Source organism: Lissotriton helveticus, chromosome 4_1, assembly GCF_964261635.1.
Source record: "Lissotriton helveticus chromosome 4_1, aLisHel1.1, whole genome shotgun sequence".
NCBI lineage: Eukaryota > Metazoa > Chordata > Amphibia > Caudata > Salamandridae > Lissotriton > Lissotriton helveticus.
The window spans coordinates 762,564-906,742 of NC_136063.1; positions in this window are offsets into that span (position 1 = coordinate 762,564).

The window sequence follows — 144,179 nt, forward strand, 5'->3', positions numbered from 1 at the left end:
CAGTGACATCTCTTCTGTGTCTGTTCCAAGCAGTGACATCTCTTCTGTGTCTGTTCCAAGCAGGGACATCTCTTCTGCGTCTGTTCCAAGCAGGGACATCTCTTCTGCATCTGTTCCAAGCAGGGACATCTCTTCTGCGTCTGTTCCAAGCAGGGACATCTCTTTGTGTCTGTTCCAAGCAGGGACATCTCCTCTGCATCTGTTCCAAGCAGGGACATCTCTGCTGCGTCAGTTCCAAGAAGGGACATCTCTTTGTGTCTGTTCCAAGCAGGGACATCTCTTCTGTGTCTGTTCCAAGCAGGGACATCTCTTTGTGTCTGTTCCAAGCAGGGACATCTCTTCTGTATCAGTTCCAAGCAGGGACATCTCTTCTGTGTCTGTTCCAAGCAGGGACATCTATTTGTGTCTGTTCCAAGCAGGGACATCTCTTCTGCGTCGGTTCCAAGCAGGGACATCTCTTTGTGTCTGTTCCAAGCAGGGACATCTCTTCTGCGTCTGTTCCAAGCAGGGACATCTCTTCTGTATCAGTTCCAAGCAGGGACATCTCTTCTGTGTCTGTTCCAAGCAGGGACATCTCTTCTGCATCTGTTCCAAGCAGGGACATCTCTTTGTGCCTGTTCCAAGCAGGGACATCTCTTCTGTATCTGTTCAAAGCAGGGACATCTCTTCTGCGTCTGTTCCAAGCAGGGACATCTCTTCTGCGTCTGTTCCAAGCAGGGACATCTCTTCTGCGTCTGTTCCAAGCAGGGACATCTCTTCTGTGTCTGTTCCAAGCAGGGACATCTCTTTGTTTCTGTTCCAAGCAGGGACATCTCTTTGTGTCTGTTCTGTTCCAAGCAGGGACATCTCTTTGTGTCTGTTCCAAGCAGGGACATCTCTTTGTGTCTGTTCCAAGCAGGGACATCTCTGCTGCATTTGTTCCAAGCAGGGACATCTCTTCTGTGTCTGTTCCAAGCAGGGACATCTCTTTGTGTCTGTTCCAAGCAGGGACATCTCTTTGTGTCTGTTCCAAGCAGGGGCATCTCTTCTGTGTCTGTTCCAAGCAGGGACATCTCTTCTGCATCAGTTCCAAGCAGGGACATCTCTTTGTGCCTGTTCCAAGCAGGGACATCTGTTTGTGCCTGTTCCAAGCAGGGACATCTCTTCTGCGTCTGTTCAAAGCAGGGACATCTCTTTGTGCCTGTTCCCAGCAGGGACATCTCTTTGTGCCTGTTCCAAGCAGGGACATCTCTTCTGTGTCTGTTCAAAGCAGGGACATCTCTTTGTGCCTGTTCCTAGCAGGGACATCTCTTCTGTGCCTGTTCCAAGCAGTTCTCTCTGGAGAGTGGATGAACCAGGGCATTTAAAGGGTAAAGCTAGTAAGCTACCAGTTGAGGCCCTTCATGAATGGAAACTACATTTCCCAGCCTACCCTCTCACATTTTGCAGTAATGTGACCCGCTGCTGTCCTCGGGATGTACTATGAGGAAGAAAGTTATCCTAGAGTCTTTTAACTCACAAACCTCAAAATGTGGATCCTTTGTTGCAGTCAGCATGTCACTTCCGGTGCGGAAGCATCTCCGTAGCTTAGCCGAGTCACTCCTGTCAAGCACTGCAGAAGTCTTCTCCTCCCCAGCCCCTGTCGGTTCCAACGCTCTCATCTATGGTCCAGCCTGACAGCGCTGTGGTCAGCAGACAATTATGTGAGCATCCTTAGGGAGGGGCTTTGGCTCCGCCCACACATTGGGAGCCAGGAGTACATGTTTTGATTGGGCAGGAGTCGTGTGCTTCTACTAAAAAGTGCTCGCACTTCACACAGCTGTGACCCCATTGCTTATGTATTTAGTTGAAAGAACTTAGGGGCACAGAAAAGACTTATTTTTTTGCAGTTTTATTTAGCGCAAACCCAACTCATGAGCGCTTTACTCGAGCGCTTTACATGAGCGCTTTACATGAACGCTGTACATGAGCGCTTTACATGAGCACTTTACATGAGCCCTTTACATGAGCGCTTAACATGATCGCTTTACATGAGCGCTTTACATGACAGCTTTATATGAGCGCTTAACATGAGCGCTTTACACGAGTGCTTTACATGAGCGCTTAACATGAGCGCTTTACATGAGCGCTTTACACGAGTGCTTTACATGAGCGCTTAACATGAGCGCTTTACATGAGCGCTTTACATGAGCGCTTTACATGACAGCTTTATATGAGCGCTTAACATGAGCGCTTTACACGAGTGCTTTACATGAGCGCTTTACATGAGCGCCTTACATGAGCACTTTACATGAGCGCTTTACATGAGCGCTTTATATGAGCGCTTAACATGAGCGCTTAACATGAGCGCTTAACATGAGCGCTTAACATGAGCCGCAGTTACATTACACTAGAGCACAATCATTTTTGTTTTTTGGACAGAGGGAGATTTAGTGATTTTCACAGAACCCACGGATGCTGAGATATTGTGATGCTATTAAAGAGTTTTAGATACCTAGATCTTTTATGGTGTTTTCTCTGGCAGCAGCACAGATGGGAGGAGAGCAGTCATTAACTGACGTGGATGTCTAGGTCTGGCTTGACAGTGCGACAGTCACCTGACCTTTTTCTTACACCAATGTTATTCTACAAATCTTTGCTTCCACACAAATACATATCCATTACCCTGCTGTTTACATGTAATGTGTCACATTACCATACAATACTCCTTTAAAGACAGACCTATTGGCATTGCCAATGCTTGTTTGAACATGGCCCGATGCTCACAGGAGAAGTAGTCTATTAAGGCAGATGTGGTAAGGAAGTCCTGAAAGCTAATCTACACCCCTGTCCTGGACTTTTTGTTGAGTTTCCCTTGTTCTTCCGGGTGGTGCGTCTTGCTGTCAAGGGCAGAGGAGGGCGTCCTCTGATAATCCCACACTGGATTAAGGCCAGCGGGTATTAAAAACTGAACTGCACCAGTTATTCTTTCATTCTTTACTCAAGTTTCTTTTCTTTTGCTACCAATTTCATACAAACGTTTACAAAATTAAAGTTTTATTGCGTTAGGCTTTCTATTGGAACCAGCGATTAGGGTTTCCTGTGTGATTGGTTGCTGGGACTAGGGTTGGGACTAGGGCTAGGGCTTCTATTGGATGTAGGGATTATGGTTTTTAGTCAGATTTAGTGCTTGGGGTAGGGCTATGATTGGCTGTAAGGTCTTGGTTTCCTATTGGTTCTAGAGTTTAGGGCTAGTGTTGTCATTGGTTAGGGCTAGGGTTCCCATTGGCTGAAGGGGTCACCTGACTACAAGGGCTATAAAAGGCCAAGGTTTAGGGTGTCTCGTCCGGACGTTGAGGCTAAGGGCAGAGAGGACACAGGTGAGTGCCTGTTTGAGCCTGTTTGAGACTAGTCGGGAACAGGGCCGGAAATGCTGCCCATTTTCTCATTCATTAATATGCACCATACACCACCAACATCCACAAACAGAATAACACACACGCAAAAAGCACACCACCCATGTACAATAAACCAACCATATACACAAATCAATCTACCAACACACACTATAAAACCACATCTATATACCCTTCTACCCCAGCTACCACACATTTCCACCATCACCTACAAACAGGACACAACTCTATCCTATACCGCTAACCAATCCACTTATCATAAACAACCAAAATCCATACCATACTTAACTATTACCCATCCAGACACACACTCCTCACTCTAATTACTCCTAACAGACCCCCTTTTATCATTAACAAACCCATACTCAGCCGTCCAACCAACACCCTCCTCTTCTTTCTACCAAAATAACACAGCAACACAGCTCTTACATAAGAAAGCACCACACATTTTAACTCTTGCAGCAAACAGGTCTAATACGAACAGCCTTGACTCTACTTCATCCCCTCCTATGCACAACATACACTCTACTCACAAACACAACATCACCCCCTCTACCTTACAAGTTCCACTCACAAACAATACTATACAAACAAATCCTTCTCACAAAACAAGTACATTAGCACCTCTTTTCACTACTCCTCAAAAACAAAACATTTCACACACACCAGCACAACAAAATCTCTCAAGCACAACACCTCATAATACTTACAAAAATAAAATACAATCATGCACCCACCTTTCAAACTACACAGATGAACAAACTACAATGCAAAGCTTTTCTCTCCCACCACACCCAACACACATACAGCAACACAGGAGCTCTCTTCTAACCGAATCTCATCCATTGGACAATTACAAACCTTACTACATGACCCACATGCTGTACCACCACCCCTAACTCATACACCTTCCACCCTACAAATACGCAAACAATATAAGCAACGTGACACATATCACAAATTTTCTTCTCCATGTCTAATGCACAACAAGGTTACACCACAATTACAACATATCACACCAACTCACTCTCAAACACCGTCTCCACTGCCTACTGACGCAGAAACATCAAAATGCCTTCTTAGCTTGCTGGACGAGGACCACATTACAGAACAGTTACGCAATTGCTATCCTAATACAGATAATACCAGCACTAAAAACACACCTGCTACTAACCCACACAATACTGAAAACTCTTCTACAAAAGAAAGTCTCACTGTGACCAAAGCACATTCTCTAAACGGTCTACTAATAAATTATCGATCGCTCTCCAAAAACAAACAGTCCTGTCACCCACACTCAGAACACCAATACTGGAGGAGCGATGATATTCCCACTCCTCTCCTGCAAAACCAGCCACCAGCACTGTTTAATAAGAACACAGTGACAGCAAACGAATGTCACAGAAGAGGGTGGGGAAACATGAAGGATGTAGCTTGACAGTCGTAAAACTTCACCCCAGGACTGATGGACCCAGCGATCTATAGAAGTGAGGAGACAAAGAACAAGGGGCCCGATTCACAGAATGAACTTAAGACTTAAGTCTTAAGACAAACTTAATACAGACTTAAGACAGACTGAAGACAGACTTAAGACAAAATCCTAACTTCTGTGAATACCAAAATTAGTAAGTTCATTCTGTGAATACCAAAATAGTAGTAAGTTTAGAATCGAGTCTTAAGTTCATTCTGTGAATCGGGCCCAGGGAGAGCGTTATACTCATGCATAAATATCCATGCGTGTATAGGTGGACTTGGCGTTACAACAAACACAGAAATGTTCATACCCTTTGTCTAAGGGTCCGAGCTCTTAGTAAACATCCAAAGTCAGTCTTCATATAGATCTTCCGATTCACTAGCTCAATCCTTAAACAGGCACAGTTCATGAAAAGAAAACATCCTTCGGATAAGGCAAGGAGGAGACTTTGCTCCTAACGTTCTCCAGGAAAAACAAAAGAAGGAGTAAAAGGGAGAAAAAAACACGACCCAGGGGATAAAAAAAACCTTAACCAGAAAAAGTGCACTTCTCGACTTGATAAGCAGCCACTTTGAACCAAGTCAAAAACGAGTTCTATAGCAGTTGGAGCCCCAACCGCTCAAAGGAAAAAGAGTCCGTATTTACAAGATACTAGAAAAATGTCATGGATTATATAATACAAGGTTCAGAGGCAATAAGTACTTGCACTATCAGGAAGAAAATCCAATCCTTCCTTGAGGGAGTCGAAAATCAGGAAACAACAAAGTTGTGTAAGCCGGCAAGGCGTTCTTCGTGCTGCTTTCAAACAAGAACCAAGATCTGGAAGTCAGGCACAAGAAAACTGGAAGATCAGGACATACGGAAGACGTCAGGGCAAAGACCTTCCGAGTCACAGGACCGGGATAGAAACCAAGCGATGTATTGATAGTAGCAATGTCTTTTATACCCTGCAACAGCGTCACACCCACAAGACAGCAGGAGAAAAAAGAGAAAGTAAAGGGTAAGAATGCTACTGAAGGGACTGCAAGGACATTTATGAGGGACACTGGACTTGCGGGTGGGCTATTCCCTAACACAAACACCACATCCCCGACCCTTCTCACTGACACAAAACCAGACATACTATTCATAACCGAATCATAGTTGGGAGATGATATGGCTCCAGTCCTTCATGAAGCCGTAATTCTAGGCTATCAAATTATCACCCAAATTCGTATAGGCAAAAAAGAAGGTGGCCTAGCTGTTGTGTTCAGGCAAACATTACATATCACAAAAGTTAACAATAACTCCATAAAGAATTGTGAGGCTCTTCTCACCAGATGCAATTCTACACCGTCTTCCTCCAGTAACTTCCTGCTCCTTTACAGACCTCCGCCTAGCAAGGCAACATTCCCAGACGCACTTCTAGACACAGTTTCAAACCTGATAACAATACACTCCAACCGATGCATTCTGGTTGACCTCAGCATTGGTTTGACAAACCCAAAATGACCCATCCAAAAACAATAATCACTGGCCTAGACACACTGAACCTACATCAGATCATCCACAAACCCACACACATCGCTGGACACATCCTAGATGTCATTTCTTCTAATACGAAAACTAGTTACCTTTCAAACTATAACTTCAGTCACATGGTTAGACCACCACTTGTTTGCCTTCCAACATAAAACAACCCTAAGTGACTCTAAAACCACCTTACATGCATTCACCTATCGACCGTGAAACAAAATCAATTTGGGACACTTAGAAACACAACTAACATCGAATACAGATCTGGAAACAACACATTCTGTTCAAAAACTATATGAGTGGCTACAGGAAGCTTTTGATATCCTGATACCACTAAAAACCACACAAACAAAAACAAGCACCTTGGTGAAATACATAGATTAAAGACATAAAACAACAAATGAGAAAGCTACAACGTGCCTGGCTCAAAACAAAAAATAAACAAGACAAACTTCAGCTACAGAAAATTAACAGATTACACAAGTCAGCTATCAAAAAAGAAAAGAGAAGGTACCATTCAGACAGAATTCAAAATTCTAAATGTTCAAATCAAGAATTCTATAAAACACTCAATGAATTTCGTAAACTATATTGCGGAGAAGGAACTTTTACCATTACTCAAGATTTCACAGACAAACTTGCAAATTAATACATGGACAAAGCAGACACGTTGAACTCATACTTACAACAGAGACAAAACACCAGCAATAACCCTTTTACAAAACAACAATCCAAGAATACTCTAACCCAGCCTTTCCATTCCTTCGAACACATCTTACACGATGAATTTATGGACCTGGTCAAAACAAGCAGGCCTGCCACCAACCCTTCTGACCCGTGTCCATTGCAAACTTTCAAGACAATTATTCTAACAACCTCTGCTGCCACTCCAGTAAGAAGAATCATCAACGATTGCGTAACTACTCGAATATTTCAGAAGAACTCAAAAAGTCACACATGCGCCCTTTACGGAAAAAACAAACTTGGACCCACTGAACCCTGACAGCCACAGACCCATTACAAATGGACCTTTCCTGGGCAAGCTGATAGAAAGAGCAGTGTTCGCCCAGATTTCACAATACATTAAAGAGAATGACATACTTCCAGACTTCCAAACAGGATTCCGTCCGGGAAGAGGCACTGAATCTGCCCTCCTTGCCATCTGGGATGACCTGAAGAACACAGTAGACCGCTGCGGAGTTACTGCGCTACTCCTCTTGGACCTCTCGGCTGCCTTTTACACGGTTGACCGTGACACTTTGATACAAAGACTGTACGAAGCCAGGCATAGAGGGGACTGCTCTAGACTGGATCATGCCCTACCTTTGAAACAGAACTAATTTAATCCATACCCCACCTTTCTCGTCCAAACCGTATTCCACAAAAGCAGGCTTCCCTCAAGGTTCTATCATCTCACCCATGCTTTTCAACATCTACATGAAGTTATTACGAGCACTGATGAATCAATTTCACCTCACTTGCTATAACTATGCAGATGACAGACAAATACTCCTTCAACTGGAATGCCCGAAAGACATTGGAAACTCGCCAATTTCCAGTTGTCTCAGAGCAGTGGATCAAAGGATGACTTGGAGCCATCTCAAATGGAATGCTTCCAAAATGGAAATACTCATGTGTGGGGATAGGAAACATTATGACCCGATTGCCGCCTAGACTGATGAACTGGGATCATCGCCTAAAGTATCGAAGGAAGTAAGAAACCTCAGAATGACCATGGACTCCAAGCTGTCGATGAATGCCCAAGTGGACAAAGTAGCAAGATCAAGCTTTGTTAATATAAAAACTCTGCAACTATTTTTCCCCCATTTGGAATTTCCACACAAGGTCCAAGCTACCATCTCCGTTGTTCTGGCCAAACTCAATTACGCCAATAGCCTCTACCACGGATCACCTTTAACAACCATGAAAAGACTACAACGGATTCAGAACATGGGGCATATTATCAAGGACGGGCGATACATTATCACCGCTTTTATCGGCAGGAAACTGCAGATAAAGCGGCGATAATGGGCTTGATAGTATGCTCTATGAATTCCTATCGAAGCCCATGTTAGATGTGAAAACATCTAACATGGGCTTCGATAGGAATAAAGCGGCGATAATGGGCTTGATAATATGCTCTATGAATTCCTATCGAAGCCCATGTTAGATGTGGAAACATCTAACATGGGCCTCGATAGGAATTCATAGAGCATATTATCAAGCCCATTATCGCCGCTTATCGGCAGTTTCCTGCCAATAAAAGCGGCGATAATGTATCGCCCGTCCTTGATAATATGCTCCTTGGTTGCCAGACTACTCTTGCATATCAAACCGCGAGACCACATCTCCCCTGCCTTGAGAGCCCTGCATTGGTTACCGGTTGCCAGAAGATCCACGCTCAAGCTGCTTTGCAGCACATGGAATGGGACCACTCTTCATCAGGAATAAAATCACCAAACACATTCAACAAAGGAACCTCCGCACTATAGTGGCACCTCACCTCAAAATCAAAAAAAAAACATGGACTATCACATCCTTCTCTGTTAAAGGAGCCAAACTATGGAACTCTTTACCCCCAACATAAGATCCATGGACAACCACCTTATCTTCAGAAAACTACTCAAGAATTGGCTCTTCATACGCAAACGGAAAAAAATGCATATCCTGCAGTATATAAGCATTTGTTTGTACTACAGATATGTACCTATATATGTGTATTGCTTTGTATAAACTTGTAGAATAATTATGTTAAAAAAAAGTACATTTTTAAGTGCAACACTTGAAAACCAGAGTTTATCTAATGCATATTTTATCTACATATACTTACTTCCTTTGCGCATCTATATACTTTCTATGTACTTATGGATCTATATATGTATTGCTTTCTTCTAATTCAGAATATCCAATACACTACCACATTTCTCACCCTATACCTCTCTCAATATATCCTCTACCTCCACTCTCTCATTCTTCCCAAAGCCCATAGCACCACTGTGATTCCCAAAATAGCCCTTTCTAGACTGTCCCCTACTCTACCCCTTCTTGCACCATCTGACACCTCTTTTAGCACACCAATCCCCCAATATAAGCCTTTATAAACTCTTCCCTCTGACTCTTCCCTTCCACATCCCTTTTTACTCATCCCAAGCCTCCTACTACTGCTATGACCTCCAAAGTAAAGTCTAAGTCCTTCCCTCTTCTGTCCCTCCACTATCCTTTTCAATGAAATAACAGACTAAAATGTCCACTTCTCAAATGTCATATTTCACGATACTATTTCACCACTAATCCTTTATGGGTTCTAGAGTAGCAACCTCTATATAAATGCAAACCTTTTTCCCTCTTCTATCCCTCTGCTACCCTTTTCTAGCCAAATACCTGATTAACATATCCACATCTCAAATGACTTTCATATTTCACTATACTAATTCACCACTAATCCTTTTATGGGTTCTGGAGTAGTGTGCTACTTGCCAAAAAAAGCGATTCAACTCCCCATCCGGGGTAACAAACGCTATATAAATGCAAATACAATTGCAATTACAATTTACGAAAAGCTATACAGGTGGAAGACCCAGCGCCCCCTCTTATTAAAGGACATCCCATATTTTAAGATGCCATCAGATGAAGCTTTCATTTCATTTCTCCACGCAAGTCTACACTTTGTACAAATGCACAAAACATTTGCAAATGGACAACTGACTCATTAAAATTCCAGGTTTAAAAACTGTGTAAACAAGTTCTCATTTTAAAGATGACGCATACCTCTGGACTTCCTTAGGGCTCAGGCTTCCAAACGTTTTAGAACAACGAATGTTTGCGACTCACCTACCTTTAATGGACATGAGGCGGGCGTTTTTTTAATGTAGATTAAGGGTTGTGTGGTAGCCACCGCCATTTACACCCCTGGGGCCTCATTTATGAAAAGTGACGCATTGGTGCGTGAAAGCAGCGATGTTTCACTTTTAATAGCTACTATACACAAAAGGAGGTCCCAGGGGTTGTTTAAAGACTCTGAAGTTGGATCCCCTGAACAGAATTGACACCAACAAAAACCAACAGAGAGTCTACAGACACTAACAAAGTACCCAACTACACAAACACAATATTACAGAGAACTATCGTGGAATGAGTTCCCATCAGTACACCATCGAGACCGCCCTTCATCATCTGGGATCTCTTTCGACACTAGTGCCTGCTGCTGTTAAAGGTGAAAAAACCTGCACTGGCCTGATGACAAGCCATGTACCAGGAAAAACCACAGCAGTCGTATTAGATGTGAGGAAGGCGTATCTAGTGGAGTACTGAAATAGCAGTGCAGTGAAAGGGTGTGGGTGAAAAAGAAAGAATAAGAAAGGAGTTCTAAAATTAGGTAGTGTTCAGGGACAACAAATTTAATAACCACCGTCACACTCCTAAATCAATAAAAACAGTGCAAATAAATGGCGTAACAAATAACCACTTAGTAGTTGTATAAGGTCGACATGTTTCTGCAGTCTAAAAGAGTCTCGAGATCTCGTGCTGCTTCCTCAGGACCAAAAAATGCTACTGCTAGATAAAAAATAAATGAACCATATCACCTGAATAGTGTAGGTAACTGTGTAACCATCTTCCCATCCCACTCGATGGGAAGGAAAAACCCCACCTCACCTGGCGCGAGCTCAGGTAGATGGATGCACCGCACTGTCCGTCGGTACACCGGTCGTCCCTCCGAGCTCTATCTGGGGGAGGATCACTTTTAATAGCGCCCTCCTTGCGACATGATTGATGCTTCATATTTACAGTATGACGCATCATGGCGCAGGGAGTTACAGATACGTCAGTATTTCTGACGTATCTGTAAGCGCAAAAGTGACGCATTGCTGGAGTGTGTCACAAAAGTGAAGCGACTCCAGCAATGCGTCCTTTCACATGGGGAAAGCACCATATGAAAGGGCCTGCGTCAGTCTTACGCCTGCCATGAGACAGGCGTAAGATATTGACGCATTTGAGTCCTAGAAGTGGCGCAGTTAAATCTCACAAATTTCACTGCGTCACTTCTACGACCCTTTCTTGCGTTGGAACAATCCCACCTGCATACATTATACCTGGCGCAGGTTTAATGTGGCGCTGGAGTTTACAAAGTGACGCATCTTCCTAGATATGTCACTTTGTAAATGTGACTCAACATGACGCATTTATTACACCACTGGTGCGTCACAAAAAGTGATGCACCGACGGCGTAAAAGTGACGCAAATGCCCACTAAATGTGCACTGAGGCGGTTTCACTGATTGAACCGTATAGCACACACACGATGGTGTGCGGCAATCGTATGTCTGCGAACATCATTCCTGCATCACCAAGTAAAGTGTCTTGATTTGTTTTGATCTTATTAACATCTTTGCTTCCCACACACTTCATAATTTAAATATGATTTAAATATGATTCTCTAATTGCTGAATGTATGTGGTTACTTTATCGGTATTTTCATTTTGTTGTGTGTTACAAAAATTGGCATCCTTCACCCTTTCTTTCCCACTTCATGTGCCCCAGCAAGAGTGACACACAATTCACTTTACTTTTCTCTCTCTGACTACAAAGTGAGAGGAGAGATACACAGAAATCCTGATGGAAAAAAACAGCAATTTGTCAGAAGGCAGCGGGCATCTGACCTGTCCTTGCAGCACAGAAAATGTGACAAGATAAATAGAGCACTAAAAGGCATCTTTACTAACTACTTGGGGCCTCATTTATGAGCCCTTGCGTCACTTTCACGCCACCGGTGCGTCACTTTTTGTGACGCACCAGTGGCGTAACAAATGCGCCTTGTTGCGCCATATTTACAAAGTGACGAATCCAAGTAGATGCGTCACTTTGTAAACCCCTGCGCCACATTATACCTGCGCCAGGTATAATGTATGCAAGGGGGGTGTATTGACGCAAGCAAGGGTCGTAGAAGTGACGCAGTGAAATCTATGAGATTTCATTGCTTCACTTTTAGGACGCCGTTGCGTCAAAATCTTGCGCCTGCCTCACAGCAGGCGTAAGACTGACGTGGGGCTTGCCCCATGTGAAAGGACACATTGCTGGAGATGCGTCACTTTTGTGACACACTCCAGCAATGCGTCACTTTTGCGCCTACAGATACGTCAGCAATACTGACGTATCTGTAACTCCTTGTGACATGATGCGTCTTATTATGAATATGATGCATCAATCATGTCCCAAGGAGGGCGCACTGGGAAGTGACGCATCGCTGCTGTCACGCAGTGATGCGTCACTTCTCATAAATGAGGCCCTTGGACTTTTACGACCTACCAAATTTCAGCTCACACCTACCGGTGGGTTACAACCCTCAGTTTGGGAAACACTGCTCTATACCCTTCTCTTCATCACTCTATCCTTAAAAATTCACTTACTCCCCAAACCCTTACCTTTCCCTGAACCCCAAAATCCACTATAGCCCCCTACCCCTACCCAACCATGAACCCTAATAACCCCTTTTGGCAGGAGTTCTACACCCCTAGGGGCAGATTTATGATGACTGGCGCATCCCCAGGGATGCGCCAGTTATTTTGCGCCGCTGCTCCGCCACCCATGGTGCGCCGCATTTACAATGCGGCGCACCATGGGCAAAAACGGCACAGATGCATGACGCATCTGTGCCGTAAAGGTGGCGCATTGCTGGAGTTGCGTCGCAAGCGCGACGCAGCTCCAGCAAGGCTCGGGGGTGCCCCATCTCCACAATGCTGCGTCAAGACCTACGCCTGCTTCAAGCAGGCGCAGGGTTTTGACACAGCATGGGCCTGAAAGTGACTGAGTGAAATCTTATAGATTTCACTCAGCCACTTTTGCGAGGCGCACCTGCCCCGGAACGCCCACCCTGCGCCGGAACGCCCACAAGCGGCGCAGGGCTTTACAACGTGACGCATCTGCCTAGATGCGTCACGTTGTAAATGGGTCGTAGGGATGCGCCACGTTTACGCCGCAGTTGCGTGACGCTAACGTGGCGCATTCCCAACATAAATCTGCCCCCAAGTCTTTCTGTGCTGGTTACCCCAGGCCACGCCTCCAGGCTGAACTCGTCCAAGTTTTCATCTATGAACGGGCCACAGCTGCACCCGTAGAACATGCTCATCTGCAGTTTGAGCAACAAAAAGAGGTTTCTCTCGTGGTGATGTTGGTCCGGAAGTTCACTTGGTTTGCAAAGAATGTCGGGGTAAGGGAGGGGGGTGAATATGCAGCGCCAGGGACAAGCATGAGGAGGGGGGGCAGTTATCTCCAACCCCCTCATCTCTGAATACCACTCTCAATGATTTCTACCCCATCTGGCAAACGAATGATAGAAAATACATGATTTCATACTCATGTTTACACTCCTAGATATGTCTGAATTTAATTAGCTTTTATTTAGTGTCAGATTGACAGGCTAGTTGGCCATGTTTAATTCACTCATCAATGTTGGTAGAATATAAATCAATGTGTTTTTTCTATGAGTGTTTTGTCTCATATTTTAGAAAATGTAATGTCATTTCTGTGCCTAGGACAGCGTCACTACGGAAGCCTTCAGCAATCATTGTCAGGATATTGTGGGTGACCCCCCTGACCTCTGGATGGCCAGCATCAGGCTTCCTCCTAAGGAGGGGTGCTTGAATATGGCCCATCTGCAGCCAGGGCTCCCAGAGAGCAGCAAAGGGCACTTTATACATCTAAACATGCATTCCTAAAGGTATGTCAGGGCAGCGGCACCAGGAGTGCGTTTCCATAGATACTGCTAGGAACGTCTGTCTGTAATATGTCCTACTTTACACCATGGAACAGGAATGCCTCCAACCTGTGGGTGGGGCACGATTCTGACCACTTCAAGTGTGGGAATGGCTGGGTCGGAGTGTGGGAATGCCCACAGGTTTAAAGGTTTGAGGGCCTTCCCAAGCTTACCAGGCAAACCACACCGCGACCCGCCTTCTACCCCCCTTTTTGTGGGATTTCATGCTGTGGATTTCTCCAGCCTTGTGAAGGAGAAACAGGAATTCGTAAAACTATTTACGCCTGCCAGAAACTTACGGTGAACTCCTGGCAGGGATATATGGACGTATTTTGTGCATTAAACATATCATAATGGGAGGAAATAGATTTATAAACTGGGCCCTTTCAGTCTGTGAGCAGAGATGCAAATAAGTAAGCAAAAAATATTCAAGTGAAAAGAGTGTCGCTTGGTGAAGCTTAAGGGGCACATTTACGAGCCCCTTGAGCGCAAACAACCCAATCACGTTCATGAAGCCTCGCGGAGCCGCTGCGCGCAGCTTTGAATGGCCTCGTAGATATGGAGTAAGACACGGCAGCGCAGGTCGCTGCGTAGATTTACTCTGCACTTGGGTGGCGTTCCATGGACGTTGCGGAGGGCGTTCCCAAGCCGCACCCTTGGGTTTTGGTGGATCCACAGATTTACAAGACCTGGGGATGCATCGAGACCTTACGCCTCCCCGGGGAGGCGCACGAGGAGAAATATCACTATTTCTCCTCGTTGTTTCCACTTTGTATCCGTGCTGCATCCTGCAGCGCACATAGAAAGAGGAAAACGCCTCCCAGGATTGTTTTTGTAGAGGCAGGTGCTACTTACGCACAACTGCAATCCTGCATGCTGCACTTGGCAGGCAAAAGGCTCCAGCGCGGGGGGAAGGACAGGAATGCGCAGTATCGCTTCAATACAGGCCCGGACTGGCCGTTGCGGGCACCAGGCAATCCCCCGGTGCGCCGCAAGGGTGGGGGCCGATTTTGTTACAGGGACGTTTTTGCGGCCCTGGCACAGAGCTTGGTCACCCCGCCACACCCCCCCCACGCCCCCCCACCCCTTCCCCCACCGAGCACTTTGCCAGGGCAGGTTTTCGGTCCCAGTCCTGCCCTGCTTCAATATGGCGCATTCCTGCCCTTTCCTTTTGACGAAAAGCAGTGCTGCAAGGTAAGTCGCCGCACTGCCCTGTACCAACATCTCATGAATGTGCCCCTAAGGGCACAGTTTTAAATGTAAAAGATTACTGGACATTGGCTGGGTACAGAGCCATCCAGGGGTTCTTAAGGACACATTTTGTTAGTCCTACTCAGTTGTTTGTGGGAGCGTAGGAGGATTTTAAAGAGCAATGCTTCAACTATCTAGGGGCAGGGAGCGTTGCATCGTGGCCTGACACAGACCCTGCTGTACCGGACTAGGAGGCAGTGGGTCTGACTCTGGGCCTGAGAGTACATTTATTAGGGGGTGTAACCCCCTCCCTCTTCCCTCTGAATATACCCCCCTGGCTGCCCTTACCAGCTCCTCGCGGCTGTCGAAGAGAGCCAGGGTGCCGTTGTGTGAGGCGCAGACGCTCTGGCTTCCGTCCCAGTCCTTCCAGCCTCTCTCCTTCTTGGAGAAGTGATAACAGGTCCTTCCATTGTAGATCCAGTCCAGGGGGCAGGGCTCTGGGCGAGGATGCACTGGAATCTCTTCTGATAAACAGCGCCCTGAAAACAGAAAATGTGTCACAATCTTTACTTTACACGGAGCACAGCCAATGGAGTCCTCTCACTTTCAATAACAGCAAAATTAGATTAAAATAGGAGGCAACCTCTGTAGTTTACCCATTAAAGAAATTTAAAAAACAAAGTGGCAGATTTACAAACCCCTTGCGCCTCTTTTACACCGCAGCGGCGCAAAACCAGCGCCATGCTGCGGGGTATTTACAACGTGACGCATCTGAGAGATGCATCACGTTGTAAAGCCCTGCGCCACATGTAGGTGTTCTGGCACAGGGGGGGGGGGGGGCATTCCGATACAGGAACTCCTCCTAAAAGTGGCTGAGTGAAATCTACAAGATTTCACTCAGTCACTTTTAGGGCCATGTTGCATCAAAACCCTGCGCCAAAAAACACAGTTGATGGACAGACTGTAGAACAATGTCATACATTCACCCCAGTACAAGGATCTGGGCCTAAATCCATCGTTTTTTTGCACTCCACACCACCCTGGGTTAGACACTGGCTATATGCAAATCAGCTCTGACCCTGTGCCTCATGGGAACAGTCCAGACCGAACTACCAAGCCATGTCTTTCCCAGACCGGAATCAAGCATCCAAGGACCGGTTTCTGGCTATCAGCCTTCATTCAGCCTGGATAGCTTGACTCCAGTGGTGTGGAGAGCCTGGGACTCACGTCTGAGCATACCCAGCCCACTCGGGGTGAAAATTGCAAAAAACACAGTTGATGGACAGAATGTAGAACAATGTCATACATTCATCCCAGTACAAGGATCTGGGCCTAAATCCATCGTTTTTTTGCACTCCACACCACCCTGGGTTAGACACTGGCTATATGCAAATCAGCTCTGACCCTGTGCCTCATGGGAACAGTCCAGACCGAACTACCAAGCCATGTCTTTCCCAGACCGGAATCAAGCATCCAAGGACCGGTTTCTGGCTATCAGCCTTCTTCAGCCTGGATAGCTTGACTCCAGTGGTGTGGAGAGCCTGGGACTCACGTCTGAGCATACCCAGCCCACTCGGGGTGAAAATTGCAAAAAACACAGTTGATGGACAGAATGTAGAACAATGTCATACATTCACCTCAGTACAAGGATCTGGGCCTAAATCCATCGTTTTTTTGCACTCCACACCACCCTGGGTTAGACACTGGCTATATGCAAATCAGCTCTGACCCTGTGCCTCATGGGAACAGTCCAGTCCGAACTACCAAGCCATGTCTTTCCCAGACCGGAATCAAGCATCCAAGGACCGGTTTCTGGCTATCAGCCTTCATCAGCCTGGATAGCTTGACACCAGTGGTGTGGAGAGCCTGCGGTTTATTTGCGGTTTTGTATCGCGCTGGCTTCACTCCCGAAGGAGTATCACCGCGCTTTTTGCTTCTACAAAGAGTTAAGAGGAAGGGATGCTAGAGGCTCGGCTGGTCAGATGCATCGCAACTCTTGTGCCGCATCCCTGCTGATTAGCAGAGATGTACCAGAAGTGGTAAATCTGCTCCAAAGTCTGGCCCCTGTGCAGAAGTGATCTCCTAAATGTAATTGAGCTGTATTCATCTACCTTCAATGAGTGTATCTTACACAAACCCTCAGAGTCCTATTAACCACAGAGTGGGGTGCACACACACAGGCCAGCAGCACCTGCAGCTGCAGTCAGTTGCGTCCACAGGCCTCACTGTCTTCTTTGTATCTTGCTATGAAATATGGAGCATGTACTTCAGCATCGCAGGTTGTGTAAGACTTAATAAGATTTTGCATAAACTTGCCCCACTTTGTGGCCCCCCAGATTGAAAAAGCCGCACAGATTAGGATTTGAGCGGCTTTGCACAGGATTTTAACCTAAAATTACTTCAAGGCATTGCTTAGCGATGCCATGCATTACTTTGAGTCGAGGGCGTCAAACGGGTAGAGCGTGGGTGTTCCATGGGTTGAGCTCGAGTGTTCCCATGTATCCACCCATGCATTTTGTTGCAAACCCTATCTACTAAAGGAAATCAAGCGAAATGGGAAGTTTTATAGTATAAGATACAGACCTTTACAGCGTGTGCTAATGTATCATTAATATTTACAAAAGCGAATGGCATGGCCGACTTTAATGCATCTATGTCCGATCGCACCCGATAACCGTAAATCCGCACACTTATCTGGAGGGGTCTGATCCCTCAATAAGGAAAAACACGTCCGGAGACCACAGGGACGTCATCGAGCCTAACTTTTTGCGCTCACAGGCAGAGATCCAGCCGAGCGTGTCCCTGAGGGCCCAGCAGCGAGGTCTGCCGTGAGGGGGAGGGGTGCTTGAGCACCTCGGAGCTGCCTGTGGTGACTGCTGAGACGGAGACGGGAAGGCGCCAACCCACTCAGGCCTGACGTACCTGGGATTGGCACCTGGGTGGACCGAAGGATTGGAACTGGTCCAGCCTGGGAAGGGGTCTGCCTTCCTGACAGAGTTTGCATCCGGTGTTGCAGCGGGGGCAGTGGAGTGGCGGCGATCCTGGGCCATCCGTGTTGCTGCTTTGATGGCCTCATGGAGCACTGAGCTGGTGCGGCGCTGTGTCGTTGTCACACATCACGGCCCCCAAGTAAGGAGTGTGAAGGGGGAGACTGGCGATTGGAGGCCCTCTGCTTATAAAATTTACTTCCCGTAACTATAGCAGCTGGCTGTGGCGACTTCCCGACTCGGGATGCATCATAAGTGATTGTGGAGGCCGCGTGCACTGAGTGATTACGATCTGCCCCGAGGCCAAGCGGTGGGGCATAATGGCTGCTTCTCCACCAACGCTGCACAGAGAGCTTGTGAACTGCGGAGCACATCGCAGGAGGTCAGAGATCCCACAAGTAAGAAACTGTGGCGCAGTTTGCTAGTAGGGCCTCGGAACTCCTTTGGGGCCCTGATTAAATATTAGTATACCTCCTGGTGAGAGTGACCTCCGACAGGCCGGCGAAGGCATTCCCAGCCCAGCGCAGGTGGCGGTGGATTGCCGGCTGAAGTGGGCAAAGTATATTTGGGCCTCGTGCTTTCACGACCCAAGATGGCCGGAGGGAAAAGTGGCAAGGCTGCCCTGCAGACCAAAATAGAAAAATACGCCTGCCCAAAAGGCTCAACCGCACAGGAGAAAAAAACGGACGATCAGACCGTGAAGAAGCAAGGAGCAGATGAGCAAGCAGTGTTGATCCTTCAAGATATCATGACAGCCATTACCACAGTACAAACTTCTCTGGAAACCAGAATTGACTCTGTCTCGATGGAAATCTCCCTGATCAGGGCAGATATGCGGAACATGAATGCTAGATTAAAGGAGATTGAAACGACATCTAACGCACTGGTCACAGATACGTCAACTCTTAAACAGAAAGTGGAAGACCTCCAAGTTCGTATGGAAAGAATGGAAAACCACCTGGACGATTACGAGGGAAGGTCGTGCCGGAATAATGTCCGGATCCTAGGTGTGCCGGAACGAGCGGAGTGACAAACATCTGGCCTGTTCATTGAGGAACTCATAGTGAAACATTTGCAACCCATAGGCCTGTCAAAGTTTTCACAATAGAGAGTGCACACAGGGGACGGAGGGAGGCCCCGACCTGGGGCGCCCCCTAGACCAAAGTGGCCAGAGTGTTCAATTATCATTAGGCCTGGGCAGTAAATTCCGCTCCGCTTGTGGAATTTGCGAAATTTGGGTAATTTCACGTTCTGCAGAGAACGGGGAATTGCCAAACATGCCACAATCTGCTGCTTCGTGGAATTGTTTGCATGTTCGCGCTTACTAAAGGCGTGTTCACATGATATTTCCCCCCGAGCACGCAAAAAGCGTTCGCAAACAGGAAAAAAAGCTTCGCAAACGGGCAAAACAAGCAATTTCGCATGTTCGCTGAACTTTTGCATGCTCACAGGGATTTTTTACCATTTTGCTAAGCTTTGTGTTGTGCGACTATGCAAATTCTGCCCACACCTAATTATCATGACAGGGACAATATACTGCAGACGGCAAGTGCGGCGCCACCGGTCGACTATGAGAACTGTAAAGTGAACGTCTTTCTGGATTTTACTTTAATAGTCCAGCGCCAACACTCAGCTTCCTCGGGGTCCAGAGAGTCCTGCGGGAGCAGGAGATAAAATATGCCATGATTTTCCCCACCAAGCTCCAATTCGTGGTGGAGGGGAAGGTGTGCTTTTTTAATAGCTCAGAGGAAGCGTGGGACTGGCTTGAGGGATGGCACACAGTGTGGACAAGGGCCGCATTGATCATCAATGGGGGGACAGCCAACCCTGCCCGGACCGCGATGCAGCAGCGTCACTGCAAGGTGGCCCGAGAAAGACTGGTGATAATTACTAGACTATTGTTCAAGCTGTGGGTCAAGACCTGTACATTTTGTGACACTCTTTGGGATGGTTGTGTGGTGGGCCTGTCAATGCGGGCGCTCAGGACATTGATATGATTCTGGCTCTGGACTACCTGATATGACTCCTGAAGATTGGTGATGGTTGTCTGGTGCTGGTTAGGCCACGCACCACGAATCTATTGGGGTGGGCAATAGACACTCTGCAGAGTTGGGGAGGCGGGAGGTTTGAATCCAGCAACGCAGGTAGGCAGGGAGGGGTGATGGGGTGGGGTTTGTTAGGGGTGGAAGACCTGTTCTCTGGGTGACGTTGTTGTTGTTAGGGGAACCTGGGTCAGTTTGCAGCCTAGGGAACATTGGGTTAGGGAGGGGGGACAGGGGAGCTCGACAAGACATACACATAGTTTAGGAGACACTAACACAAAGCGTCAGGAAGGACACAGTCCCTTCTTCCTGCCAAGCAACGGAACATATCTCTCATTCAACACCAAAGTATTGAATACCTTGCACCGCAGATACACTTCACCGTTATAACTCCACTGATAGGATCAGGTATCAACTCAGACATTAATGGACCTATGCTGAGACGAAGTATTAATATAATGTCCTGGAATGTCAACTGGCTGGGCGACAAAATAAAGAGGTCCGTTGTACTGCAATATGTAAAGCAGCATGCCCCAGATATGATCTTTTTACAGGAGAGGCACTTAATGAGGATTGCTTGTAAGGCACTGAACAGGTGGGGTACCACCTTGCGGTCCATTCCACATTCAGCTCGGGTTCCAGGGGCGTCGCAATACTGATGAAAAAAAGCTTTCAAGTGGTAATTGAACGCACGTCGACAGATAACCTGGGCAGGTTTTCAGCACTCTTGGGGAGGTGGGAGGGCCAAACTCCCATTCTTGCCTCTGTGTATGTGCCACCAGGTCTCCAAGCACTAGCCTCCAAAACCTAGGAGATCTACTACTTGACTTTCTGGGGAGACTCCTTATAGGTAAGGACTTTAATTCTATTGTTGGGCCAGTTGGACCGGTGCCCGCTTAGGGTGCTGCCACCCTCGCATACGCAAATACACAACTTTCTGGGGTTAAAGGGATTGGTAGATGCCTGGCGGGCTGTCCATCCGGTGTAAACCCAAAACACATTTTACTCGGGGCTCATCATAGCTCTTCTAAGATTGATTATATTATCGATGCCTGCGGGTCAGCTAGGACAGCTTAGAGTGGTGTGCCATTTGGCGAGGGGCATTTTGGACCAATCCCTGGTTTGGGTACGGGTGGAGGTTGGGGAGCCACAGGTGGGCAGGATCACTCCAATAAACCCGTGGTTACTCAAAATCCATTGATCCAGGAAAAAATCATCAAAGAATTTGACCTTCTCTACCGGGAAAATGAGGGCTCGGTTGCATCTGCATTGAACAGTTGGGAGGCCTTCAAGGTAGTGATAAGGGGCTACGCGGTCTCCCCGATAGCTGTACTCAGAAAGAGACAGCTGCACAGTTAGTAGGACTGGAGGAAAATATACTGTGCTTGGAAAGGACGGTGCGAGACTCACAGACAGACGAAGCCCAGCACTTGCTGAAATTAAAAATAAAGGAATACAAGTCCCTGGTGAGTGACACTGCCAGGGCACAGCACAGGGCCACACTGAGTAAAATTTACGATGTTGGCAATAAGGCAGGAAAGCTGCTAGCATGGCTGGATAGTCCTGAACAAGCTAACCAACAGGTTGTGGAATTGTTAGATAATTCAGGAGATTGCTGATGAGTTTGGGCGTTACTATGAACGGATTTATAAATCTCACACCGTATCCACAGAGGTAGATGCAGACTCCATGCTGACTGATATACCCCTGCCCACTCTCTCTCCTGATGACCAGACTGACTTGGAGGCAGAGCTAGCAAGTACGGAAGTGGATGGAGCAATAAGAAATGTCCAGGCGGGTAAAGCGATGAGCCCCAATGGCTTGCCTATTGAATTCTATATATTGGCTCCAAGTAAGTTGGACCCACACCTCACGAGAATGTTTCCAGAGAGTCGAGAGGGGGGTCCCTCCAACCGGACCAGAGACTGGCCACTATCGTGGTCATCCATAAAAGTGGAAAACCCAAAGACCAGTGTCCCTCGTATCACCCTATTTCTCTGCTTAACTCAGAGTAGAAGATCCTCGCAAAACTATTGGCAACCCGTCTGCTGCCTGTCTTAACCAAGCTCATGCACCCCGATCAGTCTGGCTTCATGCCAGCGAGGAATACCTCTCTTAATCTCCGGCGGCTACATGGGGTAATGGGCAATTTGCATACGCTACTTGAGGATGCTGTGGTGGTGTCCCTTGATACGGCCATGCCATTTGATGCGATCGAATGGCCCTAATTGTTTGAAGTTCTGAAGAAATTTGGGTTTGGCCCAGGATTAATGAGTTTGGTCCAGCGCTTATATAAGGATCCAATGTCTCAGGTCCTGGTTAACTATCCGAAGTCCCCGGTGTTTACCCTGAAGAGGGGGACCAGATAAGGTTGCCCCCTCTCCCCATTTCTCTTTGCTTTAATGATGGAACCATTGGTGATGTGGATAAGGAAAGATCCCTTAATAAGGGGCCTCCGGTGGTCGGCGGACTGGGAGGACGGTTTCTCCCTGTACGCTGATGATATCTTATTATATATGGTGTCACCTGGACCCTCTCTCAACAGAGTGTTACATATATTCATTAGTTTCGGGAAGCACTCAGGTTATCATATAAATTGGTCAAGTCAGTGGCAAGGGCTACACTATTATGGTGGCGGTCGAGGGCTTCACCAACCTGGGGATCTATAACATCAAGGACCCAGCATGGTTCTATGTGCGTAATCTTTTGCCCCAATACAAAGGCTTGGACGTGATATTCGACACTGGCAATTTCTTTCACTCCCCCTACTGGGGCGCTTTTTAAAATGATGTCTTTGACACGCTTTTTGTACGTCATACACAACACCCCAAGTCCAGTTGGACTCGAGTACTTCAAAGCTACAGAGATCTCAAATGGAACTCCTATGGGATGGCAAACCACCCAGAATATCCACCCAGAAACTTACAAGGGGATGGTACAATGGGGGGGTGGGTCTCTCTGATGTCAAGAGATATTACTGGGCTGCGCAACTGGCCGCTATTAATCATTGCATCTATAGTCCCCAAGGGGATCCAGGGTACCAGAAGAACAGGTGGCAGCTCCCTGGAGGGGATTTCCCGAGAGTACTATATATCAAGCCAACTAGGGTACACCTGACAGACCCCACTGCCTATGCGGTGCACATATGGAGAGAAGCTACAAATAGCCTAGGTTGGGAGGGACGTGTTACACGGGCCACCCCACTCTGGGATGCAGACAAGTTTGGTAGTTTACAAAAGACATAGGGATTTGACCTGTTGGACTTCATAGGCATCTCAAGGGTCGGTGATTCATGGAGGACGGACGGTATGGTCACATTCAGATAGCTTCAGACTGAATACAAGGTGGCCGACACAGAGCGCTTACGATATTTGCAGATACAGCACGCCCTGCAGTCAGTGGTCCCTAGGGGGGAATCGCTCCCGGAGTCCTCTCGCTAAAAGACAGGGTGTTAGACAGATACATGCCCCAAAAGTCTATCTCCCTGATGTATAAAAAATTCATCAACAACATGTCAGATGCCCTGGTGTGGCTTCGGGCCAAATGGGAACATTGTGTAGCAGGACTGGTAGACGATGTGTGGATGGAGGCCCAGGCCCAGTGGGGCAAATACTTCACAGAATTTGCCCCACTGGGCCTGAACTAGCGCGCATGGGCTATAAGACTGACCCTGGGTGCGTGAGATGTGGGCAGGAGGGCTCCTTTGCTCTCATTATCTGGGAATGTGTATCTATACAGGACTACTGGTCGGAATTGATAAAGTGCATGGAAGACGTTATGGGTGTTAAAATTGAACCTAAAGCTGTGCCTCTTGAAAATATGGGATCCCAAAGACCTAACCAGTAAGGAGAAACTCTGGATGATGTTGGGGGCCATGATTGCAAAGCTGAATTTTGTCAAAAGATGGGGGGCTCAAGAGTTGCCAACCATTGTAGAATGGCAGAGAGACATGGACTGGTCTATGTTGACGGAGCGCACAATTTATGAATCTAGAGGATATCCTAAAAAATGGTCGCAGGTGTGGGGAAAGCGGAACGCTTAAAAGGGGTGAATCTGCGATCCTCTGAGGGTGGAACAGGAGCTGGGCCTCACGGAGTGAGGCTGCATACACTTCAGCAGGTTTCTGTATGACTAGGTACAAGCCATGGTTGCTGGTCAGAGTAACTGCACAGAAGTAGTCCTTACTTATTATGATTATGCAATAACTGTATGTGTAAAGTTGTCATCAATAAAAAGATTTTTTTTTAAACGTTAAAAAAATAAATATTTATGAAAGTGTGGGACTGCTGACCCGCTTCATAGGAGCCAGCATCATTCCACTAAGCTTTGCAGACTAGGCTCCAGGATCATCAGACAATTTATCGTCCGTCAAGACTTTGTCATTCTGGTTTCTTCTGCAATAGGCCATTGAAGGAGGACCCTTGCCCAGGAGATCCTTGCTGGGCCGTGCAGCCTGAACCAGCGAATGGTGACTCGTTACTTTACCAACACTAGTGCCAACAGGGCAAACTTAGCCATAACCCTTGTTCTCTTTGGCTCTGTTATAACATTAAGAAGACAACATCTGGTTGACATTCAGAAGGCAAAACAACAATTTTAAACAATTTAGTGACTTCAGTTTGCCAATATTTCTGTATTTATTCACAGCTCCGTGAGATTTCAGTTCTACTCACTACGCATCTTGGACAATCTGAAGACCTGGTCGCATATATTCTAGCTAAGCTCAAATTGTTTTTTTCCACTCACCATCTGTCAATGGTGCTGTTACAGTATGGTAATATGTGTATTTGTAAAGTGCATTTGAAGGGTATCGAGGCGCGGAGCAGGTGTGTGTGCCGAGCCCTGCCTACGGTAGGCTGGTTCATTGAAAAGCCAGGTCTTCAGCCTACTGCGGAAGTCAAGAAGAGAGGAGACGGCTCTGATGAAGAGTGGGATTCACTTCCATGCTTTGGGAGTGATGTAAGAGAACGTGCATCCTCCTGATCTGGTTCTGCAGATGCGTGGGATGCGTGAGAGCAGGACTCCTCTGGAGCGGTGGTGTCTGGGTGGTGGGTGGCAGGAGATGCGGCTGATCAGACAGATTAGGTCTAAGTTGTGAAGCGCCTTGAATGTGTGTGCGAGGAGATTGAAATGAGCGTGTTTGTGTATCGAGAGCCAGTGGAGCTCCATGTGCGTTCTGTGAGGGAGGTTGATGATGAGTTTGCTGCCGAGTCTGGATGGTTTGAGTCTTCTAGTGAGTTGCTGGGGGATCCAGTGTTAAGGAGGGTTCCGGAAGTCTGGATTGCTAGTGACTAGGGTGTAAGTGATAGTTTTTCTTGTGCTGCTTGGGAGCCATTTCAAGATCGTCCTCAGTATCTTCAGGGTGTGGAAGTAGGATGCTGTAACAGCATTGACGTGTGCGATGATGTCGTTTGCTGTTGATTGTTCTGAGGTTACTGGGATGGGTTCTGGATGTGGGTCCATGTTCAGCCAACCACCAGTTCGAGTCCCATGCTGGGGTGTTACTGTCGAAAATCACTACCTCTGTCTCGTTGAGCTTGAGACAGTTGACCTTCCTCTAGTTAGCGACCACGGTCATGCATGAGGTAGACTTGTTTCTTGTTTTAGAAGTCTTATCCGAGACTGAGACTGAGAGTATGAGATGCGTGTCTACGGCGTAGAAGAGGATGTTGATGTGTGCTCGTATAACGTGGATATCACGTATTAGAAATGGGATTTCCAGTTGGCTGAGGCTTGCGCCAAAGCCAGGCAGAAACCACAATTCTATGCCAGGACAAGGGAGTTACACGCCAAAGATAACCCCTGCTCACCCTCTAGGTAACGTGGCACGAGCAGTAAGGCTTATCCCGGAGGCTATTTAAGTTAAGTATTTGCGCACGCACCCAGCAATAACACCCAAGGCCCACCACAAAGGAAACTCCACACAAGGTTATGTATAAAAATAGCCTTTGTATTACAACCAACACATTAGATGAAAACACACACTTTACAATGTGCCAACAGGCACGGGCAGAATTTAAAGGGGATATGTACAGGGTAGGGCCACATGGACCACTGTCAGGAATATGCACTTTTAGACTTAGAATACTTGTTAGAAATAGCACTTTATAGATCTTAGAATAATAATCACTGTAGCACAAAATAGAAAATAAAGCACACCACCAGTAACCACTGGTAAGAGGTAAGTACCACCTACGCAACCCTAACCACCGTAGGAAAATATCACGCAGGGAATCATTAGCATCACTTATGTTGGGAAAAACAACCTCCTAAGCATCACCTACATTTCAGGGGTATAGGCACAAAGACATTACACATGATGCAGCAATGACATTAGGCAGGTAAATCACAATTGCGCAAAAATCATGTAGAACTGTCCCCCAGGCCAACTCGCCTCCCAGGGGCTAAAACGCCCTTAGTCCAGAACAGTCAGGGCAGGCTGTGCAGGCAGCCAAAAGAGATTGCGCAGAAGAACCAGGCCTAAACGTAGCAGCTGCCCACTAAGTGCTGGGCAGCTGAAATCACAAATGGGGCCAAACACACGTGGGAGCCGCGTTGGCTCGAGACACACAATGGGGCGAGAACCAGCGTAGGAGCCTCCTGGGCTCGGGATAACCAAATTGCCCCCTGAGCCTCCAGGGCTCTAAACAAAGCCGGCACCTGCGTTGGAGTCCCTCCTCTGGGGACTCGAAATGACCAAAATGCCCCTGGGGCCCTTGTGGGCTAAATCAAGATGGCCCCCTTCGTGGGAGTCCCTCTCGGGGGACTCGACCTGGACAAATGCCCCCGGAGCCCTCGTGGTTTCTAAATAATAATGGCCAGACAACGGTGGATTCCCGCTGAGGAACTCGGACTTCAACTACTGCCTCACTACCGTTGGAGCGGCCCGCTGTCAACCGGGGCCGCTCTATGTGACAAGAAACTGCCCCCCCACTCACCGGGACCTCGCTGGGGCTGCGGGGGCGGGAAACACTGCCGGTCTCCTTCGTCAAGCAGCGTGGGGCTTTTCTTCAACACCGGAGTCCCGCCTGCACTTCCAGCCGCTCTCCTCTCGCTTCGGGGCTCTCCTCTCGTGGAGAGACGCTGGCTTCCCTCGGGCATTGCAGGAGCGTGGGGTAGGATCCCGCCGCTTCCTGCTTCTTTTCTGACCACGGCAGTCCTCTCCTCACAAGAGCGCAGGGTGCGCTCCCGTCCGCTTCCTGTTTCCGCCTCAGTATTTCCGGGTCACCACGGGCAGCCGGCGGCCCTCCAGGCACTCGAAAATCGGCTATATGGCAGACCGAGGGGTAGGCTCCCTCAGGAGGCGCACAACCCCGGCCAAATCGCGGGTCAAATGCAGGGTGGGCACCTGCTTCTTGAATGGGCAAGAGGCCCTTAACACAGCGCTCCTCTAGGGCACAAACCGCGTAAAACAAATAAAAGCGAAAGCGCTCCCAGGCGCTTTAGAGGCAAGGTCCCAGGTCCTTGGGTCCCTGGTTGTAGGCAGGGGGGCAAGGACTGGGCCCAGGGGCCAGCTCACAGGGCCCTCCAGGCAGGGAGGCAGCAACCAGTGGCGGTTCCTCCTGGCACCCAGCAGCAGCAGCAGGCCCCCCCCCTAGAGTTAGGATCAGGAATCAGAACACTTTCCAAGAGGTCACAGCCTCTTTTTATATACTAAATCCCTTTGTCCTTAGGTGCAGGGTGGGGGAAAACCAGTCGCAGCTGGTTTTGGAGCACTTTGTTTTTCTCAGCCACCCTTGCCATTCACTGGCCAGGCTAGGGACATTAGACGCACCACAGGGGACGGAGCCAGCATTGTGTGGGGAAAGCCCAGCCCTATTCAGGTCCCAGGTGCACCCCTCCCTCACATCACACATGCAGATCTCCCATTCAGCACCGGGGCAGACCCATCCTGACTCCTGGAGCCTGGCACACCAGCCAGCTCCAGCCAATCAGAAGCCAGACAGCCAATTCACATAATTTACACAAACATGCCCACTTCTAGAAGTGGCACTTCCAAACTAGACACAATCACGCCGCACACATCATCTCGCAGCATTCAATCACACAAGTCCGCACATACCAAACTCGCAGCTGCACTCCCCACGCATCAGGAACTACCAGGAACACATACATTCCACATGCATTCCTATGGGAGGGCAGGCCAACCTCACCACACGCACGCACTTTACCCTGGGGCACAGTGGTAAAGTGCGCAGAAACCAAAAATCACTATCACCAGGTCACAATTAAAAAGCAAAATGTTTAGGGGTGAACCTGCCAGAAGGGCCAAGTCCAACAAAATGTATGCCTCGAGGAGGGTGGGGCTGAGTGATCAACCTTGAGGAACTCTGCAAATTAGATTAAGGCTTCGGAAGAGTAAGGCGCCTGGCTGACAGCTCAGCTGAGAATAAGGAGACAGCAGGTAGCATTAGGAAGGGAGTCCCTAGAGCTTGAAAAAGATAGAAAAAAGATGGGACTAGAGTCCCATGGTGGCAGCAACTTCCCTAGTGATAGAGATAGATCTCATGACCATAGGAAGTTAAACAAGATTGTCCCTCCCGACCAGAGCGGGGATGACATCCACAAATGGATAATGGCACTGGAAAGGGCCTGTAAAGTTCAGAAGGTCCCCCAGGAGCAGTGGGCAGCAATCTTGTGGCTCTCCTTTGCAGACCCATGTAGAGATATGCTCCTCACTGTAAGAGAAGAGGATGCTGATGATTATACAGTCCTGAAGAGTGCTCTGATTGAAGGGTTTGGCCTAACCACTGAGCAATATAGAATACAGTTCAGAGATACCCAAAAGGTACAGACTCAGGATTGGGTTGACTTTGTTGATTGTGCTACTGAGGCTCTGGAGGGCTGGTTACTGGGCAGTAAAGTGTGTGATTATACAGGAGTATACAACTTAATTATGAGGGAACAGATCCTTAATAATTGTCAGAATCAGCTGTTGCATCAGCACATGGTAGACTCTGATCTGCCCTCTCCCCAAGAATTGGGAAAGAAGGCAGACAAATAGGTCGGAACCAGGGTGAAGCAGAAGGCACAGAACCAAGGTGGTGACCAGAAGAAGCAAGATCCTAATAAGGGTGGGGAGAAGGGTAAAGACCATAAGTCTTCATAAGGCACCCAAAAATCTTCTAATGGTGGGGATTCCCAATCATCCAAAAAGAAAGGCCAAAAGAAACCATGGTGTAAGATCTGTAAACAGAATACCCACTGGACTAGTGATTGCACTAGACCTAAAGACTCAACTCCAGCCACTACTGCCCCTAAGGAAAATGTTCCCCCTAGTACAGGTCAAAATGGTGGTTCTCAGGTTAAGGGTGTAGCAGGGTTAACCCTGGGTTCTGAGATGGACTCTGGCCTAGTCAGAGTTCCAACTCAAGCTGTCCTGATCTGTGATGAGGCATGGACTAGGGACAGAATTATCCCTCACTTTCATTGGCCCCACATGTCTGAAGACACAAAGGAGTTTTGTCGCTCCTGAGTCAACTGTCAAGCCAGTGGTAAGGCAGGTGACACAACAAACGCCCCCCTGATACCACTACCTGTGGTGGGGGTTCCCTTTGAGAGGGTAGGGATTGACATTGTTGGTCCCATGGATCCTCAAACAGCATCTGGGAATCTGGGATTGATCCTGGTGGTGGTGGATCATGCCACTAGGTACCCAGAGGCAATTCTCCTTAGGACCACTACAGCACCTGTGGTGGCAAGGGCCCTCTTAGGTTTGTCCTCAAGAGTGAATTTCCCTCAGGAGGTAGTTTCTGACAGAGTTGCCAACTTTAAGTGCAGTTACTTGACTGCAATGTGGAAGGAGTGTGGAGTGAATTACAAATTCACCACACCCTATCACCAACAATGCAATGGTTTAGTTGAAAGATTCAACAAAACCTTAAAGGGTACGATCAAGGGTCTCCCAGAAAAGTGTAGACGTAGATGGAACATCCTTCTACCCTGCCTTTTATTTGCATACAGGGAGGTTCCTCAGAAGGGGATTGACAACAGCCCTTTTAAACTTCTGTTTGGGCACCCTGTAAGAGGACCCCTGTGTCTCGTGAAAGAGGGATGGGAGTTACCTCTCAAACCTCCCAAACAGGACACAGTACTATGTACTTGGTCTCCGCTCCAGGATGGCTGAATACATAAAAAAGGCAACTAAAAACCTTGAGGCTATCCAGGAATTGCAAAAAGCTTAGCATGACCAAAAGGCTGTGCTTCCTGTTTACCAGCCAGGACAGAAAGTGTGGGTGTTGGAAGCTATGGCCCCAGCAGCTCTCCAGGACAAGTCGAGTGGCCTCCATACAATCGTTGAACAAAAGGGAGAGGCTACCTATTTGGTAGACCTTAGAACTCGCAGGAGCCCCATAGGGTGCTTCATGTCAACAGACTGAAACCATATGTTGACAGGGCAGACATGGGCTTGCTCATGGCTACTGTTGAGGGACAGGAGGAAGAGAGTGACCCTCTCCCAGACCTGCTCTCACAGAACCCTGATGATGGGTCAGTTGATGGTGTTGCCTTGGCAGGCAGCCTCACTGCTCAGCAACAAGCTGATTGTAGACAGGTGCTCAATCAGTATAGGAACATGTTATCTCTGACTCCGAGTCAAACTACCTGGTGCACTCATGAAGTGGACACTGAGACCAGTCTGCGGGTGTATGACGTTACCACGCATACATTTACAACGCCTACCTTTACCACGCAATTTTTACAACGCAGGAACCATTACAACGAACTACCATTACAACGCATTTTTTTACAACGCAATACCTTTACAACGCATACCATTACAACGTAAGTATTGGTAAGTATATAATGTTTTTTAAAATGTAATTAATTTAAATTAATATAATTTATTTTAATTTAATATTATTTTTAATTTATTTTTACCCTGTACCCCTCTACCCCAAAACCCAAATCTAGCCCTGAACCCTAAAAATACCCCTTTACCCAAAAACCCAAACCTAGCCCTGAACCCTAAAAATACCCCTTTACCCCAAAACCCAAACCTGGCCCTGAACCCTAAAAATACCCCTTTACCCAAAAACCCAAACCTAGCCCTGAACCCTAAAAATACCCCTTAACCCAAAAACCCAAACCTAGCCCTGAACCCTAAAAATACCCCTTTACCTAAAAATACCCCTTTACCCAAAAACCCAAACATAGCCCTGAACCCTAAAAATATCCCTTTACCCAAAAACACAAACCTGGCCCTGAACCCTAAAAATACTCCTTTACCCAAAAACCCAAACCTAACCCTGAACCCTAAAAATACCCCTTTACCCAAAAACCCAAACCTAGCCCTGAACCCTAAAAATACCCCTTTACCCAAAAACCCAAACCTAGCCCTGAACTCTAAAAATACCCCTTTACCCAAAAACCCAAACCTAGCCCTGAACCCTAAAAATACCCCTTTACCCAAAAATCCAAACCTAACCCTAAACCCTAAAAATACCCCTTTACCCAAAAACCCAAACCTAGCCCTGAACCCTAAAAATACCCCTTTACCCAAAAACCCAAACCTAACCCTGAACCCTAAAAATACCCCTTTACCCAAAACCCCAAACCTATAACATTTTTACTATAATTATATACTTACCTATACTTACGTTGTAATGGTATGCGTTGTAAAGGTATTGCGTTGTAAAAAAATGCGTTGTAATGGTAGTTCGTTGTAATGGATCCTGCGTTGTAAAAGTTGCGTTGTAAAAGTAGTCTGTTGTAAAAGTTGCGTTGTAACGGTTGTTTACCACAGTCTGCCTGTTAAAAATAAGATTTACAGGCAACCTGATCCTGTCAGGGACTGAAACAGGACTGAAGTCCAGAAAATGTTGTATTTGGGAGTTATTGAGCCCTCAGATAGCCCTTGGGCTAGTCAAGTATTATTGGAACCTAAACCTCTCACCCATGGTGGTAAGAGAGAGATGAGGCTTTGTGTAAACTACAGGGGTCTCAATGCAGTCACAAGGACTGATGCCCATCCAATTCCAAGAGCAGATGAGCTTATAGATACTTTGGCCTCGGCCAAGTGTCTGATCACATTTGATCTCACAGCTGGATACTGGCAGATCAGATTAGCTGATGATGCATAGCCAATTACAGCATTTTCCACCCCTAGTGGGCACTATCAAGTTGCGGTAATGCCCTTTGGTTTGAAAAATGCACCTGCCACTTTTCAAAGGTTGGTGAACAAAGTCGTAACAGGCCTGGAAGACTATAGTGCAGCATATTAAGATGATATTGCTGTTTTTAGCTCTACCTGGGAGGATCACCAGGTCCACCTGAGAAATGTTTTGGAGGCCCTGCAAAAAGCAGGCCTAACTATCAAGGCTACTAAGTGCCAGATAGGGCAGAGTTAGGTTGTGTCCCTGGGCCACCTTGTAGGTGGAGGCCAGGTTCAACCGTTACAGAGCAAAATCCAGACCATCATGGAATGGGTTGCTACAACTACACAGACTCAGGCCAGGGCTTTATTGGGCCTGACTAGGTACTACAGAAGATTTGTCAAGAGGTATGGATCCATTGTGACACCTCTGCATGACTTAACTCGAGAGAGAATGCCTAAGAAAGTTCAGTGGACAGTCAGCTGTCAAAATTAATTTGATAACCTGAAGCAGGCCATGTCAACTGCACCAATTCGGCAAAGTCCTAACTACTCCAAAGAATTCAGGGGCATATTAGCAACAAATAGCGATATTTATCGCTAAATGCGCTTCGCAAATTTTTTCTTATCGCCGGATATAATCTCAGAGATAACATGCTATTAGCAACGTTTATCTCTAATGCTATAAAATATCCGTCGATAGCGGCTCAATGCGTGAATATCGCTGGAAATCCAGCGATATTCAGGCATTAACGCTAATGGGGACTTAATCTGAATATCCACCTCCCATTGGAAAAACAGTTTAAGTCATGGTCCGAGCAGGCGTTAGGTTCTGGCGATAATCGCGCTTAACGCAACTTTTTTTAATCGCACAGCCTGCCTTGCTACTAGGCGATAGCTGTGTTAGACTGCTTTCAGTCGCTAACAGGTTGGGTACGCCCACTTTGCATGTCATTAGTGATAAATATCACTGACACGCAAAGTGGGCCCCAAACCAGTCGCTATCACCTAAAAGCTGTCGCTAACTGCTGTTAGCGACAGCTTGCTAATAGGGCGATAACATTATCGCCGCTTTAGCGGGAAGAAGTCCTGCTAAAGCGGCATTAGTGTCCTTGCTAATTTGCCCCTCATTGTCCAAACAGATGCATCTGAGTTGGGGGTGGGGACTGTGCTGTCACAATTGAATGATGAAGGTCAGGACCAGCCAGTAGCTTTTATTAGCAGAAGGCAGACCACTAGCGAGAAACGTTGGTGATCTATTGAGAGGGAGGCCTTTGTTGTGGTTTGGGCTCTGAAGAAGCTGAGGCCATGATTTGATTTGATTTGATTTTGGGATTTATAGAGCGCGTAGCTACCCTAGGGCATCCCAGCGCTAGTGACCATAACTCCAGCAGGGTGGGGAAACAGGGGAGAGGTAATCAGGGGAAATTTAGGGGAAGAGCCAGGTTTTTAGTCGCTTCCTGAACCTGAGGTGGTTGTGTTCTTGCCTCAGAGAGAGTGGGAGGGAGTTCCACAATCTGGGGGCATTGTAAGAGAACAGGCGACCGCCGGTTCTGGACTTCCTAATTCTAGGGACGTTTGCGAGGGATAGGGAGTTAGATCTTAATTGTCTACTGGACTGGTGCTGTGTCAGAAGTGGTCTGAGAATGGGGGGGCCTTCATCATGCATTATTCTGTGGGCGATGCACAGGGTTTTGAAGTTGACCCGTTCTTTTACTGGCAACCAGTGCAGGTTTCTGAGGGCTGGTTTGGCCGAGCTCCTCGCTTTAGTTCCTGTTAGGATTCTTGCAGCCGCATTTTGTGCACATTGAAGTCTGTGGACTACAGAGGCTGGAGCCCCCAGATACAACACATTTCCGTAGTCTAATCTGGAGTTCACCAGCCCCTGCATCAGGAGCTTCTTAGATTGGTGGGGGATTAGATGGAGAATCTTTCGTGCCATCTTTAAGAGGCCGAAGCAGGTTCCCACAGTTTTTCTAGCTTGAGTCTTAAAACTGAGATCCTGGCCCAGCCATATCCCCAGGCTCTTTACCTCGGATTTGGGGATTGGTGGAGTTCCCATACATGGCGGCCAGGGAAGGGATGTATGACGTTACAACGCATACTTTTACAACGACTACCATTACAACAAATTTTTTACAACGCAAAATCTTTTACAACGCATACCATTACAACGCAAGACTTTACAACGCAAGTACCTTTACAACGCATACCATTACAACGTAAATATTGGTAAGTATATAATTTTTTTTTTATTATAAATTATTTTAAATTATTGAAATATAATTAAATTTTATTTAATTTTATTTAATTAATTTAATTTAAATATAATTTTAATTTATTTTTACAAATTAACCCTGTACCCCAAAAACCCAAAACTGACCCTGAACCCTAAAAATATTTTTTTTTATTTAAATTAATTTAAATTATAAAAATATAATTAATTTTTATTTAATTACATTTAAATAATTTAATTTAAATATAATTTTATTTTATTTTTACAAATTAACCCTGTACCACAAAAACCCAAAACTGTCCCTGAACCCTAAAAATACCCCTTTACCCAAAAACCCAAAACTGACCCTGAACCCTAAAAATACCCCTTTACCCAAAAACCCAAAACTGACCCTGAACCCTAAAAATACCCCTTTACCCAAAAACCCAAAAATGACCCGGAACCCTAAAAATACCCCTTTACCCAAAAACTGAAAACTGACCCTGAACCCTAAAAATACCCCTTTACCCAAAAACTAAAAACTGACCCTGAACCCTAAAAATACCCCTTTACCCAAAAACTGAAAACTGACCCTGAACCCTAAAAATACCCCTTTACCCAAAAACTGAAAACTGACCATAAACCCTAAAAATACCCCTTTACCCAAAAACTGAAAACTGACCCTGAACCCTAAAAATACCCCTTTACCCAAAAACTGAAAACTGACTCTGAACCCTAAAAATACCCCTTTACCCAAAAACTGAAAACTGACCCTAAACCCTAAAAATACCCCTTTACCCAAAAACTGAAAACTGACCCTGAACCCTAAAAATACCCCTTTACCCAAAAACTGAAAACTGACCCTGAACCCTAAAAATACCCCTTTACCCAAAAACTGAAAACTGACCCTAAACCCTAAAAATACCCCTTTACCCAAACATATAATATTTTAAAAATAATTATATACTTACCAATACTTACGTTGTAATGGTATGCGTTGTAAAGGTACTTGCGTTGTAAAATCCTGCGTTGTAATGGTATGCGTTGTAAAAGTTTTTGCGTTGTAAAAATTTCGTTGTAATGGTAGTTCGTTGTAAAAGTTGCGTTGTAATGGTTGTTTCCCCCAGGGAAGGGATGTGGTTTTTGTTTGGATTTCCCAAGAGGAGTATTTCTGATTTCTCACCGTTTAATTTTAACCGGGAGTCGCACATCCACTGGTGCACCTTCTCAAGACAACTGGATAGATTAGAGAGGGAATTGTCTGATTGGTTAAGGGAAACGACGAGCTGTGTGTCGTCGGCGTACATTATAGATTTGATGCCAAAAGGTTTGACAACATCCTCGAGGGGTGCCATGTACACATTAAAAAGCGTGGGGCTCAGGGAAGATCCCTGGGGAACCCCACACTTGAGTGCCTGAGCCTTGGAGGTGGAGTACCCATCTGCCACTTGAAAGGACCTATCTTCGAGGAAGGATTTAATCCAGGCTGAGGCGAAGTCCGCCACTCCTATCAGACCAAGCCGTTGTATGAGGGTTGCATGGTCCACCGTGTCGAAGGCGGCACTTAGGTCGAGGAGGATCACTGCCACTGATCCTCCTGCGTCCATAATGCTCCTAGTTTCTTCGACCACGGCTAACAGTGCGGTGTCGGTCCCTTGTCCCGGTCTGAAACCTGTCTGAGACTGGCGGAGGAGGTGATTAGTTTCTAGGAACTCGGAGAGTTGTTGGTTTGCTACACGTTCGGCGATTTTGCTGATGGCCGGCAGCAGTGAGATAGGTCTAAAGTTAGATGGGTCCATAGGGTTTAGATGCGGCTTTTTTATAAGCGCCCTGACAGTGGCTTTTTTCCAGTTTGCCGGGACTGTGCCAGCTTTGAAAGAGGCATTGATCAAGTTGGTAAGAGGGTGGCTACAGTAGAAGCAACCAGCTTGAGTTTACTGATCGGGGCTGGGTCTGACGGGGCACCACTTTTGATCGTATGTAGGATGTTAAGAAACATCTCAGTGGTGATTTGGGGGAAGGTGGATAATCTCGGGGCGTCTTGGAGAGGAGAGGAGATAGAGCATCCTTGGGAGATGGAAGGGGCCGGTAGGGAGGTCAGGATTTTTTCAATTTTTGCCGAGAAAAATTTGGCCATCTGGTTACATTTTACGCCCTCCAGGTCTGGAGTCGGCGGTGGGTCCTGCATTTTGGTGAGGAGATTAACTATGCGGTAGGTCTCTTTTGCGGAATTGGCCGCTGAGGCTATTTGATCCTCGAAGTAGGAGGCCTGCGCTGTTTTTAAAGTGTTTTTATAGAGCCTAATATGGGCTCTGTATTCACTTTTGTCTTCTGTAATCCAGTTTTTTCTGCATTGGCGCTCTAGCCTTTTGCCTTTCTTTCTTAGTTCACGTAATTCCTGAGTAAACCACGGCAGTTTGGAGGATTTCCTGCTAGTTGGAAGAGGTTTGAGTGGCAAGACTGAATTAAGGGAATCGTTAATCCATTTATGCAATTGGACTTCGGCTTGAGAGGGGTCTGGGTCTACTACTGGTAAAGTGGTTGACAGCGAACATTCCCATAGGTTGGTGTCCAATTTTTTCCATGGGCGTGATGGGACCTGGGTATGTAGCCATACTTGTTTGGTACTCACTTCACTGTTCAGACAGACCATAAGCCCATCATGTGGCTAAAACAGATGAAGGGTGAAAACCCCAAACTTTTGATGGTCCATTTCCCTACAGGGGATGGACTACACAGTGGAACATAGACCTGGGAGTAACCATGCCAATGCAGATGAACTCTCCAGATATTTCCACTTAGAACATGAAGGCTCACCTGGTCAAGGTTAGTTTAATGTCCCTGCATTTGGGGGGTTTGTATAGGAGAGAAGGATCTGCTTACTATGGTTACCCCCACTTTTTGCTGAAGTTTCACTGTTTTTTTACTTATTTTAGTCTGGCTGGGGGCCTGCCATCCATGACCCCAGACTAGCTGCTTCCTCTCTAAACTGATTGCATGTACTATAGGTACAGTCCAGTTTGGTTACTGGGATGCGAAGTGAGTCCCTAGTATATGGTACCTTAAGTACCAAGGGCATTGGTACCCCAGAGGCCTACCACGGGCTGCAGCATGTATTATGCCACCCCTGGGAAGCCTTCCAAAATGACACCACAGGCCTGCTATTGCAGCCTGGGTAAGGTGGTGCATGCACCCCTTGCTAAGATATAGGTTACCTATATCTATCTTTAACTGCATCCGTGCTGCGGTCATTTTCGCGCTGTGCGGCAATTCGCAAAAAAACGCGTTACATGACGAGCTGAGCTCGTCATGAGCATGCGAGAGGCGCAACTCATGACGAGCTCAGCTCGTCCTGAGCATGGAAGGGGTTAATCACAGACACATATAAACCTATCAGTCACTCCTATGGCGGGCCTTAACAATCCTGAAGGCAGAGTGCTTGGTTTTGTGTGAGAGGGAGACCATGCCTGAGCAGGACCCCTCTGCAGTTTTCGGAGCCTATTCTCTGAGGCTGCTCTGTGATGCAGACAGACCATATACTCTTAAGTGCATTATAACCTCGAGGTAAATGCTAACTTTGGAATGGCTGCATGGAAACTTGTCGTGTTTGGTGTCAAACACTTTGGAATCCTACCTCCCCACCAGTTCCGGCGGCGGGGTAAAATGTAAATGTAAATGTAAATTGATACTTGTATAGCGCACTACTCACCCGCAAGGGTCTCAAGGCGCTTGTACGAATACCGCTGTGGAACCCATCCTGGCTTTCCCTGTGAGGTGTCCACTCCTGGGCACCCCCAAGGTGGAGGCCAGGCATCCTTAGCGTTGTGGGGGCCGTTGTGGAGATTAAGCAAGCTATTGCCCAGAGTTGCAGAGTGGGACTCCATGATTGGAATAGGCACCGAGGCGAGAATTATCAGGTCCGTGGAATTTTGAGCCCAAGACCCGCCGAGGCGGGGAATTGAACCCTGGTCCCGGGCTAGACCTCTGCATCAGGGTCTGCCGCGCTAACCATTGAGCCACACTTCTCCACTGGGTAGAATTTCACCCTTCTAAAGGGAGAGACATGTACACACTGGTCTACCCAGTAATAGTTTAAAAGAGCCCTGGCATCACAAAATGGATGCTGCAGCCACAGACACGAGTCTGGCCTCCTGCTGCTGACCGAAACTCTGGCAGGGGAGGCCTGCACAATAGGTTTCATGTCACAGGGAGGTGTAACCACCTCCCAGACAGGCTTTAGTGTACTGGGCTGGGTGGGGGCACTCTGAGAATACCAGAAAAACTGCACTGGGGCACACTTGGTGTCCCTTTGCATAATGCAGTTCAAACCGGTTGCAGGGGCACTCAGCCTCTGCTCCGGCGTGAAACTGGACAAAGGAAATGGGTGTAGCCACCCCTCTTTCCAGACCCTTCCATAGGTGGGTCCCCAGAGTATGTCCAACCCCTTTTCTTAGTATAAGTAAGGGACCCCTAGCAACAGGACTTTAGATTACAGCTGGATAAAACTCTGAAACTGAATCCTGGAACTTCGATGCTCTACTAAAGACTAGAGGACGGAAGAATCTTCTTTGGGGTCAAGTAGTGACTCCCCTGTTCAAACAATAGAACAGAACAAATGCCAATGCTGAGACTGACTACGATCTTATTTACTGACCAATTTCATGAAAATGAAACATGAAAATCTGCTTTAGAAATTGCACCTTAGTAGTATATAGACTTTTCAATCTTCATTTATTTTTTCAAAGAACGAAATAATTTGTTGTGCATCACAGTACAAAAGAACATAGATACTACAATATGACAATATATATACAATATTTGAAATATTGACAAATTTACCTCTCAACATTTATCCCATACACTTGGCCAATTAGCATTCATTTCACGTTCAGCCAAACATTCATCCTACACACAGAGGTCCCTATGTCACATTTATATGTATACTAGACAATTAAAGCAACGAAAAAACAACAATAGTTTGTGTTAATCCACCCTTTTCTCAAATTAATTGTTTTCCTATATACAATATTAGCTTCTGGGTGACCAGGGACCAGGTCGGTCCCCTGTTCAAACAGGCACCAACAAAGCATTTGCCGGTCTGCATCTCCGAAGTAATTGCTGCCCAGGAAGAGGATTTCCAGTCTTCTCGCAGGCCGCCACAAGTCTCCAGCAGAGCTGAGACTCGCAGCCCTCACGAGTGACGTGGAACCAGGAATCCTGGACACCGTGCCCATTTGCTAGTGCATTGACTTCCCTATCTTTCCTGAAGTTGTTCTTTGAGTTACTTGTAGCCCAAGCCCCGAGCACCCTCTGCACTGAAGATTGTTGGCCTGCACTCAAGAATGTTCCATGAGGACGCTTCTTGAATTTCCGCTCGAGGCTCCTTTGCGATCCCTGGTCCATTGACTGGTGGGTCCACACGAAGGCCATTCTGATTTTACTTGGGCTTCCCGGGTTGCTCCAGATGTGCCCTGACTCCCTGCCAAGTGGGGAGTCCCTCAGACCTTGCTGGTCTGCACCAAACCCTATCTCTGCTTTCTGCATGGGTTGCTGTTGCCAATGCTTGTTGGGTCCAATCCGGAAAACGTCACTGCAGCACTCAACATCTTTCATGGGACAGCTTAAATCCAGCTCCTGGTTGTCATCGATGTCTCCAGGGCTTCCCTGGGTGAGGTAACTCGAGTAGTCCGGTGCGCCCGTGGGTGTTGGCACTAGAAACCCTTAAGTCTCAAGGGGTTTGCTACAAGTCCTCCTCGAAGTGTCCCTTTTCTGTAAATTTCCAACTGCGACTTCCCCCTTAGAAGTTCATTGTAACCTGCGGCTGTGTTTAGATACTGCACGCACTCCCTGTAGGTCCCCTGTGTCACTACCTCGGGTGGTTCCTTGTGGCCCAGCACTTCTACAGGCTCTAGGCCTTGTGTCTACTGAAGTTGTGGTTCTTATACCACTTTATTGATATATTGTTTGGTACGCCCCCAGGGCTCAACATATATTGTGCTAATTTACTGTGGGGCTGATTTTAGGCCTCTGTGTCCTTCTGGTCACATGCGTTCACGCTTAGTGAGCAGGTGCATTAACTCACAGAACTACAATTAGGATCCAACTTCTGCGGCTACATGTGTTGTTTACATGTATTTTTAGACACTGTGGGCCTGATTCACAAAGGGCCTCCGCAGTCGTGGTGGAGGCCCGCAGTCGAGGGTGTGTCTCCGTTCTCCGGGCAAAATCTCAGTAATGAGAATCCTCATTGCGGAGATCCCGCCTTAAGTGCGGATACTCCCCCTACGAGTGCAGGGTCTTCACCATGAGTGCGGAGACTCCCCCATGAGTGCGGAGACTCCCCCACGAGTGCGGAGACTCCCCCACGAGTGCGGAGACTCCCCCACGAGTGCAGGGTCTTCACCATGAGTGCGGAGACTTCCCCACGAGTGCCGAGACTCCCCCACGAGTGCAGGGTCTTCACCATGAGTGCAGAGACTCCCCACGAGTGCGGAGACTCCCCCACGAGTGCTGAACCTCCCCCACGAGTGCAGGGTCTTCACCATGAGTGCGGAGACTCCCCACGAGTGCGGAGACTCCCCCACGAGTGCTGAGACTCCCCCACGAGTGCAGGGTCTTCACCATGAGTGCGGAGATTCCCCCATGAGTGCAGGGTCTTCCCCACGAGTGCGAGGCACTTTGTGAGTCAGGCCCTTTCTGTTTTCATGCGTGAGTCTTAAAGGGTGGGCGGCAGTGGGGCATGCTGGGAAGGGTCGTTCAGGGGAACTTCAACTGTCACTGATTCTAACAAGTAGCGTATTGGACATGAATAGTTCTGATATTTCTCCTCACGTTGGTAGAGATGGATTATATTTATTTATGTCTCTCTGGTAATTTGTTAATCATTTCCATAATCAAAAAGGCGCTGTGTGCCTATGATGCTTACTTGTACTGAGGAATTTACAAAAAAGACAAAATCTCAAGTGTTGCAAAAATCCCTCTTCAGCATCACCATAAATGCCCTGATGGCGATCACACAGGAACCGTCTTGCGGCATCAGCATATATTTCATCAAGACAATCGCAGAATCTCTGCTTGTGGTCTTAGCTTGGAAGGAGCAGAAAATCAGACAAGAGCATCATATGCACGCAGGCGAGTCACACCAGCTGAAGAGGGACAAGAACTCATTGTAGCCATCATCTCAATAACAGTCAACGGTGCCTATCCGATATAAAATACTACGTGTTGTATAAATCATGTGTTATTCTGCAATTATTAGTTATACAAATACCATGTTATTCTACATTGGTCTACTAGGAAAGACTGTAACTCCTACTCCTTCTGTCCCTTTGCAAACATTCTGGACACAGAGAGGCACACACACACACTCAACACACACACACATGTACATTCATTTAAGTTACACACTGGAGATCTCCACTCTATAGTCATGGTTCTGATGGTATTTTGATTTGCCTATATTTTTTGGTTGAGTGTGCAGATTTATTTATATTAGACTTGCCAATCTACTTATTTGTCAACTAAGTTTTGGCATGCCGGGTTTTGTGAATTTCTGTCCACAGGAATAAAAAAGTTGAAAGGTGGGAGTGTAAACAACAAGCATTGGCCAGGCCAATAGAATTCACCTTTGTAACCTAATGGTTAAAAAAATGTGCTAATGTTTGTGACAATGTTATACAGCAGCAGTAGATGTTTTTGCCTATGCTATGCAGGATAGTGATACACAACACATCATGGGAAAATGATGCAGTTTCTATTAATATATTGTGCTCTCATAGGGGCATATTATCAACAACTAGCGATATTTATCGCTAAATGAGCTTAGCAATATTTTTTTTATCGCCACACATCGCCGGATTTTATCGCAGAGATAACGTGCTATTAGCAACGTTTATCTCAAATACAATAAAATATCCAGCGTTAGCGGCTCAATGTGTGAATATCGCTGGAAATCCAGTGATATTCAGGCATTAACGCCTATAGGGTCTTAACCTGAATATCCAATTCCCATTGGATATGAAGGTTAAGAAGTGGTCTGAGCAGGCGTTAGTTTATGGCGCTATTCGCGCTTAGCGCAACATTTTTTATCGCTGTGCCTGCATTGATAATAGGCGATAGCGATGTTAGCGACTGCTTTCATGCGCTAACAGGTTGGGTACGCTCACTTTGCATGTCATTAGCGATAAATATCGCTGACATGCAAAGCGGGCCCCAAACCACTCGCTATCGCCTACAAACTGTCGCTAACTGCTGTTAGTGACAGCTTGCTGATAGGGTGATAATAATATTGCCGCTTTCGCGGGAAAAAGTCTTGCTAAAGCTGCGATAAGGCCCTTGATAATATGCCCCATAGTTCTTCTTGCTTGGCCCTCATTTCATTACTGTTTCGGGAACTGCTACTACAGATCCCAAAAGGATTCCAAAAGCTCACATAGCGCTCAAGTGATACTAACTACTTAACCTAATCTAAGGTATGTTTGCATTGAATAAACTAAACAATGAAAGTGCTCCATAGTATGTAGCAATTGTCAAGGAAAGGATTCCCAAGATGTTTGCAGGGCAGGGCAAGCAAAGTTGTGTGAAGATTCCATTATTAGCCCTCCACAGGTTTTTCAATATTCATCACATAGCCACATAGTTGTTGCACATTGATTTTCTCTAAGTGTGAAATTGGGGAATATACGGATTACCTATTGAGATCTAAGGTAGACAAACTTCAAAAACATCTGAAAACGTTTTCACGAGAAAAGGTTTACCCCTATATCACGGATGAGTACAACCAGAAGAAAGTAGAATACACGAAGAAAGACACATTCAAGGAGAGCAAAAACGTATATAGGACCAGTACTAGCAGTGATTACAGTGATTATGTGAGAAACCCACAGAGAAGTGGCAGAGGTAGAGGTTTCTGTGGTGGGCCCAGATCTCCCCTTCAATACTATGTACCCTCACTTGTGATGAACTTGACTGACACTCCCCTTATGGGTGCCCAGGAAGCACTCCTTAAAAAGGAGTTGGGTTTTGTGCCCACCAACACCTTAGATATCTTTAAGATCCTTCAAGAACTGTATGGTTTTTTTCTGCAACATTAGACTCAAAGAATTTTCGGAGACAGAGTGGACAACACAGAACGCACAGGGGATACCACCTTCTGCCCCATGTCCAAATTTGTACCAGCTGCAGGGGCCCTCCCCATAGAGGTTGAAGCGTATGAACGTGCGATCATCCACGACGTGGGAGCGCTGGTAGGAAAACAAGACCATTATAGAAACCTGTCCAAGGTGGAGAAGTAAGCCCTAGAAGAACTGAGGAACAATCCAGATATTGTCATCAAACTGGCGGACAAGGGAGGAGCCACTGTTGTCTGTTGTTTTGGTTATATCGTAATCTACATTGTCAACTGGCTACAGACAGCTAGTGACAGGTTTGCCCCCCTTACCAGATTTGCGCGTACCAGGCATGGCAACTCGCATAGATGGTTCGCAAGTGAACTTAAGGCACAGAAATTGAAGCTACGCCAACTTGAACGGAACTGGAGGCATGACTATTCCAGTCCTGATAGACTGCTCTTTGTCACGGCCTGCAAAGATTATAAGAGCGCAATCTCTATGGCCAAATCCACACACATCTCAGATAGAATCATCTTAGCCTGCAACAAATCAAAGGAAATTTTTAAAATCATGAATGATTTCACTTCTGACGACAGAATTCTCCCCACCCAGGTTCCTACACAAGAGACATGCAACGCACTGAATACCTTCTTTATCGAGAAAATTGTCGATATCAAGAACACCATTCCCCCTCCCACTCCCGTCAGTTTACTGGACTCCCCTCCCTTTAACCTTCTATCTTGGACTCAATTCCCCGCCATTAGCACTAGTACCTTGTCCGAGCTCACTACTCGTATCAAATCAGGGTCTCCAAACAATCGCTGTCCCCCCTCTGTTCTCAGGGACGTCTGTGCCTCCCTACCAGACAGTATCCTTCCCCTCTTGAATGCATCCCTTAGGATTGGCACAGTTCCCAGCTCCTTCAAGGAGGCTATATTAGTGCCCCTACTGAAGAAACCTGGGGCAGACCCCGCCAACCTCTCCAATCACCGTCCTATTTCCCTCCTGCCCTACTTGTCCAGGCTCCTCGAGGCCCACGTAACCACGTGCCTCTCAAAATCTATTGAGAGCTCCTGCTTTCTTGAACCCAATCAAGCAGGTTTCAGGCAGGCTCATTCCACCGAGGCCGTCATCTTGACAGTACTAGATGCCTTGAGGGGGAACGCAGATAGGGGGCCCCGCAGGCCCTAGTGCTCCTGGATCTGTTGGCCGCGTTCGACACGGTGGACCATAACATCCTTCTCCACTGTGCCGGACAGGCTGGCATCCAGGGCCCTGCCTTCGAGTGGATCAAGTCCTTCCTCTCGGGCAGAGTACAATCGGTTCGTCTGGGCCCCTTCACTGCTACTAAGGCACCTACGGCATGCAGAGTCCCTCAGGGATCCTCCCTCTTGCCCTTATTGTTCAATTTGTACCTCCGGCCACTGATCCACTCGTTAAAGAAGTGGAAGATCACTGTTTTCAATTACGCTGACGTTCTGCAGATCATCTTTCCTTTATATTTCCCCGATGCCGCAGCAGAATTCCAAGCTGTGATGCTCCACATACAGCAGTGGATGAATCACAACCAATTAAAGCTCAACCCAGGGAAAACGGAGTTCATTCTGCCAGGCAACAGCGCAGGATATTGGGGCCCACAGTTCTGGCCAAGTGAGCTAGGCCCTTCCCCCGCACCCTCTGACTCGGTGAAGAGCCTTGGGGTAATTATCGATTCCGATCTCTCCTTTAAAGCTCAGGTGGGGGCAGTGATTTCATCTAGCATGTTCCAGCTGCGCAAAATCCGTAAGATCTCCCACCTGCTCTCGCATGCGGCGCTGGTGCAAGTTGTTATCTCCCTGGTATTATCCCGCCTGGAGTTTTCGAACTCCCTTTACCTTGGCCTACCACAGTCATTGCTCCGCCTTCTTCAAATCGTGCAAAACCAGGCAGCAAGACTAATTCATAAAACCCCGAAATGGCAATCAGTGAGGCCCTTGCTGCGCAGACTAAATTGGTTACCAATCGAACAGAGGGCCACCTTCAAGACCGGCTGCATAATCTTCAAAGCCCTCTACTGCAACAGCCCAGACTTCCTGAAAGCTCTCATAGTGAAGCACCGGCCGGCCCGCAATCTCCGGTCGGCTTACCGTCACCTGTTGGTCGCCCCCACCATCAAACTCCAGAAGCTAGGTGGCCATAGATTCGCTCACCTGGCACCTAAGCTGTGGAATCCCCTCTCTCTTTCAATTAAGACCAGTAGCTCTCTACTGAATTTCAGAAAGATCTTAAAAACCTGGCTATTCTCTAAATCCGGTTAGCCTGCTTTGCCGCGACCTCTGCTCTCTCTCAGCGCCAGGAAACTTATGGTGTCCGTGCGCTTTATGAATACAGCCTAACATAACATAACATAACATCTATCCGTGTTTCCTGGGGTCCCAGATTTGGCAGACATGGGAACATGCAAGCACAGCTGACCCTTCTCTGGACATCTCCTCTCAATAATGTTTTTATTCGTTCACGTCCTGCCACAGCTGCAGCACTCCCAAGCACATCTTACGAGGGCCAGGGAGAACATCTCAGTGCAGCGGTGCTAGACAGGGGGTTTGTTTTAGATAATGTCCCTTAAGTCTGAGTAAAACAAAAATAGTAGCCCTGTGTGGTTTAGGGTCTCTTCTACACTAAAATCCCAAAGGGAGGGGTCAAGCTGGTTCATAAACTGCTTGTGCAAAACATATCCACTTAGGTGCACAAACTGAATGATTTACCATCATAAATCCACATTTCTAAATACAGCAGGTAGCTCAGGTACTATAGAGCACACAGTTTTGGTATGGGATATAGCACCCAACACATTAGGCATCATTGATTGAAGTATCCACTGCAGCAGTAACCAGCTATATGAGTGAACCGAGTAAAGGATCATTTAAGCAAATTGTATGTCGTTTTTCCCCTTTAAAAATACCCTTTATCTGGCTTACATATTTGTCTCCTTTCTTGCTGCAGAAAAAAAACATTCTCTAGTAAGTCATTTTCTTTTATCACCAGGGGAGAGCATCTGGTATTATGGCCAGAGCTGCCGACTTTGAACCTGGCACCGGCATCGGCTCAACATCTTGTGATTGTGGGCAAATTATTAAGGGGCTGATTTAGATCTCGGCAGACGGGTTACTCCATCACAACGGTAATGGATATCCCGGTCTGATTTAGATATCGGCAGACGGGTTACTCCTTCACAACGATGATGGATATCCCGTCTGAAAAAATATAGGGGCATATTAGCAAGGGTGATATCGCCGCTTTAGCGGGACTTTTTCCAGCTAAAGCGGCGGTATTTTTATCGCCCTATTAGCAAGCTGTCACTAACAGCAGTTAGCGACAGCTGATAGGCGATAGCTGTAGGTTTGGGGCTTGTTTGCATGTCAGCGATATTTATCGCTAATGACATGCAAAGTGGGCGTACCCAACCTGTTAGTGACGGAAAGCAGTCGCTAACACAGCTATCGCCTATTTGCAAGGCAGGAGAAGCGATTAAAAAAATCGTGCTAAGCGTGAATCTGGCTAGAACCTAACGCCTGCACAGACTATGACTTAACTTGTTTATCCAATGGGAGGTGGATATTCAGGTTAAGTCCCCATTAGCGTTAATGCCTGAATATCGCTGGATTTCCAGCAATATTCACGCATTGAGCCGCTATCGCTGGATATTTTATCGCTTCAGAGATAAACGTTGCTGTTGGAAATGGGATCCCGGGCTGGCCAGGGCTTTCGCCAAAGTCAGTCAGAGACCACCACTCCCAAGTCAGGGCAAGGGAGTTACACGCCAAGATAACCCCTGCTCACCCTCTAGGTAACGTGGCGCGAGCAGCAAGGCTAAACTTGGAGGCGATGTAGGCTAAGTATTTGCGCACGCACCCCAGCAACAACAACCAAAGGCCCACCACAAAGGAAACTCCACACAAGGTTATATAAAAATAGCCTTTGTATTACACCAAAAACACATTAGATAAAACACACGTTACAATGTGCCAGAGGCACGGGCAGAATTTACAAGGGATTATTTACAAGACAGGGCCACCTGGACCACTGCCAGGAATCAGCACTTTTAGAAGTAACAATACAATACTTGTAGGCCTAGAACTTAGAACATAGCCTATCAGACAGTCAGTACCTTCCGGACTGCTTGAGTGGGATAATGCGAGTGATCTCCTCAGTAAGCTTGAGCGGGCGGCCCAGCGAAGCGGCGCGACTCAGGGGAGAGCGACGCTGCTCGAGGCTTGGACGGGCTGCCGGCACGGTACAAGCGTTTCTCTGGGGCGACCAATGTGTGCGGCTCAGAAGAGGAGGGGGAGGCAGGATGCGGGCGACCCAGCGAAGCGGCGCGGCTCAGGGGAGAGCGGCGCTGCTCGAGGCTTGGACGGGCTGCCGGCACGAGCTGCCGAGGGGAACGAGCGAGGCACACTTCAGCGAGGCCCCAGGGGCCCAGGGAGATCAGACAAGTCCCATCAATTTGGCAGGGAAGGCACCATAGAGTCCACTGGTCCTGGGACTCTGGTCAGGGGGCAAGCTTAGTATCAAGCCCTTGGGATCACTTATAACAGAAGATCACTGTAACACAAAATAGGACATAAAGCACAAAACCAGTACCCACTGGTAACTGGTAAGTCCCCCCTACGCAATCCTAACCACCCTAGGAACAGGTCACGCAGGGAACCAGGACCTTACTAGCACCACCTGCACTAGCAAGAACAACCACCTCAGTATCACAATACACATAGGGGCATAGACCTGGGGACAAAACACATGATGCAGAACCTACATTCAGCGGTGTAAGGAACACATGACGCATCAACACACGTTCAGCGGTGTAAGGAACAGGGCACATAATGTATCAACAACACATTCAGAGGTGCAGAACACAGGGTGCGCAAAACATACTACACATTGTACATTTCCTAACACCCAAAAGCAATAGGACATAGATCATAACAGCATCTAAACCTTTAGCGTAGAACTCACAAAGTCCAGGTTGCGCCACTTGCGCCAAGACCTAAACGTAGCAGCTGCCCACTACTTGCTGGGCAGCTGAGGGACAGGACAGGGGGCCTAAACGCTGCAGCTGGCACTAAGTGCTGCGTAGCTGGGGGAAGGCCAGGGATGAAGGAGTGCGCCTCACTCCCAAAGTCCAGAACATGTCCCTAGAAAAGAAAAGACCTACACGGTGCAGCTGCCCACTAATTGCTGGGCAGCTGGGGAACAAATCTGCGACAGGGGCCCTCACTGGCCCCTCAGGACAAGGACTGCGCCCAACTGCGCAATAGGTTGGAGCCCTCTGGCTCTGGAACATCACTTGCCATCGTTGGAGCCCTCTAGGCTCTGCACACACAGGTGCATTTTTGGGAGCTGTGGAAAAGTAAATTTTGCCATGTTCTGTGTCCCTACGCCTCATCCATCATATGTTATGTGTGCATGATCAATATGCATATGTTATTCCCCATTTCTGATTAAAGACGCAATTACAGTTGTGTCCACCTCTAGTATGATAGTTTCCAGTCCTCGTGAATACTACGAATATCAGGCCTATGTAAGTAATGTTGCCACGTTTCTCAGTGTGCACGTTATTCAATTATAAAGTCTCCGTTTCCAGGCCTCAAAAGGGCCCGGACCACAGATTCAGCTCCTGTCTCCTGAAAGCCTCGCTGAGGAGCGATACAGCCCCCACCTGTATCCTCGACCCTTCACTTACTTCCTGCCTCGCAGTGCCCGGTGCACCCCGGCTCTGCCTCTGAGTCTGCCAAAAGTATGTTATAGTTCCTGCTATCAGTTCAGCCCTCCTCCTCTGTATTCCTAAGCTACTGAACTGCATCAATAGTTTCCGTCATTGTCTAGCCTTCTCGTCTCCATGTTAGAGAAGTACTGTATTTAATAGTCATTTAATATTCTTCACGCACTACATGTAGAATAATGCATGGTCCAGTCTTAGAATCAAGTTAGCCTCTCCCCTCATGACTTCTAGTTTATATCAACATGTTCCCTAAACATTAGATACCAGATAGGGTTTAGGTACATGTCGCTCCGACCCTCCAGACTCTAGTCTCTGCTCCTAGCACAGAGTTCGTAGCCCCCAGCTTCTCCTAAATAACACGTCACTGCCAGTTTTCACGCACCATTAGGTTAGAGGTCCCGGCTCCTTAGGTAGCCCCCTCCAATGTTTCCGCCCATTCATGACATATTCTGTTACGTTTTGCATCACATGTCTAAGTAAACTCCCAGTTACACCTCTTATTTCTGTTATCTCTCGCGACTGCTACGCGTCACGCCTTCTGCTCCACCTACTGTTACGCCTACTGCAATGTAATGCTATGTGTTTGCGCTATGTATATAAGTCAATGTTTTGTTATTAAATGTTAGCGCGCTCATCCCAGACCCAGCCCCAGCAGCTGCTGGGATCCTTTTGTTCTGCTGGGTCACCCTATGCAGGTTGTCCTGATCCTGTCCTTATGCTGTAATAAACCTGCAGAAACTCCTACTACCTCGAATCTTGACTCTTATTTATTGAGCTATCTGTTATGCTATAAGTCTAGTCAAAAATAGGGTATTATTTATTTATTTACCACATAATGGCGCCCGAACAGGGACTTGCCCTTTCCCCACGCGTCGGTGAAGCCACGCCGACCCCCTGACCCTCTGCAGTCGTGACGGAACTCTTCTGCGCAGTGGCAGATATTTCTGCTCAAGTATCCCTCAGGCCCACGGAGGAGACGGAGGAGGCGGTCCAGCATCCGAACGAGACGGTGGAGGAACGCGGCGAGTCCCGACCAGAGCCCAAGCCGAGAGTCCAAGGTCCGAGGTATCCGGAGGTCCACCCGTAATTGAAGTCCGAAGTCCGAAGTTCGTCGTCGTAGTCCAGTCCCGTCCGAGGCCTTCCGTTCCGTGCTGCCCGGTGAGTACCATTGCTGGGGTAGTGTCTAGACAGGGTCAGTCTAAATTGACTCTGGTCCGTGGGTTGGTGGTACCCAAGCCCACAAACGAAGTGTTCACCTAGGTGGATACGGGTCTTGATGTGTTCCTTTATGGGACCGGTATGTTCCGTACTGTTACAGCAGTGCATCCAGTAACTCTAGTCTGTTCCGTTCTCGAGAATTCTGTTCTGTTTCTGTTTTCAGTTTTTTCAGGTAGTATTCTGTTCGAACTGTTATTTATAATGTTGTTTAATGTATTTCCAATGTCGTGGTATGCCTGAATTGTTTTCCCAATTGTTATTGTTTTTCGTGTATTGTATTGTGTTCCGATTCAAGTTTAGAATGCCGCTCTTTTCCAAGTTACGTCAGTTAAAAACTAGAAAGGGTCTGCTGGAAGCAGCAGTTCCTGTTCCGCCTAGGGACAGTCCAGGTCACTTTATGTATCAGAAACATGGCATAAGCGCCATATTGTATCTAGATTTATGGGTAGAGTATACCAAACAGTTAGAAGAAAAGTATAGATGGCCCGTATCGGGTACATGGGATGCCGAATGTATCATGCGAGTAGAAGAAGCATTATGGAAAAAGAAAGCCAGACGGTCACAGAAAGATGCCATCGAGTTATGGCGTAAGGAAGCGCATAGAAGAACGGAAAAGGAAGTCAGAAAGTCAGAGTTAAGTAGAGAATCCCAAGAACGAGCCCAAGAAAGAGAATTAATCGAGATAGGTGAACAAGTCAAAGCCGAACAGTCAGACAGACAGAGGCATGCCCTTATTAAGGGTATGTATCCTCTCCTTGCCGAAGGCTTGCCAAAAGCGACCCCAGAGGCACCCAGTAATTTCCCGCCACCATTAGTTCCGACCAAGCTACGTCACAAACCGACCGCAGCTGATATTTTTATTTCGTCCTATTTGGACGACACAGTTCCAGAATATGCAAATCCAGTTCGCGCTCCACCTGTCCCTGTAAATCAGGCACTTCCCGTTCCTCCAGACACCGGAGTACCTGTTACGGTACCCCCGGGTCAGCCTGCCATACAAGTTCAGCCCACGTTACAATTACCGACCCTGCAAGCACGAAGAATGTCAGTCGACGATTCTAGTATAGGGGCCGCAGGAGGAGGTCCTCCTCAAACCCCGCCGCCACACAAGCGTTTATCAGCACTCGAATTGCATGCTCAAGCATCACAGCGTACTCCTAAAAGTAATAAGTCTGTTACAGAAATCAGACAAGCCCTTGCCGAATGTGTTTATGACACAGTCCCAGGCGAGTATAATATGGTTTTATATTCCGTACGCGTAAGAAGGGTGACCGAGTATCTAGTCACCTTACCAAATATGAAAGAAGATCTAGACAGAATATATCGTTTCATCCGTACAGGGGATGATCCAGAAAGTATTGGCGAGATTATGTCTCAAAGGAAAGCCGAGATTCAGCTCATGATATTAAAGTTCCTGATCAATTGTCTAATAAGAGAACAAGATTACCCGTCTAAAGATCCCGCCGAAATGAGAATCCTAACAAGGTGGAGTGATAATATAGCCGAGGGTAAGCACAAGACCATTAGTGCCATGGAAAGTATGTACAAGAAAATTCGTAAAGAAATAATAAGGTTACACGAACAGCGTAAAACAGCACAAGTAAGCGAGAAAGAAAGTATCTCTGATCCTGAAGAGGAAGACGAGAATCCCGCCAGAATAGCGTATGTAGGAAAATCCAGATTTCCAGATCGCCATTTACGTCCAGAACCTAAGTCTATTTTTCATCATCCAGCACGAGAGCCTCGCTCTCTAGAACAAGTATTTCAAGCTACCGATCACATTCTGAAATCACGAGTCGGTTACAGTGAATTAAGTACCATGCACGAACAAGAACTAGCCCGATCAGCAGTCCGATGGATTACTGATTCTACCACTTTTCCAGACGAAATAGTGGCACAAATGTTTCTGAAACTGCCTCCAGCCGAGCAACGACTGGTGGGTATGTATATGATCCAGCACCTCATTACCCTGTATGAGGGTCAACATTCTGATCCAGGCCCGTTACATGATATCCTGAACGAGTTACTCCAGTACAGATGGAGAGGTCTAGGTACCGATTTAATTAGTGTCATTCTAGAGCAGCGCCACAAGTATAGAACGTTCTTGAACCCGCATTTTGTTCATGTCTCACCCCCAGAAAGTAAACCATTCTACATAGACAGACAGAATCCGCTACGAGAAGTCCACCCAGTCCAAGGGGCGGGTGGCGTAATGCAACGAGTGTTTGTATACACTCCGATATCAAAGATGGAACTCCTTGAAATGAAGAAATTAATTCCCTGTCATGACAAAGATCCAGCGGGGTTCCATAGAGAATTAAAAGACATGCTCCGTATGGGAGAATACACCTACCCAGATATCATTAAAATGTTAAAGGTTCTGCTACCCGCAGGGGTGTATGAAAAGTTAAAAGAAAAAGAATGGGAGGTGGGAGAGAAAAAGATCGATTGGACAGCTCTAGAAGCTGAAGACAAGGCACGAGTACCAGGTACCGGTCTTGGAGATAAATGTAAAGAATTACCAGAATTATTGATTCAAGTTTTACCCAGATTATTGACAACTAGGAAAGAAGACTGGGATGCAATCTCAGCCTGTAAACAGAAACAAGATGAGGATATTAGTGATTTTTATTCTAGATTTGAGAAATGTTTCAGTATTAACAGTGGTCTCAAGACAAGTAGTGAGTCATACCCTCATCTTTTCGTTACTAAATTAGTCGAGAATTCAAGTCCACAAATTAAAAACCGAGTTTTGAAAGTCGAAAGCACCTGGCAAGCAAATAGTCCGTCCCAGATGCTCCAGATGCTCCAGTATCACCAGAATAGAATCAGAGAAGAGCAAGAACACGAAAGAAAACGTATGAAAGACACGAAAATGAAAGTGCTAGTTGCACAATCTATTCCTCAAGACAGTCAGAAGAGGGGTCCGAATCAAGCCAGTCATCCTGCGGCTCCCGTTAAAGGGACCTGCAATTATTGTAAACAGCCAGGTCATTTTATAAACGAGTGTGCAGTTCTGAAACACAACATAGCTACTGGTAAGACTAAAGAAAGACCACGTCCGCCAAGACAAGAACAAGTTTCACAGACTCCTCAGTCACAGAATGCACCACAGACAGTTACAGTACAGCAGCCTATTGCTGCAACACAGCACGTTACATCGCAGATGTACCAGTATGCACAGTCCGAGTATCCAGAGTACCAGTCATATTCATGAAACAGCCTAGAGAGGGAGGTAGGCTTGCCTCTCATCGAGATACCTGTAGACCAAGAAGGTCCCTATGTTCATAGTCAAGTATTAGGGAAAGACAGAAAGTTTTTGATCGATACAGGGGCAAGTAGGACCACAATTAGTCACGCCGAAGTTCCAGGGGCTCCGCTCTCAGGCTCAAGAAATGTTTCCCTTGGATTTTCAGGAAAACCCATAGTTAATGAGATATCAAAGCCAGTTACTCTAGAAGTAGGTCCATTGTCCCGTACTACTGATCTGTTACTTACTAAGTCATGTCCAGAAAATCTATTAGGCATTAAGACATTGAAAGAATTAGGTGCAGTTATTTGCTGTTCCCCAGAGGGAATACGTCTGTTCCTACGTGACTTTAAGGGTCACTATGTATTACGAGATTTTGATTCAAGATTGTCTAATGTTCCACAGCATTTATGGGCGCAAGGTCCAACTGATGTAGGTTACATGCAAATCACACCCCATCGTGTGACTCTCAAACCAGGTGTAGTGTTACCACGAATCAGGCAGTACAGATTGCCACCTGAGGCTGTAGCAGCCTTATCCAAAATTATTGACGAGCTCATGGCTCAAGGAGTAGTTGTAGAAACTGACTCCAATGTATGCAATTCTCCGATCATTCCAGTCATGAAACGTACTGATCCAAATGCACCCCCAGTATATCGATTAGTGATTGATTTACGAGAGCTTAATAAATGTATTATTCCTCAGTACCCAGTTGTCCCAGACATTTCTTCCCTGTTAACTGCTATTGATTCCGAAGCCATGTTTTTCACTGTTATTGACCTCAAAAATGCATTTTTTAGTGTTCCAATTCATCCAGACAGCCAGTTTCTTTTCGGATTTTGTTTAAATGGAAGGAGCTATATGTTTACACGCGCTCCTCAAGGTTTCACAGAAAGCCCTAGTATTTACAGTCAAGCACTCAAGAGACAACTAGACAACATTCACATGCCAACTGACACTGCCCTGCTCCAGTATGTCGATGATCTACTGATCACAGCCCGTTCTGAACGTGACTGCGAGCGTGCATCACTTACAGTTCTGTATTTTCTTGCCGAGATGGGGCACAAGGTGTCACCTTCGAAGCTTCAATTCTGTGTCCAGCAAGTGGTATACTTAGGACACTTGCTGTCCAAGAGGGGTAGGCAGTTGACACCCGACCGTATCCAGTTAATAGCGAGTCTTCCCCGGCCCAGAACCCAGAAGGAGGTACGTGCCTTTATCGGCCTTACTTCTTATTGTAGACAATGGATTCCCCAGTATGCATTCCTAGCCAAGCCACTGATACAGTTAACGACACAGGAGGCAGCCGTATCGACTGTCCTCCCTTGGACATCTGACCATACACTTAGTTTCAACGAGTTAAAGAAAGCCCTATGTCAAGCTCCAGTTCTAGCTACACCGAACTACAGTAAGCCTTTTACACTTTTCGTTACAGAACGCAAAGGTACAGCATTATCTGTTCTCACACAAGATCAAGCAGGTCAATACAAGCCCTGTGCTTATTTTTCGAGCACATTAGATCCAGTCGCCCAGGCGTTGCCTGCGTGCCTCAAGTCAGTTGCAGCCACAGCACTAGCTATCAGACAAAGTGATTCTATAGTTTTAGGACATTCCTTGACAGTACAGGTCCCACATTCAGTAGAAGTTCTTTTAAACCGAACACAAACTCAGCACTTGACAATTGCACGTTTAACAGGTTATGAATTGACACTGTTCCAGCCACACATAGAAATTAGACGCTGCAACGTCCTGAATCCTGCTACACTGTTACCATCAGTTAGTTCAAATCCAGACACACATGATTGTGTGGAAGTAGTTAACATTACGACAAAGCCAAGACAAGACCTGACAGATATTCCGTTACCAGATCCTGACCTGACACTTTATGTGGATGGTTCATGTATGAGAACTAGTACAGGAGAACTAGTCGCCGCGTATGCAGTGACTACTGACACTGAAGTTATTGAAACACACCGTATTGATACTCGGTCCGCTCAAGCAGCAGAGCTAGTCGCTCTGACACAAGCCTGTATACATGCCAAGAACCTGAAGGTTAATGTTTACACAGATTCACGTTACGCATTTGGAGTTGTACACGACTTCGGAGTGCTCTGGCAGGAGAGAGGTTTTTTGACTTCTCATGGAACCAAGATTCAGCATGGTCTCCTTATTCAAGCCCTGTTAGATGCCATACATTTACCGACATCTATTGCTATCATGAAGTGCAAAGCACATACGAAAGTTACAGACATTATTTCCCAAGGTAATGATTTAGCAGACCGCACAGCCAAGCTTACAGCACGGACTCCAGACATTCCAGTTAATCAGACACGTATTCCAGATCTGACTACATGCATGACAGTTAAGGACCCTACTCAAGATGTCATAGATATCCAGTCACATGCTACTCCCGATGAAATCAAGAAATGGTCTGTACAAGGAGGGATCCAGACAGATCAAGGATGGTTAACGAAGGGTAGAGCCACATGGTTTCTCCCCGATTCTATGGTTCAAGTCATTATCAATACCGCACATAGTCCAGCACATTTAGGAGAAAAAGCTATGTTAGACAGTATCCAGAACATTTGGTTCAACAAGCATTTACGAGCTGCAGCCAAGCAGAAAGTCCGTACCTGTATGATATGTTGTCAGTTTAATCCAGGTAAAAGTGTCCCGGTGGAACAAGGTGGTTTCCAGCCCCCTGACCACCCTTTTGAGGTCCTCCAGATGGATTATATTCAGATGGAGCGATGTCGAGGTTTCAAGTATGTCCTTGTAGTTGTATGCGCTTTGTCCAGATGGACAGAAGCATATCCAGTCCCAGATTACACAGCCGCGACCACTGCCAAGCAGTTGGTTCGTGAATTCTTCCCTAGATATGGACTCCCTAGAGTCGTATATTCTGACAACGGCCAGCCATTCTCATCCGAACTCATGAAACATGTTTCCCTGTTGTTAGGGTACCAGTGGAAGTTCCATTGTGTACGCCATCCAGAAGCAGCTGGACTAGTCGAAAGGCATAATCAGACTCTGAAAATTCGAATTGCTAAAATCTGTAAAGACAAGGGTGTGGACTGGTTAGTAGCTTTGCCAGTCGCTCTGTTTTACATGCGTATGGTCGCACATTCCAGATCAGGTCTGTCCCCGTATGAGGTCGTTTTCGGCCGCCCCCCTAACATGTGGGGTACTCCTAGACCCCGAAGTATTACCGATGTTTCATGTAATATGCTGACAGATTACCTAGCTTCCTTGATGTCTGCCCTCAACTCATGTCGTTCACAGGTTGCCGCCGCATTTCCAGACAATACCGAGGTGGCACCGCACGAGATCGTTCCAGGCTCCCTTGTGATGATCAGAAATTTCGACAGATCAAGTCCGCTGGAACCACGTTGGAAGGAGCCACGTCAGGTCCTCTTGACCACCCGAACTGCCATCAAGTTGGAAGGCAGGAAGGGGTGGGTCCACCTTTCTCATGTAAAACTTTTCAAAGGACCGAAACCAGTCTTCAAAAACATTTCCAAGAACATTTCCCAGGATTCGAAGGATTGCCAGAACATTGTTTTAAAGGACTGTCCCGCACAAGACATTATTACAACCCCTCCCTTGTTAGAGAAAACTCCGCAACAGGAGTATAAGTTAAAGCTCAGGTCTAATAAGTCAGCCAGTTTGATTGTATAAGTCCTCCCCTAGGTGAAACGGTTAGACTGTTTCTGACATGTATAAAATAGACCCCCATAGTGAGAGAGTCAGTCAAAGCTCAATCAAATGTATCGTTTTTCTGAGTTTCATATTATTTCTCAGCATAATGATTTCCTGCACCAGCTACGCACTTTTCCTGTGTTTTTCAGTTCCTCATGTAAATATGTCTGCTCATGCTACAATAGAGCACACGTTTAGTGATCTGCCTCCTCACGAATATTCATACCGCCTCGCTATGCGTAATAACACATTTATCCGTATGTTACATTATTCACACCAGACCAGCAATGCCACTAATTGTTGGGTGTGTGGTCGACTCCCCCCTTTCCAGACACCGAAGGGAGTTCTGCCACTCTTTCCTTATCCATTCTCACACAATGGTTCGTGTGGAGCATGGTCCACGTTAACGTCATCCTCAACAGATATGTCTTTTCTTAACAGTACATGTTTCCCAGAAAAGCAAGGTTTCCCCCACAGAACAGGTTTAGATTTAGAAAATGAAGTATATAATTTAGGAAATTATTCGTCGAATTTCATGGTTCTGAATGTTCAGTCTGATACTACTCCAGACTCACCCGCTATTTCAGTACTACCAGTCAAAGGCGAATTATGTGTCCGTAGTTATGGTTCTGTACATATAGGTCATAGTGAATGTACTACTGTTATCCAGTATAGTGACAGTGGGAAATCTATTTTCAAAGCTTCACGTCATTCTTATTTTATTTGTGGTCAAACTGCATATGTCCGTCTGCCCCTCGATTGGGAGGGAACCTGTTACATTGCTTTCCTACTGCCACCTGTTTTTCTAGCCCCACCTGACTATCATAGGAATTCTTTCTTAGTACACACTAGACACAAGAGAAATCTCCCGATTGTCGATTATACTGAAACCGCCGCAGAGCAATTCATTGATATAGATAAAGGTGTTTTCCCTTATTTAGGTACAGTTGTAAATAGTAAGCTAATCCGTAGGTTAACAAGAACCCTTGAAGCAGTAGTAGATGAGACAGCCTCCGCTCTAGGTAACTTAACTGAAGAACAATCCTTTATGAGAATTGTCGTTTTACAGAATCGTCTCGTCCTTGACGTCATACTGGCCGATAGAGGCGGGGCCTGTAGAGTTCTCGGATCCAGTTGTTGTATTTTCATTCCAAATAACGCGCCGTCTGTTTATTCAGCTATAACCAGACTCCATAAAATTGCCCATCTGTTACACCAAGATCCAGGCACCTGGACATGGTCCGGTTGGTTCTGGAATATAATTTCCGCATGGGGTTGGAAAGTCCTGTCCTTTCTAGGTATTGCAGTAGCGATCATATTTAGCTGCTGCCTCTGTATACAATGTGGCCCTGCGATTTGCAGCATGTGTGCTACCTCTTGTATTCCCAGTTCCAAGCCCCGTTCTAAATCCCGTTCCAAGACAATTCGAGACGAGCAAATGGTACTGTATGAAATGATAGACGGTATCATGAATATTGATGTTTCCTGATGGAAACGTAGTGACAAGGAGGGAATGTGGAAAAGTAAATTTTGCCATGTTCTGTGTCCCTACGCCTCATCCATCATATGTTATGTGTGCATGATCAATATGCATATGTTATTCCCCATTTCTGATTAAAGACGCAATTACAGTTGTGTCCACCTCTAGTATGATAGTTTCCAGTCCTCGTGAATACTACGAATATCAGGCCTATGTAAGTAATGTTGCCACGTTTCTCAGTGTGCACGTTATTCAATTATAAAGTCTCCGTTTCCAGGCCTCAAAAGGGCCCGGACCACAGATTCAGCTCCTGTCTCCTGAAAGCCTCGCTGAGGAGCGATACAGCCCCCACCTGTATCCTCGACCCTTCACTTACTTCCTGCCTCGCAGTGCCCGGTGCACCCCGGCTCTGCCTCTGAGTCTGCCAAAAGTATGTTATAGTTCCTGCTATCAGTTCAGCCCTCCTCCTCTGTATTCCTAAGCTACTGAACTGCATCAATAGTTTCCGTCATTGTCTAGCCTTCTCGTCTCCATGTTAGAGAAGTACTGTATTTAATAGTCATTTAATATTCTTCACGCACTACATGTAGAATAATGCATGGTCCAGTCTTAGAATCAAGTTAGCCTCTCCCCTCATGACTTCTAGTTTATATCAACATGTTCCCTAAACATTAGATACCAGATAGGGTTTAGGTACATGTCGCTCCGACCCTCCAGACTCTAGTCTCTGCTCCTAGCACAGAGTTCGTAGCCCCCAGCTTCTCCTAAATAACACGTCACTGCCAGTTTTCACGCACCATTAGGTTAGAGGTCCCGGCTCCTTAGGTAGCCCCCTCCAATGTTTCCGCCCATTCATGACATATTCTGTTACGTTTTGCATCACATGTCTAAGTAAACTCCCAGTTACACCTCTTATTTCTGTTATCTCTCGCGACTGCTACGCGTCACGCCTTCTGCTCCACCTACTGTTACGCCTACTGCAATGTAATGCTATGTGTTTGCGCTATGTATATAAGTCAATGTTTTGTTATTAAATGTTAGCGCGCTCATCCCAGACCCAGCCCCAGCAGCTGCTGGGATCCTTTTGTTCTGCTGGGTCACCCTATGCAGGTTGTCCTGATCCTGTCCTTATGCTGTAATAAACCTGCAGAAACTCCTACTACCTCGAATCTTGACTCTTATTTATTGAGCTATCTGTTATGCTATAAGTCTAGTCAAAAATAGGGTATTATTTATTTATTTACCACAGAGCCCTCTAGGCTTTTGAAAATACTGGGGCCTCGGGGCCATGGGGCTCTCAATACCCAAATTGCCCAAGAGCCTCTCGTGGGCTCTAATCAATGACTCACTCCGACGTTGGAGTCCCCTCCGGGTTCCCTGAGGCAATGGGGGCCATTCTGGCTTACAAAGACGTTGGGGCGGCCCACTGCCATCCGGGGCCGCCCTGAAGGCTGAATGCGCCCTGCTGCCCTCACACACCCGGAGCTCCCCCCCAAGCCAGCTTCTAGTCACCGGCTCGGGGCAGGACAAGGACGGCAGCCCCCCCCCTTCACTCACCGGGAATCGCGGGTTTCCCTCCGGTGGAGGGACTCCTGTCCGGGTGCGGGCACTCTCGCGGCACGGGCACTCTCCCTGTTGGCGGCCCCGGGGCTCTCCATAACTCACCTGAGCCCCGGGCCGCGGGACGACATCTCCCGGCCGGCTGTTGGTTTCTTTTCCTTTTTCCCCTGGTGGTAGCGAGCAGCCAATCGGGGCGCGGCGGCAGGCGGGACTTCCTCCGGCAAACCGGAAGTCCCGCCCCGCGTCAGGCACCGTAGTGCCTGACTTCCTGTTTTGCGGTGCTCGGGCCGCGGCGGTGAATCTCGGGGGCTGTCACGAGGGGTGGCACCCTCGAGAGATTAAATGAGCACTCGAGCGAGGTAGGCACTCACTGGGGGTCAGGGACCCCTTACAGAACGGGCAAATGCCGGGTGGGCACCGGCTTGAATGAACAGCGCTCCCAAGCGCTGTGGGCAGAAATATAGCGCTTCCAGCGCTATATGCAGGATACAGCGCTCCCAAGCGCTAGGAAGGAAATACAGCGCTCCCAGCGCTATGAAGGCACAAAAAGCCACAAAGTCCTTCAGGAGGTGGTCATCAGAAGTCCAGGGGCTGGGCAGGGCTCAGGGAGGCAAGCCATCCCTGAGCCCAAGCAGCAGCACGCCCCTGGCAAGATTCAAGCAGCAAACCAGAACATTTTCATGGGGTCACAGCCCCTCTTTTATACACCTTTTCCCTTTGTCTTTAGGTGCAGGGTGGGGGCAGAACCAGTTGCAGCTGGTTCTGGAGCACTCTTGATGGCCCAACCACCCATTCTATTCACTGGCAGGGCTTGGGTCATCAGTCACACCACAGGGGGGCGGAGCCAGCATTGTGTGGGGAAAACCCAGCCCATCCAGGACACAGGTACACTCCTCCCACACATCACTCATGCTAATCTCCCACTCACCACCGGGGCAGACCCACACAGACTTCCTGGAGCCTGGCATCCCAGCCAGCTCCAGCCAATCACACGCCAGCACCCTCACAGCACACGTACAGCCATGTCTAGAAATGGCGCTTCCCTTCTAGACACATATATGCTGCATACACCATCTCGCAGCATTCACTCCCCCGAGTTCCCACATACCAAACTTGACCATGCACACCTCACACATCAGGAACTACCAGGGACACAGACATTCCCCATGCATTCCTATGGGAGGGCAGGCCAATCTCACACACGCACTCAGGGAGAGCACGCACTTTACACTGCGCCACAGTGTCAAAGTGCGCAAAGGACAGAAATCACTATAATTTAAGGCAAAAAGTTCAGGGGTGAACCTGCCACAAGGCCCAAGTCCAACAGTTGCTAATAGCACATTATCTCTGTGATAATATCCGGCGATAGGTGGCAATAAAAAAACAATGCGCTAAGCGCATTTAGCGATAATTATCGCTATTTGTTGCTAATATGCCCCATAAATCCCACAGGATATAATGGGATCTATATTTCGGCGGACGGGATATCTGTAACTGTTGTGACAGAATAACTGGTCCAATAAGATCTAAATCAGGAACTAAATCATCCGGTCCCAAAAAAATAATAATGATGTGACTTTGTTGAATATGACTCGTGGTCAAGTAAAGCACCAATACCTATGGGTCCAGTTTGTGCAATAAAAATGAAACAGAAGAACAAAAATGCAGTGTAAGCCACATCCCAGATTGTCTACTAACATATGAAGTCCATCAGAGAACATATATCAGGGGTATTCAAGGTTGCATAAGGTTTTTTTTGCAACCATTGTGAAGGTATGTGTACAAAATGGCAAAACTCTGTGAAGGGTGTTGATTTTTACGCTTTGCCATATTTGTGTAAAAATCAGTGTTCCACAAATAAGGGGCTATGTGGTGAATATTGGAAAACTTGAGCTAATAATGGGCTCTTCACACAACTTTGCTTGTCCTACCCTGCAAATATCTTGGGAATCCTGTCATTGACAATTGCTACATACTATGGAGCACTTTCATTGTTTAGTTAATTCAATGCATACATACCTTAGATTAGGTTATGTAGTTAGTATCACTTGGGTGCTATGTGAGATGTTGGAATCCTTTTGGGATCTGTAGTAGCAGTTCCCGAAACAGTGCTGAAATGTGGCCAAGCAAGATCATTTTAGATCATTTTTGGCTGGTCGCCGACAAATGGTCTGGGCCCCACCTAGCTCTGCCATGATGCCGCCTTTGGGAGTCGGAGTTCCACAGGGTTCTGTGTTGAGCCCGACGCTTTTCAACATCTTTATGACCCCTCTCGCGGCACTGGCGAGTCTTATGGGGCCCAGATCGTATCCTATGCTGACGATACTCAGCTCCTTTTCACGTGCAGGAAAGGAGAAGAGTTTGATGGAGAGAGTATCCGTGAGTGCTTTGGGGCTGTTTTCGAATGGTTCCAGCTGAACAGCCTCAAATGCAACTCAGATAAATCTGAGGTACTCTTCTTCGGCTGTCCTCACGATCCGGACTGGCAGGAATGGTGGCCGGTTAACATGTTTCCTCCAGCACATTCGTCCCAGCTGGCTAAGAATCTGGGAATTAAGATGGATAACGGCCTGGCGCTAAGGTCTCAGATTCTTGGTCTCTCGGGAACTTGTTTTGGCCTGCTTAGGATGCTGCGTAAGTTTTTCCCTTTACTTTCAGTAGATCACAGGAAGTTAACGGTGCAGGCCTTAATTGGCTCAAGATTGGACTATTCCAACGTCCTGTATCTTGGCCTACCGGACTACCTTTTGCAGCGGCTCCAGGTGGTCCAGAACTCGGCTGCGCGGGCCATTTTTGGCCTTCACAGGCGCGCCAGAGTTTCGGGACTCCTGCAGTCGCTCCATTGGCTGCCTGTCCGAAAACGGATTGTGTTCAAGGCTTTGACCCTGGCCCACAAGGCTCTCCATGCTTCGGGGGCAAAATATCTCCAGAAGAGGTTGGTCTTTTACCATCCGACCCGATCTTTGAGGTCTGAATCTCTGTTTCTGGCGGTGGTCCCTCGAGTAAAAAAGGCTCGCATAGGGGGCCGCTCCTTTGGGCTGTTGGCATCACAGATGTGGAACACGCTCCCTTTGTCACTTCGCAGCACCTCTAATCTACTGATTTTTAGGAAAGGCCTTAAAACCTGGCTTTTTGCCCAGTAGTCTGCTTTTGTTCTTGTCTCTCCTTGCTTCAATGTGTTGTGTTACTCTGTGATGGTTGTATTAAAAGCGCCGGGACACTCCATGGAGTAGCCGTGCTCTATAAAAGACAAAAGTTAACATAACATAACATTAACAAGAAGAACTATGAGAGCACAATCTATATATATAAAAACGAAAGTATGTCTGTTTGTCCTTTATGCATTACTTCACAATTCATCCGATCGGCATGAAACTTTGGGAAGTTGTTGAGTACACTCCATCGAAGGTTTCTGGGGTAAAAAAAAATAATAATAAAAAAAAAAAATGGTAAAAGTTATTGAGTACACTCCCGCAAAGGTTTCTGGCAAATGATTATTATTTTTTTTAATTGTTAAATATCGATCCCCCGCCGCCCCGGCCCGCCAGGGGCCTCATAATCTTTCCAATACTGAACGTTTACAGTTTCTGCTGCGACTCGCTTTTGCAATGACCATCAACAGAGCACAAGGACAATTGTTGCAAGTGCGTGGACTAGATTTGGAGAATCCGTGCTTCTCACATGGACAACTGTATGTGGCCAGCTCACGCGTCGGAAAACCTTCTGATTTATTCGTGTACGCACCAGACTGAAAAACAAAAAATACCGTGTATCCACAAGCACTCGAATAAATAAACAGAATTAAAGCAACACTTTAAAATGTTTTCCATATTAAAATGAACAAGTTTCAATAAAAATTACACAATGTAAATTAAATGTTATCATAACAAGTTTCCTTAAATTTCCTTTCTTCTGAGATCGCAGCAACGCACGACGAGTAAGCTAGTATAATAATAGAAACGACATCATTTTCCCGTGATGTGTTTTGTATCACTATCCTGCATAGCATAGGCAAAAACATCTACTGCTGCTGTATAGCATTGTCACAAACATTAGCAAATCCATTAGGTTACAAAGGTGAATTCTATTGGCTTGGCCAATGCTTGTTATTTACATTCCCAACATTCAACTTTTTTTATTCCTGTGGACCAAAATTCACAAAACCCGGCATGCCAAAACTTAGTTGACAAATAAGTAGATTGCCAAGTCTAATATAAATACATCTACACACTCAGCCCAAAAATATAGGCAATTCAAAAAATGCTTTTTCAATTAAAATACCATCTGATCCATGACTATAGAGTGGAGATTTCCAGTGTGTAACATACATCAATGTACATGTGTGTGTGTGTGTGTTTGTTGTTTGTGTGTGTGTGTGTGTGTGCCTCTCCATGTTCCAGAATATTTGCAAAGAGATAGAAGGAATAGGAGTTACAGTCTTTCCCAGTAGACCAATACAGAAGAACATGGTATTTGTATAACATAAAATATTGCAGAATAACACATGATTTGTACAACACGTAGTATGTTACATCAGATATGGCAGCTTTGGCCATTATTGAGATGACGGATTGTGATGTTTCCCCACGGGTCGCGAGATCCCTACTCACCCCATCACGAATATCACCCCTTCTCTGCTCTCCCTTCCAGGACACGCAAACCGAAACAACCACAACAGCTTCCGTGACAACGTAACACCCGCCCCTCTCTCCATTGCAGGACCCAATCGGAAGAGACGACGGACCGGAAGGGCCTCCCCCTGACCCCGGAAGTCCCGCCTCCCTTCCGATGACTGGACACAGAAAAGACAGAGGACGAGAGACAGCAGACGTCGGAGTATCGTGGCAGGAGATTTCGACTGGCGCTATGACGGAAGGAGAAGACGGGAGCGGAGAAACCGAGGAGTGGTCGGAAGACTGGTGGAGTCCCACGGAGGTGGCTGAAGAGCGGCCGTAACTCGGAGGAGAGTTACGGCGGAGTGCGTGAGTACCAGCTTCCTTCTATAAGCACGCGAGGTGCTTTGTGTAAATAGTACGGCCCCCCTTCCCGTGTAATTACTCCCTCTATCTTAGACACGTCCATTGTAGTAATAAGACACCTTGTATATAGTATACAGCACCTTGCACTGTAAAGACACAGCCCCCACACAAACCCTCTCGACCACCATTTCGGTACTCTACCTTTCTTTGTCCTTCCCACCCCTTCCTCACGGTCCTTTCTATCTCATCACCCCTGGTAACGGTTATGGTATCCGGCCTCTAGCCCCAGTAAGACTAACGGCTCCTTCTCTTTCTCTTACTGCCCTCCGAGTAGCCTTCCCTGTCATCTACGGACGTCTACACCCAAGACCCGGAACACCACTGGACCCCCACAACACCCGGCGGTGACAGAAGAAGACGGCACAGCCCTTGAGAAACCACATCTCTGTTCTCGCTCTTGTTATAAAACCTGTTCAGTGTGCAATAAACGAACACGATTGCCCACTATATCCGGCCTCCTCGCCTGATTGTCCAGTCCGCCGACAGCCCACGATCACACGGATACACTGAGGGGCATATTTACAATAACTGGCGCATCCCTGCATATCAGCAGGGATGCACCAGTTATTGTGTGTCACGGCTCTGTCACCATGGATGTGCCGCATTTACAATGCGGCGCACCATGGGGAAAAAATAGACAGATGCGTGTAGCATCTGCTGCCGTAAAGGCGTCGCATTGCTGGAGTTGCGTCAAAAGCGCGACTAATCTCCAGCAAGGCTCAGGGGTGCCCTTTCCTTAAAATGCTGCGTCAATCCTTACGCCTGCTTCAAGCAGGCACAGGGTTTTAGCGCAGCATGGCCTTAAAAGTGGCTGAGTGAAATCTTGTAGATTTCACTCAGCCACTTTTAGGAGGTGTTCCTGCGCCGGAACATCCCCACCCCCCTGCGCCAGAATGCCTACATGTGGCGCAGGGCTTTACAACGTGACGCATCTCCCTGATGCGTCACGTTGTAAATACCCCGTAGCATGGCACTTGTTTTGCACCGCCACTGCGTCACAAAACTGATGCAGCGGCGGCGTAAAAGAGGCGCAAGGGGCTTGTAAATCTGCCCCTGAGTTCTTGTCCCTCTTCAGCTGGCGTGACTCGCCTGCGTGCATATGATGTTCTTGTTTGATTTTCTGCTCCTTCCAAGCTAAGACCACAAGCAGAGATTCTGAGATTGTACTTGGTGAAATATATGCTGATGCCGCTAGAAGGTTCCTGTGTGATTGCCATCAGGAGGTTTATCTTGATGCTGAAGAATGATCTTTGCAACACTTGCGATTTTGTCTTTTTTGTAAATTCCTCAGTACAGTAGTATGTACAAGTAAGCATCATAGGCATACAGAGCCTTTTTGATTATGGAAATGATTTAAAAATTAGCAGGGAGACATAAATAAATATAACCCATCTCTACCAACGTGAGGAGAAATATTAGAACTATTCATGTCCAATCTGCTACTTGTTAGAATCAGTGACAGTTGAAGTTCCCCTGAACTACCCTTCCCAGCATGCCCCACTGCCGCCCACCCTTTAAGACTCACACATGAAAACAGAGAGGGCCTGACTCACACAGGGCCTCCATACCCATGGTGAAGACCCTGCACTCGTGGGGAGTCTCCGCACTCGTGGGGGAGTCTCCACACTCGTGGGGAGTCTCCGCACTCATGGGGAGTCTCTGCACTCGTGGGGAAGACCCTGCACTCATGGGGGAGTCTCCGCACTCATGGTGAAGACCCTGCACTCGTGGGGGAGTCTCCGCACTCGTGGGGGAGTCTCCGCACTCATGGTGAAGAACCTGCACTCGTGGGGGAGTCTCCGCACTCGTGGGGGAGTCTCCGCACTCATGGTGAAGAACCTGCACTCGTGGGGGAGTCTCCGCACTCGTGGGGGAGTCTCCGCACTCATGGGGAGTCTCTGCACTCGTGGGGAAGACCCTGCACTCATGGGGGAGTCTCCGCACTCATGGTGAAGACCCTGCACTCGTGGGGGAGTCTCCGCACTCGTGGGGGAGTCTCCGCACTCGTGGGGGAGTCTCCGCACTCATGGTGAAGAACCTGCACTCGTGGGGGAGTCTCCACACTCGTGGGGGAGTCTCCGCACTCATGGGGAGTCTCTGCCCTCGTGGGGAAGACCCTGCACTCATGGGGGAGTCTCCGCACTCATGGTGAAGACCCTGCACTCGTGGGGGAGTCTCCGCACTCGTGGGGGAATCTCCGCACTCATGGTGAAGAACCTGCACTCGTGGGGGAGTCTCCGCACTCGTGGGGGAGTCTCCGCACTCATGGTGAAGAACCTGCACTCGTGGGGGAGTCTCTGCACTCGTGGGGGAGTCTCCGCACTCATGGTGAAGAACCTGCACTCGTGGGGGAGTCTCCACACTCGTGGGGGAGTCTCCGCACTCATGGGGAGTCTCTGCACTTGTGGGGAAGACCCTGCACTCATGGGGGAGTCTCCGCACTCATGGTGAAGACCCTGCACTCGTGGGGGAGTCTCCGCACTCGTGGGGGAATCTCCGCACTCATGGTGAAGAACCTGCACTCGTGGGGGAGTCTCCGCACTCGTGGGGGAGTCTCCGCACTCATGGTGAAGAACCTGCACTCGTGGGGGAGTCTCCGCACTCGTGGGGGAGTCTCCGCACTCATGGGGAGTCTCTGCACTCGTGGGGAAGACCCTGCACTCATGGGGGAGTCTCCGCACTCATGGTGAAGACCCTGCACTCGTGGGGGAGTCTCCGCACTCGTGGGGGAGTCTCCGCACTCGTGGGGGAGTCTCCGCACTCATGGTGAAGAACCTGCACTCGTGGAGGAGTCTCCGCACTCGTGGTGTAGTCTCCGCACTCATGGGGAGTCTCTGCACTCGTGGGGAAGACCCTGCACTCATGGGGGAGTCTCCGCACTCATGGTGAAGACCCTGCACTCGTGGGGGAGTCTCCGCACTCGTGGGGGAGTCTCCGCACTCGTGGGGGAGTCTCCGCACTCGTGGGGGAATCTCCGCACTCATGGTGAAGAACCTGCACTCGTGGGGGAGTCTCCGCACTCATGGGGGAGTCTCTGCACTCATGGTGAAGAACCTGCACTCGTGGGGGAGTCTCCGCACTCATGGTGAAGACCCTGTACTCGTGGGGGAGTCTCCGCACTCATGGGGGAGTCTCCGCACTCATGGTGAAGAACCTGCACTCGTGGGGGAGTCTCCGCACTCATGGGGGAGTCTACGCACTCATGGTGAAGGCCCTGTACTCGTGGGGGAGTGTCCGCACTCAAGGCGGGAGCCCTGCAATGAGGATTCTCATTACAGAGATTTTGCCCGAGAACGGAGACACACCCTTGACTGCGGGCCTCCACCACGAGTGAGGAGGCCCTCTGTGAATCAGGCCCACAGTGTTTAAAAATACATGTAAACAACACAGGTAGCCGTAGAAGTTAGATCCTAACTGTAGTTCTGTGGGTTAATGCACCTACTCACTTAGCATGAACGCATGTGACCAGAAGGACACAGGGGCCTAAAATCATCCCCTCAGTCTTATCGTTGTTTTGCTTCATATGATTGTTCTCGATCCAGATGGAGGCTACTGCCAAACAAGAATTTAAAAAGTGTCTAGAATGTCCATAGGGTATTTATAAAAAAGATGATTAGAGTATCTTATGCACATGTCAATTATAAAAACCAAAAGAGCTGATCCGTGAGGCAAGAGGAGTACGATATAAATTAAACAAAGAAGGGCCACTGGCTAAACCCTGAGGGACCATCAGAAATACTAGATTCAGAAAATTATTAAAGTGGAGGAGATGTATCACTAGAGCCCACTAAGTAAGAAGAGATTTAAAGATAAGTCTGCAAACGTCAACAACAGTTCAAAACAAATTTATCAAAACAGCACTTATAAAGCATAGTTAATCACCCGTGAGGGTCTCCAGGCGCTGAGAGCACTTATGCTTGGGGAGGGTTCAGTTGAACAGCCTGGTCTGAATTCCACCAGAGTGGATGAGGCCCGGAGGTGAAGGTGGAGATTGTTCCAGGACATCACAGCGAGGTGGGAGAAAGAAAGTCCTCTGCTGTTGCTCCTGTGGATCCGGGTGGTGTGAGCGAGGGAGGGGCAGGCAGATTGCAGGTGCCTGGAGGGTTGGTGGAAGCTGATCCTTGGTTGTGTATGATTTGTACATGTGGATCAGCATCTTGCATCTCTTCTGAACGGGGGGCCAGCGGGGCTTCTGGAGGTGGGAGATGATGTACGTCAACTTTTGGAGGTCGAGGGCCAGCCAGGCCGCTGAGTGCTGTTTGGTCTGCAGTCTCTTCACGATGTGCAAGGTGATTCCCATGTACAGTGTGTTGCCATATTCCAGCCGGCTGGTGACCAGGGCTTGAGTGAGTGTCCTAGTATGGAAGGCCACCAGTCGTGTTTTGCCTGAAGATCAGCACTTCCATTTCGTCTGTGTGCGCTGCAGCTGATGTTCTTAGGTTCAGAGGTGAAAGGTGGTAGGAAAAATCTCTGGGTTTTCCCGGTGATGACAGAGGCGATCCATTTGAGGGGCTTTACTTGTATTTCAATTTGGTGAAGCCTCTTGATAAGGGTGTGGTGGGATATGGTGTGGAACGTTGCCGACACGTCGAGGAGGATTAGGGCTGCCGTTTCACCCCAGTCGTGGAGGATTCTGGTCTTGTTGTTGACAGTTGAACATTGAGGCAAGGATGGAATTCAGCACAATCTTCTAAAAAATAATTTCTGCCAAGTTTATGGGGGGACTGTTTTGCTGTTCTTATATTACATTGAAGTTTTCATTCAATACCAATATCAAAACGTGATGATATAATTTCGCCTCGCTGTTAAAACGGCATACATGTCGCTTCACCATGACCACGGAGTCCATGCATCTGTTACCATGCTGCCGCCCGGCCCCCGGGATGTGAGCTGGATGGCTGTGTTCTTTCTGAGTAATGTTCAGGTCCTCGAATCAAGGATGCATTGAGTTATGGTTTAATCCGATGTCTGTCTTGTCATCATAATAAAAACAAATTATATATAAAAAAAATATTAATAATAATTTCTTCCGCCATTCCCAGAGTGGAATCGTGCCCTTGAATTCTAAATAAAGGAAGGAGGATAGGGGTGTCAAGGAGAAATCGATGTAATACTTTAAACCAAGTCAATTGCCACATCTGTAGAATGAAAAACAATTGATTCAGAAAATAAAACGACATCTTTCAGCATCTCCAAAAGGGAACCAAAAATATGATCAGTGTGAAAAGACTGATGTATGAGATTATTGTTTTCAAGAAAGAAATCACTGAAGGACTTACAGAGACTTAAGAATGGAGAGAGGAAATTAATTGAAGTATCCAGGCTAAGGAATCTGTTTAACAGTTCTGAAAAATGCCTTGAGTAGCATTCTTAGCAGCTTCAACTCTTTGAACATGAAAAGATGTTCTTTTAAAGCTGATGAGCCATTTTTGATATTTGGTGGCTTTTATCTACTTTTCCATAACCTCCTGGATGCAGTTTGTGCTCCAGGAATATTCTACAGCTTAGCAAACACACAGGTTGCTATATTCAACAGCTTTACCATGATGGTTAGCTGCAGAGAGTCCCTCACTACAACAAGCTTCAAACCGGAGCGAATCTCGGAGGACTGAAAACTGTAGGGGCTTATTTATGGGAAACTTACACAGCCAGGTGCCGTAAGTTATTTTGCTGCAGATAGTTAGTTAGTTTCCAGGCACTGGGCTGCAACATATTTACAGCAACATGTTGCATCACTCTGCCGTTCCCTGCGCTGGCGCACAAACTGCTGCCATGCACCGGCGATGAGGGGGGCTAGTAGACAGAGGCATCTCTGACACTAAGGGGCATATTTACAAGCCCCTATCGACACAACAACATCACTTTCAGTGACGTTGTGATGGCGAAAGGGGCCTTGCTTTATTTACAAGGCAGCGTTAAGCCACTTAACGTGGCTTAATGCTGCCATGTAAATAAGGCACCCTTTCATGCTGGATTTAGCGAGAAAGCGGAGGTTAACGGCTGTTGCGGTGGGTGTTCCACCGTAACACCCATTGATTTTGATGCTGTCCCCTATTTACAAGGGCAGCGTAAATACGAGTCAGGGCCAAAATTAAGACCATGGAAAACCTGGCCTTAAAGAGGCGAAATTAGGATAAATGCTTTATTTCTCCTCGTTTTTGCTGTTTCCATGTGAGCTGCCTTGTGCAGCGCACATAGAAACATCACATTGTTTATTATTGTTTATATGCAGGACGGTCCCCTTCCTGCACATAAACAATCATTTTAAAAAAATGCAGTTTTGCAGCTTTTATGTGTGCTGCATTAAGCACTCTTAAGAGGACACAACACAGGCACCCTTGCACAATGGTTGGTGCAGTGGGAAATGCAGGGATGCACTATATTCTAGTACACATGATGCAGTCCTGCATTTCTTGGCTTAACAACACGCTTCGCCACTTAATTGTAAATGTGCCCTTACGTGAGTTCCCTATAAATGGGTAATGAGTGCCCACATGGATGGCAGATCAAGACGTTAAATTGAGTCAAAAGTGTGACTCATACAATGCTTTGTTTCCTTGAGAAAGACCCAGCTCAGATACTGAGGCCCTCATTTTAAAAAAATGGAGCAACTCAACGCTGGCGCAGAGATGCGTCACAATTTCTTACGATATGCTGCAGCACTTTTTTGCCACATGGATGCGTCAGATTTATGGTTTGGTGCACCATGTCGCAAGTGACGTGGAATGTAAAAAAAAAATGATGTTGACGCAGCCGTCTAGACGTAGAAAAAACTGATGCAACTGCTGAAAAAGTGTCGCATGTCAGAATCGTGCATTCTGACGCAAGACAAAGTTGCCCTGCTCCTCTATTTCATTGTGTCATGATTTGGAAATAGGCAAAAAAGATGCATCTACCCCAAAAATAAATTCTGGAGGCGAATAATGGTTCTATGGAGCATGAAGGAGACACCAGCAGGCAAAAGAACCTCCCGTACGCTGGCCAGGATGTCCAGCCCGAAACCTAGGGGAAGAGGAAAGTACATTTAATTGCAGAGGAGAATGAAATACTGATCAATGAGGTGACAGACCACCAACACCAGCTGTATTGTCACCTTGAAGTTGCCGTTATCCAAAAAAGATGCCATTTGGAAGTCCATATTGGCCAAGGTCAACTCTGTGGCTCAGTGGAAGAGGACAGTGCTAGATTGGAAGAAATGCTGGTATGACGTCAAGGGCAGGACAAAAGAGAAAATGGCACAAAACCTGAAGACAGCAATGCAGACCGGAGGAGGAAGCCCAGCAGACCATGAGGAGCTGGTGGCAGCTGTCATCCCAGAGGAGTTTGTGGCAGGACTGCCAAGACAGGACAGTGCAGAGCATGAGGAAGGGCAAGACCCTTAGCGTAAGCTGTAACAAGGGGCAGTGTGGCTTACAAGCTAATGTTGTGCTGGGCATTTTCTGAGGTACCAGTCCTGTCAATGTCAATGTCAATGTCAATGTCAGAAGTTCTTATATAGCACAGCTTGTCACCGTGAGGGCTCACGGCGCTTATTAGCGACCTTAGTCCTCATTAGCAACATGCGTTGTGCAAAGTGAGGTCATGAATATCAATAACTGTGAAGTGTCACATAAATGCCTTGTACCCTGGACAGTCAGATGTTGCCTAGTTCATTCTAGCTCCATCATAATAATCACATTGTACGTCAGAAGTGCAGGACCAGACCACCGCCGCCCTGTGAATTGCGACATGTAGGTGTATACACTGCAGAACTCATTTGAACTACAAATTCAGCAACACGCTGCAACAGACATAAGGGGCCTCTTATCTAATGCCGGACAGGCGCTGTTGTGCCACCGGGACATCACTATTATTACGTACCGGTGGCTCAATGTGCTTCTGGCACACTTACAAGGGCACATAAAGCCACAGTACATGGCTTTTTATGGCCTTATGAATATGTGCCTTATTCACGCAAGAAACTGTGTGAAAGGGGCATTATATGGGTGTTGCTGGGGGTGTTCCCAGCAACATCCATGTCTTTTTGACAATGCTCCAGAATAACGAGAAATTGTAACTCTGAGGCAGCAAAAAAAATGTACGCCTCACCAGGGTGGTATAAGGGAGGCACAACGAGGAGAAATATTTTAATTTCTCCTTGTTTTTTCCTCTTTTTATGTGTGCAGCACACATAGAAAAAGGAGAAAGCATCTTTTGATTGTATTTTTGCAGGAAGGCTTCCCTTCCTGCACAAAAATAATCATCCCCACAATGTGGGCCCCCTTTCACCACGGCGCAAAGGTATCTGCATTGGTGTCCAGCAGCACATTGGGTGCCTGTGCACTGGAAAAGGGCATGAGTGCACTGTATCTCAGAGATACAGTGCATTCCTGCCCTTTCCATCAGCTGTAGGCCAGGGCAGCAGCAAGGCCTGTTGAGCTTCCCTACTTCAAAAATACCATAAATTAGCCCCATGGTCTCACACATCATCCCCTCGCACCACTCGAGCATCACTGGATTATAACTCTTGACACATTTTAAAATGGAAAATCCAAAGGTGTAAGGTGTAGGTGAAAACCTGCATAGGCTCATATGAATAATAGCACTTCACCACTTGTGCGTCCCTTCATGAGTCGTACTGGTGGCAGAGTGGTTCATCACCCGCCTTCAAGCTCCTGCAGAGTCACCATGTGTGGCTTCCTGAGGGCTTTTCACAATGGTTCCCTTCCAGCCAGTACAATGTGGGACTCTGTTGAAGTTTGGGTGTTGATGTTTGTGTTCAACACAACATCCAGGGTGTACTACACACACTTTGAGCAATATTTATACTTCATTTGGGAGTGGGAAGGGCTGCAATGAGTCTTGCTGTGCTACCCTGTGTCAAAATAAAAGCTGTGCAATCTGTTCAATACCCAAGCTGTAGAGCATTCCTAACCGTTGTCCCTGTGTGGTACACAATGGTCTGCAATGTGCCAATGTGCGCGCCCTTGCACCATGTTGCCAGGGAGCCATGAAGTGGGCTTGATTTGGTCAATGCCAGAATGGACCCCTACCTGCTCCTAATCATTTGTAAATTGCAAATTACCTGACAGGTGTGTACTGCAGAATGCAGCGCACACGTAACTTGGTCGAAAGATACATCAACAAACTCATTTTACTTCAAAGTGCCTCCATAATGCTAATGAAGGTGTGTTGATAGTGTTGTTCCGCTTGCAAAAATGTTGATACTTCACCTTGCGGTAACATCAACAATGTTCTTCAATGCATATAGAGACCATCGGAAATTCCTTAGAGGGGCATTGCCTGACAGTCAGTGCTGCGTATACCTCATGTCTTAACATATCAAAAGTGATGCACCAGTGATACAAGAGGTTCCTAAAATAGTCCTTAATGTCACCCCCAATTGCACATGTTGGTCAACTTCCAAGCACAAAAGTAATCAATCAATCAATCAGGGGTATTATAAACGCACTACTCACTCGTGAGGGTCGCAAGGCACTTGGGGGGTGGTCAGCAGGTTAGTTTCATTCGAAGAGCCAGGGGGCCTATTAGGATGGCGGTCAGAAAACCACCCCAACCGCCATGGTAGCAGAAATCAACCGTCCGCCTGTACAATTCTTTTTTTTTATTTCCCATATTTGTAGAGCGCACAGCTACTCAGAAGAGTGTCCCGGTGCTAGCGGAAGCAGAGCGATAGTAGGAAGCGCGCGCTTAAAGGCGGAGCAGAGGATTACTGCTGAAACAGCCATGCCTTCAGTAGTCTCCTGAAGTACAAAATGTTGGACGCTTGCCTGATTGCTATTGGGAGTTCATTCCAAAGGTGTGATACCTGGGCTTGAAAGGAGCGTCCTCCTATGCGGGAACGATCAAACTTAGGCACACTCATCAGATGTTGGTGAGATGATCTTAGAGCTCTACCAGGTGTGTAGTAGCTCACTGTTCTCCTAATGTAGGTTGCCCCAATGCCATGTAAGGCTTTAAAAGCCAGTGTCAGGGCTTTGAACTGAATTCTGCGGCGGATGGGGAGCCAATGTAAGTTCTTAAGATGGGGAGAGATGTGGGCTCTAGGGCCCAACATAAGAATGGCTCTGGCGACCGCATTCTGCACGACCTGGAGTTTACTAAGAAGGGATTCTGGGAGACCCAAGAAGAGGACATTAGCGTAGTCCAGCCTGGAGGTGATAAGGGCCTGGACCACAGTCCTTCTGTGGGAGAGAGACAGAAGGGGTAAAAAATTTCGAAGCATTTTCAGGGTTCCATAGCAAGTGCCGACCACTGATTGGACTTGGGTTTTCATGTTCAGTGAGTTGTCCAGTTTTACCCCTAGATTTTTGGCTACTCCCACAGAGGTCTGTGGGGGGGACATATCAGGCAGCCACCACTGTCTCCAGACTTCCTGATCCAGAGCTCCAAAAAGAATCACTTCTGATTTAGCGGAGTTGCGCTGGAGCTGGTTTTGACTAAACCAGGAAAAGACCTGTCTCAGACAGTTCTTGATTTTGTCACCATCAAGAACCTCTCCCTTTTTACAGGTGAACAAAAGCTGGGTGTCATCAGCATAGGATATAACCATGGGAAACCCTGCGGTACAATTACGATCAACCGCCAAAAAAATCAGGCAGCGGCGGTACAAGGCAACATAAAACAGCCTCTAGTGGGCGGAGAAGGCTAAAATTCGTCCACGGCGTTCTTATTAGCGGCAGAAAATCACCAAACCGCCGACACACCAGCGGAGACACCGCACAGAAAATTAGGATATTTCGGATGATACCGCGGTACGTTCTGCTGCACCCAACTGCTGCAGTCGCAAACAGTGATGAATGGGAGAGCCAGCAGACGACCTGTAGCATAGAAACTGCCGCAGACGCTCTGTGAAAAATATGGCGGTCGACAGAATAAACTCACAACAAGGCTACAAAGTGCACACAGCAAACTAGCCATGCCCCCAAAAACACAGAGCACACCCCAATGACACAAGCATATTGTAACAACAAAAATACAAATCCCAGGACAACCCACACAACACACCTGACAGCAATACCCCATTTGAACACACCCACATAGCTGAGCATAAAACCAGCCCCTTCTCTGACCACAATCCTTTGCAATACTCCAGCACTGAAGGGCCCAACACCAGAGCACAAAGGAGAGGCAAACAACACACCATCACTATTCACACCACACACAGCACCACCACCACCACCTCAACACCTGCACCTCTAACCCCTCAGCACCTCAAACACCATATACATCAACCCCCTCACACACCTGCTCCTCTAACCCCTTTGCATTAAGTAAGAATATATAGCTCGTATGTATTTCTCTTGGAAATTGCCAGTACTATATTTCTCTCACTACAGTAACCACTTACTATAGAGAAAAGACCATAGCAAATCTAGAAAAATATATTTATTTTTATTGATTTCTACAAATGTATTCTTTGATTTTTTACCTATTTGTTTTATACACCATTATCTATTTTAAAAAAAATAGTTTAGAGAACATATTCATTGATAGCACATATAACAGTAATCAACATAAATAAACAAATCCCATATATAAATACGCCCGATGAAAAGTTGATGGAGGCAATGCGGCAGATGTGGACTATGCGTGTTTCGGCATTCATGCCTTCCTCAGGTAACCGTCTATTGCACTGAAACTGAATATTACAAATAATATAGCATTTTGAAGTGGTTACTGACATATTTTTTTACATGAGAGACTCGGACAATACATTTTATAGCAAAAAGATATATAGTTCATAAATTCAACTACACAGTAGCCAGACTAAGAGGTCAAACATATTTATTATAGCCCAAACGTACAGACATTTATAACTATTAACAACAGGACCAAACATATAAAAAAGGTTCCAAATGTGCAAAGAAATATTAATAATACAGAAGCAAATGTGTCTATACAGAATGCAATGCATAACAGTATAGATAACTTAAAAGACACATATGTACAGTTTGAAGATCATGATTAAATCAAGCATGAATTCATATATACACCATAATCATGGGTATAAACATATCCCACACAGACATGCCATTGAGCAGCAGAACCATGCAAAAGAAGCCCAGGCCTCTGGTAGATATAGAGGGTATACTTGCACTTACTATGGACTTAAGCGCTGCATTCCTATTATCCCCACATGGTGCTTATAGATTCCATACATTGGATGGTGTGAAGCACTGAAACAAGATATATATATAGTTGTGGTTGTACCTCCCAAACAGTCAACAATGAGGTGAACGTCATAACTCTAAAGAGTGTACACAAGCAGTCTATAATGTCCGACCATCCAATCCTGACTAAAAAGGAGAGATAATCAATATGCACTTCACAGATGAATAAGTGAACAGCACACCATAGCCAGCACTTCCGGGTTTGTGTAAGATGGACAATTATCCGAATATAATAATAAAACACATGAATTGCATACCTCTATGTTGCCATTAGGTCGAAATATAATGCCAAAACATGGTTAGTAAATACTCGATCACCCCAACCTATTTTACAGCTATGGAAGTAAATGTAAACAGATCTATTCAGGTTGCAACATCCATCTTGCTATTTAACAACAGAAATTACTAACCAGAAAGATATTGACTGCGCGGTATCCCTGGATATCTCAGGTCCATAGGCGCATCCTGCAGTATCTAGCTGCAATACCATGAAGGCATTATTCCTACTCCAGTACACTAAGAGCGAGATAAAGGGTCTATATCCAAATAAACCGACTTAATATTCCAAACAACTTACTCAATAAGTCGGATATTTAACTTGTTCGTCCAAAATAGGCGTGTTGTATATGTGGCCAATTGAGTTTTAAAGGACATTCAATATCCTGGAGTTCAGAAAGAAAAACAAATAGAGAGAAAGAAATGTAACTGCACGCAAAGAATATATAGCATAGATCCAAGATTAAGGCCGTATTTGAACGGTATGCTGTCTGATAAGCGAGGAACCGAAAACAACACTTACTTAAGACACACAGACTGATGCTCAGTCAATACCAGACGAGGTAAAAAGTTTGGATTGCAAATTGTCCTATCGTTACCAAAGTACGAGCAGAAACATATCCCTAGAAAAAAGGCCATATGTGAGTTAAAAAGGGGTGCCTTCTCGCTCAGTAAGAAACTATACGGCACGCAGGAGAATTCCCCTCATACCTGCACGCTGGATGCCTGTCAAGGAACATGACCCTCGATGTCCGGGAAACCTACAAGGCGTTCTTAAGAGGTGTGCTGAGCTCTCTAATGGCTCATAAAAGGAAGACTATAAAAAACAAAAGGCGGGAAGAATTAGAGGCAATAACTAGAAAAGACTCAGAGTTACAAAGAGCTATTGTTTCAAACAGAGAGAGGATCCCGGTGTTAGAGAATGAGCTATTCGGTCTACAGCTCCAACTTAAAATCAGTGATGAAAAAATCATTAAAGAAAAATGGGAGACCAGCAAATTAAAGAATTTTGAAAACGGAGAAAAATGAGGGGCTCTTCTAGCTTGGAAATCCAGAGAAGAAAGAAATAGGAACAATATTAAAGTCCTAATTCAGAGGAAAACAGGGGTCTTAATCGTGGAAGATGGAGGGATTATAGAGGAAGCCAGGGGGTTCATGCAAGGCTTATATATGGAAGACAAGAATCCGGAGTTAGAGGAGGTCCAGACTTGGTTGACCCAGAGAAATCTGCCCCAAATTTCTGAAATAGATAGGAGGTATTTGGAAAGTGAGATTATGGAGGGGGAAGTAATAAACCAATTGAAGAAAATGAAGCGGGTAAAGCTGCTGGCTCGGATGGGCTACCAATTGAGGTTTATTTAGACTACATAGACCAATTGGTGCCAGTCCTTACTACACTTTTTAACTGTTTACTGATCCATGGTTACAGTATCCCCCCTACATGGGCTGAAGCCACAATCACTCTCATTGCAAAGCCCAATAAAGACCCCAAGAAAATTGAATCATACAGGCCAATTTCCCTCCTGAATTCAGATATGAAGCTATACTCTGGGATTTTAGCCACTAGACTCGCTAAAATAATAAAATCTATAATTCACTCAGATCAAAGGGGGTTTATCCCGGGAAGGCAACTGAATGAGTTAACTTTTCAGGCGATTGGAGCCATAGACCACGCTGAGGATAAAGGCCTTCCGTTAGCCTTGGTCGCGATAGATGCGGCCAAGGCTTTCGATCAGGTAAATTGGAAATATCTATGGGCCACTATGGTTGGGTTTGGGTTCCCTCCAGTTTTCATAGAAGGCATTAAATCATTATATCAAAACCCACGAGCAAAAGTCCTGGTTAATGGGGCCCTATCTGATTGGTTTAACATATCCCGCGGAACACGGCAGGGCTGCCCCCTGTCCCCCCTTTTGTTTGACATTTATATGGAACCTTTTGTTTGCGGTATCAGGGAGGATAATGTAATTCAGTCCTTTAGAATAGCAAATCTGTAGCTTAAAACCGCCTTATATGCAGACGACCTCCTCCTATACACTTCCAACCATGTAGAGGCTATACCTATACTATTCTTTTTAGCGGAGGAATTCGGAAGGTTATCTGGTTATCAAATTAATAGGGCGAAGACAGAGATAATGGAGTGGAACAATAGTATTCCTATTCAGCGCGCAAAACAAAAAATGACATACTTGGGAATCTATTTAACTCAAGAATTAAAGAATATCCCAAAAATCAGTTGGCAGACTGTAGTGAAAGATATCATTAAAACACTAACAAGATGGGGCAGTCTGCCATTAAACATATATGGACGAGTTAACCTCATTAAAATGTCCATACTCCCTAAGTTGACTTTCTTATATAACTCCATCCCTTTATCTTTTCCCTTGAAAGAAATCACGAACCTTCAGGGCAAGATTAGTTCTTTTATTTGGGCTTGTAAATCTCCCAGGATAGCCTGGAAAAAACTAAGGAGGGGTTTAAAGATCGGGGGTCTGGCCCTACCAGACCTACTCTTATACTGCCATGCCTTCCATTTTAAAAACTTCAGGTTACTAGCTAATATATTAGACTCATCTTCACAGGGCCTTTTATTTCAAGCTTTATTATATGATTTACCACATGGCCAAGAGTTCTTTTTATTTAAATTTGGCAACCAGAAATTTTATAAGAAAGACCGTCTTAAGATTTTGCAGACTGCACTTAGGAACTGGGGCTATATTCGGAAGGCTCTGGGAATTCCATATTACCATACCTATACTCCAGTCTGGGATTCTCCGGGCTCACCAGTGTGTCTTCAGGACCAGTTATCCCTGCCTCTAAAAACCGCAGGAGTGCAGAAATGGGGAGATCTATGGGTGGAATCCGGTCTTATGGATTGGAATTCTCTAGTGTCACTCACAAACGGGTCATTGACGAGATTTAAATTCTATCAACTATCTGCATGGTGGTCTAGGCAGGCATTGCAGCGAGAAAAAGATACTGGAATTCTTGACTCAATCTGCAGGGGGGAGGTTGGAACCGAGAAGTATCACTCTGGTATAAGCAACTCACAGAGCCAAAAGGAATGCTGGATCATGAGTTGGTAAGCCTCTGGGGCAACGCTATAGCTGATTATCCCGAAGAAACCAGTAAGATATGGACAGACTCTTTCTCCTTGTCTCAGAGATTAATAAAACCGGCCAACTTAAGGAGGAATCATCTGTTTACAGCCTATCGGGTGTATTGGACCCCGGCCAAATTGTATAAGGTAACACAGGAGAACTATTATTGCCCCGCTGCAAACTCCTAGCAGCAAACGACACTCACATATTCCTAGAGTGCCCTGAAATCCAGGAGTATTGGAAGGCGATTTTTGGTTTCCTGGGTGAGGTTTTATCAATTACTATCCCCTGCTCTCCCAGCTTAGTGTTCTTTGGTCTACCACGCGTGTATAATATTAACAACTTCTCCTCACAATTCATATTTTAAGTGGTAGTCATAGCTAGGAGGGAGATCTGTAAAGAATGGAAGTCAGCCGCTCCTCCCAGTTTCGCAGACTGTTTAAAAAACATCATGGAAGTTTGTAAGATGGACATGGTTGGTCGAGCAGAAAGCTCAGAGAACGTATAGTCGAAACTAGTGGCCTGGTCAAAGGAGTAACGGTCAGATGAATATGCCAGAGGTTTGTGTCGGTCCTGTCCTCCCCTAGTCTGATGCATTCTATCAAGAGACAGAGGAGTTGTATAAGGAAACAACCTACCTCTCGGAGATCTCTGGTTGCTGTATATTGACACCAGGGCGGCACCAAGAACGTCAGTATAAAAGGCATCAGAGGGACCCATCTAGAGCATGTAACATCTGGTGGCATATATGAGGACAAAGAAAAAAGTAACATGAACCTCCGTGCCGGTCAGCACATGCAGTGTGCAATGTGATACTAACTCGACTACAAGTGTAGGGAGCTTTAAATACCCAAACACGATCGACGATTGGCTGGTTACTATAGGTGTATGGCCAAACACTATTGGGCATAAATGACAAGCCTTTCATACTCGACGCTGTACGGATACAACGCAGACTACCACTACACCATGAGCACCAGAGGCAACGATCAGCATATTACTTATGGCCGCACATTAGTGGACATAAATAAAAAGCATTTCATCAGCGAGCTGACTCCATCCTTGATGCTATAAGAATAAGAGAACGGGCTTCCACTACTTAAAGACGCAGATGCTATGTACTTAGAAGACCAGCTTCCACTACTACAAAGCACGAAGAGTACCCCTATTCTCCGGACATAGGGGTCGATTATGATGGCGGTGAATCCGCATCCTCCGGGCCGGTGGAAAGCCACCGCCGGCCCGCAGGATGCGGATTCACCGCCGCGGCACAGAAAACACCCACCGCCAGATTATGATGGCGGTGGGATCAGGGGCGGACAGCAGGTCTGTCTGCCGCTGATCCGCAGGGTGTGGACCGCAATGTGGTGGCGGTGTCTGAAAGACACCGCCAGCCACATTAGCATGGGTGCGGAAACATGCTTTTCCGCGGCAGCTTTTCCGCCGTGGAAAAGCATGCGGACCGTTGCTTCTGGGGACCCCTTGCGGCCCCCAGGGTGTTGGGGGGTGCACATGGGGGGTACCTATGTTACCCCCTGCAGTTGCATGCACAATGCGGCAGGCACCGTGTGGTGCCTGCCGCTTTGTGCATGGAAATGAACAGCATGCATTTTTAGCTTTGCGGCGGGTGCTGCTTAAAGCAGCACCCGCCGCAATGTTAAATATACGGGATGTGACCGCCAGGGTGGTGGTCACATCCTAATGCCAACGGAGGGAACGCCACTGCCCCAGTGGATGGTCCCTCCACCTCGGGGGTGGTGGACGGACACAGGTCCGTCCGCCATCATAATCGACCCCTTAGCACGGGATAATACAATGGTGTGAACATATTCACGTCACTGCATGTTAGAAAGTGCGATGCTTCATGCAAAATAAAAAATAAATAATAAATAATAGGTATAGCACTTGAATGTATTCGCAATCTCCGATGATGCAATGCGAATCATGTCAGGGTAAAATCATTATCCACCAGCTGTAGTCAGTTGTCTTCAAGACATCCCTTACTAGCTCAATTTAGGTTACACTATTTTTTTTCCAAACGACAAGATAGTGAAATAGAAAATAATGATAAAAATACAGGTTTAAGGAAACCATCGAAATTTAATTCACCGACTGCTGGTGTGCCTACCAAAGTACTGACATTTGAAGAAGCTGTAGAGAAGGATATTCACCAACTTTATCTAACTGAGAACAAACACTTTCGAAATCTATCAAAGAAAGAACAGTTGGCCTTGCTCTCATTAACATCTAACGATAACATTACAATCAAGCCGGCCGACAAAGGCAGGCCATCGTTGTACAGGACTCCTACATCTACAGGAGCGAATGCCTGAGACAATTGAGTGATATAAATGCTTATTGTCCTTTAACGGAAGATCCTACTGAACGACTTATGACTATCATCAGTCATATGGTGGAAGAGGCCACCTCTGAAGGGTGGATAACACCACAAGAAGGACAGTATCTTAAAACCACTCACCCCACCATACCATATTTCTATTGCCTCCCCAAGGTACACAAACCCTAAAGACCACCACCGGGGCGACCCATTATATCTGGTATCGGTTCCGTTTTGGAACCGCTCTCTACCTTCGTAGATTACTTTTTAAATCCGATGGTAAAAGAGATGCCGACGTTCCTCCAAGATACGAAGGACGTATTGAGGCTTCTTCCAGAAATACAATTCAACATCAATACTGACATCCTGGTTTCCTTTGACGTGGAGTCATTATATACCTCGATACCCCAAACGGAAACACTCGAAGTTGTAGGTCACCTATTAGAACAACGGGACCTCAATTCCATCACGCCTGTGTCATTCATCATGGGCTTGGTAGAGTTGGCAATGAAGGACAACTACTTCAGGTTCGAGGACACTACCTACCTTCAAACATCTGGGACCAGTATGGGTAGTGTCTTCGCTCCTAGTCTTGCCAACCTGCACGTCCACAATTTTGAAGAAACTGAGGTTTTAACATCTACCAATCTGCATCTAGTATCGCTTCAAATTTGGAAGCGATACATAGATGATATTTTGGTGGTATGGCGAGGGACTGAAGAAGAACTGCTACTGTTCCACCAATGGTTGAACACACGCAACCCATATCTGAAATTCACTGTTGAATACAGTAGGACAGAACTGGCATTTCTTGATCTCAAAATTCTAGTCACCCCTAATGGTCTAGAATCTGAACTCTATCGCAAACCTATGGCCAGGAATGCTCTCCTGAGTTATGAAAGTTGCTATCCCAGGGCCCTGAGGAACAATCTACCAATTCCTCAGGGTCCAAAGAAATTGTTCTAACAAAGAGGCATTCAATCTACATGCAAAGAATCTAGAAGACCAGTTATGCAAAAAGGGGTACCCTAAGAAAATCATTCGCCAGTCAAGGAAGATGGCGTCTAATAACCATCGAGAGGCATTGTTAGAAATAACTCCACCAAAGGAAAAGTCGAATCGTATCGCCTTTGTGAATACATTCAATATCAGATCTAATCAGGTGCAAAAGATCATTCGTAGACACTGGTCGATATTAAACTTAAGTGGAGATAATATCCCTTTGCCCTTATTTGCCTTTAAAAGAGGACAGAGTCTTAAAGACCAATTGGTCCACACGCGACCAAAGACTAAGGAAATGAGACAAGTGGGGACCCTGTGGGATTTGCCACCAGTGAAGGGCCATCATCCATCAGGCATGTGCTCAATATGTCCGCAAACACACAAATCTACATCTGTAGACATAGGTACTACCAGGCCCTGGGAACAACGCAGTTTTATGAACTGCAATAGTGAGAATTTAATTTATTTAATTGTCTGCCCATGTGAGAAACGATATGTGGGCATGACAACAAGAAAAATTAAAAGAAGAATACTTGAACACAAGAGCACGGTGCGCTGTCGAAAGCAAGCGACCAGGTTGACAGCACATTTCCTTGAGGTTGGGCATGGTCCTAATGATTTTTATTGGACCGTCCTTGAGAAACCCACAATACCTGAATTCTGTTCGGATGTTGGTAAATTTCTATTCAGAAAGGAGCAGAAATGGATTTACAAACTCAACAGTGATAAGGAGGGACTTAATGAACCTATACCGTGGATGTCTCTCTGAAAGTTTGAATATTCTAGGTCTATATATCTAAGTAAACTCTAAGAAGAGTAATCAGATATGTCATAACTGTCGGAACATATCCACTAGCTTGGTCAGTTATATAGACTACATCATAGAAATACACTGCCCCATGAAACTGTTTTCTTAAAAGATTTTTTTCAAATTAATTAATGGGAGGCTGCTATATGTACTTTTTCTAAGAATGGCTTTTTCCAATGGATTTTTGTGAGTCAGATGATTATATCTGCTCATGTTTTCACAACGAACATTTCCTCCTAAACCCGATAAAAAATTGGTGAGGTGGAGTGTAAAACCTGGGTTTGTCTACTTCGTAAAAGATCGAATTATGTAGTCCTTTAGTTACTGATTTTCGGACGACTTCAATGCTGGCAATGACGTTTGGTTGCAGCTTGCGTGCAACGATGACTGAAATGAATCATTGGCGGTCACGATATTAAGTGATGTGGTTCACCAAATTGTGTAAATAGAGGAGGTCATTCACGACATTGGGTTGTGCTTATGAAAGTACAGTGTTTTACACTGTTTTTGCATTTTTTATACTCTCAATGTCGCAAAAATCCACTAATAGCTAACATGGGTGTAAACAAACTTCAAGTCCCAGCATGCTTGGGAGTCACGTGATCCTGATCGCGTACTCGGGAGCTTTTCTGCTGGTGTTTTAAAATGGAGCCTGCCCCGGACTCGGTGCCTCCCCAGTCAGCACAGACGAGAGTGCGGAGACACCGACGGATAGGTATGTAACAACATAGAAGGTTAAAGTCATGCCCTGAAGATCAGAGAATGCCCGAATCCGGCATGAAAAATCGTGGTCCGATATCGCATAGTACTAGAACCAGCCCCCAAATTGTTAATGGCCTGATACGGCGGTTGAGCGCGCTGTTAAAGTAAATGTTTGCTAGCGACCTGATAAATTGGTTGAGTGCCCCTCTTTGATGTAACACGGTCAACAAAACAGAGACTTGCATCTCTATTTGCCATTTGTTCCATCGACCTGATAGATTGGTCGAGCGCGTTGCGTCTCTTAGGCCTAACGCGGTCAACACAACAGAGACCTGTACCTCTATCCTCGTAAATTGGCGTTTATCAGTCTCTCAAATTACCGCAAACAGCACGATGTGGTTTTCATATGTACATCTATACGTGCGATAGACAATGTGCGGTTTTACTGTTTTTACCAACTATTAGATGGAGACACGATGTTCAATCTTTCTTGAAAAAATGGGTTAAACTTACCATCTATGAACTTAAATAATGAGCGTTATACTGGCGACATAACAATTGAATTGAATTGAAATTGAAATCGGATTTCTAAAGCGCGTAGCTACCCTAGGGCGTCCCAGCGCTGACATACAACCTATTGTTCCAGAAGGGGAAGGGGAAGATGTAAACATTTATGGAAAGAGCCAAGTTTTTAATTGCCTGCGGAAAGCGAGTAGATTGTGTTCTCTTCGAATGGAAAGTGGAAGAGAATTCCACAATTTAGGGGCGTTGTAGGAAAACAATCTTCCCCCCGATCGGGCTCTGTTTATTCTTGGAATACAGGCAAGGGAGAGAGAGTCTGACCTGAGTTGTCTGTTCGGGTGGTAGGGTTTGATGAGGGATTTCAGGATTGGCGGGCCTCTGCCTTGCATTAACTTATGTGTAATGCATAGGGTCTTAAAAGTGACCCTTTCCTTGATCGGGAGCCAGTGGAGACTTTTAAGAGCCAGTTTGGCCGAGCATCTGGACTTGGTTCCTGTAAGGAGTCTGGCGGCTGCATTTTGGGCATATGTAGATTTTTTATGACTGAGGCAGGGGCTCCTAGATATAGGGCGTTTCCATAATCTAGTCTGGAATTAACCAGACCCTGAATAAGCAGTTTCCTAGATTGGAAGGGGAGTAGGTGAAGGATCTTTCGCGCTTTTTGAATGAGACCGAAGCATATGCCAGAGGTTTTCCTGGCCTGGGCTTTAAAATTGAGCCCCTGGTCCAGCCAGATACCCAGGCTCTTGACTTCTGCTTTCGAGGCAGGGGGTGAGCCCATGCATGGTGGCCAAGAGAGGGACGGGGGAGTTTGCGTGGGTTGCCTAGCAGAAGGATCTCGGATTTCTCTCCGTTTAATTTTAGGCGAGATTCACACATCCAGCGGTAGATGTTATTTAGGCAATCCGCCAAGTTGTCCAGGCTTTTACTTGAATGGTTTAAAGACACCACCAATTGGGTGTCATCGGCATACATGACTGTTTTTATGCCGAATGGGGCAATGATGTCCTCTAGGGGGGACATGTAGACATTAAAAAGCGTGGGGCTCAGGGAGGAGCCCTGGGGAACCCCACACTGTAGGGGGAGAGCCTTGGACAACACAGGGCCGTCGGACACCTGGAAGGTTCTACCTTCCAGGAAGGATTTGATCCAGGACAGGGCGGTACCAGACACTCCTGCCGAGCTGAGCGGGTGGAGAAGAATGGAGTGATCCACCGTGTCGAAGGCGGCACTTAAGTCGAGGAGGATCACTGCCACTGATCCTCCTTCGTCTATGATGGTTCGTGCCTCTTCGACCACGCCTAGAAGTGCGGTATGGGTGCCCCGTCCAGGTCTAAACCCTGTCTGGGATTGGCGCAGAAGATTGTTAGTCTCTAAAAAGAGGGACAGTTGGGAGTTAACAATTCGTTCGGCGATTTTTCCAATGGCCGGGAGGAGAGAGATGGGTCTAAAGCTGGATAAATCCATAGGGTCCAGGTGAGTTTTTTTTAGCAGTGCCCTAACTGTAGCTTTTTTCCAATTATCTAGAACAGTGCCTAATGCCAGAGAGTTGTTAATCAGTTGGGTAAAAGACGGGGTGATAATGTCGGCGACCAGCTTTAATTTGCTCATAGGAGCAGGATCCGATGGGGCCCCACTTTTCACAGATTGTAGGGTAGCCAGAAAAAGTTCCGTAGTGACCAAGGAGAAAGCTTGGAGGCAGGGAGCTTCTACACCAGGAGAAGAAATGATGGGGAGTTGGGAGGGGATGGACGGTGGGAAGGATTTCAAGATATTGCTGATTTTTGTGGCGAAGAATTCTACTAGTTGATTGCATCTAGTACCAGACTGGTCTGGTACGGGCACCGGGTCTGGGGTTTTTGTAAGGAGGCGCACGATGCGATAAGTTTCTTTTGAGGAATTTGAGGCTGTCTGTATTATTTTCTCGAAGAAGGTTACCTGGGCATTTTTATACAGGATTTGTAATGTTTTATAGCGGATCTGTATGCGTTTTTGCTTTCAGTTGCCCAGTCCCGTCTCCAGAGGCGCTCAAGTTTTTTGCACTGTTTCCTGAGCAGTTGTAGTTCTTGGGTAAATCATGGAGATTTAAGACTTCTCCTCTTACTGGGAAGGGGTTTGACGGGAAGGATAGTATCCAAAGATTGATCTATCCAATCACGTAGTTGCGCGTCTGCCCGGGATGGGTCAGGGTCCAACGCTGGCAGAGTCAAAGCAAGTGTTTGAGCCCATGCAGCTGTGTCCAGTTTCTGCCAGGGACGAGATGGTGCTTGCACCGGGGGACTTTCAGGTATTTCTGCCGATAACTTGAGATTAAAGGGTATTAGGAAATGGTCTGACCAAGGGACGGGGGTAGGGGTATTCACTGCTAGCCTCGGGAGGTTTGTGAATATAGGGTCTAACATATGGCCCAAGGTGTGGGTTGCATGGCAGCTTTTTAAGTGGAGACTAAGGGAGGCTAGGTCTTTCTTGAGATCGACGGCTATTTTATTGCTTAGATCGTCGAAGTGGAGGTTTAGGTCTCCCAGGACCGTAAAGTTGGGAGTTAGGCAGGCCAGAGAGGTGATGGTTTCCACTAGGGAGTCACAAAAAAGTCTTTGGTGTCCTGGGGGGCGGTAGACTGAAATCCCTGAGAGGGTTGTATCTGGTGGTAAATAAATCGAGAAGTGGACGTTTTCACAGTCCTGGATTGGGCTGTCCTTGAGAATGCAGGACAGGTGATCACGATAAATGATAGCTATCCCTCCTCCGGTCCCAGAGGGTCTATCCTGATGTTTTATAAGGTAGCCTGGGGGGAGTGCTTGGATGATGTCTGGATCCGAGTTGACGTTAAGCCACATCTCAGTGAGGAAGAGAATCTCAATCTCTGAGGACTGTAAGAGCATGTTGATTTCCACTTGGTGTTTTGGGAGGGATCTACAATTAAGTAGGGCCATACTAATCCTACGAGGTTTCCGAGGGAGACGTGGGGAGAGTTTGTATGGGCAGTGTACACAGCAGGACTGTCCTTCTTTTAATGGTAGAGTACTATGACAGGGAGCAGTTGCACCTCTTAATTTGAGGAGAGTTTCCCGGGTGTACCTCCGAGGGGATGGAGCAAATGCAGAGGTCATGGGCTCTGGGCTCGGTCTGGCGCGGACGGGCGCAGACGGGCTTGCCTTAGGCGCGCCTTCGGCGCGCAAACGGCGCTCCCGCTGCGCTTCCTGTGGATGCACATGTTTTATGCCGGAAGGAGGGGCGGGATGGGTGTGGCCTAAAAGGGGCGTGGCCTCTCTCATGGCCGGTAATGGCGTCAGGGGGAGTGTTGTGGGAGGCAGCGCGGCAGCGCTATGATCCGCTGTGCTTGCCTGTCCAAATGCAAGAGAGTGCTCTGAAAGTGATCTCCCTAGCTGGAGAGTTTTAAAAGTACAAGTTATTTGTGACAATCAAAGTTTTTAAAAAGAGAGTAAGTGAAGTAGTAGAACTCCCGGCTTCCGCCTCAGGAGATAGGTCTGTCTGGCGAGTCGCTAGTATTCAGCGGTTTTTAAGCTCGGCAACGAAGGGCGTGGCCTAAAAGGGGCGTGGCCTCTCTCGTGGCCGGTAATGGCGTCAGGGGGAGTGTTGTGGAAGGCAGCGCGGCAGCGCTATGATCCGCTGTGCCTGCCTGTCCAAATGCGAGCGAGTGCTCTGAAAGTGATCTCCCTAGCTGGTAAGTTTTAAAAATACAAGTTATTTGTGACAATCAAAGTTTTTTAAAAAGAGAGTAAGTCAAGTAGTAGAACTCCCGGCTTCCGCCTCAGGAGATAGGTCTGTCTGGCGAGTCGCTTGTATTCAGCAGTTTTTAAGCTCGGTGACGAAGGGCGTGGCCTAAAAGGGGCGTGGCCTCTCTCGTGGCCGGTAATGGCGTCAGGGGGAGTGTTGTGGGAGGCTGCGCGGCAGCGCTATGATCCGCTGTGCTTGCCTGTCCAAATGCGAGCGAGTGCTCTGAAAGTGATCTCCCTAGCTGGAGAGTTTTAAAAGTACAAGTTATTTGTGACAATCAAAGTTTTTAAAAAGAGAGTAAGTGAAGTAGTGGAACTCCCGGCTGTGAACAACGACTGTGAATGACACTTCGTCAACTGTGAATGACGAAGATTTCTTTGTCATTTTGGGCGCCAGCAGTTTAGCGTCATAACTACTGGACTATGAGATCAATGAATTGTCTTTCTGTGTCTAATTCTAAATTCAGAGCGGTGCTCCTATTAACCTGAGCTGCAGCCAGGTGGGGTGAAGCGCCATCACCACTACAAATGGGTGAGTGGCATAAAAAATGTAATACATACCATGTACCTCATTTTGATGCACAGTGATGTTTATGTTAATACACTGTTTATATGGATGTGTGTTATATGTGACATAATGTTGTCAATTTGTTTTATTTACATGTCTCTCCTGTGGATGTCGTTTCTACAACACAATACGGTAATAGTATGTGGTTGATCATGAAACCTGAAAATCACAGGTGATTGTTTTTAATTTCACTTTATAAGTAGTAGTTTCGAACAGGTCCTGAAGAAAGCATTGGAACTATTCCATCTGAAATGCTGAAACATGTCGACCAATATTGCTTACAGATATTATGTTAAATCTGTAATTTCACTTTATTTTTAAAATTTGGACATTTGAGAGATATCATTAAAATTAACAATCTACTCAACTGATCCAATTGTATTCATGCACTTACACTTATTGTTTGATTCACTTTTTGCACTGCTTATTCAGTAACCATAAACAGGCTCATATCTTTCAAATATACCACCCTTCTTGTTAACACATTTATTTAACATCACACATAGTCCTAGAAAAACATCAGTAGGCTATGTTGTTTTGTCTTGTCTCCTGGGCAAGGAGAACCCAAATGATGTTTAAAAGGGCGGTATCGAATGGTTACTGATGGGAACAAATTGCCCATTGTTTGAGTCTTAACCATATGGCATATTGTTATGGGTTTCTTTATTTGTATTCTGTTGGGGTTTGTGTCCACAGGTGAGCTTTTCATTTGACCTCTAGATACTGTTGTTGTTAAGATAGTTGAATTTTGGGGTATGTATCTAGTTGGGGTCGTTAAACCTACTCTTGGACCCTTCCAATAATTGGTTTGTGTTTGTGTCTTCAAGACTCCGCCAGAGAGGTCATAATAGTAGCCTACACACATCTTCATACCTCGGCCATAGCAAGAAATGGTCACTTACATATATTTTATTTGTGTGGGGCATGTCTGATACACACGATTAATAAAAAGAGGCCACACAGATGTGTGGTCCAACCCAAGAAAATAATAATTGCTCACATACATTTAAACACAGAAACCACATCAATTGTGTACATATACTCAAGCATCACCTATATAGAAAACACCTTGAATTACATAATAGTTACACAGCAGCCAATTAGTGTAGACATCTTTCTATTTACACTGCAGATTCTTTGTTTCTAGCTTACAGACAAAGTTGCGTTTCAGGGAACAGCAACTAATACATTTCATTTCATTGGCTTCATGTCTCAGATAATTGCTTGATCCCAAGGTATCTCAACATTAAGGCCATATTTCACAGTATCAAACCAGGAAACATAAAACACTTCTCGTTTTTTTCTAATCATGTTGGTACAAATTCCTGACTTTGGGACAATTTTTTCTAGGATAAACCATTTCATATCTTCTGTTGAATGGTTATACTCCATAAAATGAGATACCATTGGTGATGTCATTTTCTGAGTTCGAATAGCTGATCTGTGTTCCGTCAATCTCACAATTAGTGACCTCGATGTTTCGCCTACATAACCTTTGTTGCAGGGGCAAATAAGCAGGTATATGATGTTTTTTGTTTTGCAATTACTCATCCCTTTACTTACAATATTTTGTCCATTAAATAGAAGTTCTTTAGCCTCTATTGCCAACGGACAAACCTTACACGTACCGCATCTATAATTGCCTTCAATAGGATCCATGCCTACAATAGCTCGCTGTATTGGCTCTTTTTTATCATTAGGCATACGGGATCTTACAATCAGATCTTTGAGGTGGCGTTTTTTTCGGTAGGCAAACATAGGTTTCTGTAGACAGTTACTTGGTGTGTTGTTAATGTTTAACAAATGCCACTTAACAGATATATTGTCGGATTTGTTCATTCAGAACCGAATTGCGGGTAACAAAAACCAAGTTATCCTGTACTGTCTTATTTGCTCCTTGCAAGATATGTTGTTGATCGTAATATCTGGCACGTTTATATGCTTCACGAACCAATCGATGAGGCTAACCTCTGTTTAGGAACTTATTCTTCATTTCTATGGCTCGCGAATCATAGTCATCTTTTTTCGTGCAATTTCGTCAAAGGCGAAGAAACTGCCCGAAAGGGATACTGTTTTTCTGCTTAGTCAGGTGAAAGCTATCATAGTGCAACAAAGTGTTGCGTGCAGTTGATTTGATAAATAAATCCACAAACAGCTGTCAGTACTCATGTTTTATTAGTATGTCGAGGAATTCAATCTGGACATTGCTAACATGTGACGTAAATTTTAAATTTGGATCACAAACATTTGGCCATAAAATAAACTCAGCCAGGGTATCTTCATCATCTTCCCATACAAAGACAATATCGTCAATATATCTTGTCCAGTTTAGCACTGACTCAAAAAATGGGGCCACCTCATTAAATATAAATTGTTCTTCAAAATAACCCTTTGCACATCACACTCCATGGCACCACAGAAAATGCCCTAATTCACAGAGAGTGAGTTGACAGTCATGGTAGTTGAAACAACCAAACTCACAGGTAGGTAGTCATCTCAGGCTTGTGCTGTTTGGGGGTGGGAGGCCTGCAATACTACTCCCAGCATGCACCCATGTTCCTCAGCTGAGCAGGATAGAACACACCCCACACACCCAGAAGCATGTGGCAGCCATTGCAGTACAACAACCAAACTCACATGTAGGTAGCCATCTTCCCTGGGAGGGCTATTTGGGGGTGGGAGGCCTGCAACACAACTCTCTCCATGCCCCCTGTCCCACACCTGAGCAGGGTGGATCACTTCCCACCCACCCAGAAGCAGTTTGCAGCCATTGTATTGTACACCCTCACCTAACGGGTAGGTAGCCATTTTCACAGGGAGGGGGCTTTGGGGGAAGGAGGCCTGCACTACAACTCTCACCATGCCCCTGTCCCTCACCCGAGCACGATAGAGCACTCCCCACCCACCCGGAAGCATGTGGCAGCCATTGCAGTACAACAACCAAACTCACAGGTAGGTAGCTATCTTCACAGGCTTGTGCTGTTTGGGGTGGCAGGCCTGCAATACAACTCTCACTATGCCCCCTGTCCTACCCCTGAGCAGAATGGAACACTCCCCACCCACCCAGAAGCAGTTTGCAGCCATTGTATTGTACACCCTCACCTAACAGATCGGTAGTCATCTTCACAGGGAGGGGGCTATGGGGTGGGAGGCCTGCACTACAACTCTCACCATGCCCCCTGTCCCACACCTGAGCAGGATGGAACACTCTCCACACACCCAGAAGCATGTGGCAGCCATTGCAGTACAACAATCAAACTCACTGGTAGGTAGCCATCTTCCCTGGGAGGGCTGTTTGGGTAGTGGGTGGCCTGCAATTCCACTCCCACCATGATCCCATGTACCACGAATCATCTAGTTGTAGCACTCCCTCCAAACCAGATGCACATGTCAGACACTGCTTTGTCCCCCTCAAAATATTAGGTAGCTAGACATATTATGCTCTCGTGTCCCACCCCTGAGCAGATGGAAGCCTCCAGCACACACTCCCACTCACACAGATATGTCACAAATTCAACCCAAAGGTGAAAACAGAACAGGTAATTAGCCAGTAGATGCACCCAGCCACTACTCTCAAAAAGCATGGTGCCATATGACAACACCAACCCTCTCATCGCACAAGAATACACACAGATCCTGTTGCCACACACAGAGTGCAGACAGCTAAGCAAATATAACTGTCACAGCAACCAAAGAGTGACACACCAATTCACATGTAGAAGAAAGTCTGTGCACAATCATGCACAGCACTGAATGCCATGTGAAAGTGCATTGTGGCCAGAGCAGCAAGGACCACATGAGGACACAGAAAGCATTGTTTCTGGTTCAAATTAAGATATGCACATGACATGACAAAGGTGTGCATGAGATGACAATGGATAGTTCATGCTCAGATGGAATGTCTGCCAGGGCAGAGTAATCAACAAGGAGGCTTAAACGATAATATCTGTTGCGCTAGTCGTTAGATGACAACATGTCCCTGTATTCACAAAATATGCATGTGGCGCATGGTATGTATTGATACCTCACACCATGGACAAGTAACGAATGATCCTCAACATCATGTCAGTAGGGACAGTAGTGGGCATACAAACAATGCGATGATTAGTCAACTGTGTGGTGCACAAACTGTGAATAATACATAGCTGACACAAAGCTTGCGGGGTGCACTAAAATGACCATATCCCATCTGACCCACAGGTGACCAAGAACTGACTGCAGAGGACACCACCAGCAAACTGAAGAATCAGTCTCCCCTCACCCACCCCCCGAATGTCGACTCTCGGATGTTGAGCCCCAGGGTTCTTTTGACGAGGAGCTCGAAGCCGGCCCATCTGGTGTTCCAGGGCAAAACAGATCCTAGGACCCCATCGATCCCCCACCACATTTGCTGCAACAACAACCTCTCTGCAGACCCCTGCTGTTACAGCCGGTGGATCCTCCTCCACCACCACCACCAGTGCTGCCTGCACCGCTCTTCCTGCCACAGAGGATGACCACCCTACACCAACAACTGAGGAGGGCAGGGAGAGGGTATAGGGGCACACAGTGGTGAGGCAACAGGTCCATGGAAGCAGGGCAGGTGGGAACTGTCAAGCCATGTCTTCCCTGGACCTGAAACAAGCTTCCGAGGACTGGTTTCTGGCATTACAGCCGTCTTCAGCCCGGCTTGCTTAAATCCAGTGGCAAAGTGAGCAAGGAACTCACGTCTGATCATACCCTGCCACACTTATGGCGGCCAAAAGCGGTACAAAAGGGGGTGGTGATGGACGGAGCATCGGAACCAATCAAACACTCACACCCAGTCAAAAGATCTGGGTTTGACCCATCACCGTTCTTTAGCCCACTCTGCCACCCCAGTTCAGACATGGCTATATGCAAATCAGTCTGACCCTGTGCCTCATGGGAACAGTCCAGCCTGAACTGCCAAGCCATGCCTTCCCTGGACCGGAAACAAGTTTCCGAGGACCGCTTTCTGGCATTACACCCGTCTTGAGCCTGGCTTGCTTGAATCCAGTGGCAAAGTGAGCAAGGGACTCATGTCTGAGCATACCCTGCCACACTTATGGTGGCCAAAAGCGGTACAAAAGGGGGTGGTGATGGACGGAGCATCTGAACCAATCAAACACTCACACCCTGTCAAAAGATCTGGGTTTGACACATCACCGTTCTTTAGCCCACTCTGCCACCCCAGTTCAGACATGGCTATATGCAAATCAGTCTCACCCTGTGCCTCATGGGAACAGTCCAGCCTGAACTGCCAAGCTATGCCTTCCCTGGACCGGAAACAAGCTTCCGAGGACCGGTTTCTGGCATTACAGCCGTCTTCAGCCCGGCTTGCTTGAATCCAGTGGCAAAGTGAGCAAGGGACTCACGTCTGAGCATACCCTGCCACACTTATGGCGGCAAAAAGCGGTACAAAAGGGGGTGGTGATGGACGGAGCATCTGAACCAATCAAACACTCAAACCCAGTCAAAAGATCTGGGTTTGACCCATCACCGTTCTTTAGCCCACTCATCCACCCCAGTTCAGACATGGCTATATGCAAATCAGTCTGACCCTGTGCCTCATGGGAACAGTCCAGCCCGAACTGCCAAGCTATGCCTTCCCTGGACCGGAAACAAGTTTCCGAGGACCGGTTTCATGGATTACAGCCGTCTTCAGCCCGGCTTGCTTGAATCCAGTAGCAAAGTGAGCAAGGGACTCACGTCTCAGCATACCCTGCCACACTTATGGCGGCCAAAAGCGGTACAAAAGGGGGTGGTGATGGACGGAGCATCTGAACCAATCAAACACTCACACCCAGTCAAAAGATCTGGGTTTGACCCAACACCGTTCTTTAGCCCACACTGCCACCCCAGTTCAGACATGGCTATATGGAAATCAGTCTGACCCTGTGCCTCATGGGAACAGTCCAGCCTGAACTGCCAAGCCATGCCTTCCCTGGACCGGAAACAAGCTTCCGAGGACCGGTTTCTGGCATTACACCCGTCTTCAGCCTGGCTTGCTTGAATCCAGTGGCAAAGTGAGCAAGGGACTCATGTCTGAGCATACCATGCCAGCTTATGGCGGCCAAAAGCGGTACAAAATGGGGTGGTGATGGACGGAGAATCTGAACCAATCAAACACTCACACCCAGTCAAAAGATCTGGGTTTGACCCATCACCGTTCTTTAGCCCACTCTGCCACTCCAGGTCAGACATGGCTCTATGCAAATCAGTCTGACCCTGTGCCTCATGGGAACAGTCCAGCCCGAACAACCAAGCCATGCCTTCCCTGGACCGGAAATAAGCTTCCGAGGACCGGTTTCTGTCATTACAGCCGTCTTCAGCCCGGCTTGCTTGAATCCAGTGGCAAAGTGAGCAAGGGACTCACGTCTGAGCATACCCTGCCACACTTATGGCGGCCAAAAGCGGTACAAAAGGGTATGGTAATGGACAGAGCATCTGAACCAATCAAACACTCACACCCAGTCAAAAGATCTGGGTTTGACCCATCACCGTTCTTTAGCCCACTCTTCCACCCCAGTTCAGACATGGCTATATGCAAATCAGTCTGACCCTGTGCCTCATGGGAGCAGTCCAGCCTGAACTGCCAAGCCATGCCTTCCCTGGACCGGAAACAAGCTTCCGAGGACCGGTTTCTGGCATTACAGCCGTCTTCAGCCTGGCTTGCTTGAATCCAGTGGCAAAGTGAGCAAGGAACTCATGTCTGAGCATACCCTGCATCACTTATGGCGGCCAAAAGGTTTACAAAAGGGAGTGGTGATGAACGGAGCATCTGAACCAATCAAACACACACACACAGTCAAAAGATCTGGGTTTGACCCATCACCGTTCTTTATCCCACTCTGCCACCCCAGTTCAGACATGGCTATATGCAAATCAGTGTGACCCTGTGCCTCATGGGAACAGTTCAGCCCGAACTGCTAAGCCATGTCTTCCCTGGACCGGAAACAAGCTTCCGAGGACCGGTTTCTTGCATTACAGCTATCTTCAGCCCGGCTTGCTTGAATCCAGTGGTAAAGTGAGCAAGGGACTCACGTCTGAGCATACCCTGCCACACTTATGGCGGCCAAAAGCGGTACAAAAGGGGGTGGTGATGGACGGAGCATCTGAACCAATCAAACACTCACACCCAGTCAAATGATCTGAGTTTGACCCATCACCGTTCTTTATCCCACTCTGCCACCCCAGTTCAGACATGGCTCTATGCAAATCAGTCTGACCCTGTGCCTCATGGGAACAGTCCAGCACGAACAGCCAAGCCATGCCTTCCCTGGACCGGAAATAAGCTTCTGAGGACCGGTTTCTGGCATTACAGCCGTCTTCAGCCCGGCTTGCATGAATCCAGTGGCAAAGTGAGCAAGGGACTCACGTCTGAGCATACCCTGCCACACTTATGGCGGCCAAAAGCGGTACAAAAGGGGGTGGTGATGGACGGAGCATCTGAACCAATCAAACACTCACACCCAGTCAAAAGATCTGGGTTTGACCCATCACCGGTCTTTAGCCCACTCTGCCATCCCAGCTCAGACATGGCTATATACAAATCAGTCTGACCCTGTGCCTCATGGGAACAGTGCAGCCTGAACTGCCAAGCCATGCCTTCCCTGGACCGGAAACAAGCTTCTGAGGACCGGTTTCTGGCATTACACCCGTCTTCAGCCTGGCTTGCTTAAATCCAGTGGCAAAGTGAGCAAGGGACTCACGTCTGAGCATACCCTGCCACACTTATGGCGGCCAAAAGCGGTACAAAAGGGTGTGGTGATGAACAGAGCATCTGAACCAATCAAACACTCATACCCAGTCAAAAGATCTCGGTTTGACCCATCACCGTTCTTTAGCCCACTCTGCCACCCCAGTTCAGACATGGCTATATGCAAATCAGTCTGACCCTGTGCCTCATGGGAACAGTCCAGCCTGAACTGCCAAGCCATGCCTTCCCTGGACCGGAAACAAGCTTCCGAGGACCGGTTTCTGGCATTACACCCGTCTTCAGCCTGGCTTGCTTGAATCCAGTGGCAAAGTGAGCAAGGGACTCATGTCTGAGCATACCCTGCATCACGTATGGCGGCCAAAAGCTGTACAAAAGGGAGTGGTGATGAACGGAGCATCTGAACCAATCAAACACACACACCCAGTCAAAAGATCTGAGTTTGACCCATCACCGTTCTTTAGCCCACTCTGCCACTCCAGGTCAGACATGGCTGTATGCAAATCAGTCTGACCCTGTGCCTCATGGGAACAGTCCAGCCCGAACTGCTAAGCCATGCCTTCCCTGGACCGGAAACAAGCTTCCGAGGACCGGTTTCTTGCATTACAGCCATCTTCAGCCCGGCTTGCTTGAATCCAGTGGCAAAGTGAGCAAGGGACTCACGTCTGAGCATACCCTGCCACACTTATGGTGGCCAAAAGCGGTACAAAAGGGGGTGGTGATGGACGGAGCATCTGAACCAATCAAACACTCACACCCAGTCAAATGATCTGAGTTTGACCCATCACCGTTCTTTATCCCACTCTGCCACCCCAGTTCAGACATGGCTCTATGCAAATCAGTCTGACCCTGTGCCTCATGGGAACAGTCCAGCCCGAACAGCCAAGCCATGCCTTCCCTGGACCGGAAATAAGCTTCTGAGGACCGGTTTCTGGCATTACAGCCGTCTTCAGCCCGGCTTGCTTGAATCCAGTGGCAAAGTGAGCAAGGGACTCACGTCTGAGCATACCCTGCCACACTTATGGCGGCCAAAAGCGGTACAAAAGGGGGTGGTGATGGACGGAGCATCTGAACCAATCAAACACTCACACCCAGTCAAAAGATCTGGGTTTGACCCATCACCGGTCTTTAGCCCACTCTGCCATCCCAGCTCAGACATGGCTATATGCAAATCAGTCTGACCCTGTGCCTCATGGGAACAGTCCAGCCTGAACTGCCAAGCCATGCCTTCCCTGGACCGGAAACAAGCTTCTGAGGACCGGTTTCTGGCATTACACCCGTCTTCAGCCAGGCTTGCTTAAATCCAGTGGCAAAGTAAGCAAGGGACTCACGTCTGAGCATACCCTGCCACACTTATGGCGGCCAAAAGCGGTACAAAAGGGTGTGGTGATGGACAGAGCATCTGAACCAATCAAACACTCACACCCAGTCAAAAGATCTGGGTTTGACCCATCACCGTTCTTTAGCCCACTCTGCCACCCCAGTTCAGACATGGCTATATGCAAATCAGTCTGACCCTGTGCCTCATGGGAACAGTCCAGCCTGAACTGCCAAGCCATGCCTTCCCTGGACCGGAAACAAGCTTCCGAGGACCGGTTTCTGGCATTACACCCGTCTTCAGCCTGGCTTGCTTGAATCCAGTGGCAAAGTGAGCAAGGGACTCATGTCTGAGCATACCCTGCATCACGTATGGCGGCCAAAAGCTGTACAAAAGGGAGTGGTGATGAACGGAGCATCTGAACCAATCAAACACTCACACCCAGTCAAAAAATCTGGGTTTGACCCATCACCGTTCTTTAGCCGACACTGCCACCCCAGTTCAGACATGGCTATATGGAAATAAGTCTGACCCTGTGCCTCATGGGAACAGTCCAGCCTGAACTGCTAAGCCATGCCTTCCCTGGACCGGAAACAAGCTTCCGAGGACCGGTTTCTGGCATTACACCCATCTTCAGCCTGGCTTGCTTGAATCCAGTGGCAAAGTGAGCAAGGGACTCATGTCTGAGCATACCCTGCCAACTTATGGCGGCCAAAAGCGGTACAAAATGGGGTGGTGATGGACGGAGCATCTGAACCAATCAAACACTCACACCCAGTCAAAAGATCTGGGTTTGACCCATCACCGTTCTTTAGCCCACTCTGCCACTCCAGGTCAGACATGGCTCTATGCAAATCAGTCTGACCCTGTGACTCATGGGAACAGTCCAGCCCGAACAGCCAAGCCATGCCTTCCCTGGACCGGAAATAAGCTTCCAAGGACCGGTGTCTGTCATTACAGCCGTCTTCAGCCCGGCTTGCTTGAATCCAGTGGCAAAGTGAGCAAGGGACTCACGTCTGAGCATACCCTGCCACACTTATGGCGGCCAAAAGCGGTACAAAAGGGTATGGTAATGGACAGAGCATCTGAACCAATCAAACACTCACACCCAGTCAAAAGATCCGGGTTTGACCCATCACCGTTCTTTAGCCCACTCTTCCACCCCAGTTCAGACATGGCTATATGCAAATCAGTCTGACCCTGTGCCTCATGGGAGCAGTCCAGCCTGAACTGCCAAGCCATGCCTTCCCTGGACCGGAAACAAGCTTCCGAGGACCGGTTTCTGGCATTACAGCCGTCTTCAGCCTGGCTTGCTTGAATCCAGTGGTAAAGTGAGCAAGGGACTCACGTCTGAGCATACCCTGCCACACTTATGGCGGCCAAAAGCGGTACAAAAGGGGGTGGTGATGGACGGAGCATCTGAACCAATCAAACACTCACACCCAGTCAAAAGATCTGGGTTTGACCCATCACCGTTCTTTATCCCACTCTGCCACCCCAGTTCAGACATGGCTATATGCAAATCAGTGTGACCCTGTGCCTCATGGGAACAGTTCAGCCCGAACTGCTAAGCCATGCCTTCCCTGGACCGGAAACAAGCTTCCGAGGACCGGTTTCTTGCATTACAGCCATCTTCAGCCCGGCTTGCTTGAATCCAGTGGTAAAGTGAGCAAGGGACTCACGTCTGAGCATACCCTGCCACACTTATGGCGGCCAAAAGCGGTACAAAAGGGGGTGGTGATGGACGGAGCATCTGAACCAATCAAACACTCACACCCAGTCAAAAGATCTGGGTTTGACCCATCACCGTTCTTTAGCCCACTCTGCCACTCCAGGTCAGACATGGCTCTATGCAAATCAGTCTGACCCTGTGACTCATGGGAACAGTCCAGCCCGAACAGCCAAGCCATGCCTTCCCTGGACCGGAAATAAGCTTCCGAGGACCGGTTTCTGTCATTACAGCCGTCTTCAGCCCGGCTTGCTTGAATCCAGTGGCAAAGTGAGCAAGGGACTCACGTCTGAGCATACCCTGCCACACTTATGGCGGCCAAAAGCGGTACAAAAGGGTATGGTAATGGACAGAGCATCTGAACCAATCAAACACTCACACCCAGTCAAAAGATCCGGGTTTGACCCATCACCGTTCTTTAGCCCACTCTGCCACTCCAGGTCAGACATGGCTGTATGCAAATCAGTCTGACCCTGTGCCTCATGGGTACAGTCCAGCCCGAACTGCTAAGCCATGCCTTCCCTGGACCGGAAACAAGCTTCCGAGGACCGGTTTCTTGCATTACAGCCATCTTCAGCCCGGCTTGCTTGAATCCAGTGGCAAAGTGAGCAAGGGACTCACGTCTGAGCATACCCTGCCACACTTATGGTGGCCAAAAGCGGTACAAAAGGGGGTGGTGATGGACGGAGCATCTGAACCAATCAAACACTCACACCCAGTCAAATGATCTGGGTTTGACCCATCACCGTTCTTTATCCCACTCTGCCACCCCAGTTCAGACATGGCTCTATGCAAATCAGTCTGACCCTGTGCCTCATGGGAACAGTCCAGCCCGAACAGCCAAGCCATGCCTTCCCTGGACCGGAAATAAGCTTCTGAGGACAGGTTTTTGGCATTACAGCCGTCTTCAGCCCGGCTTGCTTGAATCCAGGGGCAAAGTGAGCAAGGGACTCACGTCTGAGCATACCCTGCCACACTTATGGCGGCCAAAAGCGGTACAAAAGGGGGTGGTGATGGACGGAGCATCTGAACCAATCAAACACTCACACCCAGTCAAAAGATCTGGGTTTGACCCATCACCGGTCTTTAGCCCACTCTGCCATCCCAGCTCAGACATGGCTATATGCAAATCAGTCTGACCCTGTGCCTCATGGGAACAGTCCAGCCTGAACTGCCAAGCCATGCCTTCCCTGGACCGGAAACAAGCTTCTGAGGACCGGTTTCTGGCATTACACCCGTCTTCAGCCTGGCTTGCTTAAATCCAGTGGCAAAGTGAGCAAGGGACTCACGTCTGAGCATACCCTGCCACACTTATGGCGGCCAAAAGCGGTACAAAAGGGTGTGGTGATGGACAGAGCATCTGAACCAATCAAACACTCACACCCAGTCAAAAGATCTGGGTTTGACCCATCACCGTTCTTTAGCCCACTCTGCCACCCCAGTTCAGATATGGCTATATGCAAATCAGTCTGACCCTGTGCCTCATGGGAACAGTCCAGCCTGAACTGCCAAGCCATGCCTTCCCTGGACCGGAAACAAGCTTCCGAGGACCGGTTTCTGGCATTACACCCGTCTTCAGCCTGGCTTGCTTGAATCCAGTGGCAAAGTGAGCAAGGGACTCATGTCTGAGCATACCCTGCATCACGTATGGCGGCCAAAAGCTGTACAAAAGGGAGTGGTGATGAACGGAGCATCTGAACCAATCAAACACACACACCCAGTCAAAAGATCTGAGTTTGACCCATCACCGTTCTTTAGCCCACTCTGCCACTCCAGGTCAGACATGGCTATATGCAAATCAGTCTGACCCTGTGCCTCATGGGAACAGTCCAGCCCGAACTGCTAAGCCATGCCTTCCCTGGACCGGAAACAAGCTTCCGAGGACCGGTTTCTTGCATTACAGCCATCTTCAGCCCGGCTTGCTTAAATCCAGTGGCAAAGTGAGCAAGGGACTCACGTCTGATCATACCCTGCCACACTTATGGCGGCCAAAAGCGGTACAAAAGGGGGTGGTGATGGACGGAGCATCTGAACCAATCAAACACTCACACCCAGTCAAAAGATCTGGGTTTGACCCATCACCGTTCTTTAGCCCACTCTGCCACCCCAGTTCAGACATGGCTATATGCAAATCAGTCTGACCATGTGCCTCATGGGAACAGTCCAGCCTGAACTGCCAAGCCATGCCTTCCCTGGACCGGAAACAAGTTTCCGAGGACCGCTTTCTGGCATTACACCCGTCTTCAGCCTGGCTTGCTTGAATCCAGTGGCAAAGTGAGCAAGGGACTCATGTCTGAGCATACCCTGCATCACTTATGGCGGCCAAAAGCTAAACAAAAGGGAGTGGTGATGAACGGAGCATCTGAACCAATCAAACACACACACCCAGTCAAAAGATCTGAGTTTGACCCATCACTGTTCTTTAGCCCACTCTGCCACTCCAGGTCAGACATGGCTATATGCAAATCAGTCTGACCCTGTGCCTCATGGGAACAGTCCAGCCCGAACTGCTAAGCCATGCCTTCCCTGGACCGGAAACAAGCTTCCGAGGACCGGTTTCTGGCATTACACCCGTCTTCAGCCTGGGTTGCTTGAATCCAGTGGCAAAGTGAGCAAGGTACTCATGTCTGAGCATACCCTGCATCACTTATGGCGGCCAAAAGCTAAACAAAAGGGAGTGGTGATGAACGGAGCATCTGAACCAATCAAACACACACACCCAGTCAAAAAATCTGGGTTTGACCCATCACCGTTCTTTAGCCCACTCTGCCACCCCAGTTGAGACATGGCTATATGCAAATCAGTCTGACCCTGTGACTCATGGGAACAGTCCAGCCTGAACTGGCAAGCCATGCTTTCCCTGGACCGAAAACAAGCTTCCGAGGACCGGTTTCTTGCATTACAGCCATCTTCAGCCCGGCTTGCTTGAATCCAGTGGCAAAGTGAGCAAAGGACTCCCGTCTGATCATACCCTGCCACACTTATGGCGGCCAAAAGCGGTACAAAAGGGGGTGGTGATGGACGGAGCATCTGAACCAATCAAACACTCACACCCAGTCAAAAGATCTGGGTTTGACCCATCACCGTTCTTTAGCCCACTCTGCCACCCCAGTTCAGACATGGCTATATGCAAATCAGTCTGACCCTGTGCCTCATGGGAACAGTCCAGCCTGAACTGCCAAGCCATGCCTTCCCTGGACCGGAAACAAGCTTCCGAGGACCGGTTTCTGGCATTACACCCGTCTTCAGCCTGGGTTGCTTGAATCCAGTGGCAAAGTGAGCAAGGTACTCATGTCTGAGCATACCCTGCATCACTCATGGCGGCCAAAAGCTAAACAAAAGGGAGTGGTGATGAACGGAGCATCTGAACCAATCAAACACACACACCCAGTCAAAAAATCTGGGTTTGACCCATCACCGTTCTTTAGCCCACTCTGCCACCCCAGTTCAGACATGGCTATATGCAAATCAGTCTGACCCTGTGCCTCATGGGATCAGTCCAGCCCGAACTGCTAAGCCATGCCTTCCCTGGACCGGAAACAAGCTTCCGAGGACCGGTTTCTTGCATTACAGCCATCTTCAGCCCGGCTTGCTTGAATCCAGTGACAAAGTGAGCAAGGGGCTCACGTCTGAGCATACCCTGCCACACTTATGGCGGCCAAAAACGGTACAAAAGGGGGTGGTGATGGACGGAGCATCTGAACCAATCAAACACTCACACCCAGTCAAATGATCTGGGTTTGACCCATCACCGTTCTTTATCCCACTCTGCCACCCCAGTTAAGACATGGCTCCATGCAAATCAGTCTGACCCTGTGCCTCATGTGAACAGTCCAGCCCGAACAGCCAAGCCATGCCTTCCCTGGACCGGAAACAAGCTTCCGAGGACCGGTTTCTGGCATTACAGCCGTCTTCAGCCCGGCTTGCTTGAATCCAGTGGCAAAGTGAGCAAGGGATTCACGTCTGAGCATACCCTGCCACACTTATGGCGGCCAAAAGCGGTACAAAAGGGGGGGTGATGGACGGAGCATCTGAACCAATCAAACACTCACACCCAGTCAAAAGATCTGGGTTTGACCCATCACTGGTCTTTAGCCCACTCTGCCACCCCAGTTCAGACATGACGCTGTGCCTCATGGGAACAGTCCAGCCCGAACTGCCAAGCCATGCCTACCCTGGACCGGAAACAAGCTTCCGAGGACCGGTTTCTGGCATTACAGCCATCTTCAGCCCGGCTTGCTTGAATCCAGTTGCAAAGTGAGCAAGGGACTCACGTCTGAGCACACCCTGCCACACTTATGGTGGCCAAAAGCGGTACAAGAGGGGGTGGTGATGGACGGAGCATCTGAACCAATCAAACACTCACACCCAGTCAAAAGATCTGGGTTTGACCCATCACCGTTCTTTAGCCCACTCTGCCACCCCAGTTCAGACATGGCTCCATGCAAATCAGTCTGACCCTTAGCCTCATGTGAACAGTCCAGCCCGAACAGCCAAGCCATGCCTTCCCTGGACCGGAAACAAGCTTCCGAGGACCGGTTTCTGGCATTACAGCCGTCTTCAGCCCGGCTTGCTTGAATCCAGTGGCAAAGTGAGCAAGGGACTCACGTCTGAGCATACCCTGCCACACTTATGGCGGCCAAAAGCGGTACAAAAGGGGGGGTGATGGACGGAGCATCTGAACCAATCAAACACTCACACCCAGTCAAAAGATCTGGGTTTGACCCATCACCGTTCTTTAGCCCACTCTGCCACCCCAGTTCAGACATGACGCTGTGCCTCATGGGAACAGTCCAGCCCGAACTGCCAAGCCATGCCTACCCTGGACCGGAAACAAGCTTCCGAGGACCGGTTTCTGGCATTACAGCCATCTTCAGCCCGGCTTGCTTGAATCCAGTGGCAAAGTGAGCAAGGGACTCATGTCTGAGCATACCCTGCATCACGTATGGCGGCCAAAAGCTGTACAAAAGGGAGTGGTGATGAACGGAGCATCTGAACCAATCAAACACACACACCCAGTCAAAAGATCTGAGTTTGACCCATCACCGTTCTTTAGCCCACTCTGCCACTCCAGGTCAGACATGGCTGTATGCAAATCAGTCTGACCCTGTGCCTCATGGGAACAGTCCAGCCCGAACTGCTAAGCCATGCCTTCCCTGGACCGGAAACAAGCTTCCGAGGACCGGTTTCTTGCATTACAGCCATCTTCAGCCCGGCTTGCTTGAATCCAGTGGCAAAGTGAGCAAGGGACTCACGTCTGAGCATACCCTGCCACACTTATGGTGGCCAAAAGCGGTACAAGAGGGGGTGGTGATGGACGGAGCATCTGAACCAATCAAACACACACACCCAGTCAAAAAATCTGGGTTTGACCCATCACCGTTCTTTAGCCCACTCTGCCACCCCAGTTCAGACATGGCTATATGCAAATCAGTCTGACCCTGTGACTCATGGGAACAGTCCAGCCCGAACTGCCAACCATGCCTTCCCTGGACCGGAAACAAGCTTCCGAGGACCGGTTTCTGGCATTAGAGCCGTCTTCAGCCTGGGTTGCTTGAATCCAGTGGCAAAGTGAGCAAGGTACTCATGTCTGAGCATACACTGCATCACTTATGGCGGCCAAAAGCTAAACAAAAGGGAGTGGTGATGAACGGAGCATCTGAACCAATCAAACACACACACCCAGTCAAAAAATCTGGGTTTGACCCATCACCGTTCTTTAGCCCACTCTGCCACCCCAGTTCAGACATGGCTATATGCAAATCAGTCTGACCCTGTGACTCATGGGAACAGTCCAGCCCGAACTGCCAAGCCATGCCTTCCCTGGACCGGAAACAAGCTTCCGAGGACCGGTTTCTGGCATTAGAGCCGTCTTCAGCCTGGCTTGCTTGAATCCAGTGGCAAAGTGAGCAAGGGACTCAAATCTGAGCATACCCTGCCACACTTATGGTGGCCAAAAGCGGTACAAAATGGGGTGGTGATGGACGGAGCATCTCAACCAATCAAACACTCACACCCAGTGAAAAGATCTGGGTTTGACCCATCACTGTTCTTTAGCCCACTCTGCAACTCCAGGTCAGACATGGCTATATGCAAATCAGTCTGACCCTGTGCCTCATGGGATCAGTCCAGCCCGAACTGCTAAGCCATGCCTTCCCTGGACCGGAAACAAGCTTCCGAGGACCGGTTTCTTGCATTACAGCCATCTTCAGCCCGGCTTGCTTGAATCCAATGGCAAAGTGAGCAAGGGGCTCACGTCTGAGCATACCCTGCCACACTTATGGCGGCCAAAAACGGTACAAAAGGGGGTGGTGATGGACGGAGCATCTGAACCAATCAAACACTCACACCCAGTCAAATGATCTGGGTTTGACCCATCACCGTTCTTTATCCCACTCTGCCACCCCAGTTCAGACATGGCTCCATGCAAATCAGTCTGACCCTGTGCCTCATGTGAACAGTCCAGCCCGAACAGCCAAGCCATGCCTTCCCTGGACCGGAAACAAGCTTCTGAGGACCGGTTTCTGGCATTACAGCCGTCTTCAGCCCGGCTTGCTTGAATCCAGTGGCAAAGTGAGCAAGGGACTCACGTCTGAGCATACCCTGCCACACTTATGGCGGCCAAAAGCGGTACAAAAGGGGGGGTGATGGACGGAGCATCTGAACCAATCAAACACTCACACCCAGTCAAAAGATCTGGGTTTGACCCATCACCGTTCTTTAGCCCACTCTGCCACCCCAGTTCAGACATGACGCTGTGCCTCATGGGAACAGTCCAGCCCGAACTGCCAAGCCATGCCTACCCTGGACCGGAAACAAGCTTCCGAGGACCGGTTTCTGGCATTACAGCCATCTTCAGCCCGGCTTGCTTGAATCCAGTTGCAAAGTGAGTAAGGGACTCACGTCTGAGCACACCCTGCCACACTTATGGTGGCCAAAAGCGGTACAAGAGGGGGTGGTGATGGACGGAGCATCTGAACCAATCAAACACTCACACCCAGTCAAAAGATCTGGGTTTGACCCATCACCGTTCTTTAGCCCACTCTGCCACCCCAGTTCAGACATGGCTCCATGCAAATCAGTCTGACCCTGTGCCTCATGTGAACAGTCCAGCCCGAACAGCCAAGCCATGCCTTCCCTGGACCGGAAACAAGCTTCCGAGGACCGGTTTCTGGCATTACAGCCGTCTTCAGCCCGGCTTGCTTGAATCCAGTGGCAAAGTGAGCAAGGGACTCACGTCTGAGCATACCCTGCCACACTTATGGCGGCCAAAAGCGGTACAAAAGGGGGGGTGATGGACGGAGCATCTGAACCAATCAAACACTCACACCCAGTCAAAAGATCTGGGTTTGACCCATCACCGTTCTTTAGCCCACTCTGCCACCCCAGTTCAGACATGACGCTGTGCCTCATGGGAACAGTCCAGCCCGAACTGCCAAGCCATGCCTACCCTGGACCGGAAACAAGCTTCCGAGGACCGGTTTCTGGCATTACAGCCATCTTCAGCCCGGCTTGCTTGAATCCAGTTGCAAAGTGAGCAAGGGACTCACGTCTGAGCACACCCTGCCACACTTATGGTGGCCAAAAGCGGTACAAGAGGGGGTGGTGATGGACGGAGCATCTGAACCAATCAAACACTCACACCCAGTCAAAAGATCTGGGTTTGACCCATCACCGTTCTTTAGCCCACTCTGCCACCCCAGTTCAGACATGGCTATATGCAAATCAGTCTCACCCTGTGCCTCATGGGAACAGTCCAGCCCGAACTGCTAAGCCATGCCTTCCCTGGACCGGAAACAAGCTTCCGAGGACCGGTTTCTGGCATTACAACCGTCTTCAGCCCGGCTTGCTTGAATCCAGTGGCAAAGTGAGCAAGGGACTCACGTCTGAGCATACCCTGCCACACTTATGGCGGCCAAAAGCGGTACAAAAGGGGGGGTGATGGACGGAGCATCTGAACCAATCAAACACTCACACCCAGTCAAAAGATCTGGGTTTGACCCATCACCGTTCTTTAGCCCACTCTGCCACCCCAGTTCAGACATGACCCTGTGCCTCATGGGAACAGTCCAGCCCGAACTGCCAAGCCATGCCTACCTTGGACCGGAAACAAGCTTCCGAGGACCGGTTTTTGGCATTACAGCCATCTTCAGCCCGGCTTGCTTGAATCCAGTTGCAAAGTGAGCAAGGGACTCACGTCTGAGCACACCCTGCCACACTTATGGTGGCCAAAAGCGGTACAAGAGGGGGTGGTGATGGACGGAGCATCTGAACCAATCAAACACTCACACCCAGTCAAAAGATCTGGGTTTGACCCATCACCGTTCTTTAGCCCACTCTGCCACCCCAGTTCAGACATGGCTATATGCAAATCAGTCTCACCCTGTGCCTCATGGGAACAGTCCAGCCCGAACTGCTAAGCCATGCCTTCCCTGGACCGGAAACAAGCTTCCGAGGACCGGTTTCTTGCATTACAGCCATCTTCAGCCCGGCTTGCTTGAATCCAGTGGCAAAGTGAGCAAGGGACTCACGTCTGAGCATACCCTGCCACACTTATGGCGGCCAAAAGCGGTACAAAAGGGGGTGGTGATGGACGGAGCATCTGAACCAATCAAAGACTCACACCCAGTCAAATGATCTGGGTTTGACCCATCACCGATCTTTATGCCACTCTGCCACCCCAGTTCAGACATGGCTCTATGCAAATCAGTCTGACCCTGTGCCTCATGGGAACAGTCCAGCCTGAACAGCCAAGCCATGCCTTCCCTGGACCGGAAATAAGCTTCAGAGGACCGGTTTCTGGCATTACAGCCGTCTTCAGCCCAGCTTGCTTGAATCCAGTGGCAAAGTGAGCAAGGGACTCACGTCTGAGCATACCCTGCCACACTTATGGCGGCCAAAAGCGTTACAAAAGGGGGGGTGATGGACGGAGCATCTGAACCAATCAAACACTCACACCCAGTCAAAAGATCTGGGTTTGACCCATCACCGTTCTTTATCCCACTCTGCCACCCCAGTTCAGACATGACCCTGTGCCTCATGGGAACAGTCCAGCCCGAATTGCCAAGCCATGCCTTTCCTGGACCGGAAACAAGCTTCCGAGGACCGGTTTCTGGCATTACACCCGTCTTCAGCCTGGATTGCTTGAATCCAGTGGCAAAGTGAGCAAGGGACTCATGTCTGAGCATACCCTGCATCACTTATGGCGGCCAAAAGCTGTACAAAAGGGAGTGGTGATGAACGAAGCATCTGAACCAATCAAACACACACACCCAGTCAAAAAATCTGGGTTTGACCCATCACCGTTCTTTAGCCCACTCTGCCACCCCAGTTCAGACATGGCTATATGCAAATCAGTCTGACCCTGTGCCTCATGGGAACAGTCCAGCCCGAACTGCCAAGCCATGCCTTCCCTGGACCGGAAACAAGCTTCCGAGGACTGGTTTCTGGCATTACAGCCGTCTTCAGCCTGGCTTGCTTGAATCCAGTGGCAAAGTGAGCAAGGGACTCAAATCTGAGCATACCCTGCCACACTTATGGCGGCCAAAAGCGGTACAAAATGGGGTGGTGATGGACGGAGCATCTGAACCAATCAAACACTCACACCCAGTCAAAAGATCTGGGTTTGTCTCATCACCGTTCTTTAGCCCACTCTGCCACTCCAGGTCAGACATGGCTATATGCAAATCAGTCTAACCCTGTGCCTCATGGGAACAGTCCAGCCCGAACTGCTAAGCCATGCCTTCCCTGGACCGGAAACAAGCTTCCGAGGACCGGTTTCTTGCATTACAGCCATCTTCAGCCCGGTTTGCTTGAATCCAGTGGCAAAGTGAGCAAGGGGCTCACGTCTGAGCATACCCTGCCACACTTATGGCGGCCAAAAGCGGTACAAAAGGGGGTGGTGATGGACGGAGCATCTGAACCAATCAAACACTCACACCCAGTCAAATGATGTGGGTTTGACCCATCACCGTTCTTTATCCCACTCTGCCACCACCAGTTCAGACATGGCTCTATGCAAATCAGTCTGACCCTGTGCCTCATGGGAACAGTCCAGCCCGAACAGCCAAGCCATGCCTTCCCTGGACCGGAAATAAGCTTCCGAGGACCGGTTTCTGGCATTACAGCCGTCTTCAGCCCGGCTTGCTTGAATCCAGTGGCAAAGTGAGCAAGGGACTCACGTCTGAGCATACCCTGCCACACTTATGGCGGCCAAAAGCGGTACAAAAGGGGGGGTGATGGACGGAGCATCTGAACCAATCAAACACTCACACCCAGTCAAAAGATCTGGGTTTGACCCATCACCGTTCTTTAGCCCACTCTGCCACCCCAGTTCAGACATGACCCTGTGCCTCATGGGAACAGTCCAGCCCGAACTGCCAAGCCATGCCTACCCTGGACCGGAAACAAGCTTCCGAGGACCGGTTTCCGGCATTACAGCCATCTTCAGCCCGGCTTGCTTGAATCCAGTTGCAAAGTGAGCAAGGGACTCACGTCTGAGCACACCCTGCCACACTTATGGCGGCCAAAAGCGGATCAAAAGGGGGAAGTGATGGACGGAGCATCTGAACCAATCAAACACTCACACCCAGTCAAAAGATCTGGGTTTGACCCATCACCGTTCTTTAGCCCACTCTGCCACCCCAGTTCAGACATGGCTATATGCAAATCAGTCTCACCCTGTGCCTCATGGGAACAGTCCAGCCCGAACTGCTAAGCCATGCCTTCCCTGGACCGGAAACAAGCTTCCGAGGACCGGTTTCTTGCATTACAGCCATCTTCAGCCCGGCTTGCTTGAATCCAGTGGCAAAGTGAGCAAGGGACTCGCGTCTGAGCATACCCTGCCACACTTATGGCGGCCAAAAGCGGTACAAAATGGGGTGGTGATGGACGGAGCATCTGAACCAATCAAACACTCACACCCAGTCAAAAGATCTGGGTTTGTCCCATCACCGTTCTCTAGCCCACTCTGCCACTCCAGGTCAGACATGGCTATATGCAAATCAGTCTGACCCTGTGCCTCATGGGAACAATCCAGCCCGAACTGCTAAGCCATGCCTTCCCTGGACCGGAAACAAGCTTCCGAGGACCGGTTTCTTGCATTACAGCCATCTTCAGCCCGGTTTGCTTGAATCCAGTGGCAAAGTGAGCAAGGGGCTCACGTCTGAGCATACCCTGCCACACTTATGGCGGCCAAAAGCGGTACAAAAGGGGGTGGTGATGGACGGAGCATCTGAACCAATCAAACACTCACACCCAGTCAAATGATGTGGGTTTGACCCATCACCGTTCTTTATCCCACTCTGCCACCACCAGTTCAGACATGGCTCTATGCAAATCAGTCTGACCCTGTGCCTCATGGGAACAGTCCAGCCCGAACAGCCAAGCCATGCCTTCCCTGGACCGGAAATAAGCTTCCGAGGACCGGTTTCTGGCATTACAGCCGTCTTCAGCCCGGCTTGCTTGAATCCAGTGGCAAAGTGAGCAAGGGACTCACGTCTGAGCATACCCTGCCACACTTATGGCGGCCAAAAGCGGTACAAAAGGGGGGGTGATGGACGGAGCATCTGAACCAATCAAACACTCACACCCAGTCAAAAGATCTGGGTTTGACCCATCACCGTTCTTTAGCCCACTCTGCCACCCCAGTTCAGACATGACCCTGTGCCTCATGGGAACAGTCCAGCCCGAACTGCCAAGCCATGCCTACCCTGGACCGGAAACAAGCTTCCGAGGACCGGTTTCTGGCATTACAGCCATCTTCAGCCCGGCTTGCTTGAATCCAGTTGCAAAGTGAGCAAGGGACTCACGTCTGAGCACACCCTGCCACACTTATGGCGGCCAAAAGCGGATCAAAAGGGGGAAGTGATGGACGGAGCATCTGAACCAATCAAACACTCACACCCAGTCAAAATATCCGGGTTTGACCCATCACCGTTCTTTAGCCCACTCTGCCACCCCAGTTCAGACATGGCTATATGCAAATCAGTCTCACCCTGTGCCTCATGGGAACAGTCCAGCCCGAACTGCTAAGCCATGCCTTCCCTGGACCGGAAATAAGCTTCCGAGGACCGGTTTCTGGCATTACAGCCGTCTTCAGCCCGGCTTGCTTGAATCCAGTGGCAAAGTGAGCAAGGGACTCACGTCTGAGCATACCCTGCCACATTTATGGCGGCCAAAAGCGGTACAAAAGGGGGGGTGATGGACGGAGCATCTGAACCAATCAAACACTCACACCCAGTCAAAAGATCTGGGTTTGACCCATCACCGTTCTTTATCCCACTCTGCAACCCCAGTTCAGACATGACTCTGTGCCTCATGGGAACAGTCCAGCCCGAACTGCTAAGCCATGCCTTTCCTGGACCAGAAACAAGATTCCGAGGACCGGTTTCTGGCATTACAGCCGTCTTCAGCCCGGCTTGCTTGAATCCAGTGGCAAAGTGAGCAAGGGACTCACGTCTGAGCATACCCTGCCACACTTATGGCAGCCAAAAGCGGTACAAAAGGGGGTGGTGATGGACGGAGCATCTGAACCAATCAAACACTCACACCCAGTCAAAAGATCTGGGTTTGACGCATCACCGTTCATTAGCCCACTCTGCCACCCCAGTTCAGACATGGCTATATGCAAATCAGTCTGACCCTGTGCCTCATGCGAACAGTCCAGCCCGAACTAACAAGCCATGCCTTCCCTGGACCGGAAACAAGCTACCGAGGACAGGTTTCTGGCATTACAGCCGTCTTCAGCCCGGCTTGCTTGAATCCAGTGGCAAAGTGAGCAAGGGACTCACGTCTGAGCATACCCTGCCACACTTATGGCGGCCAAAAGCGGTACAAAAGGGGGTGATGATGAACGAAGCATCTGAACCAATCAAACACTCACACCCAGTCATAAGATCTGAGTTTGATCCATCACGTTCTTTAGCCCACTCTGCCACCCCAGTTCAGACATGGCTATATGCAAATCAGTCTGACCCTGTGCCTCATGGGAACAGTCCAGCCTGAACTGCCAAGCCATGCCTTCCCTGGACCGAAAACAAGCTTCCGAGGACCGGTTTCTGGCATTACAGCCGTCTTCAGCCTGGCTTGCTTGAATCCAGTGGCAAAGTGAGCAAGGGACTCACGTCTGAGCATACCCTGCCACGCTTATGGCGGCCAAAAGTGGTACAAAAGGGTGTGGTGATGGACAGAGCATCTGAACCAATCAAACACTCACACCCAGTCAAAAGATCTGGGTTTGATCCATCACCGTTCTTTAACCCACTCTGCCACCCCAGTTCAGACATGGCTATATGCAAATCAGTCTGACCAAGTGCCTCATGGGAGAAATCCAGCCCAAACTGCCAAGCCATGCCTTCACTGGACCGGAAACAAGCTTCAGAGGACCGGTTTCTGGCATTACAGCCGTCTTCAGCCCGGCTTGCTTGAATCCAGTGGCAAAGTGAGCAAGGGACTCACGTCTGAGCATACCCTGCCACACTTATGGCGGCCAAAAGCGGTACAAAATGGGGTGGTGATGGACGGAGCATCTGAACCAATCAAACACTCACACCCAGTCAAAATATCTGGGTTTGACCCATCACCGTTCTTTAGCCCACTCTGCCACCCCAGTTCAGACATGACCCTGTGCCTCATGGGAACAGTCCAGCCCAAACTGCCATGCCATGCCTTTCCTGGACGGGAAACAAACTTCCGAGGACCGGTTTCTGGCATTACAGCCGTCTTCAGCCCGGCTTGCTTGAATCCAGTGGCAAAGTGAGCAAGGGACTCACGTCTGAGCATACCCTGCCACACTTATGGCGGCCAAAGGCGGTACAAAAGGGGGGATGATGGACGGACCATCTGGACCAATCAAACACTCACACCCAGTCAAAAGATCTGGGTTTGACCCATCACCGTTCTTTATCCCACTCTGCCACCCCAGTTCAGACATGACCCTGTGCCTCATGGGAACAGTCCAGCCCGAACTGCCAAGCCATGCCTTTCCTGGACCAGAAACAAGATTCCGAGGACCGGTTTCTGGCATTACAGCCGTCTTCAGCCCGGCTTGCTTGAATCCAGTGCCAAAGTGAGCAAGGGACTCACGTCTGAGCATACCCTGCCACACTTATGGCGGCCAAAAGCGGTACAAAAGGGGGTGGTGATGGACGGAGCATCTGAACCAATCAAACACTCACACCCAGTCAAAAGATCTGGGTTTGATCCTTCACCGTTCTTTAGCCCACTCTGCCACCCCAGTTCAGACATGGCTATATGCAAATCAGTTTCACCCTGTGCCTCATGGGAACAGTCCAGCCCGAACTGCCAAGCCATGCCTACCCTGGACCGGAAACAAGCTTCCGAGGACCGGTTTCTGGCATTACAGCCGTCTTCTGCCCGGCTTGCTTGAATCCAGTTGCAAAGTGAGCAAGGGACTCACGTCTGAGCACACCCTGCCACACTTATGACGGCCAAAAGCAGATCAAAAGGGGGAAGTGATGGACGGAGCATCTGAACCAATCAAACACACACACCCAGTCAAAAGATCTGGGTTTGACCCATCACCGTTCTTTAGCCCACTCTGCCACCCCAGTTCAGACATGGCTATATGCAAATCAGTCTCACCCTGTGCCTCATGGGAAAAGTCCAGCCCGAACTGCCAAGCCATGCCTTCCCCGGACCGGAAACAAGCTTCCGAGGACCGCTTTCTGGCATTACAGCCGTCTTCAGCCCGGTTTGCTTGAATCCAGTGGCAAAGTGAGCAAGTGACTCACGTCTGAGCATACCCTGCCACACTTATGGCGGTCAAAAGCGGTACAAGAGGGGGTGGTGATGGACGGAGCATCTGAACCAATCAAACACTCACACCCAGTCAAAAGATCTGGGTTTGACCCATCACCGTTCTTTAGCCCACTCTGCCACCCCAGTTCAGACATGGCTATATGCAAATCAGTCTGACCCTGTGCCTCATGGGAACAGTCCAGCCCGAACTGCTAAGCCATGCCTTCCCTGGACCGGAAACAAGCTTCCGAGGACCGGTTTCTGGCATTACAGCCGTCTTCAGCCCGGCTTGCTTGAATCCAGTGGCAAAGTGAGCAAGGGACTCACGTCTGAGCATACCCTGCCACACTTATGGCAGCCAAAAGCGGTACAAAAGGGGGTGGTGATGGACGGAGCATCTGAACCAATCAAACACTCACACCCAGTCAAAAGATCTGGGTTTGACGCATCACCGTTCATTAGCCCACTCTGCCACCCCAGTTCAGGCATGGCTATATGCAAATCAGTCTGACCCTGTGCCTCATGTGAACAGTCCAGCCCGAACTAACAAGCCATGCCTTCCCTGGACCGGAAACAAGCTACCGAGGACAGGTTTCTGGCATTACAGCCGTCTTCAGCCCGGCTTGCTTGAATCCAGTGGCAAAGTGAGCAAGGGACTCACGTCTGAGCATACCATGCCACACTTATGGCAACCAAAAGCGGTATAAAAGGGGGTGATGATGAACGAAGCATCTGAACCAATCAAACACTCACACCCAGTCAAAAGATCTGAGTTTGATCCATCACGTTCTTTAGCCCACTCTGCCACCCCAGTTCAGACATGGCTATATGCAAATCAGTCTGACCCTGTGCCTCATGGGAACAGTCCAGCCCGAACTGCCAAGCCATGCCTTCCCTGGACCGGAAACAAGTTTCCGAGGACCGGTTTCTTGGATTACAGCCGTCTTCAGCCCGGCTTGCTTGAATCCAGTGGCAAAGTGAGCAAGGGACTCACGTCTCAGCATACCCTGCCACACTTATGGTGGCCAAAAGCGGTAGAAAAGGGGGTGGTGATGGACGGAGCATCTGAACCAATCAAACACTCACACCCAGTCAAAAGATCTGGGTTTGACCCATCACCGTTCTTTAGCCCACTCTGCCACCCCAGTTCAGACATGGCTATATGCAAATCAGTCTGACCCTGTGCCTCATGGGAACAGTCCAGCCTGAACTGCCAAGCCATGCTTTCCCTGGACCGAAAACAAGCTTCCGAGGACCGGTTTCTGGCATTACAGCCGTCTTCAGCCTGGCTTGCTTGAATCCAGTGGCAAAGTGAGCAAGGGACTCACGTCTGAGCATACCCTGCCACGCTTATGGCGGCCAAAAGCGGTACAAAAAGGTGTGGTGATGGACAGAGCATCTGAACCAATCAAACACTCACACCCAGTCAAAAGATCTGGGTTTGATCCATCACCGTTCTTTAGCCCACTCTGCCACCCCAGTTCAGACATGGCTATATGCAAATCAGTCTGACCAAGTGCCTCATGGGAGAAATCCAGCCCAAACTGCCAAGCCATGCCTTCACTGGACCGGAAACAAGCTTCATAGGACCGGTTTCTGGCATTACAGCCGTCTTCAGCCCGGCTTGCTTGAATCCAGTGGCAAAGTGAGCAAGGGACTCACGTCTGAGCATACCCTGCCACACTTATGGAGGCCAAAAGCGGTACAAAATGGGGTGGTGATGGACGGAGCATCTGAACCAATCAAACACTCACACCCAGTCAAAATATCTGGGTTTGACCCATCACCGTTCTTTAGCCCACTCTGCCACCCCAGTTCAGACATGACCCTGTGCCTCATGGGAACAGTCCAGCCCGAACTGCCAAGCCATGCCTTTCCTGGACGGGAAACAAACTTCCGAGGACCAAGTTCTGGCATTACAGCCGTCTTCAGCCCGGCTTGCTTGAATTCAGTGCCAAAGTGAGCAAGGGACTCACGTCTGAGCATACCCTGCCACACTTATGGCAGCCAAAAGCGGTACAAAAGGGGGTGATGATGGACGAAGCATCTGAACTAATCAAACACTCACACCCAGTCAAAAGATCTGAGGTTGATCCATCACGTTCTTTAGCCCACTCTGCCACCCCAGTTCAGACATGGCTATATGCAAATCAGTCTGACCCTGTGCCTCATGGGAACAGTCCAGCACGAACTGCCAAGCCATGCCTTCCCTGGACAGGAAACAAGTTTCCGAGGACCGGTTTCTTGGATTACAGCCGTCTTCAGCCCGGCTTGATTGAATCCAGTGGCAAAGTGAGCAAGGGACTCACGTCTCAGCATACCCTGCCACCCTTATGGCGGCCAAAAGCGGTAGAAAAGGGGGTGGTGATGGACGGCGCATCTGAACCAATCAAACACTCACACCCAGTCAAAAGATCTGGGTTTGACCCATCACCGTTCTTTAGCCCACTCTGCCACCCCAGTTCAGACATGGCTATATGCAAATCAGTCTGACCCTGTGCCTCATGGGAACAGTCCAGCCCGAACTGTTAAGCCATGCCATCCCTGGACCGGAAACACGCTTCTGAGGACCGGTTTCTGGCATTACAGCCGTCTTCAGCCCGGCTTGCTTGAATCCAGTGGCAAAGTGAGCAAGGGACTCACGTCTGAGCAAGCCCTGCCACACTTATGGCGGCTAAAAGTGGTACAAAAGGGGGTGGTTATGGACGGAGCATCTGAACCAATAAAACACTCACACCCAGTCAAATGATCTGGGTTTGACCCATCACCGTTCTTTATCCCACTCTGCCACCCCAGTTCAGACATGGCTATATGCAAATCAGTCTGACCCTGTGCCTCATGGGAACAGTCCAGCCTGAACAGCCAAGCCATGCCTTCCCTGGACCGGAAATAAGCTTCCGAGGACCGGTTTCTGGCATTACAGCCGTCTTCAGCCCGGCTTGCTTGAATCCAGTGGCAAAGTGTGCAAGGGACTCACGTCTGAGCATACCCTGCCACACATATGGCGGCCAAAAGCGGTACAAAAGGGGGTGGTAATGGACGGAGCATCTGAACCAATCAAACACTCACACCCAGTCAAAAGATCTGGGTTTGATCCATCACCGTTCTTTAGCCCACTCTGCCACCCTAGTTCAGACATGGCTATATGCAAATCAGTCTGACCCTGTGCCTCATGGGAACAGTCCAGCCCGAACTACCAAGCCATGCCTTCCCTGGACCGGAAACAAGCTTCCGAGGACCGGTTTCTGGCATTACAGCCATCTTTAGCCCGGCTTGCTTGAATCCAGTGGCAAAGTGAGCAAGGGACTCACGTCTGAGCATACCCTGCCACACTTATGGCAGCCAAAAGCGGTCCAAAAGGGGGTGGTGATAAACAGAGCATCTGAACCAATCAAACACTCACACCCAGTCAAAAGATCTGGGTTTGATCCATCACCGTTCTTTAGCCCACTCTGCCACCCCAGTTCAGACATGGCTATATGCATATCAGTCTGACCCTGTGTCTCATGGGAACAGTCCAGCCCAAACTGCCAAGCCATGCCTTCACTGGACCGGAAACAAGCTTTAGAGGACCGGTTTCTCCCATTACAGCCGTCTTCATCCCGGCTTGCTTGAATCCAGTGGCAAAGTGAGCAAGGGACTCACATCTGAGCAAACCCTGCCACACTTATGGCGGCCAAAAGCGGTACAAAACGGGGTGGTGATGGACGGAGCATCTGAACCAATCAAACACTCACACGCACTCAAAAGATATGGGTTTGACCCATCACCGTTCTTTAGCCCACTCTGCCACTCCAGTTCAGACATGGCTATATGCAAATCAGTCTGACCATGTGCCTCATGGGAACAGTCCAGCCCAAACTGCCAAGCCATGCCTTCCCTGGACCGGAAACAAGCTTCCGAGGACCGGTTTCTGGCATTACAGCCGTCTTCAGCCCGGCTTGCTTGAATCCAGTGGCAAAGTCAGCAAGGGACTCACGTCTGAGCATACCCTGCCACACTTATGGCGGCCAAAAGCGGTACAAAAGGGGGTGGTGTTGGACGGAGCATCTGAACCAATCAAACACTCACACCCAGTCAAATGATCTGCGGTTGACCCATCACCGTTCTTTATCCCACTCTGCCACCCCAGTTCAGACATGGCTATATGCAAATCAGTCTGACCCTGTGCCTCATGGGAACAGTCCAGCCCGTACAGCCAAGCCATGCCTTCCCTGGACCGGAAATAAGCTTCCGAGGACCTGTTTCTGGCATTACAGCCGTCTTCAGCCCGGCTTGCTTGAATCCAGTGGCAAAGTGTGCAAGGGACTCACGTCTGAGCATACCCTGCCACACTTATGGCGGCCAAAAGCGGTACAAAAGGGGGTGGTGATGGACGGAGCATCTGAACCAATCAAACACTCACACCCAGTCAAAAGATCTGGGTTTGATCCATCACCGTTCTTTAGCCCTGTCTGCCACCCTAGTTCAGACATGGCTATATGCAAATCAGTCTGACCCTGTGCCTCATGGGAACAGTCCAGCACGAACTGCCAAGCCATGCCTTCCTTGGACCCGAAGCAAGCTTGCGAGGACCGGTTTCTGGCATTACAGCCATCTTCAGCCCGGCTTGCTTGAATCCAGTGGCAAAGTGAGCAAGGGACTCACATCTGAGCATACCCTGCCACACTTATGGCGGCCAAAAGCGGTACAAAAGGGGGTGGTGATGGACGGAGCATCTGAACCAATCAAACACTCACACCCAGTCAAAAGATCTGGGTTTGATCCATCACCGTTCTTTAGCCCACTCTGCCACCCCAGTTCAGACATGGCTATATGCAAATCAGTCTGACCAAGTGCCTCATGGGAGAAATCCAGCCCAAACTGCCAAGCCATGCCTTCACTGGACCGGAAACAAGCTTCAGAGGACCGGTTTCTGGCATTACAGCCATCTTCAGCCCGGCTTGCTTGAATCCAGTGGCAAAGTGAGCAAATGACTCACGTCTGATCATACCCTGCCACACTTATGGCGGCCAAAAGCGGTACAAAAGGGGGTGGTGATGGACGGAGCATCTGAACCAATCAAACACTCACACCCAGTCAAATGATCTGGGTTTGACCCATCACTGTTTTTTATCCCACTCTGCCACCCCAGTTCAGACATGGCTATATGCAAATCAGTCTGACCCTGTGCCTCATCGGAACAGTCCAGCCCGAACAGCCAAGTCATGCCTTCCCTGGACCGGAAATAAGCTTCCGAGGACCGGTTTCTGGCATTACAGCCGTCTTCAGCCCGGCTTGCTTGTGTCAGATTAGTACCTGTAATTTCCTGGTGTCCGCAGGGATGTCCGGCTGAATGGGATGAGTGCTCCCAACTCCCCCGCACCACTGTGCCAGATTACTCTTGCCCCAGTGACGCCGGGGAAAGGGGAAGTGGAAGAGACAAACAGAGAGACTGCCCACACTAGATTCTTCTCCTCGATTGCTCTGTTGAGGGAAATGTTCTTCCTGCAAATATTTAGCAAAACATTACTAAGTTCATGCACATGACTAAGGACTATGCTACTAAAATATTCTTATCTCTTTTTTATTACCTGACTTAGTGTGGGGGTTAGCCCTTCTCTTGTAAATCTCTAAAATAGTAAGCTTCTGCAAAGTACTTGAGTCTCAATGGAATATGTGGAGGAAGAGGAAGACTGAAGATAAAGGTGGTACACAAGAATATATATATATATTATTATTTACTTGTAGAATTCTCAGGACGCTGTACTCCACACAATATTCCAGGAAACTATGTCTAAATGTTCTGTTCCAAAAGCTGGCGCCTTAATCAGACAGCAGATGGCGCTCTAATTCCAATAGTCTCTGTTTAAACAACCTATAAGCAAATGCTCCTTGTTCATAGAAGCGGAGGACAACTCAATTGCTCATTAATTCATGAGCGTATAATATAGTCAACTGAAGTCCATGTAACATACACAGTATAATAACTGAAGAACGAATTTCTACCTTAGAACTTGAAATGAAAAGTCTCTGGACTAAACTGCAGGTAAGGCAGAAGTAATTTGAATTAATACTAAACGCTAGCAAGGAAAGGTCTCACCAAATATTAGGCGAGTGCTGCCTCAGGAACATGGAGCAGACGATTCTGGCTGACACTGCTGCGTGGCTCAACAAGAGCGAATACTGCCTCAGGAACTCAGGGGAACAGAAGCTGAACACGACGAAGGAACGCCTGTTCTGAGGATTTCCGAGCCGGGAAGAAAACAGCTGACGGCACCACAGAAATGCCGACTTTGAAACTCAGAATCGAAAATGCTGAGAAAACCAAATACCAAACGTGGTATTAGTCTTCAATCCTTACAAGTGCTGGAGAGCGCGAAATAGCTACCGCCTCTCGTGAAATAACGGTTGAAGTGCGACGTTATTAGAACGCTCGCGCTTCATATTCAGCTGTGCTCGTGCTTCCTGGAACTGCTAGAGCGCTAACCCCTGGAGCAAAACGTGGCACTGGGAAATGCCTGACCAGCCTCCAGCGGTATTTAGACACCAGAGCGCTCCAACTAATTAAGGGACCAGGACACTCTGCCAAACCAGGAACCTTACAGATTGGGGAAACTATGTGTGCCTGTCTAACCGAAAAGACCTTCCTGACAGTACCCTCCACCAAAACCCCCTCCTTAGGTTTTTGGGGAAAAGTCTTGTGAAATTCCCTCACTAATCTTGGAGCATGGATATTAGAACTAGGTTCCCAAGATCGATCTTCAGGACCATAACCCTTCCAGTCAACCAAGTAGAAAACTTGACCCTTCCTAACTTTGGAATCCAGAATTCTTTTGACTTCAAATTCCTCAACTGAATCTACTAGCACCGGTGCTGGTGGGAGTACCTTGCGAAGATTAGGAGGATGCTTCCTGATTAACGAGACATGGAAAGTTGGGTGAATCTTTAAGGTTTGAGGCAAAAGTAATCTAACACTCACTGGATTTACCATTCTGACCACAGGAAAAGGACCCACAAACCTAGGTTGGAACTTTCGATTTCCACGCAAACGCATATGACGCGTGGAAACCCAAACTTGATCCCCAGGTTCAAAAACGGGACTCTCCTTACGACCCTTATCTGCCTGTCTCTTGAAAGCTGCCTTAGCCTTTACCAAATTAGAAGAGGCAGCCTGATAAGCCGATTGCAACTTCTGTAGAACCTCTTCGACTGCAGGGACATCTACATCTTCTCTGCCCACCAACATATTGGGATGCCTACCAGAGTTCAAGAAGAACGGGGAAAAGCCTGTAGCAGAATGGACTGAGTTATTGTACGCAAATTCTGCTGGGTGAAGCAATGAAGGCCAATCTCCCTCTTGTTCCATTAGATATAGCCGAAGGTACTGTTCAAGATCCTGATTAACTCTCTCAGTCTGTCCGTCGGTTTCTGGGTGATAACCGGTGGACAAACGAGAGTCAACCCCCAAACCCTTAAGGAAGGATCGCCAGAATCGAGACACAAATTGAGGGCCTCTATCGGAAATGACAACCTTAGGGATTCCATGCAGTTTAACTACATGTTGCACAAACAAAGTGGCCAATTCTGTAGCATTAGGAAGATTTTTTAGTGGAACAAAGTGACTCATCTTGGAAAATTGGTCAACCACCACCCAAATGACCGAATACCCCTGACAAGATGGTAACTCAACTATGAAATCCATCGACACAGTATGCCAAGGATAGGGAGGAACTGGTAATGGCATTAGTAGACCCTGTGGAGATTGTCTGAGACTTTTCCCTTTCAAACATTGTTCACAAGTGGCAACATACTGTCGAACCTGAGCTTCCATACCGGGCCAAAGAAAATTCCGCTTCACCAACTCCAAAGTCTTTACCACTCCCTTGTGTCCGGCCAAAGGCAGATCATGAAACCTTTGAATGGTTTCTACTTGAAGCTTCTCTCCAGGAACGAATCTCTTGTCTTGAAAAAACGGTCTCCCATCTTTCACTGAACGATTTGGACCTTCAGATTCCCAATTCTGATATTCTTCTTTCAGAAATTCCAGCACGATTTTCTCTTCCAATTCATCCACTACTGAGACTGCCACAATCTTCTCCTTAGGAATGAGGTATTCCTCCGGTCTGGCTTGTTGATTTTCTCCCACATTCAGACGAGATAGAGCGTCAGCTTTCCCATTCATCACTCCAGGTTTATAAGTGAGTACAAAATCAAAATCAGCAAAAAACAATGACCACCGAAGTTGTCGTGGTGTCAAAGTCCGAGCTGACTTTAGGAATTGCAAATTTCTGTGGTCGGTAAACACTGTAACCACATGTCTGGCCCCCAATAAATAATGTCGCCACTCCAGAAAGGCATCTTTGACTGCCAACAATTCCTTGTCAGCAATGGCATAGTTGAGCTCTGCTGAAGACAATTTTCGGGAATAATAAGCAACAGGATGAAGCTGCCCAGTCTTCTTATTGCGTTGAGACAAAACCCCTCCAATAGCCAAATTGGAAGCATCTGCTTCCACAAAAAATGGTTCCAAAGGGTCAGGGTGTTGCAGAATTGGTGCTGTGATGAAGGATTCTTTGAGAAATTGAAAAGCCCCCTCCGCCTCAGACCCCCACACAAACTTTTCATTTTTTCGAAGCAAACGGGTGATTGGACTCACTTTCTCAGAAAAATTCTGGATGAAACGCCGATAAAAATTGGCGAACCCCAGAAAACTTTGGATTTCCTTTACGGTACTTGGAGCTGGCCAATCACGAATTGCTTTAAGCTTCGATTCATCCATAGACACACCATCCGGAGAAAGGATGAATCCCAAAAATTCGACCTTTGTGGTATGAAACACACATTTTTCCAATTTTACGTAGAGTTGATTTTTTAAGAGACATTCCAAAATTGTTCGGACATGCAAGACATGCTCCTCCATATTCTTGGAAAAAATAAGAATGTCATCTATATAGACGACTGCAAATCGATCCAAAAACTCCCGAAGGATATCATTTACAAAATGCTGAAATGCCGCAGGAGCATTGCACAACCCAAAGGGCATCACCTGGTACTCAAAAAGCCCGAATCGGGTCCGAAACGCCGTCTTCCACTCATCACCCTCTGCCATCCGAACCAGGTGATAAGCCCCCCTTAGATCTAATTTGGTGTAGACATGGGCCTCTTTCACCTGGTCCAAAAGTTCGGAAATGAGTGGCAACGGGTACCGATTTTTTCTAGTCACCAAGTTTAAAGCCCTATAGTCGATGCAAGTCCTCAAGCTCTTGTCCTTCTTGGGAATGAAAAAAAGAGGGGAGGAAACTGGAGACTGAGAGGGTCTTATGAATCCGTTTGCCAAATTTTTATCCAAGTATTCTTTTAAATGCAAATTTTCTGATTCGGAAAGAGCATAAATGCGACTGCAAGGTAGAGAGGCACCTGGCTCCAATTCAATTGTACAATCATACTCCCGGTGGGGAGGAAGTTTTTGCGCTTCTTGTTCATCAAAAACGGATTTCAAATCTTGGTATTGAGCAGGAATTTCTGGTAGTTCCACCAAACAAATCATCTGCGGTTGGTTAGCCAAACAGTACGATTCACTTACTTCCTTCTCCAATGGAGGAGAATGAAAACAATGCTCCAAGCAATACTCTGAATTCAAATCTACAGTTCTCTTGGCCCAGTCAATCTTCGGATTGTGTTCGGTTAACCAGGGCAAACCCAGAATTAACTGAAATTGCGGAGCGTCAATTAAACTAAAGCAAATGACACTGCAATGTTTCCCAGGACCCAAAACCGAGATTACTTCGGTATCAAAGGTTATCGGGCCGGAGGATAGTGGAGTACCATCCACGGCTCGCACAGGCTCTGGTTTGATTTTTCTCACAAAATTAATTCCTAGACTTTTTGCAAATAGGATATCGCAAAAATTTCCAGTGGCTCCGGAGTCAATCATTATTGCTACTGTTGCTCGTTGATCTTTACCAAAATGAATTTGACAAGAAAGAATGAGATGTGGCGCAGAGAATTGCATTGTGTTAGACAAGGACTGCACAAAGGGAGTTGACTTAGATTCGGCGTCCACCAGAGCAACTCCGTCTACTGGTGGAGCTTCTCTTTTACCCATGTCGACACCTTCGGTTTTCGGGGACACTCCTTGACAAAATGGCCTGATCCGCCACAGTACATACATAATTTTCCAACTTTTCTCTTTTCACGTTCTTCCTTACTCAAAGGTCCTCGAACCGTTCCTATTTGCATAGGTTCTTCTGCGAGAACTTCTTCCTTAGGTTTAGGCCCTTCAGAGCGAATCCGATCAAATCTGGGAGGAAACAGTCTATTTTCTTTACGCCGCTCAGAACGTCTCTCAGATTGTCTCTGGTCAATTTGAAGAACCAAGTCAATCAATTCGGACACATCAGTGGGTCTTTTGGGAATCTGAGCTAAGCCGTCCTTAAGTTCTTCTCTCAGGCCTCTGTAGAATATCGCTGCTCTTTTTTCAGAGGGCCACTTAGTCTCCACTATAAGTTTATTGAACTGGGCTAAGTATGCCACTAACTCGCGATTCCCCTGTTTCAAATCTAGAAGCTCATTATCTGTAGTTTGAGAAATTGCTCTACGATCAAATATTCGTAAAAATTCTGTCTTGAACTCTTCGAAATTGTATAACTTGGGATCATTGGTAGACACCAGTGGCAAAGACCATGCCGCAGCATCCCCACTCAGGTACGACAGCATGAACGCCACTTTGGATTGATCTTCTTTAAATATGACAGGTTTGCACAAGAAATGCAACGAACACTGGGTGACAAATATCTGTGCCTTATTTGGATCTCCCATAAATCTTTCTGGTGGGGCAAGAGGGATAGTGGGGGACATGGCATGAATCACCTGAGTAGTAAGCTCAGAGGAAGATGGAGATGGGTTAAAGGTTTGAGATCTCTGACCCCCAAAATCTGGTCTAGGACTAACTGTGAGTTCATTTAAACGTTGACGAAGGAAACTAGTCTCTTGATTTGATTTTCTAACTTCTTCCCTAGTCTCAATCAACTGCTTCTGCAAGCCTTCCAAAATGGACCCCAGGGCCTTTAAATCAAGTCCCTCAGCCATGACACCCAGGCGGAAGGCAACCGCGGGCACTTCAATCTGTCAGATTAGTACCTGTAATTTCCTGGTGTCCGCAGGGATGTCCGGCTGAATGGGATGAGTGCTCCCAACTCCCCCGCACCACTGTGCCAGATTACTCTTGCCCCAGTGACGCCGGGGAAAGGGGAAGTGGAAGAGACAAACAGAGAGACTGCCCACACTAGATTCTTCTCCTCGATTGCTCTGTTGAGGGAAATGTTCTTCCTGCAAATATTTAGCAAAACATTACTAAGTTCATGCACATGACTAAGGACTATGCTACTAAAATATTCTTATCTCTTTTTTATTACCTGACTTAGTGTGGGGGTTAGCCCTTCTCTTGTAAATCTCTAAAATAGTAAGCTTCTGCAAAGTACTTGAGTCTCAATGGAATATGTGGAGGAAGAGGAAGACTGAAGATAAAGGTGGTACACAAGAATATATATATATATTATTATTTACTTGTAGAATTCTCAGGACGCTGTACTCCACACAATATTCCAGGAAACTATGTCTAAATGTTCTGTTCCAAAAGCTGGCGCCTTAATCAGACAGCAGATGGCGCTCTAATTCCAATAGTCTCTGTTTAAACAACCTATAAGCAAATGCTCCTTGTTCATAGAAGCGGAGGACAACTCAATTGCTCATTAATTCATGAGCGTATAATATAGTCAACTGAAGTCCATGTAACATACACAGTATAATAACTGAAGAACGAATTTCTACCTTAGAACTTGAAATGAAAAGTCTCTGGACTAAACTGCAGGTAAGGCAGAAGTAATTTGAATTAATACTAAACGCTAGCAAGGAAAGGTCTCACCAAATATTAGGCGAGTGCTGCCTCAGGAACATGGAGCAGACGATTCTGGCTGACACTGCTGCGTGGCTCAACAAGAGCGAATACTGCCTCAGGAACTCAGGGGAACAGAAGCTGAACACGACGAAGGAACGCCTGTTCTGAGGATTTCCGAGCCGGGAAGAAAACAGCTGACGGCACCACAGAAATGCCGACTTTGAAACTCAGAATCGAAAATGCTGAGAAAACCAAATACCAAACGTGGTATTAGTCTTCAATCCTTACAAGTGCTGGAGAGCGCGAAATAGCTACCGCCTCTCGTGAAATAACGGTTGAAGTGCGACGTTATTAGAACGCTCGCGCTTCATATTCAGCTGTGCTCGTGCTTCCTGGAACTGCTAGAGCGCTAACCCCTGGAGCAAAACGTGGCACTGGGAAATGCCTGACCAGCCTCCAGCGGTATTTAGACACCAGAGCGCTCCAACTAATTAAGGGACCAGGACACTCTGCCAAACCAGGAACCTTACAGATTGGGGAAACTATGTGTGCCTGTCTAACCGAAAAGACCTTCCTGACAGCTTGAATCCAGTGGCACAGTGAGCAAGAGACTCACCTCTGAGCATACCCTGCCACACTTATGGCGGCCAAAAGCGGTACAATAGGGGGTGGTGATGGATGGAGCATCTGAACCAATCAAATGCTCACACCCAGTCAAAAGATCTGGGTTTGACCCATCACCGTTCTTTAGCCCACTCTGCCACCCCAGTTCAGACATGGCTATTAGCAAATCAGTCTGACCCTGTGCCTCATGGGAACAGTCCTGCCCGAACTGCCAAGCCATGCCTTCCCTGGACCGGAAACTAGCTTCCGAGGACCGGTTTCTGGCATTACAGCCGTCTTCACTCCGGCTTGCTTGAATCCAGTGGCAAAGTGAGCAAGGGACTCACGTCTGAGCATACCCTGCCACACTTATGGCGGCCAAAAGCGGTACAAAAGGGGGTGGTGATGGACGGAGCATTTGAACCAATCAAACACTCACACCCAGTCAAAAGATCTGGGGTTGACCCATCACCGTTCTTTAGCCCACTCTGCTACCCCAGTTCAGACATCGCTATATGCAAATCAGCCTGACCCTGCGCCTCATGGGAACAGTCCAGCCCGAACTGCCAAGCCATGCCTTTCCTGGACCGGAAACAAGCTTCCGAGGACCGGTTTCTGGCATTACAGCTGTCTTCAGCCCGGCTTGCTTGAATCCAGTGGCAGGGTATGCTCAGACGTGAGTCCCTTGCTCACTTTGCCACTGGATTCAAGCAAGCCGGGCTGAAGACGGCTGTAATGCCAGAAACCGGTCCTTGGAAGTTTGTTTCTGGTCCAGGAAGGCATGGCTTGGCAGTTCGGGCGGGACTGTTCCCATGAGGCACAGGGTCAGACTGATTTGCATATAGCCATGTCTGAACTGGGGTGGCAGAGTGGGCTAAAGAACGCTGATGGATTATACGCAGATCTTTTGACTGGGTGTGAGTGTTTGATTGATTCAGATGCTCCGTCCATCACCACCCCCTTTTGTACCGCTTTTGGCCGCCATAAGTGTGGCAGGGTATGCTCAGACGTGAGTCCCTTGCTCACTTTGCCACTGGATTCAATCAAGCCGGGCTGAAGACGGCTGTAATGCCAGAAACCGGTCCTCGGAAGCTTGTTTCCGGTCCAGGGAAGGCATGGCTTGCAGTTCGGGCTGGACTGTTCCCATGAGGCACAGGGTCAGACTGAGTTACATATAGCCATGTCTGAACTGGGGTGGAAGAGTGGGCTAAAGAACGGTGATGGATTAAACCCAGATCTTTTGACTTGGTGTGAGTGTTTGATTGGTTCAGATGCTCCGTCCATCACCACCCCATTTTGTACCGCTTTTGGCCGCCATAAGTGTGGCAGGGTATGCTCATACGTGAGTCCCTTGCTCACTTTGCCACTGGATTCAAGCATGCCGGGCTGAAGACGGCTGTAATGCCAGAAACCGGTACTCTGAAGCTTGTTTCCGGTCTAGGGAAGGCATGGCTTGCAGTTCGGGCTGGACTGTTCCCATGAGGCACAGGGTCAGACTGATTTGCATATAGTCATGTCTGAACTGGGGTGGCAGAGTGGGCTAAAGAACGGTGATGGATTAAACCCAGATCTTTTGACTGGGTGTGAGTGTTTGATTGATTCAGATGCTCCGTCCATCACCACCCCCTTTTGTACCTCTTATGAGCATGCTATGGAGCATGCCCTTACAGCCACAGCCACAGCTACGGACATGCTATGGAGCATGCCCTTACAGCCAATGGGAACCGCAATCGCAGTAGACTAATGCAATGTTGAAAATCGCGGTAGGCGTGCTCCGCCACCGCGGAGTAGGCATTGGATGCAATTGAAAAAGGCTGACCTGGACCACCAATTGCAGCAGCTTAGAATGACTGAAATGACCCTAGGGGGCTATATATGTGTGGGAAAGAGCCCCACATTTTCACAGGTCATAGTGCTTGCTGTCTGAGACCCCTCACTTGCTGCTGCCTCCAGGGACTGCTGCCTGAGACCCCTCACCTGCTGCTGACTCGGGGGACTGCTGCCTGAGACCCCTCATCTGCTGCTGCCTCCAGGGACTGCTACCTGAGTCCCCCTGAGGGAATGCTGCCTGAGACACCTCCAGGGACTGCTGCCTGAGACCCCTCCCCTTCTGCTGCCTCCAGGGAGTACTGTCCAGTGTCTGTGCCCTGGACCTCTTGGGCTGCTGCTGCTGTGTTCTACGTGTACTGTATCTAGCCCACTGATGTCTCTGCCTCAGCTGTGGCTCTCTCTTCCCGGTCCAGTCCTCCAACTGTCCCCGACACACAGCCACCTCCCAGTCAGCCCAACAGCCAAGTCTGAGTCAAAGTCCCCCTCACACACCTATCTTGCCTATAGTGGTGCCTGTAATGCCCATTGTTTCCACCCTGACTATGTTGCTGATCATGGCAGGGTACAGTCACACACATTCCATGTGCAGGGACTCATGCAACAACTCTGAGCATTGGACTGGCCTTGTCATTCTGAAGAAAATAGAAACCTTCTCAGGGGTCTCACTGATACTTGGTCCTTTTAAACCAACAAAGAAGAAATTCGCACAGAAGCTGTAATATAAAAGTAGCATCTTTAATAACCTCAAATGAGGGAGACTACGTCACACAGAACCCTTAGGAACTGTATGAGGCAGTCTAAGGAGTACAGAAAACAGAGGCCTTATATATGCTGAGGGTTACATAGTCAGTATAAGACCAAGGGGAGGTCCTGGCACATGTAAGCATGCAAAATGACTAAGATGGACATACAAGATCTGCTTGCTCAACAAAGTGGGAGGAGAATTACTTTTCCATACAGCAGCAAAAATAGCCTGACAGTTATACTAGAGGAGCAGGTGCATTCTAGTAGCTAGGCCTTTCTGAGCATGTGCAAGGCTCTGAAGAGGGAAACAGCACATGGCGAGCACAAGGCTACCTAAAATGGCTGCCAAAATACAAAATGGCTTTCAGCTCATGCTAACAAATCCCTGCAATCTTTAACAGATGGTCATTTTAGTATGAGCTAAAGACATTCCTATGATCCAGTAGGAACGCAGAAAATATTTGCACATTAATTTTCATAATTTTATCAATATCCTTATTCTTTGCTAGTTGGGCATTTTCCATTCTAAACATTTCATTAAATGGGTATATATGAGGTATAAGCAGGAATACAAAGGGAACCAAGCATCAGGTCATCGTTAACATTCAGACAGCAGGAGAAAGTAATGACCATTATCACAAACAGAATTATCATTTTTCACAACCCTAAACAACAGCAAATAATAGAATCATCTAGTAAACATTTTCAAGGCTCCTATGCATTTCAGTAACCATCCATTTTAATTTCAGAATTGCCAACAGCACATAGCTAATAACAACATTTTTAGTAAGCTTTTCCATTGTTCCCTTTGTGAGGGCTAGAACATCAATTATATTTGGGACAATGAGGACCACACAGGGCCATATGAATTAGGACAAAGAGCTGCAAAGGGCTGCTCCTCCTTAAAAACGGGACATCCAAAGGGGTACATTACTGACAAAAAAAAAGAAGTCCTTGGGGAAATTGAAGCCGCTGTACAACCAACCAGAGAGGAGTCTTCTCCCTGTGTCTGTTTGAGCCTCACAGGCAGGCTCTTGTTGTTTCCACGGTGGAGCTGCACAATTCGTATCTCAAGAATCACAGCCCAGTTTCAAGTAAAAAGTTTCTTCTTTCAGGATAGGGCAGTCACTCACCAGAGCAATTGTTCGCAACAATCCTGTCCAGTGTCTCAGGCAGTGCACCAGTTTCCTTCACTTCAATCTAACAGGCACCAGAGACACAGCACCTGTACCCTAATCTCAAGTCCTCCCCTGACGTCTGTATTGCTCTGCTGGCGCACTGCTCATTCGTTGGGGTCACACATTGCATCCAGTGTACCCAGGTATCTCTTGACCAACAAACAAAGGAGCAAACTTGCATTCACTTTGGGACAAGAATTCAGAGGCCTGATGCTAGGATCTCTGAATCAACCCATGTTTCAAAAGGGGTCACCTCAAGCAAAGCCTCCTCGCCATTCCGGTCGGTCTGTGACTCTCAGCTGGGCATCAAAAACTTGATCCACGATTTCTCTTTTCTGGTTTGTGTCCCCGTATTTCGCCCAAGACAGTGGCAGGGGTACACATTTCATCTCAGGGCTTCCGCCTTGACTGAGGTCTTAGTTGCCAGCAATGACTGTGCTGGTTACCTTCACTTTGGCTTAAAGCTGGACTGGTGCTGACGTCGACTCCCCAGGCTGAATTTGATGTCCGGGCCCCTCTGGCAATGGTTGTAAAGCAGCAAATATCTATTGGTGGACAGAACAAAAGGTATTTAGACAAGGCACAGAAACAGTCTATCAACAGAGAGGATAGTCTCAGCATACTTCCTAGTCTTGGGACGCCTCATATATTAGCAAGGCACCCAAGAACCACTTCAATTATCTATGTGAGAGTGAAAAACAACAACAGCCTGGACCTATTGGCAAGTATAAAAGGAACTCTTTGGTGACCTGACAAGAGTAATACATCACCCAATCCCAAGCACCCAAGGAAGCCTGTATTCATTTACTAAACTCAGTGGAAAAGAGAAAAAAACACAGACATACCCTAAATCCTTAAATTGGTGTATTCCTGTGTACCAATCTGAAAACCCTCAAATAAAGGACATTTTCTACACTTTTGCTATTAAACTTTACGTTACTTGTACAGGACTGCAGACACTTCTAAAATGATTCTTCTTAATAAAAGCACCTACATTGTATGCTTAGGACTATGCTCTCATGTTATAGGAGCAACAGGACAAACTAAAACAACCAATTTAACAGGGGTTCTTATCTATAAAACAACATTTCCTTCAAAATATTTTTTTTGCTAAGGATCACATGGGCATCTTCCCTGTGCTCTACTTTTCATGATCCAAACTATGAAACATCAGCTCTAATAAGGACTGTCAGTTTATTTACACGGTCTAGCTAATAAAAAACTAGCAATACCCTTGCAAAACTATGTAGCATGAATATAACATACAATAATGGTGTTATCACCTAAGACTTTTAGACCAAAAACTACCCACATCTAGCTCCCCGTAAAGATGAAAATAAGGGAACAACAGTCTAGACTAATCAGCCTGTCATAATTTCATCAAACAGGATGGGCAGTAACATAACATATATATTTATTCATTTTATTAATGCTAACAATGTTTAAAACAGTATTACTGAATAGCCAATTAAATGTCTCATTGCTATTTCACAGACAGCTTAGACAGGCTAAAAATTTTTTAGAAAAAGAGTGAGTAACATACATTTTACCTTCCCTTAATTTGTAGAGGAGCCAGCCCTCTTCCCCCATTTTGATGGTAGGAAACCTGAAACAGGTTTAACTTCTGTCAACGCTATCAACCCCTATTTGTAGCAACTGGGCATAAACAAAGTTATAGGAGATACATAGTACTTTTGAGAGGGCTAAAAAACATGAATACCCAAACCCCAATCCTTTTAGAAAATGTACAAGTGTAAATGAGGGCACATGAAGTCAAACTAAATTTCATTGCCTCAGCTTTTGTACAGTAATTCTCAGACTAAAAGCATTAGTGCTGTATAAATATGGCAAAGCGTATCTGTTAATCGAAATTCACATATACCATTATATTGTTTTCTATCATATGAGTACATTAAGTGCTTGCTTTTGCCAAAAAATGTAAAACTTCTCCTTTTCCCCCTGTCCTCTTTCAAAAAGTTTCAGAAGTCAAAATGGCAACACAAACCTTGATCTGGGAGCCCTGCCAGGCTTCTAAATATAGAACTGACATTTAACCCTTCCCAGCTGTCCTATTTTGTGTGCAACGGTTCCCATGCGACTTTCTCAATTCAAAGTCACCCTAAAGACAGAAAGGTGGAATGCAGCCCCATTCCCCTGTTTGTCAGATTAGAGTTAGGAGAATAACTTCTGCTGGTTTTTGATATATATATTTAATTATAAGCAGTGTGCAGTATACTTGTCTAACCATATAGAAGTCAGCTGTTTGTATTATACCTAAATGTATGCATTTACTGAAGCCTAAGGCAGTTTAAAAGCTGCTCTGAATGGCAGAATTTGTTTTTAAATTAGTGAATTTTGCCCAATTTCAACTTTGATATTTGGGGCACCTAAAAATGAATATCCTATAATTTCTTTGCATAATAGCTATCCCTAGAGTATTCTCTAGAAAGCCCAGGAATGGGAAATTAGAAATATATCATTTATACCCTTATAAAAATGAGTTTTTTACACCTGCGCAGAGTGATATTTCACATGCAAATTTCCTCATTATGCGGTACAACACAACTTACATTTAATTGTAATGCTAGGAGGTCACAGTATGAGTAGTAAGCTTTATAAAGATAAAAAAAACTAATTTAAAAGCACTTATTTTTAAAATATTTTTTAATCTTTTTTTTATTTTTTATAAAACCAATCATTTTGATAATTCCACATAGGAAAAGCAAGCTTCATTCCTTGCATATCATATTTAGACGCATTCATTCATAAGCCTAAGCACAGAAGCCTAACTTGAAACATGAAAAATGTTGCGCCACTTTTTAAAAGGACATTCATTATTGAACATCATAACCACGGATGTGCTTATGTAAAAAGGGTTTAAGAAAGGAAATCCTTACTTTAAATGTGTTCCTGTTATCCAAAATAATGAAACTGATTTATGTAACTTTTTAAAACAGCAGTCTGAAATGCAGGGTTTTACACCATGTTCGCACTGAAAAAAATCCTAGCTGAATCAACATTCCTGTCTCTCCGTGGACTACAATCAAAACGACAGCTGCTGCTCAGCGGCAGTTAAAACACAGCTGTTGGAAAGCTTTTTTTAGTGTTGAAATGGAAGCACAGTGACAGCCTATTTAAAACTGAGGAATTTCAATGCATGTTCTATAATATGTGTTTTAGTTCAACAACATCCAATTTACTCAGATGATGTGTTTGCCTGTTCATATCTAATACAATGTATCTAAGGAAAATGTTGTAACATCTTATAATTGTTTATTTATTGTAAAACACACAATTTCGTTTTTGAGGCCTATTTTATTCCCATTCAATGTGAATATTAATTTTATCTTTTAAGCATTGGCCGTTTGTACATGTGCATAATTGCTTACTCTATCAATTTAATAGTAACATGTAGTTATTTAGCATATGTCATATGGTTCATTTCTGGATTTTTTAATTAATTTTTATTTTATATTAATTAACTGACATATTGCATAACAGATTGATGACAGCAGAAAAAACACAAATACACACATTGAGCTCATTTCAAACATATACAGAAAGGGTCATACACTCAGAACACAAAATACAGCGCGCTTAAGGCTAGCCATTATTTCACAAAGAGCGCAATCGTGATTTACTCACAGAAGTACCACTAATGTGAAACCACCAACCACATAGACATTTAAACACACGATTAACCCACAGATTAACACTTAGGACTGAAGCAAAGGACAGCCCACAGACTGTACTTAAACCAAACCATTTGTAAATCCTAGCTGTAAGTCATATTTACAAGAAGAGCTTCTCAATAGTATTCCAAAAGACTGCAAAAAACAGCCCAACAGACTGTTTTATTTCCAAGAAGCCAAAATACACTCAATTCACTAGCTTTGGCTGGCAGAACACCAAACAATCGCTCTGCATTTCTACATTTATAATAGTGTGCAGAAAAGGATCCTTGTTTGTATTATTGTCTTATTTAATTCCATTGGGTTACAGAGTCTCCAAGGAAGAAATATGTTTTTATACCTAAACCTATTTAGGTATTCCCTCAGGGGAGCCGGCTAATTGAATTCACATCTCACTATGGTACCTCCAAAAAGCAACACATTCTTCGATGTGTGCTTGAAACAGGCATGCCAAAAATAGTGCAGAACATGCAGTATTATAACCCTTAATACACTTAAGGTACTCCTGTACTGTGTTCCGTTCAAATCATTTCAAAACAAAGAAAATCCTCCTCATTACCTGCCTAGACAAATTGCAATTCATATATTCATCCCATACAAATCCAAGATGGCCAATACAAATTACAAAGCCACAGTAAGCGTTACTAAACTACCTTACCAATCCCAGGCATCAAAACCAACAGCAAGTGTTGCATCAAAACAACCCTTACCAATCATTTGGAGTCCAAATTCTAACTGCCAAGTTCTGAATGACCTAACGGTCATTTTTAGAATACTCACGCCAAAAAGGTTCTCAGTCAGGAGTGTGGAGGATCAAAATCAGAAAGATCAGAAATATACTGGACTGCAGAGACAGAGAATCCCCAGAATATCCGTGCACAGACTACCTCCTTAGTAGAGTCCTGTCCTGTCCTTCTCAGTCGATTCCTGTCTCCTGACAAGATCACTCCCTTAGATAGCCACCTCTCTGGTGAGATCCACGTTGGAGCACCATTTGTAGAAAATAGAAACCTTCTCAGGGGTCTCACTGATACTTGGTCCTTTTAAACCTATAAAGAAGAAATTGGCACAGAAGCTGTAATATAAAAGTAACATCTTTAATAACCCGATATGAGGGAGACTACGTCACACAGAACCCTTAGCAACTGTATGAGGCAGTCTAAGGAGTGCAGAAAACAGGGGCCTTATATATGCTTAGGGGTACATAGTCAGCATAAGACCAAGGGGAGGTCCTGGCACATGTAAGCATGCAAAATGCTTAATATGGGCATGCAAGATCTGCTTGCTCAACAAAGTGGGAGGAGAGTTACTTCTCCATACAGCAGCAAAAATAGCCTGACAGTTCTATAAAAAGAGCAGGTGCATTCTACTAACTAGGCCCTTCTGAGCATGTGCAAAGCTCTGAAGAGGAAAACAGCACATGGCGAGCACATGGCTACCTAAAATGACTTACAAAATGGCTTTCAGCTCACTGCACCATCAGGATTCAAGCAAGCCGGGCCGAAGACGGCTGTAATGCCAGAAACCGGTCCCCGGAAGCTTGTTTCCTTTCCAGTAAAGAATTGGCTTGGTAGTTTGGTCTGCCCTGTTCCCATGATGCACTGGGCCAGGGACAGACTAATTTGCATGTAGCCAGGTTCTGAACTGGGATGGTGCAGTGAGCTAAAAAACGGTGATGGATCAAGCCCTGATCTTTTGACTGGGTAGGAGTGTTCTGCTTAATTCAGATGCTCTGTCCATCACTACCCCCTTTATGAATCGTTTTGGCCCCTATAGGAGTGGAAGGGTATGCTCAGACATGAGTCCCTTGCTCACTGCACCATCAGGATTCAAGCAAGCCGGGCCGAAGACGGCTGTAATGCCAGAAACCGGTCCCCGGAAGCTTGTTTCCTTTCCAGTAAAGAATTGGCTTGGTAGTTTGGTCTGCCGTGTTCCCATAATGCACTGGGCCAGGGACAGACTAATTTGCATGTAGCCAGGTTCTGAACTGGGATGGTGCAGTGAGCTAAAAAACGGTGATGGATCAAGCCCTGATCTTTTGACTGGGTAGGAGTGTTCTGCTTAATTCAGATGCTCTGTCCATCACCACCCCCTTTATGAATGGTTTTGGCCACTATAGGAGTGGAAGGGTATGCTCAGACATGAGTCCCTTGCTCACTGCACCATTAGGATGCAAGCAAGCTGGGCCGACGACGGCTGTAATGCCAGAAACCGGTCCCCGGAAGCTTGTTTCCTTTCCAGTAAAGAATTGGCTTGGTAGTTTGGTCTGCCCTGTTCCCATGATGCACTGGGCCAGGGTCAGACTAATTTGCATGTAGCCAGGTTCTGAGCTGGGATGGTGCAGTGAGCTAAAAAACGGTGATGGATCAAGCCCTGATCTTTTGACTGGGTAGGAGTGTTCTGCTTAATTCAGATGCTCTGTCCATCACCACCCCCTTTATGAATAGTTCTATAAGAAGAGCAGGTGCATTCTACTAACTAGGCCCTTCTGAGCATGTGCAAAGCTCTGAAGAGGAAAACAGCACATGGCGAGCACATGGCTACCTAAAATGACTTACAAAATGGCTTTCAGCTCGTGCTAACAAATCCCTGCAATCTTTAACACAAGTACTCTATCCAGGAGACAAACTACCTTCATTGTATGTCTCCACCATCTTAATCAATGCTTGTATCTGTAACTTGCTTTACCCTTGTATCATGCTACTATTGTAAAGTGCTTTGATGCCTTCGGGACGTGTCCGAGCTATATAAAATTGCAAAAATAAATAAAATAAAATACATTATTGACGAATCCCATGTCATCATTTCCATGAGAATTGTTGGGTTTGCTTAGTTTCTCATCCCACACTTGAGTATCCAAAAGTCCTTGGATGTTGCGCTCCTCCGGGTACACCATGAAGAGAGACTTCTCCTCAGCTCGAAAGCTCTTCTCGTCCTTATATCTTGCACTCCTCCTGGTCAGACAGAGGCTTCTCCTCAGCTCGTTAGCTCTTCTCGTCCTTGGATGTTTTGCACCTCATGGTACACCATGAACAGAGGCTTCTCCTCGACTTGTCAGCTCTTCTTGTCCTTGGATGTTGCGCTCCTCCTGGTACACCATGAACAGAGGCTTCTCCTCAGCTCGCTATCCCTTCTGGTCATTGGATGTTGCGCTCCTCCTGGTACACCATGAACAGAGGCTTCTCCTTAGCTCGTCAGCTCTTCTTGTCCTTGGATTGCGCTCTTCCTGGTACACTATGAACAGAGGCTTCTCCTCAGCTCGTCAGCTCTTCTCGTCCTCGGATTGCGCTCCTCCTGGTACTCCATGAACAGAGGCCTCTCCTCAGCTCGTTAGCTGGTCTCGTCCTTGGATCTTGCGCTCCTCCTGGTACACCATGAACAGAGGCTTCTCCTCAGCTCGTCAGCTCTTCCTGTCCTTAGGAAAAGCTCTCCTCCAATGCCTTGCTTTCTCTACCACACAATAACAATTTCTCTGACTATGAATTCATGTGAGTGCACCTGTAAGAAAAAGAACATTCCCGCACAAGCAAAACGTTCACATTGAAGGTTAAACACAGAAATCCCAAATGCCTAAGGCCTTTGGTTAAGATAATTTAATAGACCATTCAAATACACAGCAAACACATGCCTCTTGTGCGCGTAAAATGAATATCTCAATATTTACGGACAAGTCCATTGTTATTAAACTCATAGGACAAATGCAATACATTAGATGTCATTTTAGAGAAAAGTAAGTATATATAAATGGGAATTACGATTTTTCGTATTATTTCTAGTCATTACAACAATCTGATACATGATTTCCTCATTACTACTTTGAAATGACTAATTAGATGACTAAGGCTTCACTCTTTATGAATAAGATTTAGACACTGCATAGATATGGGTAAGTACTGTACTCTTGCAACTAATGAGTCGGAACCTACATTATGATGCTCCATATGCATATCGGAATTTGAGCCATTTTTAGATATAATTCAGCCCCCTTTAGTGCAGCTGCTTTACTTGCAGTGTAAAAATGGGATCCTTTGTATAAATGCATTTCAAAGCAAAAGGTTAAATGCTCCTGCACCAACCCCTGCAATAGACTTCTGACTGCGGTCTGCCATGTATCACATTAGGCGTTAGACTAACGCATTTCAGCGTGGTGATCCGCATCACTGCCTGAAATGGAAAGTTTTGCATAATAGGCATAGCACCTGCCGTGACTGTCAAGCTGTAGCGCTGCTATGCTGACTGAAACTACTTGGAAAGCCATGGCGCCATGGCCTGCGTGCTGAGTCCCGGCTGGCTTGGGGGCTGGCTGAGCTATCGGCTACTGGATACAATGTTACAATAGGAAGGATTCCCAGACAAAGTATTGACTGATTCTGACTGACATCACGAGAGGCATTGCCCAGCCAATGGCTACTAAGACATTGACAGTAGTTGTCGAAAAGCAGTCAGAGGTGTCACACATAGATGAGGCTGTCCTGCGAAGGCCTGGAGCATGGCAAATGGCACTAAGTGCTCCAAGGAAAGGGTAAGAGTATTTGCATGTGGTGGGTGTTGGCATTACTTTTTTACCAAGCCCAAGTGTTTGGTAGTTCGGACTGGACTGTTCCCATGAGGCACAGGGTCAGAGCTGATTTGCATATAGCCAGTGTCTAACCCAGGGTGGTGTGGAGTGCAAAAAAACGATGGATTTAGGCCCAGATCCTTGTACTGGGATGAATGTATGACATTGTTCTACATTCTGTCCAAACTGTGTTTTTTGCAAGTGTTAGCCCAGCATCCCATTTAGGAGATTAATTAACGCACAGGCATCTGGGGGTGGGGGAGGTGAACAGAGTAGCTGGGTGCGCTGCAGAGAAGCCCGGAGACTCGTGCGGTGGGAGGAACTCCAACAAGTGGGAGTGGACGAGAGCTCTGAGCATGGACGACAAAGACAGGAGTGCTGAGGAAATGACATGGCATGCAGGGGGAGGGTTGGCAGCAAAGAACATGCAGGCACCAAGATCTGGCCTACAGCTGGAGAAAGGTGCACGTTTATTGAATAGGTTTTAAATAAATGCTACATTACCGCTTCATTCATACCTCGAAGTGTCTCATGAGACAGTGTTTGGAAATAAAATGTAATTTAATTTACGGTTTTCCTATTCTATGAATAAATTCACCCAGTGGGACTCCTGTCGGGGTCACAGACACCCACATCTGTGCCCCAATGAGGAGCTCAATGGTGTTTTGATTTTTTTCTTAGGCTAAGAAATGATCCAACCAGTGTCCATTTCTACACACTGAGGCGAATCATAACACACAGGAACAGATCAAACCTGTGACAGTGTGAAGTCAGGATACTTCGATGCGCTCTTCACATGGTCACTATTTGGGCATATTCCTGCCTCATGCGAGAGAACTTCTTACACATCACAGTTGCTATTCAAACAAAGAGCGAATGTTTGATGGGAGGCCTTATAGCATTTGCTTGAGTTTCTGGAGTTTTGTATCACTCAAAAGGGAAGAAAGTGTGATATATTTACAGGTAGGTTTGACATTTATAGGAATTCTGTATAAAATAATGTGCCGTGATTCTGCTAGCAATATCCACATCAATTCCTCTCTGTCTAGTTTGAAGAAATGTATCCAGTTGGTAGGTTCCCTCAGTGCTGGCAGACGCCACATCACAAATACTGCAGGTGCCCCCCAGTGGTGTAACATGGAGGGTACCCCCATGCTCCGAACCTGGTCAAGAGCGCTCAGACCAGAGGCCTGCCACCCATGCACAGTGCCAGAGGGGGCCCCTGGACCGTGCCACCCATGCACAGTGCCAGAGGGGGCCCCTGGAGCGTGCCACCCATGCACAGTGCCAGACGGGCCCCCTGGAGCGTGCCACCCATGCACAGTGCCAGAGGGGCCCTGGAGTGTGCCACCCATGCACAGTGCCAGAGGGGGCCTGGAGTGTGCCACCCATTCACAGTGCCAGACGGGCCCCCTGGAGCGTGCCACCCATGCAGAGTGCCAGAGGGGCCCTGGAGTGTGCCACCCATGCACAGTGCCAGAGGGGGCCCCTGGAGTGTGCCACCCATGCACAGTGCCAGAGGGGGCCTGGAGTGTGCCACCCATTCACAGTGCCAGACGGGCCCCCTGGAGCGTGCCACCCATGCAGAGTGCCAGAGGGGCCCTGGAGCATGCCACCCATGCACAGTGCCAGAGGGGGCCCCTGGAGTGTGCCACCCATTCACAGTGCCAGAGGGGGCCCCTGGACCGTGCCACCCATTCACAGTGCCAGACGGGCCCCCTGGAGCGTGCCACCCATGCAGAGTGCCAGAGGGGCCCTGGAGCATGCCACCCATGCACAGTGCCAGAGGGGGCCCCTGGAGTGTGCCACCCATTCACAGTGCCAGAGGGGGCCCCTGGAGCATGCCACCCATGCACAGTGCCAGACGGGCCCCCTGGAGCGTGCCACCCATGCAGAGTGCCAGAGGGGCCCTGGAGCATGCCACCCATTCACAGTGCCAGACGGGCCCCCTGGAGCGTGCCACCCATGCACAGTGCCAGAGGGGCCCTGGAGCGTGCCACCCATGCACAGTGCCAGAGGGGCCCTGGAGCATGCCACCCATGCACAGTGCCAGAGGGGGCCCCTGGAGTGTGCCACCCATGCACAGTGCCAGAGGGGGCCCCTGGAGCATGCCACCCATGCACAGTGCCAGAGGGGGCCCCTGGAGCATGCCACCCATGCACAGTGCCAGACGGGCCCCCTGGAGCGTGCCACCCATGCAGAGTGCCAGAGGGGCCCTGGAGCATGCCACCCATTCACAGTGCCAGACGGGCCCCCTGGAGCGTGCCACCCATGCACAGTGCCAGAGGGGCCCTGGAGTGTGCCACCCATGCACAGTGCCAGAGGGGCCCTGGAGCATGCCACCCATTCACTGTGCCAGAGGGGCCCTGGAGCATGCCACCCATTCACAGTGCCAGACGGGCCCCCTGGAGCGTGCCACCCATGCAGAGTGCCAGAGGGGCCCTGGAGTGTGCCACCCATTCACAGTGCCAGAGGGGGCCCCTGGACCGTGCCACCCATTCACAGTGCCAGACGGGCCCCCTGGAGCGTGCCACCCATGCAGAGTGCCAGAGGGGCCCTGGAGTGTGCCACCCATTCACAGTGCCAGAGGGGGCCCCTGGACCGTGCCACACATTCACAGTGCCAGACGGGCCCCCTGGAGCGTGCCACCCATGCAGAGTGCCAGAGGGGCCCTGGAGTGTGCCACCCATGCACAGTGCCAGAGGGGGCCCCTGGACCGTGCCACCCATTCACAGTGCCAGAGGGGCCCCTGGAGCATGCCACCCATGCACAGTGCCGGAGGGGCCCCCTGGAGCTCACCCCCACACTGTGGGGACCAATGTTACATCACTGGTGACCCCCCTTAACTTAACTTGCCTCGTATGAAACAAAGTCCTGGGCGTCTAGTGCAGATTCCTACTCAAACTCCAGGGGCGGCCTTAGGCATGTGCAAGCTATGCACCTGCACAGGGCCACCATACCCCAGGGGCCGCCACCCCAATATATATTGTTAATATAATAATCCTCTGAGGATGGATATTTGCGTGGCGGCCTCTGGCAGCAGGGTTTTGGTGGCCTCCAACTCTGTTCCGCTTCCAAACACCCAAACCCCCCTCTTCACTGGCCTCCCCGCTCTGCCGCGCCCGGGCCCCATCTTCCAGGGCCCCCTACCTACGCTCCCTGCCCAGGGCCACCATGAGCCTAGAGCCGC